The 119,035-nt window shown below is 47.8% G+C and overlaps 4 protein-coding genes across 5 annotated transcripts; all 4 read left to right on the forward strand.

Moving 5' to 3' along the window:
* The first annotated feature begins 406 nt into the window (after nucleotides 1-406).
* On the forward strand, nucleotides 407-20,477 carry DISP2 (dispatched RND transporter family member 2). Its single transcript, XM_075047161.1, has 8 exons — nucleotides 407-474; nucleotides 8,502-8,948; nucleotides 11,365-11,394; nucleotides 13,529-13,652; nucleotides 14,622-14,737; nucleotides 15,224-15,342; nucleotides 16,318-16,415; nucleotides 17,058-20,477. Exons 1-8 carry the CDS (start codon nucleotides 407-409, stop codon nucleotides 20,475-20,477), a joined length of 4,422 nt encoding a protein of 1,473 aa, XP_074903262.1.
* Nucleotides 20,478-22,258: 1,781 nt separating this feature from the next.
* Nucleotides 22,259-27,894, forward strand: KNSTRN (kinetochore localized astrin (SPAG5) binding protein). Its single transcript, XM_075048513.1, has 8 exons — nucleotides 22,259-22,380; nucleotides 23,448-23,580; nucleotides 23,731-23,787; nucleotides 24,017-24,116; nucleotides 25,834-25,948; nucleotides 26,256-26,317; nucleotides 26,466-26,540; nucleotides 27,439-27,894. Exons 1-8 carry the CDS (start codon nucleotides 22,317-22,319, stop codon nucleotides 27,568-27,570), a joined length of 738 nt encoding a protein of 245 aa, XP_074904614.1. The 5' UTR covers nucleotides 22,259-22,316; the 3' UTR covers nucleotides 27,571-27,894.
* A 110-nt stretch (nucleotides 27,895-28,004) lies between these two features.
* Nucleotides 28,005-46,426, forward strand: IVD (isovaleryl-CoA dehydrogenase). The gene is made up of 12 exons (XM_075048512.1): nucleotides 28,005-28,194; nucleotides 30,330-30,419; nucleotides 32,371-32,422; nucleotides 35,228-35,397; nucleotides 36,846-36,939; nucleotides 37,410-37,546; nucleotides 38,609-38,705; nucleotides 41,845-41,938; nucleotides 43,196-43,277; nucleotides 43,671-43,775; nucleotides 44,443-44,515; nucleotides 44,658-46,426. The coding sequence occupies exons 1-12, from the start codon at nucleotides 28,045-28,047 to the stop codon at nucleotides 44,789-44,791; spliced, it is 1,278 nt and encodes a 425-aa protein (XP_074904613.1). The 5' UTR covers nucleotides 28,005-28,044; the 3' UTR covers nucleotides 44,792-46,426.
* A 29,514-nt stretch (nucleotides 46,427-75,940) lies between these two features.
* Nucleotides 75,941-118,261, forward strand: BAHD1 (bromo adjacent homology domain containing 1). Of its 2 annotated transcripts, none has more exons than XM_075048515.1 (7): nucleotides 75,941-76,334; nucleotides 102,241-103,887; nucleotides 107,257-107,618; nucleotides 109,625-109,784; nucleotides 110,800-110,876; nucleotides 113,302-113,393; nucleotides 114,846-118,261. In XM_075048515.1, the coding sequence occupies exons 2-7, from the start codon at nucleotides 102,258-102,260 to the stop codon at nucleotides 115,033-115,035; spliced, it is 2,511 nt and encodes an 836-aa protein (XP_074904616.1). In that variant the 5' UTR covers nucleotides 75,941-76,334; nucleotides 102,241-102,257; the 3' UTR covers nucleotides 115,036-118,261. The 2 variants fall into 2 exon arrangements, with proteins under 2 accessions (XP_074904616.1, XP_074904615.1); XM_075048514.1 differs by lacking the exon at nucleotides 75,941-76,334 and adding an exon at nucleotides 95,360-95,408.
* The last annotated feature ends 774 nt before the right edge of the window (nucleotides 118,262-119,035 follow it).

Here is a 119,035-nt window from a genome sequence, read left to right on the forward strand (position 1 = left end):
GCGGCTCGGGCTGAGGACGGCGAGGGGATTTTGGGGCCGGGCGAGGCTGTTTAGGTCCATCCCCAGACTTGGAGAAGCCCCTGCTTCCTCGCACCGCCCTGCACCCTCCACCCTCAACCCCCTTCCCCAAGAGCCGGGCTGACCCCGGGGTCGAAGGGAGGAGGCGATCGGCCCGGTCTCGGTGCTCACCCGTCCCCCCAACGTCCCCGGCAGGCAGCCCACCGGGGCAGGCGGCATCTCCCCCGCTCCCACCCCGCGGCTATTGGCCGTCCGCGCCGGACCCGCCTCCGCGGCCGCGCAAGCGCTGCGCGGAACCGCGCCGGGGCGCTGCCGCCGCCGCCGCCGCCGCCGCCGGGAGCGTTCAGCACCGCGGGCTGCGGACAGCGCCCCGCCGCCGCCGCCGGCCATGGAGGCCGCGCCGCGCTCGCCGCGGCGGGAGCAGCCGCCCGAGGGGACGCGCCGCGCCTCGCCCAGGTAGGAGCGCGGGTCCCCGACGGGACACCGGGGGCCGGTGGCGGGGGGAGCGGGGGGCTCCTTCCCCTCAAGGACGGGGGCAGCCGGTAGCGGTGCCGTGCCCGGTGCGGAGGGGCAGGCGGCGGGTCGGGCCGCGCACGGTGCGGCGGGGCCGAGCCGTGTCCCCGCGGGTGGGAGCTGCCGCCCTGCCGCCACCCCCGGCTCTGGGGGTGCGGAGGTGGCCGGTGCCACCGGGTTTTTTTAAATTTTTTTTTTTTTTGCCGGGGACGGGGGTGCGGAGCTGGGCGCAGTCGTCGTCTCCCCCCCCCGGCCCCGCTGAGGTGTGTCCCGTCCTCCCAGCGAGACAGCAGGCAAAGCCCCGAGCTGCCTGCCGAGCTGCCGACCCCTCGGTTGTGGGGCTGGGAGACGGGGGCCGGCCGGCCGGCCGGTGCCCCCGGTGCTCCTGCATGGGACCAGGCACGTTGTGCGGACCCCACCGTGTCGGGGGGGCGGGGAGGGGGGGCGACCGCCTGGCTTGGCCTCCCTGGCAGGTTTTTATCCTGCAACATGGTGAGCTCTCCCTTCTGCAGCAACGGGTGAGCTATTGTTGGTGAAGCTCAGCATGTTTCAGACAGGGTCCTCATTGCGCTAGGCTATGGGCAAGCACGGCTCTCACTCCAAAGATTTTTTCTATAAAGACCTGCAGCCCTCATCTTCTCCCCCCTGCGCCATATGCTCCCTTACCTGGTGTCTTAAACCAGGTTGGCAGCCACAATCATTGTCATTTTCTGGAAAGGTCAACAAGCCCACGATCACGGGCAAGGAGCCATCCCCAAATTTGCAAGCACATTGCCATTTGTTAGACCGGAGGCAACAGATCTTCTGAGCTCTTTGGATTCTGTTTGACCAGAGCACACCCCGAGGTCAGCAGCACACAAATTCCTTCTGAAAGCCAAAGAATTTCCCTTCTGTCTGGTACAGGATATCCACGCTGAGACATCCCCACCTGCCTGGGGGAGCCAGCAGGGGAGTCACTTCTCTTTAGACAGCTCTGAATATCTCAGCCAGAGGCTGGTGTGCTTTCGGGTCTCGGTGCTTGCTGAGTGACTGTTAGGCAATCCAGCACTGTTTTAAATCTTGGGCATTTGATGGAGTCAGAGCTATCACTGAAGCCCTCTTAGCTTTGCTCGCCTCAGTAACCCTTGCTCATTCAAACAGGTCTTTTGAAATGAATGCTGCAGCCTGTAAGAGTTAAAGTTATAGAGATGAGTTAAGCCATCTGAAACAGGCGTATTTTGAATTTCACTCATGCTGCTCACTCAGGAACTAAAATCTATGGCAATAAAGTACAAGAGGATAGCGCTCTCACTCCTGAGCATGCGTATACATAAATGCTTCTTTATGCAAGGCTCTTCATATAGCCACTAAAGGGTTAGCCCTGTAGTCCCCATCCTCTGCTCCTCACCAATACTCTTTATCATCAATGCTCAATTCATCATCAGAAAAATACAGATGTTTGAAAACACTACCTTCCTTCTAGCCTCTTTCAGTCTGGGATAGCAAAGTGTTGTTTTCTTTTCCTTTCCCTTTTCATTTAATTTCGTTTCTTTTTTCTTAAAAACAAGGCTTAGCAAACATGATTTTACCAGCACATTTTACACTGCTGGTGTAGATAGAGCAAGCTGCATCCAGACCTATTCTGGCACCAAAGACTGGGTGAGGATCTTGAGCCCTTTGTGTCTGGTTGTCTCCCACCACACATACCTGTACCCGCAGCAGCAGTAGCTGCCTGGGGTAAAGGTAAGGCTGTTCAGACGAGTCAATGGAAAGGATTATAAAACTAAACTTTTCTTGGCAGACTACGTGGGAAGCAGAGTTTTGCAGTCTCATTAATTTTTCATGATGATTTAACATACTCGGGAGTCTCATTAACAAAAAGATTGTAGGTCTTCTCAAGGATACTCACTATCCTGCTGCCAGACCAAAAAAGCAAAACAAGTAGCAACTACACAGACGTTTTTCAGTGCACGAGAATTTGACCCAGCCTAAGGAGGAGATTAATTGCTTATGAGGTGCCTGTCTCTCCCTGTCAGCTAGACAGGGGAGCTAGATAACAAGGTGAGAGTGAAACGCAATGAACCCTTCCCTAATCTCTGGAAAAGGGCACTCTTATCTCCTCATAAAACAAGCAAAGAAGCTCTTTTTTCTCAAGAGCTCCACTGCTGTTTTGCTGGGGCTATGTTCAAAGAGAAAACCTCTATTTAAATTCCATTATAAAAACCCATTCTTAAAAAGTCATTTACAGCTCTCCAGGAAAAAGCCATTAGTCTAGATGGGAGCCGACCTATAGCACATGGGTTTAATTCAGAAAGAATTTTTTTTTTTTCATTTGGGAAAACTTGTGCAGCTGACATGCAAGCAAAACCTTGCTAGAGTAAGAAAAAAAAGTGAAAGAAAATAAAACTCGCTTCTTTTTTCATGAATGAGATTTTGCAGTGCTTAATGTCCAATTGAGCAAAGGTTCCAGGGAAAAAGGGCTCTGGCTGTAGTCAAGATACAGACTCTTGCCCTTTCTCGCGCTTGTTTTTATTCTCCCTTGAGATTCTTCTGTCAACAGAAGTTGTAGTTTGACTCAGGCATCAGACAGCTCCATTCACTTGGTAGGTGTTTCCCATCTTTCATATGCAAAGTGCTGCTTTCCTGATCCTCTCCTTAGTATGCAAAGGGTGAGATAATCTTTCTACTAAAAAAAAAGAAGTGCTTATAGAAATGGTCTTGGGGACAAGGGTAGAATTAGCAGACCAATAAAGAAGCCATTCCTTCCAAACTCTGAATATTTTTGGCCCATTTCTGCCTCAGAGACGCCTGTGCTCTTCTACTGTGTGGCTCAGAGGGAAGCAAGACCAGAGATATGCCAAAGAAATGGAGTGGCTGAGGAAAGGGAAGGTGACCGTATGCTGTCATTTCTTTGCCCCGCAAACCTTCCTCCACCTGAGCTCAGCTCTGTGTGCTGGCACAGTGAAGCTGTCCCGAGGGGGAAGGAGTTGGGGGCAGGCAGCCAACACGGCATGATTCCAGCAAACCCTCTTGCTCGGGCTTTGATGCTCAGGCTGGTGGGGAGGTGAGCAGCTAAAGCCATGTCCTGCTGACACCTTCTGCGGGGCAGTGTCCGAGCTTCTTAGCGGGATGCTGGTCTTTGGGAGGAGGGAGATAGCCCACCATAGCATTCAGCCCTTGGCTCCTGCCGCAGACTCTGGAGTGCCTACCACTGCTCCGCATCCCAGCAGAGGTGGAAGGGCAGAAAGCCATCTCCTTAGAAGTCTTGACCTTATCTTGCATGTTTTCTTGTGGGAAGAAGCTTCTGTCCTTTTGCTGGTTCCCCCACATAAAGTAGGCTGCCTGTGCCCTGGTACTCATCTCAGAAAAGCATTGCTGCGCTCAAAGTGACTTGAGCAGTTTCATAAATTGGATTATTATACCGTCTAGACATCTCAAGGGAAGAGATGGGGAAGGAAATAGTGTGAGAAATGCAACTCATTGTCACGGGTGACAGGAGCAGTTAACTCCAGTTTCTCCTTGCCCCGCACCTCCTCATTCTCTCTTTTCCCAGCATCTCTTTGGTTGCATCCAGCTGAGCTTGAAGAAGAAAATGGAGGCTGTCGGGCTGCCTCTGTAGGCTTTTCTGTGGCTGAGACGCCCTTTCTGCCCACTCAATCCCAAAGATGTCAAATATCTGACATGGCCCAGACTGGGAATGAACGTTAAAAAGAAAGTTTCTCTTCCCTTGATGTTAGTCTTTGCTAGTGTCAGCGTGGCAAGCAGAGTCCAGTGCGGTGCTCTGCCCACCTCTTCTCCTGCCTGACAGTAAACAGGTATCAGAAACTCCCCCCCAACCATTTTTCTAGCATAGTTCAGGGTCCTGTGGGCCCAGAAAAGTAATAGCGACATGGTTGCAGGCAAAGAAGGACCAGCCTACATCTCTGGTGCAGACCTCAGCATATCAAACGTTAAGCCCGCCAGCACTATGGCTAATTGGGAGTGTAGCAAGTGAAGACTCAAATTCTGCAGAACTGCCAGCAGTGTTTATCCAAATCGATCATTATTTGCGAGCTCCAGGTTTCCCTGGAGATTTTGGATAACCAAGGTCACATCGTGATGGAGTTGGAGAGAAACGAGCATAAGGCAACTCATATCCAGAGGGTGATTGACAGAACTGTAATTGTTTAGTCTGAAAAGGAGATAATGAAGAAGAGTCACGAGTGAATGATCTGAACTAGCCAAAGTTATTCTAAAATATGAAGTCACTGAGCAGGCAGAGGATTAAGTTAAGAGACTACATGCGGGGAAAACAGAACTTCACAGTGTTTCGCAGCAAAGATGGTAAACAAGAAGAATGGGCTTTCATGTGAAATATTAGAATCAAATGTATTAACGTATGTGCATAAAAACTGGAGGCAATCTGTGACATCCAAGAGTTTGTCATCTGCTTTCCCCACCAGGAGGTTTTGTAGCTGAGGGGGTTTTGGAGGAGGAATTTTTCATTGCATGTTTCCTGCATCTTCCTGATCATCTTCAAAGTGTTTTTTCTGAAAGCCTTTTTGTTCTGTCCAGTGTTACATAGTCACCGTCAGATGAGGCAGATGTGGCAGAACATCAGACTAATTTAGTTATGAAAAGCCGCCGGTCCCAATCTCCTATGCAGATCCAGCAGTTTAAATGAAAAAGAATTTTGGTTTTGACCAGGTGTGGGAATACTGAAACCACAAACTCTCAGTGCAGCAGTGTCTCTGCGAATTACTATGCATTGTAGGAAACCATCGCCTATTTAAAGTGTATAAAAATTAGGAAAAACAACAGGATCAAGGTAGAGGGAAAACAGTAATTTAGAGGCATCAAAAAGGGAGTGAGAAAAGCTCTTGCCAAAGCATAACACGACCACAATCGCAGCACTCTGATGAAAATTCCCTGACCCAGGACAACTCGTACAAAACTACAAGCCCCAAATAAGATGCAGTCACTGGACACCTGGGAGGAGTGAGATGAGTTACACTCTAAGCTTGAGAGAGTGGATTGAGGGACTCTGCAGGTCAGCTCTCCCAGACAAACTGCCCCTGCAACTTGCCAGAGCCGTAGAGTATGTGGTGGTTAGCATCTCCCAGTCAGGTTGGTTCTATAATTAGCATAGATGGGCAATGACTAATTAAAGATGTCATTTTATACGTTGACTACCACAGACTGTGATCTTTCTTCCATCTCTCTGCAGTGCACCTGCCCCATGCTGCAGCAGTACAGCTGAACCTGAATCCCTCCCGGTGCAGGGATGACTCTGATGAGGCTGTAGCAAGTCCAGACAAGACTTTAGATTACATCTCATGAACAGCTTTGCTGGCATGTGATTTATAATCTCATGTATCGCATTCATATACACCAATGACAAATTTGTAGTCTTCTGTTGTAACCTACCTTTATATAGAGCTATAACACAAATCATGCGCTTGAAAGTCTGGGTAATCCTGCCACTAATCCATCTGTGACAGGACAGCAAGGAGTTCATGCAACGTGCTTGATATTATTTCTTTTGACAAATTCTGTGGGTGAATGGGGTATCATTGTCACAATCTGTTCAGGAGCTCCTGCTTTGGCCAACAGCACTTCCTCTTGCTACATTGAACTAGCTCCAGTCTTACTAGTACTTTGGGTTGCAGAGCAGAGGCAACCAAGCACTGGAACTGCTGGGGACAACCTGTCAAGCTTATCTCAATGAGGTGTGCACGCATCTGTCTGCTGGTTTTCTGGCACCTGCTTCAGTGCAAACTTTGACTTCTTTCTAGCCACTTTGTATATCTGTTGTCATAGGAAATGTTAATGGTCTCACAGATTCTGTCCAACGTTGCTCTCTTTGGGTGTATGGCCTCGTCCAAAGATGCAAAGAAGTTCACTTACACAGACACTGGTATTTGCAGACTATTTTAATATCATTTTGCCATTTCTTCTCCCCTTCCTTGGCCACTACCAAAAAATATTCAGCAAAGGAATTTGACAACGCAAAGTAAAATCCCCCATATAGTTCCCCCCTCCTGCGTGGCCTGAGCTTCAGAAAATCTACATTTGAACGTCGGTTATTGCTTCTGAAGTCAGTGTCATGGTAATGAGCACCCCTGAACATGCCATCCATGTCTGTAACTATGCTGTAGCTGTCTTCTGGCTTAAAAATGAAAATTAGCATTGGATGGTGTCTAATCAGTCAAGATTTCTTTGTTACTAGCCCCTGGACTGGTACACTGTGGAAGTAAAGCAAAGTGCAATGTCTGTGCCATGAGTCTCCATACCAGCAACGGTATAACTGCTACCACAAACGTTACTCCATTGTAATGATTTTAATTAAATAAGCCCATTTTCTACAATCATGAAATATAGTTTCTCAGTGTTGACAAACTCAATTGATGTTGGAAAGTACACAGCACAAGATGGCAAGGCAACTATATCCTTTTTTCCGGAAAAAAATACCGATTTTGAAGCAATATTGAGCTAATAGTATTCTTCAAAACCCTTTTGTCATTGATAGTATCATGCCATTTAACTTTGCGTGCAATTCCAGAGACTTGTAATTGCTAAAATTCTGTCTTTTTCCATGGCTGTCTGAAAAAGAAATGAGAGGGACTCTGCAAATTTTCAAAAATATTCCCTTCTCAAACATTCTGCCTTCATTTTTTCCCACATCGCATCAGGTGCCTCAGGCTAAAATTCATGTCATCTAGTCTTGCTCCAGCACTCATAATTCTTCGATGATTTGAGACATTTTGTGACTCTAGCTGGCCTGAATCATTCGTTGTCCTTAATCCTCAATGCCAGACACTCAGGCAAGACACATAAGTCAGCTGTAGACACCACAGCACGTGCTCGGAACAAGGACCAGCAACTACTGGTGTTTCCATATTGTGCTCTCTTTCTGAGCTCCAGGTTGCACAGTGCTGCTGAAACTCCAACACCTGGACCAGCTGCGTCTCTTGAGACAGCAATTCCTAAGGCATTTTTGGGGTCACTGTGACCTCAGTCTATTGTATGTGAAGGGTTTTTCAGTGTCACGCAGACTAACTAGTCCCTCAATGTATTATTCAAACCTTTTCCAAGCTAGCAAAATCTCTCAGGTTCCATAAATCAAGAACTGTAGGAATGAAATAATTTTTAAATTCCTTGGAGAGAAGAAAGCATATCCTGCAGAGACCTCATTACTTGGGAACTGAAGTCTGCAAATGTTTTGTGTCAGTAAGTTGAGCAGTCAGAGGAAAGTGAAGCTTCAAAAGATCTTGAGAGATCCTAGTCCATCCCGTTCCTACATACCAAGACCAATAATATCTCTTGCTGTCATCCTTGGGAGATGTATGTCTAAAATGTTCCTGAAGAGCCCAGTGGAGAGTCTGCAGGACATGGGAGCCGTTAGGGCATGGGCCAGGCTGGAGGCTGAAGCCCCTTTTACACCATCACAGCCATCAGGTTCAGTGTTCATTTTTTTCAGTGCCAGGGGTGATTCACTCTCCTACTCTCCCAACGTGGAGCAGAGCCAATCCTTCTGCAGAGCAATCAAACAAATTCATCTTCCCAAGAAGCACAGATAATTGATTGTCTTCTGCACATGCAGTCTCCTTTGGTTTCTGTTTCCCCAGGTGTCTGGAGTCACTCTGAGGTCCTGAGTGAGGACCCTGCCATTATCACCAGCCAGTGTGTTCTGCCCCCTCCACAGTGAAATATCTTGGAGATTTGGTTGAGGGGATGTTACTCAATTTTTTCAAAATTTTGGAGCAACACACACAAAGACGTGATGGATTCTCCATCAGTTGGAATCCCCGAGTGAGTCATGGATGTCTTTATAAAAAGCATAATCCAGCTCAGCCCTGAGACTGGCTGTTGGTACAGCAAATAGTGGGTGAGGTTTTACATCTTGTGTTACGTGGGAGGCCTGTGAGAGTCTCCAGTTTGCAGGATGTGACTCCCCTGAGTAGCCTTTCTACTGCTCTGCTGTTTTACCGTACCTTTATTTTCCCTCACAGAGAAAAACAAAATGCAGGACCTTGCCAGACATGTCTTGCCATGCCAGAGATTGGGAACACCGAGCCCAGCTACAGTGGCACTTCCTGGGAAAGAATCTGCCCGGTCCATCACTGCCCCATTCCTGCATCCCCCAGGCTGGGAGGAGACCACCTGCCCTCCTCCAGCCACACGCTTGGGCCAGTCTCCACCCAGTCCAACGGTCAGGTGCCATCGAGCTCCCAGGACTCGCAGCAGCATCACCTGTATTACCCCTGCAACCAGCAGGATCCCCACGGCAGCTACGGCCTGCCCCCACTCCCTGGGCACGGCGAGAGGCCCATGTTGTGTTCCCACCTTTCCAGTGGTGATCCCGCACCAGCTTCTCACCACGAGACCTCGGAAACCCCCTGGAAACAGTGGTCCCCTGGGCAGCGACGGCCAGTGCAGCATCACATTGTAACAGTCAGGTAAGAGGCACATGGAGACCAGCTCAGGGGCTTTCAAAAAGCATCTCCGGAACTTTGTGGTGGGAGGCAGGAGGGGATGAGAAGGGTCTGAGTGGGGATGCATGAAACATGGGTTTGCTCTTCAGTTTGGGGCAGCGGCTGCCCCAAAATGCACGGTGGGATCGTCTGCTCTCTCCCCCTCTGTGGAGAGTGTACAGAGAGCTGCCATTCCCACACCAGGGAGAGGCAGGATTTGCTTCTCAAGATGACTCATTGGATAAAGCCAAGGTCACTCAGTTGCTCCTAGATCATGCAGCTGTGATTATGCCCATCTTCTATGATCTTTGCATTTTCTCCTTTTGCACTGCAAGACATCCAGCTGGCTAATCCTTTATCTTGGCGGAGTTTCTCAGTGACAAGAGCAGAGTTAATTTTTTTTTCTGCCCCCACCGAAGCTGCTGCCTGTGCTGGAAGGGTGAGGCAGCAGAGGGTAAGCACTGGCTACAGCTAAGCAGTGAGAAATACAAAAGTGGGGAATACTATTTGGTTTTCCAGGTTGGGCAGCAACGAGGGCGTAAATTCTGTATCATCCATGACAGAATCGGGCAAACTCCATTTGTGTGCAGAGGACTCCAGTGACTTGCTTGGGTGGTGGATGTTTCTTGGGCAGTGCTGTAAGGATGCATACAGGATGGGCTTCCCCAACAGCCTGAGCTACAGCCTCTGCTCCTTCCAGCCAGCATCTTCCATCCTCGTTGCCTGTGCCTTTTGGAGTCCACTGTTGGCACTAAAGACCATGATCCCTGTGCTACCACAGCAGCAGTGACCAAAGTCCAATAAAAGATGGCACAAGATTCCTTCCTTGCCTTTGCACAGCGGTGCGGGGTTAGGCACAAATGCCCTTTATGGTCTCATTTGCTAGCCACTAACAGAGGATTTAATTTGCTTGTGTTTGCAGTGTAGAGCAATTGCAGTCAAGAGGAGTGGAGCCTGGATCCTTTTTAGCTCATACGCTATCAACAAAATTGTCAGCTACATTCTCTGTAACAGGTTATTTAAGTAGGAAACACAGCTGGATTGCAAATCCCTGGCAGAATGTGCAGCACTAGCAGACAGAAAAGTGATAACAGAATAATGCTAGAATGGGGGTTTTAATCCAAGCAAATCTGCTTGAGAAGCTATTGTGAGAGAATTAGCACAGGATGGGCAGTGTGCTGCCGGAAAGAGACCTCTCTTTAATAATCTGGTAAGGATTTTTCTTTGCTCCTCTCTCTCCCAAATCTACAGAGCATTAGTGTGATGAGGAAAACACAATATAATTTATTACACGTGCCACTGAGAGTGACTTTTCCATGGGGAACTCTCCTCCATTGCTTTTTCATTTCTTCCGTTCATAACAACCTGCCAGGAAGGATAAGCTGCCACAAGGTCATCAGCTGGCTGTCCAGGATGGAGCAGGGCCATCTGCCCCACGCAGATGTCAGAGTGCAGCAGGACCTTCTCCCAGTTTAAGCCAAGAGCGTAGGAGGAGGGTGACAGGAGAAGGGAGCACTCACTGAGCTTAGCCTGGCATGGCTGCAGAGAGAGGAGGAAGACACAGCTGGGAGCAGTTCGCTGGAAGCTGCATTGCAACCCAAGGCCATGCCGGCCTGGGTCATATTTTAAGGGGACATTTCAGTGGAAACGGAGAGCAGAATGAAAGATCCCTTGGATATGGTGACCCACTGAGGCGCAGCTTTTTTGTTAAATGTCAGTGGAAAGCTTGCCCTCAGGGATTCATTAACGTAACCTTGGATCCCCTGGGGAAGGCTTCTTTATTTTGTTCCGCAGAGCCCTACAAGTAGGAATAACAAATGCTCCTCTGTGAAGGAAACCCTGGTAAAATGTTTTGAGCAGCTCCACTGGCCTTCCGCTCCTCTAGTCTGGACAAACGCTGTCTTTGGAAGGGCCCAGGAAACAAATGAGAGCCACCTTTTCAGAAAATCCTTGCTGAGCTAAACAGGAAATAAAAACTGTCTATAGGCATTGCTAGCCCAACTCATGAAAGTTAATAAGGAGGTATGCTTTTGTCAAGAAACAATTTAAAAATTCAGTAGGCAAGCACTTAAAACAGGTTTTCATGGATAAGAGTTGCAGTGTGATTTCTATAGGATTACATTGCTAATGACCATTACTTTCTATGGAGCTTTCTTAGAGGGGCAAAAATGCAGTGTGACTACATGTCTTCCCATCCTGTTTGGTTAAAATGCCAATGGGAGAGGAAAAGACTCTGTTATTCATTAAACTAATTCCTGTAGTGCCAGTATTCTTGCAGCAATGGCTCTGCCTGGTGCTTTACAGCCCCTGAAGGGGTTAACTTGCTCATTAACAGCCCAGCACTGTGCTTCCTAGGAAAATAATAAATGAACGCATCTTTTTTTCTTTTTTCTGTCTGCAGACATGACAAAGCTTTCAGGATGCCAAAAAGGTATGTTTAATATCAACAGCTTCCTGTCCTTCTACCCCATTATCGTTGCTCTCCTACCCTGCTATTAGGAAATGCAGAGTATTATTGCTGGTGACATCCCCAACAGGCCCAGCTTCAGAGGCAAGGTCAGCGCTCCCCGTGCAGGGCTTCCCATCTGCTTGGAAAAATCTCAGTTTCCTTGTGAGATCAATTTAGCCTGCATTAATGAATAGCAACGCTGTCTTGATAGCTGTTCTTGGGGCAGGTGCCTGGCTCTAGTCCATGCAATAGCTTTTTATATATATATATATGTATATATAAAAAATAATCTTATATGTATGTGTGTGTATGTATATGTGTGTATATATATATATAGGATTAATCCAGCTTGGCCCACCAGATGAGCAATCAGGAGGATAGCCCCATCCATGACATCTTTTCAAAAGACAGAGGATTTTTAATACATTTCTCAAAATTAAAATAATTTGATTGCTTTCAACTTCTGTTTAAAAGCTGATTTTTGTAAACTATTTTTTCTGGAAGGTTTGGGCGAATATCTTCCATCATCAGATACCACAGCTGATTCTTTTTTTTTTCTGGTAATTGGGCACAGAATCACCCAAACCAGCCTCTAGAAATTGGGTACTCTAATGCGTAAAGGGCAATTTTTGTTCATTTTCACAGCAAAGCCTTCATCTATGAAAACAAACTTGGTAAGGCAGTCTTAAATTGAAAAAAATACCAGGCCTAACCAAAAGTCATGTGAAAAGCTGTTTGAAGGGCTTGTGATGATTTCTGATGATGAGAAATAGCTGCATTATTTGACTCAGTGAAGCTGGAGGCAAGAGAAGCAAAAGAGCAGGCAAGCAGGAACTTTACACCTCGAGGCTGATATGCACCAGCACAGCCACTCTAAAGTTCATAAATATTTTACTTCCTCATAAAGCTCAAATATTTGTCAACTATTTTTAAACAAAGAATTTCTTATATTTCAGAAATACATCAGAATACAGAAGAAATACCTAGAACCTGCCAAACCAGAACAGGAACCCATTCCAATATCTTATCTCTTAACAGATATTTTTGAAGAAGTCAAAAATCTTCAGGCAGTAAACCCTGCACTGGTAAAAAACTGTCAGATAGTAACTTTGACAGATCATCCTATAGGAAACACAGTTTGTCCCAAAAGAAAAACAGACCTCGGATGGAAAATTTTAGACCAGGTCTTAAGAACAAAAGTAACTGACAAAAATACTTTGGGCCAGAGTAAGCCATTTCTCTGGAAGGGTTTTGTTCGTACAGAAATGTCATTAAGAATGTGTGTGCCACCATACCACACTGATATGTATTCCAGGCATAGCCCTGGCCTGGGGGCTTGTAGGTGTTCTCCAAACCCTGAAGGAAAACCACTGTGCTGCATTTGCAGATGCTCGTTGTAGGTTCAGTGTTTGGTTTTGAGGCTGGTATCAGGGTGACATTCACTCATCCTGTGGATGCAGAAGCCACTTGTCCACTCCGTGAATGCTGCTGGCAATCCTAACTTCAGTTACACATCAGATCAGTGGTTTCCATCCTTTTTTGCTGTGCAGATGTCTGTACATTTTCCAACAGTAAGGCAGGCCCCTATATAGTGAGTGAATTTAGACCAATGACAACGGACTTGCTTGAGTTAGTTATCTTTAGGGGACTCGTCAGAATAGCCCAAAGACTTCTTAGGGTCCACAGGCTGAAAATCTGCAGGCCAAACTGTTAGGCAGCTACTAGGTTAGATTGCCCAAGGAGGGGGGGAGGGGGGAAGGAAGAAGCTCTTTTTAAATGCAATCTTTTAAGTTAAATATTTAAAGCTTCATGTTGCCTTAGGATGCAAGAGTCTGGTTTTTATTATTTCTGATTGAAAAAGCAGGAAAATGTAGGGAGGCAAAATGTAATTACCCGAGTTAATTAGAATTGCCTGCAAACATCCAGTTGGAGGTATAATATGTTCATTAATAGCTGTACTAGAGCCTCTAGGCTTTTCAATAAATAAATGCTCAAACCAGAAAGCCCTAATTCTTTTACTTCCTTTTACTAACACTACGTTGGTTCAACAGCAGGTTTCGTGCTAAGAGCAGAGGTGCCTTAACAGCTGCATTTTTTCTTCTCCTGTTGATTCCAGTTATTCTCAAATGATTGCGGAGTGGCCCATAGCCATCCTGGTGCTGTGTTCAGTGACGGCTGTGGTTTGCACTGTAGCTGGCCTGCTTGTTGGAAATTTGCCTGACTTTTCAGAACCCTTAATGGTGAGTCCCTACAGATACATCAACATGAACATAAGGAAAAGCCATGGGCCAACCAGTGATATATTCTTTCTGCCATATAAAATGAGCCTTTACTTTCTTCCTTCTCTGCCGATAGAGGAAGCAAGGCAGGAGAGTAAATCAAGGAGGACATTAAAGCCACTAGAAAAAATGACCATGTTTATCAGTGACCTGCTGTCCTTAACCCACATCTTCACAGCGTGCAACCAAAGCAAGATTCCTTCAGAATGAACATGTGTCAGAGTAATGCACAGTATTTGCTGTTTCTTTGACACCATAGAAAGAGCACAGCCTGTGCCAGTGGCAGCCACCACCCCATCTCTCAGCAATGCTGTGGACTTGCACTAGTGCCCTCACCCTGGTGTGGAGACACTGCCAGAACAAACCGGGATTGCTGCCTTTGCTCCCCTTCCACTGCTGGAAGGCTGGGGTTGCCCGAAAGGACTAGCTAGGCTGGGTGGAGATTGAATGGAGGATCTGGCTTTGGCTCCTACAGCCTGCGTGCAAGGCTCTTGAAATGGAGAGACGGCCCCGTTCTGAGCACTGCTGCACAGGGTCCCATTTTCCATGCAGGATCCCACATTATCTAGTCATCCCTGTCTTACATTAAGGGAAGAATCCTGAGAAAATAACAATAGACTAGAGTTTGTCCAGGAAGAGGAAAATTACTCCCATTTCTGTAAGTGACTATTTTACTTGAAGAGGAGGAGAAGAGTCTTATGAGATCGAGGAGAGAGAATTGTAGCCATCCTTGCCCAAAAAGGAAAGGAAAAGAGAAATACTTTTTTCTGTCAGCTCTGGGATGCAGTATTTCCAGGGAAAATTCAATTTCTGTATCTCTCCAAGATGCAGTAATAATGTCATATAGTTTCTGTGTCTAGGAGGAGGATTAACGAAAGCTAAGCTAAACTAAATGCAAGCTGATGACAAAGCCCTTTTGCTTGGCTGCAGGGTTTCGAGCCACGAGATACTGACATTGGCAGAAAGCTCGTTGTGTGGAGGAACGTAGAGAGCCATACAGGCTACAAGAAGACCTTTTCCCTTTCTCCCTATGCTGAGAAGAAAAGGTATTTGAGTTTGGTTTGGGGGGGCTGAGGAAGATGTTGGCTCTAAAGTTATAGATTCAACGTTCCAAGATATCTATGTGAATTACAACATATATGCTACGCTTAACAATGACCAAGGCACTGGAGAGTTTAAAGTCTGTCTGCCTGCAATGGACTTGGGCTCCCTATTCTGGAAACCAGGAATTAGGCTCTAAACTCTTCATGTGTTTACTTACTGTTCACCTTTAAGAGACTGCAGAGGCGATTCAGCATGTCTGCACAAGGGGATGCAGTTTCTCACTTAGTCTTATCAAGATCCCTATAAAGGGGCACAGTCAACCCAATATCGAAAAGCTGTCATCCAAGCAATGCTCTTTCAAGACTATGACTTGAAGAGATGACTCTTATTGCTGCAGCAGTGTTGTGTGTGGCACCACAGCCTTGTCAGTGAATGTAACTCATAGCCAGATGATCTCTAGTTACGACAATAATCTGATCTCTTGCTAGCTATGATGACATTGGCATTAGCAGAGGACAGAAAGCTGCTCAGGGAGAACAAGAAGCGAGGACACGGAGAATGGTGGAACAAATCTACAGAGCAGATGGTTTCTTTTGTGGTCCCCCAGGTGAGTGAAATCTCGATGGGGTAGTAAGTAGTACACACCCAGACCTGAACAGCATACAGAATTGTCAAGGTGGTTTAGGTCACAGGGAAATGTTCTGAAAGTGATCTAAGAAAGCAGTGTATACAATACCACCCTGTAAAAGCTATGCCACCTTTCAGGTGGTGATCTTCCAGCACTTCATAACTGAGTGGTTAGAAAAGGCTTGTTCTGAAATTCTGGAGAAGGGTTGTTTCTCCTTCTTAACTTTTTGCCATACGTCTTTTTTTCCCTTTAGAAATATGCCTTAAAAGCACCAGTAAAAGGACTAATGCTTTCCCCATTTACCCATATGAAAAGTGAATACTCTGAAAAAATGGCATGTGCCCCACTCCCCCTCTGTTCCCACTCCCCCCCTGTTCCTTCTTTTCTTCTTGAAAAATGTAAGTGGCAGTAAAAGCTGGAGAGAAAAAAGAGGAAAACTCCAGGACACCCAAAGTTTGTCCCAAAATGGACACTAGTAAGTAGAAGAAAGAGGAACAGCGTGCAGATGCTTTTACTCCCTTCCCTGCCTCTACTCCACCTCTGAAATCAGTCAAACACCAAACCCTGCAGGTCCTTGGGAGTTTCTGGCTGAACTCAAGCTCATCACTTGTAACAGGGGTGCAGAACCAGATGCCAGCAGTCACTAAAAGCATGCTGACAGCACAGAGAGTGTATTTTGAAAATGCCCCAATGCTGCTCTCCTGCTGCTGACAGATGGGTGAGGAGCAGAGATCAGATCACACAAGGCAGATGCTACCACTCACTACAAGCTACTGTCTTTGTGACCTGCTTCCCTTCAGGGAGTCCTCCATAGCAGTCGTATAGACAGCAATAAATATATTTTATTCTTTTTTTCTATGCACAGAGATTCTACTCCAAACAGCCTGGCTGATTCATCTTCATTACCTAATCCTTTTTTTTTTCCTTTTTTTTTTTTTTTCCTCTTTATTTCAGAAAAGAGCTATTCCCAGCTGGTATTTATGTCCACAACTGCTGGGAGCTTATGGAACTTGCAAGCTATTCAGTCCATGTGTCAAATTGAACAAGACAAGGTTAGTAATGTCAGGAAGAACATATATACATGCTGTCTCTTTTCTGACTGCCGCAATCTTTAATCTCTAGCTGAAAGGAAGCCAGACAAAAATAACATAAGCTATAGAACAGGTTTCATCCTAGAGGACTCCAAAGCAATCTACCTACTTAGCAATACAGAGATGATTCCACCTGTCACTAAAGTCCAGCTGCAAAGTAGCAGCTGCCATTAAACAAGAATAAACGGACACTGAACAAGAGCTTGGTCCAGAAACCAAAGGTGTCCATCAGAAGCAGCTGAGAATTTTGGGCAGCAGAACCTAATTACTGAAATGGAGCTATCATCTTGGAGACTGTGACAGCAAGTCTTGCAAGTGGGAAGTTTAATTGGGAAGTTAAATTGGATTAGCTGTGTTTGCCGTAGGATCCAAATTTTCAAATCAGAGGTTATAAAATATAAATAATGGACAGGGTTTAATTTTTGCAAAAGGCTAGCATGTTTCAGTAGCTCTAGTATTTGCAATTTGCCATTGGGAGGATGGCAAGTGATGGCTGATACACCTGGAGGGGAGGATTACTGCAAGGAGGAAGGAACACTACGGGGCTGCAAGATGAAGCGTGCAGAGAGGGTCTGACATGATGCTCCCTCATCTGTTTTTCAGATACGCTCACATGTTCATTTTAGAGACCTCTGCCAACGTACTGAAGCTAACGAATGCTGCCCAAGCTGGTCTCTGGGGAACTACATTGCTGTCCTGTACAACAGGTCTTCGTGTTTGGAGATAACCCAAGGAGACATCTCCCATACCCTGGCTCTCCTTCGTGCCTGTGCTCCAGACTACCATAAAGGTATCCTCACTCCGTCTTGCATAGGTCCTGAGACCGTGAGACAAAAACACTCTCAATGTGCCCAAGTCCCAGAAAAATGTACCCGCTTCAATGCCATTTATCAGCTTCTTCACTTCTTGGTCGACAGAGACTTTCTCAGTCCCCAGACGATTGAGTACCAAGTGCCATCTCTCAAATACAGCCTGCTGTTTTTGCCTACAAGGAAAGGTGCATCTATGATGGGGATCTACTTAGACAATCTGGAATCCTGGGATCTCTTTGATAACTATACATCTATCACTGGAATGGACCTGGGCCTTAAACAAAAACTATTCCAGCACTATCTTTTACTGGATACTAAGTATCCAGTCCTGGCAATATTAGCTATTTTTCTAAGCATTTCTTTTTATTTACGCTCAGTCTTTATTACCGTAATGGTCCTGCTCGCTGTTGTCAGCTCTTTAATGATCTCCTACTTCTTGTACAAGGTGGCCTTCAGATTCACCTATTTCCCTTTTGTAAACCTGACAGCAGTCGTCATTCTCAGCAGCATTTGTGCCAACCACACCTTTGTCTTCTTCGACCTCTGGAACATCAGCAAGAACCAGAACCCTTCCGCTGGGCTTTCTCAGTGGGTGAGTCAAACCATGCACCATTTTGCATATCTCATGCTGGCATCTTGCTTCACAACAGGTGCTGCTTTCTATGCCAGCTACATTAGCAATATAATAGCTATCCGCTGCTTTGCTATTTACATGGGCACCTCTGTGCTGGTGAATCTGGTATTCATGATGACTTGGCTTCCTTCTTCGGCTGTGCTGTATGAGCGCTACATAGCAACAACCTGCATTTACAAGCCAGAAGACTATTGGAACAACACTGGCCATAAGAGAGTCGCTCTCTCCCTCCATTACATTCTCAGGGGTCTCCAGAACACACTGTCTGAAACCTCCAAGCTACTATTTGAAAAGCTTCTGCCTTGTGGGGTCATCAAGTTTCGGTACATCTGGATCTGCTGGTTTGCTGCCTTAGCGATAGGAGGTGCCTACATTTCCTGTTCCAACCCAAAACTCAAACTCCCAACTCTTGAGACGTCATCTGTCCAGGTGTTTAGACTGAGCCACCCCTTTGAGAGGTACGATTCTGAGTACTGCCACCAGTTCATGTTTGAGAGGCTGGAGCATGGAGAAGGGCAGCGTATGCCTGTCACGATAGTCTGGGGCATTCTGCCTGTGGATAATGGGGACCATTTCAATCCAAAAAGCAATGGCACCCTAGTGACAGACGTCACCTTCACAATCCAAAACCCTGATGCCCAGAAGTGGCTCCTCGAATTCTGCCAAAAAGTGAAGAACAAAACTTTCTATTATCGTGACACAGAGCAGAAATCTACCGTGTGCTTCATGGAGGAGTTCCTCAGGTGGATGGACAGTCGCCAGTGCTCCCAGCGAGACCACAGCTTCAACCTTTGCTGTAACCAGTTCTCCTTCCCTTATGGAAGTGAAGTCTTCCTACACTGCATCAAAATGATGCTCCTGGAGCAAGGCAGGGAAGGGGCAGAAACGTACGATCTGGGCCTCAGGTTTGACGGGGAGGGAAATCTCGCTGCCTTAGTGCTGCAGTTTCAAACTATTTATCACTATAGCTTCAACTACAGCAAAGCCAAACAATTCTATGAGGAAATCAACCTCTGGGTAACAGAGGAAATGAAAACTGCCCCTGTGGGGCTTCAGAACGGATGGTTTACCAGTAAACTAGAGCTGTACAACCTCCAGCACAGTCTCAGCACAGAAACGATGGTGGTCATGGGGCTCTCCATAGCCATTTCCTTCGTGGTGCTGCTGCTCACTACCTGGAACGTTCTCCTTAGTGTTTTCTCTGTTACTGCCATTGCGGGCACTGTCCTTGTAACTGTTGGCCTTTTGGTCCTCTTGGAGTGGCAGCTCAATGCAGTGGAGTCTCTCTTCATTTCAGCTGCAGTAGGTCTCTCCGTTGACTTTACCGTCAACTACTGCATCTCCTATCATCTGTGCCCCCATTCTGACCGCCTGAGCCGAGTGGCCTTTTCCCTGAAGCAGATGAGCTGTGCCACGGCCATGGCAGCTTCTGCTCTCTTCTCTGCAGGTGTCATTATGTTGCCTGCGACGGTCCTGGCGTATAGGAAGTTGGGGATATTCATCATGATGATCAAGTGTATCAGCTGTGGGTTTGCCAGCTTCTTCTTCCAGTCACTGTGCTGCTTCTTCGGCCCAGAGAAGAACTGTGGGCAGATCCTTTGGCCTTGTGCCCACACCATGAAAGACTATTCTGATGACTCGGGGCTGAATGGAAGCTTTGCCTGTGGGGGGAGTGAGAAGCAAAGCCGGTTGCGGAAGGTCCAGGAGTCCAATACTGCAAACGAGCAATATGAGCTCCAGCCCTTGTCCAGAAAACTCAGCGACAGTTTTGACAACAGCACTTCCACAAGCAAGCTGTCCAACCGGCCGTCAGTGCTCTCTGAAGACACACAAGTTGAAGACAACAGATGCCCCAGAATAGGAATCCACCCCTCCCTTGAAAGAGAGAGACAGAATCTGCAGGAGACCCTTGGAGACCAGCAGGTTGGCCTGTGCCAGTGTCCTGCCTTGCAAACTTCCTCTCCTTACAAGCACAGCAACTCGGAAGCAGAAATTCACAGGGAGAGACTCTGCCGAGATTGTCAATGCCGAAAGTATGGTCTGAAAGCTTGGGATGGGTCTGGGCTGGACCATATCCAGCCGGCTGGCATGAAAGAAGAAGGACAGCTCAATAAATCACAGTGCTCTAGTGACACCGCCCAGCAGCAGTCGGATTATACCTCAGACAACAGCCATCTCCCTGCTGCTGATGTCTACAAAATTCACAGATGCCTTTGTTCTCTTGGCAGCTCTTTTGACATGCTCAACATCTCCAGTGAGACGTCGATTAGCGATTTTGAGCAAGGCCTAAAGCTTGCTGAATCAGCCAGTTCTTGTCCCGATGTCTTAGAGCTGTCTGATTCGTACAGTCAAACAGAGAGAGGTTACTTGAATGGGAAGAGAGATACCCTGCGGCTGGACCTGAGGGAGACTGTCTTTGATATCTCTCCAGCAGCATCGCAGCAGAACAGCTCTTCATGGAAAAATCGATTTGGATTAGGGAGCGATGGTCCGGTTGTGTTACCGAACAGCCAACCAGACATGCCTGATGTTTGGATCAAACGATCTAGCGCACAAAGTTCTGGTTACAACAGTTGAAACCTTGCAGAAAACAAAACTGTACTGCTAGGGAAAGGGGAAGTCGAAATCTCCTTGGAACTGTAAATATCAGTCTTTTCCTCCCACCTCTCCTAGAGCTGAGACTATTTCTTAGTGTTTCAGCTGTGCAAATACCTGTGGTTTCACAGAACCAGCAAATCTGATACTAGTGAGAGGATGTGAGATCAGTCTTGACGGAGTACAAGCCCTTTGACCTTCCAGTGTCTGGTGCCATATTCACAGCTGTACTGCAAAACTCACCAAGTAAACCTGTTTTGTCATTTCCTACAAGGTGATTAGATTTTGGTTTGTTGTCAAGGTCACATAGGAGAGAAATATGAAGGTGAATCTCCCCAGATATTTAACAACAGAGAAAGAGAGCTCATGAAAAAAAAAAAAAAATCCAAACCCCAAACCCGCAACTGAAAATCTAGCTATCAAGTGAAAAGTGTATTGTTAATAAAAAAAAGAAAGTCTTTCATTTTCTACTGAATCAGAAACTGCTTTATGTGAAATCCAGGTTCACTGATCCCATCAAAATAGTTCAAATATTATAAAAAAAATTTTATCAGCACTTCTGAGTTGATATAGTCTCTTACTGATCATGGAGCAGGCTGCAGAATCCAGCCTAAATCTATTTTCAGTAACAATTTCAGTTGTTTTATCAGAAGAAATTCTAGTACTGCCAAAGATTTTCAGTGTGAGATCTCCCCTTTGAGAAAAGTGTCCTCATCCCCTCAGTGACTCGGGTGCTTTGTGTGTCGTCTTCATAGCTTGTTTCCACTCAAGGCATTCCCCACAAACATGTAACTTTTTAAAATTTGCGTATCTGGTGAATCTTGAATTTTACCTTTTTTTTTTCTCTACAAGAAATAAACAGGAAAACAAACACTTCCTTGCCTTTATCTGTTGAAAAAAACATTCTCTATACAAGTTGACGTAAAATAAATGCTTATGACAAACTTTCCTAAATCCGAGTGATGCTTAATTTTCACCACGAACAATGTGGTTCATTTTCTTCAAGCACCTAATATATTTTCCAATACAACCAGCAACAAGAAAGCATACATCTTAAAAAGATTTGCTCTTTCTGACACCCACAAGGAGTTTTCCCTGCTCTGTGGGAGACAGGCCCCAACTGCCTTATGTCCATTAGGAATATGCTCTTTTAAAGCTACTAACAACACCTGAAATACATGACGTTATTTCAGTTTTGCATTTTCATAGTGCAGTTCTCATACTGGGTGTTCAGGTGGGTTTTTTGGCAACCAGAGCTGCCCTCAGGTTGCGAGCCAACACTTGACTGAAACCCTCTCCACACGGGAGCTGCTTCCATTTGCTATTTGGAGGGACTTCTCACCCATTTTGAAAACTGAGTTAGAAAAACACTGCGAAAACATCCAATAAAGTCTGGAAACATTTTACACAGGTGCCTCCTTTCCCCTTACGGCGTGGGAGGGCACTTTTAACCGCCTCAAACGAAGCACCGGCGCCCTGAGGGCACAGCCGGGGAGGACTCCACCAAGGCCGCAGAAGCCTTTGAGGGCTCCGGACCTCGAGTGCCCGAATCACAGGGCGAGGCCGCGGGAGGCGGGGAACACCCTCCCCGCCGGCGGCCGGCTCCCCTGAAAGCAGCTGCGAGGTGAAACGCCGCCGAACCCGCCCGGGGAACCCGCCATGGCCGCGGCTCCTTCTCTGAGGGGAGGAGCGCGCGCAACGGCCCGCGGGGCGGGGCCGGCGCGCAGAGGGAGAGGCGCTCCTGCGCATGCGCGCGGGCCGCCCGACCGTTTGGCGGCGGGTTCGATTCAAACGGCGGCTGAGGGGGGGAGCGGGGCCGCCATGGAGGGGGAGTCCTCCCGCATCCCCGTCTACAGCGGGCTTCACCGCGCCGGGCCGCCCGCAGGTGCGTGTCCTCTCCGGGAGGGAAGGAGGGCTCTGCTCTGTCCTGCTCCGCCGGTGGGGCGCCGAGGTGGCGGAGGGCTGGTGTCCGGGTTAGGCCGGGGCGGGGGCGAGCGGTGTCTGTTAGGGAGCTCCGATACTGCCTTGGTCTGAGGTGGCCGTCGCGAAGTCTAATTACGGGCTTTATTCGACTGCTTTGTCTCTATGGCTTCGGCTAGCTCTCTTTTTCTACCCTCTGAGGAGGGCGGGCGGTTGCTGTTTGCCTCACGGCTCAGCCCGACCGGGCAGTGCTGGGCCCCAGGAGAGCGCGTCTCCCGCTCACTGCACGCAGCGGCCCACGCAGGTTACAGATCCTCTCCTTCGGGAGCTCTTGCTTCTATAAGGCTTTTGATACTGCTTACAGCGTTTTAGAAACGTGAGGCAGCTAGGCTTAATGTTAAAAACCTGGGCGCTAGTCTGCATCGGGGGAAACTGCCATGTTATTCTAGTGCTTATGGGTATGTCACCTGAAAAATACCTTGGGGTGGGGGAAGCTTCTTAAACCCACTATGTGAACAAAGCTTTATATACTCAAACAGCTGTGGCTTAAGGCCAAATAAGCTCTACATAGAAACCTAGTTCTCTATAGTGTTATTTTAGAAGTGTATCTACTCGTAGTGAATTGAAGTATGAAGCTCTCTTAGCTGAGAGCTTCAAGTGGGCTGTGTTTGTTTTGCTTCCAGTACTGAACAACTTTGCTTGGAGCCCTGTGGCACACTGTCTGCTTGATGTTGGGACCTCCCTTATTATCATGCCTCTATTATCACTTTCAAACTTTGTCTCATTAGTGCTAGCCTAGTAACTGTGTTTTAACACTGTCTACCATCTGAGTTATCTGTGGCTTGTTCTGGACCCTTAATCCTGGGTTAAACTTGAAGACTGCCCTTAGTTGTCACTGCCTTCAAGTCTCCATTCTAGCCACATATAATTGTGATTTAGCTCAAATTGAAGGTGTAAGAAATCCAGTAGTTCTGCGTATTATGGTGGTCTCTTGCAGACTGTAGTGTTTTCATTGTTGTCTTTTTCTTGCAGAAATGCAAATGGCTTTTCCTTCAAAGAAACAGTGTGTCAGCAAAACAGCAGATCTAGAGTTCAACAAAGATCCCAATTTTAACTTTAGCTCAAACATTCCTGCAGATGGTGTCTTCAAAGCTACAAACCAAGGGTAAATGAAAGTAAAATATTGATGGATTTACTACTTGGCAAATATCCTAAAGATGGCTTAGCATTTTGGAAATTTTATCGGACCAACAGACTTGGTAATCTGCAAGAATTCAGTGGTCTTCTGGTAACTGTATTTTACCCATCTTTTAAGGTTGCCTAAATCTGCCAAGAAAGTGGAACCGCTTTCAAAGAAGACAGCTACAAGAGGGTATGTTTCCTGAAATTTCTGTTAGTTGTCCTCATGCAGTAATGTTACCTCTTGGAGGGTTATGATGAGCTCTCACGCCCGTACAACTTTCTTGCCAAGTTTGCTGATTAAAGCTCTTGGTCAGAAACAAGAGCAAATGCTTCAAAAAGGGGCATGTTTGTGGAAGTAAAAGAGAAGATGTATAATACTGATATTTTTGCCCCTAAATCTTTGATGTTTGACTCTACAGACCTCTCAACAGATACAAACTAGAATCAGAGCTGAAGACCAAGAATCAGATGTTAGAAACAGCCAAACAACAGCTATATTCCAGACTAACAGGAGCACAGGTAAGGAAAGGGGCGGGGGGGAAATAAATAAATCATTGAGTAGTTCCTATATTCTGATCTTTACTGGGTCAGATCAAAGGATTGTCTTGCTCATTTTCCTGTCTCCATCAGAAGTCAGTAGAGTTTGGGTGGGCTGGGTTTTTCTCCTCCGATACCTGTGATATCTGCTAGAACCTGTTAATCAGCAGAGCTGCAGACATATTTGGATGGATAATGCATCCAGATCACTGTTAAATAGTCATCAGGGCTCTAATTCCATTTTAAACTCATTGTGGGAGAATATTTCAAGTTCACAGCTATACACTTGCATGAAATTTTATTAAAACAGCCTTGATATTGCCAGATGCTTCCTACCTACATCAAGAGAAACTATAAGTAATCACTTGCCATTGATGGTTTGAGGTCTATTAATTCTTTTTCTTCTGTAGCTCCTAACATATGGTAGATAAGCTACTCAATTTCCTTATTCCTTTTGCCCAGTCTCTCCTAGCTTTGTTAACCCATCACGTAGTGTGGTGTGAAAGTGCATACAGTATTGAAGATGTAGGTTCGGGAATGTGTATGGTCTCATTTCAGTAACGAAGAACATTCTACTTGGATTTTGGTCACTGCTATGCACTAAGTTTGAGGGATCCTGACCTCATTTTCTTCTGAGTATTTAATGCAAAGCTCAGTTTATATAAGCTTATGTTTCTTCATGTGCTCATGTATCATATTGTTGCCTAATCTTTTAGTGTCTTTGTATTCTTCTGCAAGTTTTTTCCCGTCTGCTCAGCACTGGTGAGGCCAAACCTGGAGTATTGGTCCAGTTCTGGGCTCCTGGTAGAAGAGAGACATGGACATACTGGAGAGACTACAGCAAAGGGCCACTAAGATGATTAAGGGACTGGAGGAAAGGCTGAAGAAAGCTGGAACTGTTCAGTGGATTCTGTTTCAAACAGATTTGACTTTCTTGAATCAAGTTCAGATTCAGAATAGGCACTTTGTTATTCACAGCCTCTTACAGATCACTCTAGGACACACTTGGCACAATTTCTGTCATGTGCAAGAGGCCCTACTGGTAACCTTCAGTTGTAAAAGCTCACTTTATTTCCTATTTCTCCACCAGTTACTAATCTGTGAGTTGATCATTCCTCTTATCTCACAGCTTGATTTCTTTAAGAGCCTTTGAGACCTCCTATGAAATGTTCAAAAAGCTTCTGACACTATCAGCTGGATCACCCTAATCCACATACTTATTGATTCTCTTGGAGAATTGCATTCAACTTGTGAGGTTGATCAGCTTATCCAATTGCCTGGTAATATCTGAACTGTGTAGGGAAAAGCACTGTGGCTTAAAGATTCAAAGATGCCCTTTTCTTCCCAATGTTTCTACGCTCTTCAATGCATCAAATGCTTGAATTATTTATATATATGAGAGGGAGCACAAGAAAAGATATGCTAGGATTGCCTAGAAAGAATTTATCTCTAGGGTCAAATTTTTCTGGTAATGGCTATGACATGCAGATGTGATAAACGTATTAATCCTGTCAAGAAGCAGGAGTAAGGGTCTGCAACAGACTAATTTGCTATGGTAGTAGAGACAGAAGGGCAAGATCTGATTCTTGGTCCTAGCAGAGCACTTGTTAAGCCATTAGCATCACACTCAGTATTACTGACTAACGAGGAGAAAATCTCCTTGGAAACTTGATTCACTTGCAACCTGTGTTAATAACAGGGCATTATAAAGGAGTTAAAGGAGGAGAATGAAGGCCTGGTACAAGAAGTTGAGAAGCTCAAGAAATTTCAGGAGACTTGCATGGTGATTTTAGAAAGCAGAAGCATTGATCCTGGTAAGGACTATGCATTTCACATACCATCCTGGTACTCATTCTTCAGAACTCTTCCTGCCCCATTGTGACTGTTCATAAGACATTTGGACTCTGCTTCCTTGCAAAGGAAATACTGCTGTAACTCCAGGGGATGGGTTTTTTTCTAGCTTAAGAGAAAAAGCTGATTCCTGTAGTATGTCCTGTCCCAGATAAACTTAGAAAATAATTTAGTCTTTCTTGCTGTAGAAATTTACTTTGAAAAGCTGTTAGTTCTTACAAGCAAAGCTATCTGTATATTAGAGGTTCACTAATGCACCTCATAAATTAGTTACAGGCAGCAACATTTTGGAGGAGGAAGAAAAGACACAAGAATGCCAGAAGCAGACAATGGTAAGAAAATTTTGAAAGAGCGAAAGGAGTTAAATGGGCTTTGAGAGGTTTGTGTGCTACTGCCCTTTTCTACTGATGTTGTGGAGACAGCTGCTGAGACTTGCATTTAATTGCATTATATTAAACTGTTTTCCTTTTGGCTCTTCAGCTGTTAACTGAGAAGCTCATAGAAGAATTGAGGCTATTTAACCAAACAGCTGCAAAAGAAAAGGAGGTGCTTCAGGTAAGAGTGTGACTTTGACTCAACCAGGTAATGAGTGCTTGCTGCTGAGTGAGAATCTGAAGGTTATTTTGCTCCTCCCAGTGCTGCTCAATTCTCCAAATGAGCTAGACAGCAAGAGTCTGCAGTATTAGTCATGTTTTGTTATATGTGCATTAAGGAAACTGTATGTGTTGCTCCCCTTCTAAATAGAGGGCTTAAAGCAAAGTTTATGGCAGGGCAATGTTAATTTTCATCTTGGTCATTTCAAGCTGAATTGTATACAATTGAACTTGAAACAAGGTAGAAGGTGAAAGTGATATTAATGACTGATAGCTTTCAAGTTAGACTGAATCAATTCCAAAGTAAAGATGGATGTCAGTACTGGAAATGGAGCTGTCTCTGCTTAGACCAGCTCCTTGCAGGCGAGAGTTTTCAAGACTGTGTTGCAGGTGGTTGTAAGCACCACTGCCAGAATGCTGATCCACCAGTCTGGCTGTTACACTGGAATTCAGAAGATTTGATCTAACTTGGGAACTGTTGCAGACTGGTGACCTCGGGTGTAGTCTCTCTGGGAACTAAGAAGTATGCAAGCACAAGCAGCGTCAATAATATTGTCTATATACTGACCAAAATAGTCATTAAATTACAGTTCTACAATTCTTGGTAAGAAGCTTAAGAGCTAGTCAATGAAACCGCTATTATATCAGACTTCCTAAACTTTGGTCACAGGTAAATTGCCATTTTCGTCAAGGAACAGGGGTACAAGCTATCCCAGTGAAGGCAGACTGATCTTAAGTTTAGCAGGCAAGACCCTGCTGAAGAGTTCAAATGCTTTAGTTGGAGCTGCTTTAGAACTTGGCTTTGCTATTCTGTACTTTAGTGTCAGTAAAATGTCGTGTGCCCTGACTTCTCTACACAGACAGCAATGGCTAAGTGGAAATCAGCGGAAGAAGAGAGACACCGGTCCCTGGAGAAGCATTCCTCCTTTCAAGCAGAAATTAAGGAATGTTCAGCAACGCTCGATGAGTTGGAGCTGCTCCTGGCTATGTGAGGCACAAGGATGGACTGTACTGTCTTTTTTGACGTTTTACTCCTAGTTGAGTGCTCTCTACTTCACAAACCTAGTTGTTAACATTAAAGCAAGGAGCAGGTCGCTGCTCTCTGGTGGGACAGCACCTGCGGGGGGGTGGGAACGGGAAAGGCGGCCCGGCTGCCTGTGCTAGCACTTGTTGCTCTTCCCACATCTGCCGGGGCCTTGCCTGGACCTTTTTCTTACCGCACGCCTTGCTGCTGAACGGCTCATCCGCCTCGATCCGTCAGCCTGTTGTAACTATTCGTGTTTTTAACCCATTAAACGTACTGGAAGGACGCACAAGACGCTGTGACCTCCCCGAGGCAGTGCTGCCGCCGCCCACCTCCGCCTCCCTCCGCTTTCCGGGCCCCACCGGTGAAGGCGGGCGGCGGGGCGGGCCGCTCTCCCGGGGCCGGGCCGCGCCTGCGCGCCTGTCCCGGCCCGGGAACGGCCATGGCGGCGGCGGTGGTGATCGGACGGTCGGTGGTCGGCGCGGGATTGCGCGGAGCTCGGCGGCGCCAAACGTTGGGGCTGCTGCGGCGGGGCTGCGCGGGCTTGGCGGTGGACGACACGGTTAACGGGCTGAGCGAGGAGCAGCGACAGGTAGGGGCCCGTCCGCCTCTCCGGGCTGCCCGCGGACGGGCGCTGCCGGCGGCGGGCCGCCATGCTGGGGCCGGCGGGGGTGGCGGAGGGCGGCCCCGGGCCCCGGCGGCGCGCCTCCCCGCCGGGAGGGGCGGGGGTGTGTCGGGGATGGCGGACGGTGATTGGCCGCCGCTGTGGGGAGCTGGCCTATCCCCGGGCGCGCAGAGGGGGCGTGGCGCGGACCCCGGCGGGGAAGGCGCGCACCGGACACGTGTCCGGCGGGAGCTGCGGGCGGCGGGCGGCCCGGCCCCAGCCGAAAGGCAGTCCCCGGTGGTTCTGCCTCTTCCTCGTCGGGGGAAGGCGCTTCTTCACGAGAAAACACCGCACGACGCGTGAAAGAAAGTCCACGGCGTTCAGCTTGGGCCTATTTGATCAGAAACAGCTTCACCAAAGAAACAAATTAATTGGGTCTCGTCAAATCCTCTCAGATAGAGGTGTTGCAGCTCCCCCAGCTTGTTCCCTTGCCCAGTAGGGGACCTAAAGCTTCAGGATAATAGTTTTTAGCTTTACTGTTTCCTACTGTGTTCGACAGCAGCCTAGTGTTAGCCATCGTAGCACTTACTCCCTGCTGCCCCAGGGCACAGAGTCAAAGGTTGTGTCTTGAGAGCGTGGGTCCAGACAGGCTGCTGCCAACGAAACTCTCTTCCTTGGTGCTTCTCAGGTCTGGAGCTATAGCCTTACTTTCTATGATAGTGCAAGCACACGAATGTACAGAATAAACTTACTCGTTCTCCTTTCTTACTACAGAATTATTCTTTGCCAAGTTTGTGTTCATGGTTTATAGCCTTATCAGCTCAAATTAACTTGATTTTTCTTTGTGCTTCTACATTCAGCAGGTGTAAAAGGAGGAAAATATTCTTGTAGTTCATATCTATCTGGTGGAAAAGCTGAAAAAATCAGAAATAAATCTTCAGTACTGCTAGTGAAGCTGTAAAGTAACAGCACTGTAACTTAAAAACTGGCTTAGAGTATCAAGGATGTCTGAGTCTATCCCTCAATCTCTAATTGTTTAAGATTTTTTTTTATTACTATGGTTTTAAGCTTTACGCTCAAGTTCCCTGCTGTCAACTTTGTAACAATGGAAACATATCTAATGTGTTTTGGGTTTGGTTTTTATAAGGTTTTAAAATCTATTAACAGGGGGAAAGCTTGTTTGGTGGTACTGGATTTCAAGGTCTAGGTGGCCATGGAAACTAACATATCTTCTTAACTGTAAAAAAGAGGGTGCTTTGGGTGTGGTGTTGAGAGAAAGACAGAGAAGCGTGGGGATATTTTGGTTTGTTACTTCTGCCCCTTCTACAGGCTCTGGTTATACAGCAGAGGCTTTCCGTCTCTAAGACTGTTCCTTCACCAGCATTAATTTGTGGGAATAAAGAACAAAAAGCAAAAATGGGATTATTAAGCTCTACCATAATATCTAGATAAAGTTTTTAAATCTTCATATTAAAAACACTTCAAAAGATACTGTATATATTTTCTTAGTATGTGTAGAGACTTCTGCAGAATACGTGTATGTAAGTATTCAGTTTTTAAAATTTAGAAAAAGATTTTGAGATTTTTTTTTAAATGCTTGGATCAATGAGCATACCTGACTCTATCAAATTTTCTCTCTGTAGAAAATAGTAGGCTAGCTAACGTAGTTCCAGTTTGATACACTAACATGTTTTAATTAGTATGCATGCTTATTACAGGCATCTGCATATAATTAAATGAAACTGTAAGCAGCTACTGGATGGGGACAATACATCATAAGCTCTGTTCATCAGCTTTCAGAGTTTTCTGACCAAAAACATCCCCTGAAGCCCTAGTGCAGGCAAGTAGTTAAGTAGCATTCTCTCATGTTGGAGTAAGACTGTTAAGGTTAAATGCTGAAAGGAACTTGAGTACATCAGTATCTTCTCCTTTAAAGACTAAAGGGCCTTCCATATGGTCTTTCAGCCAGTAACCTGAAACATCGGTTTCCTTATCGTCTTGTGCTTCTGGGTTTGGGATCCTGCAGTCACCTGTCAGGGCGATGTTAGCAGTATCCTAGGGAAGAAGATGACAATATATTGATGAGATGTAACATATGTGTTTCTTCTCATCTCTTTTCCCAGCTTAGACAGACCATGACAAAGTTCTGTCAAGAGCATTTGGCTCCGAAGGCCCAACAGATTGACCAGGAAAATGAATTCAAAGGCATGCGGGCAAGTATTTCATGTGTGCATTTAAAATAGATGATATTGAAAGCCTGTCTGTACTTTGATCTGTACATTAATCCAGACAAAGAATCCCGGTCCACACCACAGGAACATATGCATTAACTTTTCAGACTTGAAAGCCATAGAGAAAACAATTTTTTTTATTTCCTGTTTTGTCTTTTGTTAACAAAACTTCAACAACCTGGGGCAGAACCCAGCCAGCATGCAATTAAAAAAAAAAAAAAAAAAGATTGGTAATGGTCTCATTTAGATTCTTATAGTGGTATTTCTGCTTGGCTCTGTTCGGACTCCTCCTCTAATATGTGTTTTGTATTCTCCTAGCTAGGACCCTTTCTTGGTCATCTGAGTTTCCTTTCAAATTTGTTGTGAAAATATTGTGTGCAAATGCTGAGACATAGGGTGGTTTGACTGTTGAGCTGAAACTTGCCTTCCTAATAAAAACAACAAATTCTGTGCAATAGGATGGTTTGATTGATGAAAATGAGAGATCTAACTATTGGTTTTCATAAGCTCCACAAGACTTAAAAAGCTCAGAACATCTGCTAGGATTTCCCAGAGCTCTGATGCTGACATTTTCAGGGGTATATGCGCAGCTTTGAAGTTAAGTATATAAATTTAGTCTGGCGCACCAGATGTCATCCAGAGCTATTGAATAATACTTTTTGAAGTCTGTGGAGACTATTCACTGATAACGCTCATCACTGGACACTGAGGCCGTGTGACAAGCGTTCACCTGCATGTCCATCATGTTGCGGAGGAGAAGCTGCAAGTCTGAAGCAGCAGCAAAGAGATGGCCCCTCCAGCATAAATGTGGTCCTCGTTGGTGGCATCGTTTGCTACTGTATTATGTCATGGCTTCCCTCTTATTCTTGGATGCTGTGTGCCAGACACAGCTGATGTGTATGTCTCAAGTCAGCCGGCAGCTCTGTGCCTCGAATCTTGTAGCTGTCACTTGAGTGGTGGTATTGCCAGAGTGATAAATCTGGGTAATGGGCAAATGGAGGAGTCAGCAGTCAAGGAGGTCTTGTCCTCTAGCAGATGAACTTTGTAGCGTACATGTCCAACTAAGCAAAACTCAGTAATGCTATCCAGTCCCCATGTGTGTCTCGTGTCCTGGAAGTCTTGAAAACCTACAGGTTATGTACTTGAGTGGCCCTTGTGGATTTGGCTCCTTTAGCTTCACAAGTCCAAAGTGTTCTCAAATTCTCTGTTGTGGTCACCTTTTATAACTTTTCTCGTACCACCTGCAAGGCGGGCAGCACCTCTGTCTGCCTCAGCTGTAACATTCCCATCTTTTTTTAACCTCTCCCAAGGAGGCCTCTTTGGCTTTACTTATCAGCTTCTGTTCTACTTGAGGAGTTAAACTGCCAGCTAATAGCAACTCTTCTAAGTATTTCTCGGGTTTCAGTCATGGATCGCTTATGCTAACCACTCTTTGAGGCAGCCACAGGTTGATAGGCTTACGCAGTACTGCCAAAGCACGGTGACAAGGATGTGTGAAGTAAAAAGACAAGCATAAATTCAAGTCATAACATCCTAAATAATCTTTAGCAAGAGATGGTGTATGAAAGTGTAGAAGTGTAGGTTTTGAAACCTACACTCCCTAATGGGAGGTTTTAATTCAACGAAGTTCTCCTTAAACCAGGCAATGAGTTAAATATTAGGACTTGTCCTTCCAGAACTAAACTTAGGTTGTGAATTTTCACTGAATTCAACAGACTACTCCCATGTGTAGCGTAACTAGCATCGTCAAGTCTTTCTGGGTCCTTAGTCCAAAGGATGAAGCTGCTGCAGGAGGCATAGGTATTGCTGTATTTATCTCTGAGATATCACAAGAATAAGGTAAACTGATGTGTCTGGTGAGCTACCTGGGAAAACTTCTTATGCTGATGCCCTGACAGTGAGTCTGGACTGATTGCTTGTTCTGTATTTGTAGGAGTTTTGGAAGCAACTTGGGGAACTGGGAGTTCTGGGGATTACAGCTCCTGGTAAGTCTGTTCCCATGTTTTACCTTCTGGTGGGTGATTCCTCAAACAAAAGAGAGTCTACTTAAACTCACCCTGTCCAGTTCATAACAGCTTTATCCGTGATGTGACATCCATTTTGTCCAGAAGCTCCAGCTTCATGTTTTTTAAAAACTCTTTTTGGCAACTTTGTTATTCTTCGTTGAATCGGAATCCTTTTTTTCTTGTTAGACTTCTGGATGATTACAAAATGCCTTTTACAATTTAAAAGTGCTGTTCAGAAATGGTTTCTCCACATATAACACAGGCAACTTGAACATGTTTGCGCTTCTCCAATATGAAGCATTTGCTGCAAGTTTTGAAGAACGAGAGCTATAGATAAAAGTATCCTAGAACAAACATCCATCTCTAATAGGAGAAGTTAGAGGGTATAAAACAACGTTGTGAAAAGCTGTGATAGCTAATGGAGAGCTGACCATATCCAACCAGTCAGAAAAAATCAGGGTAAATCTTATTCAGCCTTGTCCAGGTTAGTTGAAAAGTGTTTTGATTAATGTTATAGATTACCGAGGCTGCTATGGTCATGCTGAATGCACTAACACAGTGTAATGAGGAGAAGCCCTTAGTGGAGAAAAGCAGCCAATGGGGCCTTTATTTCCCCATCGTAAAGTCTGTGTTTCTAGATGTGTGTGTGCAAAGGCTTCTGCAGAAGCAAGCTGAATAGCAATGTGTTGAAATAATGCCTCTGCATTTCTTTCAGTGGCACTGAGTCTGCTTGAAAGAGTCTGTATTTCTGCTTTCTTTCTCTTTACTCTTCCCAATTTACTGCTGCTCCTGTTTTTTCTCACTCTTACCTTCTTTCTTCTTTGATGTTGTGCCTGAGGCTTACAGCAGTTTCCCACACTATAAATAAGCCGTCCCCTCATGAGTCCTGTCCTTTTTGATTTCCTCAAAGATTTACCTCTAAAACCCTCCTATGCCCAGAATTTTTTGCCTTATTTTTGATTGTATAGCTACGTGCAGTTTCTTTATTGGCATTGGTTTTGTTGTAGGAGGTGGAGACTGGGATTTAGGATGTGAAGATAATGTGAAATCTTATGAGGGTGTATGCTCAATTAAATGGTATATTTGGGCACCAGTGGATCAAGTCTTTTAAGGGACCATTTTAAATAACAGTGCTTTTTGTTTTCTTTTTAGAACTAAGAAAGCTATGTTGGTTTGATGTAGTTTTCCATTTATTTTATAAAGAGCTAAGTTTAAAAAATGCAAATATGTAGCTACCATGGAACAATAATACAGGCATGTCATATATAAAGAGTAATTTTGAAAGGGCAGTGTCATTCTAAATCACACTATGGTTTTGTATTATATGAGAAGTTGTCTGGCAGGGTTATTTTCTCGTACCTTTTGGACTACAAAGCAATCATGGGCCAGTACTGCTTACAGCAGGCAGTTACCTTTCCGTTCTTGAGACAATAGCACCAAACCCATTCGTTCCATAGGAATGAATAGAAAACTCTTGTTTTGGCATATATGAGAAATTGTTAAACCCGTCTTTTAGGATATTGATAGTAAAACCCCAAACTCTTATTTGTAGTAGAGAGAAGTGATTTCAGAGGGTAAAGAGCCCTGCAGATAAAGACAGGAGTCAGAACGGGTGACATAGGAGATAAGACTGCATATAATGCCAGTGGCTATTGTGTTAATTTGATGAGTTGGGGGCAGTAGCCCTCTTTGAGCCCAGGCTGTGCATTCAGCTCTTTGGCCACTCTGAGCCTACAAACATATTTGCTCTTACCATTGTTGCTGCTTGCTTACAGCATTCATGTTGATGACGAGTAAGTGCTCCTGGATTACCTCCCTGACTACTTTGCAGTGTTTACCTCCTTCTGTTTTAGTTCTAATCTTAGCAGTACAATCGCTTGCTTCTTGCCTGTAGAACAAAGCTTTTACATTGGGATGTGACTGTATTTGTGTGTATATAAATGTGTGTGTAGGTATATATATGTATGTATTTATGTAGGCTGTCAGCTGCTCAAGGCCATTATGCATTTCTCAGCCTTCTCTTTTTTTCCTGCCTTCTCTCTCTCCCTGTTCTACTGTGTGCCTTTTTATCTTTACTACCGATTTTAGACTCAGCTCAGCATGCCTTGCTAGATTGCCAGCTCCGATGGTCATGCTGCTCTGTCTCACTTCATCCTCTCTTGAAATCCACATTCTTGCTACTGGTGAATTATAGCAGTTACATTTATGGATCATTCTCATTCTGAATCGGCCACCCATCAAAATGCTGGTCTCCTGCACATTTGTGAGCTTAGAGAAGTCCCTAGTGCCCCACTTTTTGAGTAGTTTGAGGATTCCTTACTTGTTTAGGCGTCCTTGTTAGGGCAAACGTGGACTTTAAAAACTTTGCCTGTGTTCCTTTGTCCTCTCACCGAATACAGGTTGCCACCTTGTGATTTAATCTTCATGATAATATTAAAGTTGCACTTAAGGATGGTTGATGAGAAGGACTCACTATTGTGCAAGTGTTGGTAGCATGTTTTAGATGTACCCTTATGCACGTTATATGTATAAAACTATGCTGTACAAGTAAATCATTGATTATGCTGAAGAAGTAATATCACTGCGCCTTTAAGATAAGAAAACTGAAATTTAGAGTGGATGGGGAAAGCCAGAGGTGCCCAGCTTGGGGACAGTATCAGTCAAAACCAGAAGCTCTCTTGTAAGTGTCTTAGATCTCAAACAAAGCTGAGCCCGCCACTGGGATCTTGTGCGTGTGTGATATACTCCATGGTGGTTAACGTGAAGTTTCTCTTCTCTCTTCAGTGGAATATGGTGGATCTGCTTTGGGGTATCTGGACCACGTCCTGGTGATGGAGGAAATTTCTCGTGCATCAGCAGCTGTTGGGCTTAGTTACGGTGCCCACTCAAATCTTTGTATCAACCAGCTGGTGCGTAACGGCAATGAGGCCCAGAAAAATAAGTACTTGCCCAAGGTATGTGGCTGGAATTGGGGGGGAGCTGGAAAACATTTGGGTTTTGGCTGCATGCAAGGATGAGTGTCTTTCATGATGTGTAGCATCTTAAGCACTAGCCAATTTCAGCCACCCAACCTTAGAAAATGTTGTACTTGCCAAACTTGCCCTTCTCTAGCTTGTTAATTTTTTTGTCTGTTAATCCATATTGACCTTGGTCTGTGCCTGTAGGCAACATAGTCCAGCTTTCTGGAGCTGTGTTACTAAATGAGGCTTTGAGGCGACACTGGATGATATTCTTCCAAATTCCCAAATCATTTTGAGGTTTCTGAATGAAAGTCACTGTTTTCCCATTTTATATTCTCCATTTCTCACTGCCCAAATTCTTGGTTTGCCTACGCTAATTAACTACATGTGAAACTTCATCATTTGGGGCATTGATGTTTGTGACTCAAAAGCACGTTAAACAGATTTCAGTATTTAAATGCATGGAAAAACTTAACTAGTACATTGAATCCCAGCTACTGAAATTTTCAGCAAAATTATCAGTGCAAGAAACTTGATTTAAACGACACGCAAAGTTCAGTGTCGCTTCCTGAAAGCATTGTGCAGCATGCTGATATGTAACCCTGAATTGTCCTCAGTGCTGCTCAGGTGAATTTTAATGCCCTCAGTAACTGCTTTCCAATGAGATGTGCTATCACTTTAGTTCTTACTTGTCATGGTTCATGACAGAGTACTTAATGGTACTTAACTAGTTTTGAGCATATCATAAGACTTCTGTAGAAATGCACTGATGGATTGAATTGGTCGAACATGTATCTTAAGCATTGAGTCTCTTTTTTAAAAAATAAGAGATCAAAAGGAGGAGAAGATGGATAAAAGTACACATGGAGCAAAAGAAAAAAAAAAGGCAGGATGAAAGGAACAGTGAAGAGGAAGCAACAGCTATGCCAGAGCCTGGTATGAGCAGGCACAGAAGGAGGGTGTCCATATGCTATTGTAGTGTGAGTGTGGGGGGACTGGGCTATGAGAACATTGCTAAGAACTTTGCAATCTCTTTTCATCCCCCTCATTGGCCTTTTGTGTTGAACAACTCTTGTTTATGTAAAAGGACAGTCATAAAGTGCAGAACAAGGAGCTTGTGAAAGGCATATGGCTGCCTGCATGGTTCTTTTGGCACCTTCCTGGAGATGGTGTTTTATAAGCAGGGCTGTACTCATCTAGCTCAGACATGAGTTGAGTCATCCTTCTCGCCCCACTGTGATTTGATTCTGTTCCCTCAGCACAGCAGCACAAGGGAGCTCCCTGCTAGGACTCTACCAGGAGCAACGGCTCTTGTTTGCAGTTCTTGCATAGAACAGCTACTGTGGAGATTCAGTGCAGAAAAAAAAAATTGGAAGGCAAGCTAAAGAGGGAACAGAAACAATGCTACTATTCTTCCTTCCTTTCTTATATTTGTCTTCCAGCTAATCAGCGGGGAACACATTGGAGCCTTAGCAATGAGCGAACCCAATGCTGGATCTGATGTTGTGTCCATGAAGCTGAAAGCAGATAAGAAAGGTAAAGCCTGTCACGTGCTGCCTGGATAGATAGCCAGCATAAATAACGTCTCCTGTAAATTTAGACTAACCTTCCCAACACCACTGAGATACGGTGCTTAGTCTTGGGTATACCAGGCCATATTTGCAGGCTTGTGCTGCCTCCCAGGAGACTCAATGTGTGAAAAAGCCAGGTAGTGAAGACACAAGGTGGGTGGTTGAAGGTCTAAAAGTGGACTTCTGATTGTGGTGGTGGAGGTTGGTGGTATGATGGAACCAGTGGTAGGTGCCTTAGTTTGTCAGGCATTTGTTAAACTGTCTTTGGACTCCAGAAACTAAGGAAATGAGTTTTCTTGAACTTGGGAAGGATTTGTGCCTGCCGTTTGTGGGGGTCTTAAAGAGCATCCTTGGAAGCCTGTTTTGAAGTAATTAGAGTGAGGATATAGGTGTTGCTCTGTTGTGAGCTAACAGATTGCAGCTCTTCGCTTCTAGGAGACTACTTTGTTTTGAATGGGAACAAATTTTGGATCACCAATGGGCCAGATGCAGATGTTCTCATCGTTTATGCTAAAACTGATGTTAATGCTGTTCCAGCCTCCCGTGGTATAACTGCATTCATTGTGGAGAGGGTAGGTTTAATAATTCTCACAAGCTTATTGTAGTGTGTTTTTTAAAGCTAACTCCTTCACCCTAACTGGCTCATTTAGAAGCCAGCTAGTTTTCTTTCTACATCTGTCAGCGCCTTGCTCAAAGACAAACTACTTTGTGCCTGAATTTTATAAACTCATGAGATTAGTCCTCTGCCCCAGTGACATGGCATACTGCACTGTCAGCTGGGCACTCCTGGATTTTGGTATCCAAGCATGTAACCAGTTTTTAGGGCTAGAAATGTAGAGAGAACGGACGAGATTGTAATATAAAAGGGCTTGCTTGCTGCCAAAAATTGTCAGAGATATTGGAGGCCTTATAAATATGTCCTACTATCCTATTATCTAACTTCATGTGTTTGTGGTTTGTTTGGTTTTTTTAAGTTAAAACATTAAAATAGCTCCATTCATCTCTTTCTCCCATTTTCTTTCACTGCCCCTTTGGAATCCTGAAATGACCCAAACATGCATGCAAAGCAGAGCAGCCCAAAGGGAGAAGAAACAGGCTGTTCAACAGGGAGCCCTTGGAAAACAGGAATCTATTGGGTTTTTTCCTTCCCTTTTAATTATTTGAGGCTATGCTATACACATCTCTGTCACCACAAGGAAGCTGTAATAAAGTAAATGGTACTAGAAATACAAAATCTCGGAGATCAGTAAACCTTCTGATGGACTTAACCTGATGTAATGATTAGAACAGTTCAGTTACTGGCAAGCTTGCAACCCTTACTCGAGAAGAGTCAGTGCTGGCAGCTGTCCAAATAATTTATTTATTTAACATTTACGTGCATTAGAAAATAGATGCACTCAGTTCATACGTACCCCCGACGTGTGCATGTTTCTCTGCTCATTTGCTTCCTCCGCACTTGCACTTACATTGCACTTACACCATTCTTGTTCCCAGAGCAGGCAGTTTATTTGGACTCCCTTCTGGTACCCTATGCACGTTCATGTCGTCAGGGAAATTTCACAGACGTGTAGTGATTTTATTTAGACTGTCAGAATTGAGATTTGAAATGTATTTTGAATGTCTTGACTTTGCAGGGAATGCCAGGTTTCAGCACAGCCCAGAAGCTCGATAAGCTGGGAATGAGAGGGTCTAATACCTGTGAATTGATCTTTGAAGACTGCAAGATCCCTGGTGAGTTGGGTTGAAATCATGGCAGTATGCATGTGCTGGTTTCCTGTCTTCTTGATCAGATAAATTGGATCACTAATTACATGCGTGTTCAGACTGTGACCTAGAGGGCTTTGCAGATGGTTATCTGCTCTTTGGCAGCTTCACAAGAGAGCTGGTGAAACTGGAAAAGTGCAATCTGCTGGATTGCATGAATGAGCACATCCCTTGTTAGGTCACTCCTGTTTCACCCTCATGGACCAAACTCTTAACGACTGCTTCTGCAAAGCCTACGTGAGGCTTCCAAAGGAACTTGTTTGTTTCCATTAGAGCTTCCCATCTTGTATATTGGAGAGCTTATTTGCCTTGAAGTTGTTTGGTTTTTTTTTTCTCCAAAATCACTGGAGACTATCCAACAGACTTTTGGTTTGCCTGTAACATTTCTGAGTTCTTTTGGGGTCAGGGCTTGAGAATGGACAGGCCCTTTTTTCTTTCCCCCATTAGTTAGTACAGCAGGTGCCACAGTAATGGCCATTTTTGTTACTCTGGTGGCTGTTTTTGTTGATAGAAAAATTACAGCCTCTATACAGCAAGCGGAGGCGATGCCTTATCTGGACTCATGAAAATGCTAATTGCATATTGGCAGAGCAAGTAACTCTCCTGCTCCCCATACACCACCAAAAGCTGCTTTGCAGTAAGTGGAAGAGTTTCAGCTGAAATCTGACATTTCTAACTTTATTGGATCCCTCCACTCTGAAATCAGAAAGGCCAGTGCCCCAGTCTTCAGATCATCTCCTGGGTAATCATCCGTACAGAACAGCATGTTCTCATGGTAACAGGATTTCCATTTTCTCATCACTCAGAGAAGAACATCATTGCAGTGTTGAAAGTTAACATGCTTTGCACTGTGGCCATTAATGCTGCTTCTGATCTTCTGCCTTGGAAGCTGAACCAGTTTGATGCTGTTTCATATGTCTGCGGGATCTTTCTCTCAGGTCAAGATGTCCTCTAGCACTGCAATTCCATCCACTTTAAAATACGTGGGTTTCACTGTCAACCATGCTTCGCTAAGTGGCTGGTGTTTTTCTCATAGTAACTGTTGTCCATGGATTCATTTGGTCATGTTGCATTGGTAAAAGTTGGTTCAGAGCCCCAACTTTTTTTTTTTAATTTTTTCCTGTGATATGCAGCCAGCAGGTCTGCCTCCCTTGTGCAGTCAGCACGCATGTCCTCCAGCTCACCACATACCTATCCATCCCTTTTCCTGGGAGCTACAGGAAAGTGTTCAGGCTATTCAGTCCTTTTCTAGCTGCAAGATGTCATTACTCATGAACAGCTTTGTCACTTTATTATTACTGATGCTGGCGTTTGTGTTCTGTTCTTCAAAGTAATGTTTGCTATTAGTATTTTTCTTTCTTGTCTGTGGGGCTTTTGAACTTTTTCTCTGAAAGCCAAGCTTCATTCTTCTTCCTCTTTCTAGTTCCAATATCATGATGATGGCCCTGCAGAGGCTGCATTTCTCCATACATTACATCAATGTGCTTTTCAATAAGCAGGAGACAATGCAGTCCATGAGCTTGTGCCCCTGAAAAACAGATTGCTTATTTCAGGAGACTATCTGCATTTATCCAAGTCCTGTATCATTTTCACTTTGCATATCACACCTCTGGATCTTTTGTGATCCCACCTGCAGTACTGCGTCCAGCTCGGGTGGCCTCCACACAAGAAGGACATCGACCTGTTGGAGCGAGTCCAGAGGAGGGCCGTGAAGATGATCAGAGGGCTGGAGCACCTCACCTATGAGGATGGGTTGAGATAGTTAGGGTTATTTAGCCTGGAGAAGAGAAGGCTCCTTATAGCAGCAGCCTTCCAGTACCTAAAGGGGGCCTATAAGAAAGCCAGAGAGGGACTTTTTACAAGGTCATGTAGTGATAGGACAAGGGGTAGTCGCTTTGAACTGGAAGAGGGTAGATTTAGATTAGATGTAAGGAAGAAGCTCTTCACTCTGAGGGTGGTGAGGCCCTGGAACAGGTTGCCCAGAGAAGCTGTGGATGCCCCATCCCTGGAAGTGTTCAAGGCCAGGCTGGACGGGGCTTTGAGCAACCTGGTCTAGTGGAACGTGTCCCTGCCCATGGCAGCTGGGGTGGAACTAGAGGATCTTTAAGGTCCCTTCCAACCTAAAACATTCTGTGATTCTGTGATCAAAGCCTGAAGCAAATGTCAGTTCTCCTGTGTGGTGTGATCAGTGGATAATCTCTCCATCTACAAAGCACAGTTGTCAGTCTTTAAGTTCTCTCCTGATTGCAAGAGTACAGCCTTGCCGAGATGAGCTTTTTGTTCCTGCTTCTCTTTTTATGCTTGTTAACATCAGTGCGTGCTTTAGATTGTCCCAAAGTGAAAGAGTTTCCTGAGGTTTTTTTCTCAGCCCATTATCTAATGTGGCTATTTTCCTGTTCCATTTTCACAGAAATACTACTTGTCTTTTTAAAGTGTTTATTTATAATAACTGCAATGTTCTGTTCAGCCCCCCTCACAGAAGGGGGGATAATGGTTATTTGTATTCTCCAATCTCAGAAGACTAATATATATCACTCCAACATGTGGTAAGTGGTGAGCTTTGACTGCTTGCCTGTGTAAGCTTTGGTTCCTGTATTGGGAATGCTCAGAGAGGTGACCCAAGCATATCAGACCTGGATGTGCATTCATTTCAAATACACACTCAGTAGACATCAGATGGTAACGCTGTCAGTTTGGGTTAGGCACAAACTAATGGGATGGTGAAGGGGACTCCCAGTTTGTCCTCCCAGGCTATTAAGTCTGCTGTTCTTGTTGGTATAAATGCTGAGCTGGAAGATCTCTGGAGAGCACCTTACTCTTAGAGAATAGGCAAGAGAATAGCAGTGATTGTAGACACACTTTACTGCCTTTACTGCCTTTGTCTTTTGGGCTTTGGTTGGATTGGAAAGACATTTCAGTGGTAGGAAGTATATGTATCAAAACTCAGTGCCTGTCTCGCTCATCCTGAATGTTTGGGTCTCAAGCCAAAAAGAAAGGTGAAGGGGACTTGAAAGTTTGAATTTTCTCCCCAGCGAGCACAAGCCCTCAGACAATAGCTTATCTTAGTTTTGCACATAAGTAAATCACTTTCCTTTGCCAATTGTAGCTGAAAACATCTTGGGGACACTGAGCAAAGGAGTCTACGTTCTGATGAGTGGATTGGACCTGGAGAGACTCGTGCTGTCTGGTGGGCCACTGGGGTAAGGGTTTGTCATCTTTGTAACGCCAGAAGTATCCTTCACAATCACCTACCCCACTGGGTCTCCAACTGGGGTTGCAGCTCTCAGTAGGAAGCAACTTAGATGGGGAACTGAGATATTGGGGCAGCTTCTGAGAGAAGAGGAAAGGCGGCTGGGAGGAGGCAGCTGGGTCGGAGTTGTGGGAAGGAAGCCAGAGCAGGAAGATCCTGTAGCTGCTGGGTGCTCTAGCTGTGTTGTAGCTGCTGGGTGCTCTAGCTGTGTTGTAGCTGCTGGGTGCTCTAGCTGTGTTGTAGCTGCTGGGTGCTCTAAGGGACTCCTGATGGAGGGGACTCAGCTCTGCACTCCCAGGCAGCCACGGCTTGCTCTGCGTGTGCTCCACCTTTTCCTTCAGCTCTCTTCACCTCTCTACTCCTTATGCAGTTTTTTTCATTTTGAAAACATCTATGTGGAGCAGAGGGGCAAGGGATAGAAGAAGCAATGCCAGAAAGAAAGTTTGCAAATCTCTGCCTTCCAGTGTAGCACAGGCCACAGACCCTCCAGAGCATGCTTTTGAAATTATTAGTCCTGATGTAAACATTTCCAGAGATGGTAAATCTGCCTTCGTCCCCAATTGCTTGCTTGGGTATCCCTACAGTGTGCATTACTCTGGGAATAACCAGCTTATTTGCGTTACTGATTCCTTAAAATCTAAAACATTATCCGGACTGTCACATAGAAGGACCACTGGGCTGGGTAAAGGGTTTGTTCTTCATTTATTCAGCCTTTAAGCTCCCTGGTAATTGTTTTTACCCTACAGTCCTTTTGTCCTCCCAAGTGGTCTCTCTGTACTAATCCTCATGTGGAAAGACTATCTTCCACAAAGCAGAAGGAGAGTTTTTCACCCTTCTTTTTCTTGTCTGTGCTTTTTTTATGGTATTGGCTAGTACTTCTTGAGTTGGTAGTCTCTGGAGATGAAAAGCAGCACAAACTGTCCTGGCTACAGTTGTAAGAAAGCTCTTTGACATTTTTTTCTCAGTTCCCTGAATTAAGAAGGTAAGACCTTACCACAAGATGTCCCAAATGAGCAATGTGTAGAGCACTAGGGAATAAAATGAGACCTTTGGATTTTATTCTTAGCATTGTTTGAGTGGAGCTATAGGAAGACAGCAGCGTATCATTTTAGGTACGAGAACCTTTTTGCCTTAGATTGCGCTTCCAAGGTTTAATTATTATTAATAGTTCTGTTTTCCTTTTCCTGCATATCTGTGCTTTTCTTAGGCTCATGCAAGCTGTTCTTGACCACGCAATTCCATACCTACATGTAAGAGAAGCATTTGGACAGAAAATTGGCCACTTCCAGGTGAGGCAGAAAAGCAATTGGTTATTTTTGTCGTCTTGCTTTTCTCTTTAAAAATGAGAAGACAAAGAGCTCTGTTGTGGGAGGGCTTTGCATGGAGAAAGTTGCCTGGAGTTTGTGCTGGGGCTGCATGATGTAATGATGCGGTGAGAAGGTGAAAGGATCTCTGAGCCTGTTTACCTGAGGCCAGTGTTAGTGGGTGAGGGACTGTGACTGACATCTGGGAGTCTGTGAATTGACAGAACCTCCAGCTCCCTCATACGTCTGCTGAATCCACGTCTTCTCATTTGTCTAGTCTTTCTGAGGTAGCTTGGGGATGGGTGATCCCTGGTGCTCAAGCAGAAAATAATCTTCCCCTTGCTCATGTTAATGTCTCTCGTCTTCTGCAACATGCAGCTCATGCAGGGCAAAATGGCTGATATGTACACACGGCTGATGGCGTGTCGGCAGTATGTCTACAACGTGGCAAAGGCCTGTGACCAGGGCCATTTCAATGCAAAGGTGAGCTTGCTTCTACCTGGGCAGTGTCTGCTGGGGGAATTCCTTTCCCTTTGGTCCCAAATTGTGAGCAGGGTGTAGGTTGTGTACTGGCGGTTAAAATGACAGCCCTAAGTGCTTGGGTTTTTTCCCCCAGAGAAAAAGGAGGCCTTGTTCTACAAGGCAACAGATTTAACAGCATCAGTAGGTGTTTATTAGAAGCCCAAACACAATATCCTGGCTATTGTAAGGGACTGTAGCAGTCATTTGGAGGTGTTGTCATCTCCACAACTGGCACTGTCACCACACCTCTATCAAAGGGGGGGACTGAGTGTTTAACAGTTGAAGTACAGAGCCCTGCATCCCAAATCAAATCACATTGCCCTCCTGTGGGTGTGATGTGCATTGTGAGAGACTGGCTCCCCTGCTGCACCTTTTTTTTTTCTTTTTTTTTTTTTTTCTTTTTCCATCTTCATGTGGCCTTTACAGACCTGACACAAGTGTTCTGTAGTGACAGAAAGACTGATGCAGCTTCCTATGTGCTGGGGAATGAATCCTGTGCCTTTGTGATCAGGTAGTTCAGGCTTGTTAGCGGATGTCTGTAGAGTAATGGAAAGGTCAGAGCAACACGGAGATTGGAGATGGGCAGGTGACACCTTTCCTGACTGTCATCATTGTGACTCTCCTTTAGGACTGTGCTGGAGTGATCCTGTATTCAGCAGAGTGTGCTACCCAGGTGGCTCTGGATGGGATTCAGTGTCTGGGTAAGTCGCTGGCAGTGTTCGTTTCTTTGAGCTATTGCTGGAGAGAGCCAAGTGCAGTGCAGGAGCAGTGCTCTCTCCCGTCCCACCCTCAGCCCCTGAAATCAGAGAGAAGAAATGACTTTTAACTTCTTTTTGATTGCAGGTGGGAACGGTTACATCAATGACTATCCCATGGGGCGTTTCCTGCGTGATGCCAAGCTCTATGAGATAGGGGCAGGCACCAGTGAAGTGCGCAGACTTATCATTGGCAGGGCGTTTAATGCCACTTTTAAGTAACGTCTGCCAGTGGAGGGACAGCACCCTGACCACCATGAGGCCTTTGACCATAGAGGCTGGAGCGCACAATTCTTGTTCTTCCTGCTTGTGATTCTGGGATCGTCACTTGTGGACTCTCTTCTGCCTGCTCTGTGAACAGATGCTGCTGGACTGGGCTTTGACAAAATGAATCGGACGGTAGCATGGAAGGAAAAGTGTTTTTTCTCTTCTCATGATCATCCTGTTTATAAGCCATCCTGATTCTTAGTGTTATGGGGCTGAGATTCATCCAGGGAACATGCCATCTTTGAAACAGGCTGGTGAGCAGTATGCCTGAAATAAGAGGAAGCCATTGCTGAGCAAAGAAAGTCAAACCCCCACACCCAGCCCCAAAAATGGACACAGAGGGAACAATTTTGTTCTTTTAAAAAAACCTGAGTGCCATTAAATAGCTAGCATTTTACAATATTACCACTGGAAGGTGAAATTTCCCACTGTGACCTTCCAATGGGATTAATAACTTCCATTTTGGGAACTTGACACCAACCACATCATGGGGGTGGCTGTCATGAGCACTCAAGCATCATTGATGCACAAGCGGTGTTTTAGGTGATGATTCCTAAAACCTCATTAAAATACCACATCTGTTTCTTTGCATACTTCCTTTCCTATTCCTGCTGCTTCTCAAGATATTTTAGCACAGCCCCAAGTCTTTGCTCCTCTGATTGACTACCTCCTGCTGTGTTATTCATTCAGAGGTGTCACCATCCATCATTCTGGTAACAGTTAAAACGTCAGACCTGTATTGTGACATCCATGAATGAAGCAGGCAGGAGGAGGTTGACTTTTTGGGTTGGGGTTATTTGTTTTTGTTTTTTGGTTTTTTTTTTTCTGAAGGTTGTTCTTTTATCAAAAGCTTGTACTCACACTCCACCTTCAGTTGGTTAAAGAAGTCAGAGTGAGCACAGCAGTATTTGTGGGTGTTTTCAGTGCATACTATATGCAGCAAATTGAAGTTTACCTAGCCTTATTAAAGAAAATGGCACAGTATACTGCCAGCCTTAAAGAGTGAATCACAAAGAAAAATCAGATGTTGTAAATATGACAGAACAATTAATTAAACAGTTGCCATGTAGGCAATCTGCCAGTAATTTAAAAAAAAAAAGGAGCGTAAAGCTTTGTGGTTTGTTTTTTTTTGTTGTTGTTGTAGTTGGCATCTATCTAGACTAGGTGATGGTAGACTAAAAAGAATTTTAATATGCCACAGATTCAAGAAAAATTAATCTTCCTGAATTGCCAGGTAGGTCACCAAGTGTTTATAGAAGTTATAGAACTTCACTTTATCCAGAAATAGAAACAGCTTCTGAAGTCATGGTGGTAGTGCCTTCTTCCAAAGCTTCATGTTTATTCAGCTGTGGTGGATGGCTGTCACTCTGGAGGTGTCCCAGGGTTTGATTTTCAACCTAATCCCTGGATGGAGGTAGCAGAGAGTAGACAGAGGTGACCTGTCAAGAATATCTTGTTGAGCTGCACCTGAAAATGCTTTGGAAATGAGCCTTGAAGTGAAGTGCATGTCACACGTGAAACACTAAGTGTGTTACTGTATGTTAAGAATTTATTTATGTGACCAGACACTTATATTTTATCACAGAATGATTACAGATGTTGTCTGCTCTTGTATGTGCAAGTCACAAAACCGCTGCAGCTGCTACAGCCCAATCTAGTGTCCCATGAAAGCCTGAGGGCAGGCAGGAGTTTTTGGATTTGCCCACGCGATTCAGGTAGCAGATTCCTGCTGTGATGAGTAAGGGTGGCCGCGCAGCCCCAAACCCCTCAGCCCTCGTCCCTCCCAGCGCTGCGGGCTGCCCATGTTTTTTTCCAGCAGTCTGTGGCCAGGGCAGGTATGCAGCAATGGGTGCTGCAGGGCTCAGCTGCTCTCTACAGTAGCTGCAGTTTTCTGTGTCCCAGTAAAATGGCAAATCTAACCAGAGAGGTGGTGGGAGCGCTTGCAAGGGCGGTGAGGAGCACAGGCACAGCGTCTCCAGCACGTATCGGAAACTCATATTTTACCTGTATGTTCTTCAGCTCTTTGATATGGGAATGAATCACTGCAATTTTCGTTGAAGACTCAAAAGATCATAGGAACTGAATCACTGTGTTATGATCCATCTCTGGCCAGAGGAGCTTCTCTAACAAGTGTTAGAGCCACGCCAGGATGTTGTGAGATTCAGACTGGTAAAAATAGGTTTTCTAAGGTGGAAGGAACCTGCATATTTTTAAACCTGTCCTCTAACATTGGAGAGGTCTAATTTTTAATACACATAATAAATAATGCCTTCACTTTCTAGGTTGATAGGCACCTTGGAGTTAAAGGTAAAATGAATCAATGTCTAACGCATCATGGGACAGGGTGGAGGGAGAGATTCATAAATCTTAAGCAGGGTTATGTTAATCAAATCTCACTTCCACAGCAGCACTGCATGGGCTGTCTTGGGAAAGGGCTGCCTTTTCTTGCACTGAGCAGGTTTTCGCTGTGGTATAAAAAGAAGGGCTGGGGAGGGCTCTTCAGGGGATAGGGTTTTAATCTATATATGATACTAATAAAATAAGCGCTTGCTGGGTGGTCTGTGCTCCTCAGAGGGCACATGCAGACCTTGCCTGGTACCCACTGCAGCGCATTGGGGCTGGCAGCAGCAATGGGTACAGCGTTTCTTTCCCTTGTTGTCCTCCCCTCTTTCTTACCAACCACGGCTTTTTCCCCTAACTCTCATTTTAAAAAACATATATTTATAGTGATACATCTGGGCTGTGCCTCAGGCCTCCTCTGGAGAGCAGCAGAGCTAATAGGGAAAACACACAAGGACGCTGTGCCTCTTAACGGTGTCTGCTCTGAATTTGTAATGGAAATTGTCCTAGCCTAATAAGCGTTCGGCTGATGGCAGGGCAGGGTTAGATGTGCTGCCCCTTTCCTGGTTTTCAAGATACTTGTCCTGTTTGCAGCTGGCTGGCTACTAAGCAGAGAAAGCATGGAGAGCGGAGGGAATTATTCATGAAGGTAAACATGGAGTTTATTTTAGCAGTGTGTATAAAATGTGGGTATTTTGAACGGGCAGGTTCATAGAGAAGTGTCTCATAGCTTACTGGGAATCCACAAGTGCTGCCTGTCCTGGGAAAGGCCAGGACTGAGAACCTGCACCCAGCAGTACCCACCAGCTGCCTGAGTTTTGAGGTACTCCCACAGTTGTTTTGCATGTGTAAAGCATCCATCCGTAGCAGCTGGGTAGGCTTCACAGGTTAGCAGTTTATTGATTTCTTGAAAGGAGAAAAACCACACTGGGTTCCCATGCTGAAGCTGGTGGCTCTGGGGGCATCCAGCTCAGGTGATTTATTTCTTGCTGTGCGTGATCAGAGCTGCTCTGCAGCTTGTTCCCTGTGGTTGAACACCTGATGGAAGAACAGACTGAGCATAACGTCCTGAAGGTAGCAAAGCTCTTGCTCGGTTTGATCTCTTACAGGTGAATTTTGCAGCTGAAGGCATTCTGCAGAGAAACAGCTACACTTAAACCTGAGGATGTGCTAATCTCGGGATCTCGGTCGGCTGCAGCCGTGGCGTAGGTGTGCAAGACCAAGGCTTTCACCACACCGAGCAGGTTCTTGACCTGTTTTGAGCACTGGAAGGGCAGGAAGGTTTGGGTCACACCCGCCTGCCCAGTGTTCCTGCCACAGATGCTGCAGCTCTGCTCTCTTCAAGCTCCTCCTTGTACAACCGAGCAAGCTGCAATAAATACCAACAGTATTTGCACAAGAAAACTTGTTCTGTGTCCTTAATCGATGCCCCTTTGCTCTGTGAGTCCTTTCTGCAGCTGTCTGCAGGAAAAGCCAGCTTGTTGTGGAAAAGGTGGGCTTGTGCTGAGCTATGATGCTGCCAGAACAGGTACTGAAATGTATTTGATGCAGAAACTCATGTCAAAAGGGAAGATGCAGTGGAGAAGACAGGCTGTAACATCTCTGGTGTCCTGCCTCGTGCTTCTTGGGGCAGATGGGACCGTGGGTCCTCCAAACTGTGTCCAAAACTGGAGTTTAAACAGAGGCATGTGTTTGAGGAGACGCCCACAGCGTCAGGGTAGTGTTTGCTTTATAAAAACGCTAAGGATGCTTGTTCTAAAATACGTCTGCAAGGTAAAAGCTGCTGCGGAGGGGTTTGGCTGCAGTGAGACCAGCTGTGCTTTATTATCGAGGACTATTTGCAAAGGGTGCTATGACTACGGTGTGGGGCTGAACTGTGGGTAAAGCAAACCTCATCTAGTCTGGCGTGATCAAACCACGCCGAGCTATTCAGGATGTGTGAGAGGGACCTGGGTTTGAGCAGCATCCTGGGCAGGGCAGCGGTTGCCCCCACTTCTCTGCAGGGAGCTGCGTGGGTTGGTTTACCCCCCCCCAAAACCACCTCCCGAGTCCCACAGGCGCCTGCTGGGGCTGCCAGATGGGATTTCCAGTCTGCTGCCTTTTGCTGTAGGACCACCTGCTCGCTCCCAGCAGCTCCCTGCAGAGCCCGGTTCCCCGGAGAGCCTCTCTGCCCCCCGCTCCATCCCCACCGCCTGCCCCCGGGAAGGCAGGAACCGTCCCCCCCCCCGCTTCAGCGGCAGCGGGGAGCGCGTGTGCTCGTGTCTGTGCGGGTGTGCGGCAGAGGATGCGGTTTCTTGCCTGTGGGGCTGGTCCACAAGGGGAAGGGAGGCTTCGGTAACCTGTGGGGAGGATGATGTTTCCCTCCCGCGCTGGGCTTTGCTGTGCAATTTCAGTACGGGGTGACACATAACGAAAGTGTCCTTGAGTCTTGTTTTCGCTGTACGGAGGAGATGCGTTGAGGCCGAGCCCCGCGATGATGCCCGAGCATCGTGCAGCATGTGGCTCCGTCCCTGCTCGCCAGCATCCCTCCCGCTCCTGCCTCCCCGGAGCAGCCCCCCTCGATGCAGTATTCAAAAGCTCTGCTTGTTCGGACTCTCGCTTGCCTTTCGGCCTTCCCGGGGGCTCCTGGCAGAGCTCGCCGCGGTTAGACATGGGTGACCGGAGCACAGCCCCGCTGCTGTGGCACCTCCGTGTTTCCCACGTGTGGGTGAGCTGGTTTCTTTGCCGGGGCAGGGGGGAGAGCCCGTGCAGCCGCATGCTCTGGCTGCCTCGGATGCAGGCAGAGAGGGCACGATCCTTTCCGTCCTGCCCGCGCTGGCAGCTGCCAAGGCGGGAGCGGATCCTCCTGCGCAGCTGTGCCGGGACACGCTCCCCCTTGCAGCGAAGCACCCGCTCTTCCCGAGCCGTGGCCGGGCAGGAAGATTAGAAAGAGATTTCTTTTCAATATATAAAAGAATTCACAACTGCGAAGGGGAGACAAAAACATTCTTGAAGCCGAGGGGACGATATTGTGCGAGGGGGACCCAGGGAAGCGGCGGGGGGGGAGCAGGGATTACTGTAGCGGAGCCCCGGGTCGCACCGCTTGCACCTGCTGTTTGCTGAAAGGCTGATGCTGAGCAACAAGCAGCTGATGCTGAGGCCCAGTTGTCAGCCTGAATGGCGGGGGGGGGGGGGAGAAAAAAGGCCTCTGATCGGTGCGCTCGCCAAAGGAAATGGCAGGCATCCCATCCGCCGGGCTGGAGGAGGGAGCGCTGGCGGTGGGGGGGAAAGGAGCCAGCTCCCCCTTGGCACGTGGAGGTCCGGGCAGCCCCGGAGACGCGGGTCCGGCTGAGGATTCGTCATTTTGAAGGGATCTGGGAGAAATGGGGTGATCCTGAACCCCTGAAGAGCACCAGCTCTCCCCAAGCCATCCTGCTGGCTCCAGCCCTGAGCTGCCACGGTGAGCAGCCTGGGTGCAGTGGGTACCCCCCCCCCCCAAACCAAGCCTTTGAGGCAGGGCTGCTGCAGGACACCCTGCCCTTCGCCGCCGCTGTCTCCTGGGCAGGAGGATCCTGCTGTTCCTGATCGTACGTGGCACATCAGCCCTCTCTGGTAGGGACTGACGGTTGGACAGTTGTGCCCTGCAGCGTGGGGACCAGACAGCGGCACTTGCATCGCTCAGCCTTGTCACCCGGAGGTGCTGAGGTGTGAGCTGGGATCTCTCTGGGCTGTAGGATGAGCACTGAGACACCCCACTCCGCACGTACCCCGTCGGAGCATCGCTTTTGTCCGAGCAAATCTCACGCGGAGCAGGGCAGAGAGGGAATACGGAGTTTCTGGAGGGCGTTTCAGCGGAGTGATGGGCTCCGCACAAGCACAGCCCCCTCCTGCGCGGGGATGTCTGGTGTCAGAGCTGGGACAGCCCGGCCGGGAGATTTTCCAGCCCTCCGCAGAGCTGGCTGCAGCTGCCTCCCTTAGCAGAGGCGGGAGCGAGGGTCTCTTCCTGCAGCTGTTGGAGGGATGAAAATAGCTCGCGTGCCCCGGGTGTCTGCAGGGCGAAGGGGATTGTACCGGATCGATGTGCTCCCCGTGAGCCAACCATCCCCTGCAGCGGCTGTGCTGGGGCGTTAGGAAGCACATGGCCCGTGTCCTCTGCGTGCCTTGCCGCAGAGCATGGAGCTTCTCCGGAGCGAGAACAAGCCATCGTTGGTCTGAAGAAGCTCAAGACCCCCAGGAAAGGAAAAAGCAGCAGCTGGCTGGTGAGTTCAACATACAGGAGAAAAGCAAATGGTTATTTTTTCAGCCCAGCAAGGTCCCTGGCATGATTCAGCACCTGGGTGCTCATGCCAGTGTGAGGAGAGGTGGCTGCACTAAGGGGCTGGCCGGCCCCTGCTCCTGCTGACAGGACCCATTTGGGAAACCCACAGGGATGATTTCTTTTGCCGTATCCCTTCCTTGGCCACAGCTGAAGCTCGCAGCATCGGCCACGGAGGTCTAAAACCAGAAACCCACCTGGGACAAACCTAATCGGGCAGTTGCTCTCTCTATGCCATGCAGGGCTGTGGGCTTAGGCTGCCAAGCCTCAGGAGGCTGTTTTTAGTGTGGACTGTCTGTCCGGCCGACCCAGTGGTATTTCTCTCCTTAATGGCTGCACGACTGATGAGGCAGCTCTTGCCAGAGCTGCAGGAACAGCCTTCGTGCAGCTCCCCTGGGCCTTGCTTCGCCAAGGCGCTGGCGTCGTGCCGCCAGCCGAACACGCTTGGCTGGGGCTGGTTTTCCCAAGAGCCGGCGTTTCCAATGTGGCTTTGCAGAGAGCTGCCCGGTGGGACCAGCGAGGGTTTGCAAAACTGCAGCCGAGCTTGCAAACCTGCAAGAAATAAAACCCAGGGGGTCGGATCCTGCCCTGCTGCCTCTGTGCAGCCGGGGCACAGGGCAGCTTGCTGGGGTCCAGCAACCCCTGGCTTGTGAAACAGCTTTGGGGTGTCCGTGCACAGCTTTGGGGTGGCTGTTTGCAACAGGCAGAAAGCGGAGCAGCCCTGAGGCTGCTCTGCTTTATGCAACTGCCCACAGCAGCCACCATCCCCCTATGCAGAGCTTGGGGACGTGCAGAGGCTGCCCCGTCGGTGTCGGATGGTCCTAACTGTACCCGGGGAGGTCTGTCGGGATGGGGAGATGACGGTAGATACGTGCAAAGGGGGTGATACGGTTCTGCAGCTTTGCAAATGGGGTTGGGGTGTCAAACCCCAACACCTTGTGCTCCCCGACCAGCTTCCAGCTTGTCAAGCAGCCTCCAAGAGCCTCGGGGAGGGGGGGATGCCACCGGCACCGGTCAGGAGAAAGGAAAACGGGAGCTCGCTCCCGCACAGCCGTCCCCGTGCAATGCTGCCTGGGTGGGAGAGGGGAGAAATGGCCTTCTGCTTCATCAAACAGCCCTGATTCTTGCAAGTGCAGCTTGCTAAAACACCCAGGGCTGGCACTGGGACTGGGGGGTTAAGGAGGGGGCACAGCCCCACGGCCGCCGTTATTAACCCCCAGCCCTCAGGCAGAGCCGAAATCCCCCGGGGCTGGGGCAGCGCAGCAGCCACTGAGCCTTGCAGAGGAGGCGAAAATGCGATTAATGAGTAAGCGCGGCAGCGGTGCTTTTCCTGTTTGATTTTGCAGGTCCTGCCCTTCTTGCTGTGGTTCTTTTTCAGACCCATAAGATCAAGAGAGAAAAACCCGGCTTGCGAAGCAGCAAGATGCTGACTGGGTCCTGCTGCTGAGGATCCAGCCCGCCCTGGGACCACCACCAGCATCACCGCCCCTCTGTGGTGGGTCAGGCTTGGGCTGCCTCTGCCCTGAGCCCTGTTTTGATCTTCCTGGCATCGGTGTAACATCAGGGCGATCCGGGCAATATTCACGCGGGTGTAATTTGGACCAAGCCCCCAGATCTAAGCGGCGCTGCTCGCCGAGCAAGGTTGAGCTCAGCCCCTGAGCCGACAGCGCTGTGTGGCTCTGCACATGTAAAACAGAAATGAGTGCATCCACTTATTTACGTTATTTATTAATGCTGAGCAGACGCAGGTCTCAGCCAGATGCTTTCCAAGTCTGTGCATAGGGAAATCCCGCTGTGAGACCACTGACATATCACCTGTGTTTCAGGGAGTCCCAGAGCCCATTAATAGCAGGATTTTGCAAAGCATTGCACCAGGAAGCGTCCCTAATCCTTGTCCTTATATGCATTCATCGCTGGGAACAGGACACCGGGACAGACAGGCATTTGCTCTGGCCTTGTGCAGCTACTCCTATTCCCTCAGCTTCCCCACATCAGGACATTTGGGATCTGCCTTTTAACTGTTATAAGGGGGGAGGTTTGAGAGACAAACCCTGACCTGAACGGGGATCTGGAGCCTGTTTCTAGCGATAAAAGGGTGTTAAGGGTACTTTCTTTCCTGGATCTTTACAGGGACTGTCTCCAGCTCCCCATGCTGGTGCAGTCACGGCTCGCTCGTTCTTGGGGCAGCCCCCGTCTCTCGTGTCCCCGCTGAGACGCGATGCTGATCCCACCACAGGGATTGCGGTGCCCGTGGGATCAACGGGTATCTGCCTGGGACTCGGTACCATTTTCTCCCCCGAGGAGGCGGCTGCTGTCGCAGCACGCAGAGGCACCCACCCTCCTTTACGCTGACTCAGCACAATTTGGAAACCCAGCTATCACTGGCAGCAGAGAAGTCTCCCTGCAGCTTTCCACCTGGCTGCTTTTGTTATTAGAAAACCCCTTTCATCTCCATACATCTATTTTCTTCATTGCAGCATCGCCCGGGAGCTGCAGGCTGATTCAATCCATTTTTGCCTGGTGCCCTTTGCACGCCCATCAAAACCCCAGGGCCCGTGGCTGCCCCAAAGCTGCTGCCGGCAGCACATCGGGTCTTCTCCTCCTCTGCTCCCGGTCCCAGCCGCAGGTTCAGGCTGGAGGTGAACATCCTCGGAGGCCGGCACAGGCCTTTGAGCGATCCCCAGGTGTAGGAATCCCTCGTCTCCTGCTTTGCTTTATTTGCGTTTGCTCCCCAAGAGAGGGGCGCAATGGAGGGAGGCTTTGCTACGCTGCAGCTCTCCTTGCCAGCAAGCTGTAAGGAGGCAGAGACAAGATAATGATTAGAAAGCCGATGAGCTAGAGCAGAGCTTGTTTCAGAGTTGCAAAAAATGCCACGAGTTCAGCCAGATCCCACCTCCGGGCCGTTCTTCGCAAGGGCACAGGGGTGGCATCGAGCCCCCAAAAGGCAGGCTGTTTGGAGGGGCACGGGGCAGGACAAGCCCTGGCACCCAGGACCGCAGCATCCTCAGGGACCAGCAAGATTCTGGGATCCGAGGGAATGATTAACCCCATGGCAGCCGTGGGTTTGCCAAGCTAGTCTATTTAACCCTGCCCGGTAAACGCCTTCCCCATCAGAAGAGACTGAGCCGTGCTACGAGGTTAAGTAACTTGCCCAGGGTCATCACGCTTGTCTATAGCAGAGCAAAAAAACCTGTGGGCTTCTGAGTCACGGTCGTTTTTTACCTGCCCCCGTGGTTAAAAAACACAGCTCAGTGCTGCTGGGTCTGGATTTGTTGTCCAGCCATCAATTCTTCTTACGCCTTTCTCTGTGAAATTAAAAAGCTCTTTAATGCTTACTATATTCTCCTCTGCAGGTACTTACACATTGCAATCAAATCCCCGCCCAGCGCTCCTGTGGATAACCCAAACAGGTTGATCTCTGGAAACGTCTCACAACGGAGCTTTTTCTCCCTCCAGCATCAAATCATTTCTGTGCTTTCTCGCTGCAGCTCCCCCCTTCCCTGATATCCCTTCCAAGCCTCAGGCTCCCAAAGCACACACTGCAAGGTCAGTCCTGGACCGCTATGGGTGGACCGAGACCGAAATCAGCCTCGTTTTCTTCTCCCTCCCTGATGATCGAGGTGGGATAAAGAGGCAGAAAACCTGCAGAGCTGCCAAAAAAAAGGCTGAGCAGGGATTGCATGCAGGCAAGTCATTGCTGTCATTAGACCAGTATCTTTAATTGCTGCATCTCTTATTCTGCCTGTGCCCAAAGAGCTAATCCCAGGTGATTGCAATGGACAATGTCATTTAAATCAATTATCTCTCCATTCAGAGTCATCCAGCCTCTCCTTCCTTCACTGTACATCCATGAGCCCCATAATTTATTCATCCTAGGCTGCACTTAAACATCTGCTCTTGTGCCATTTGAGTTTGGCAGAGCATTAGCTTTAAAATTTTATGAAACATAGTGCAGGTGGCAAAATCAGAAATTAAGGATTATAATCACAGCAAAGATGGGCTGGTGAGCAGGACTCGACCACGCTCCTCCAGGGCTCCCTTCAGCTCGGGAGGAGAGACGTGAGGAAAGCTCCTGGGGATGTAATGCCCATCAGGTGTGCAAATCACATATTTTTTCCCCATTTTCCCATTTCGGAATGGCAGGTTGGGGGGATCTTTACATCCTCGCTGCACCTGGGAGTGCTGCACTCGTGTGGGTGCTTAAAGAAGCAAGGAGAGCATCTTGTGCTCCTGGTCCTCGGGGTTTTGTTGCTTTGTCATTGCTGCAGCAGAAGTCTTCTGGCAAGGGGATTATTTTCAGCAGGCAAGCTGTGAAGAAAACACGTTTTTGTTTTTCCCCACCAAAATAGGACTAGCAGGCTTTTAATTAAATACTCTATCCCAGCCGTACTAGTGGGAGGAAGGAAGCCACGCTGGAGCCATGTCACAGTTGCATCTCTAGCCCTGAACGTAGGGACATGACTGCTGGAGCGATGCTGGATACAAACCTCCCCGCGTGCAGGGAACGTTCCGTCTTCCCCAGCACCATGTCACCCTTTTTCCTCATGAGTGCTTCCACCCCATCAAAAAATAACAACAAAACTGGAAGTCTATATAAGCATCTTCTTATCTGACCCTCCTCAGCTCATCAGTCCCTCCCTGCCCACGGAGGGTTATTTGAGGCAGCGAAACCTGCTCCCCCTCCTCTCCGACCACATCAGAGGCTGTATTGGGAGAGACACCAGCTCAGCTCTTTGAAGCTGCCTTCTCAGGTAGGAAACCTTACCGGGTTTCCAGGAGAAAGCAGTGCTATCGCTGCAGAGAAGAGTCTGCCTGAAGGGAAAGGTCTTGAGCATCCCTCCTGGGGTGCGGTGGATAGAGGCGGCGTTTGCTTCCTATTCCTTCCCCTACCCCAGTCGTCCTCTCCTTAGTTTAAGCAAGCCTAATCTCATCAGCTTGTTTCCAGGCTACTAATGAAAATACTAACCAAGCACAAAACCTGTGTACAAACCCTGTGGGACATTTTACATTTTTCTTCCCAGGTGCCTTAAAATTGTCGGGTTATTTCCTGGGGCAAGGAGGGATGCTCACGGAATGCCGGTGGGGTCTGCCCGGATTTCTCTGCAGCCCGACCGGCTGGGGGGATGTCACACCTGGGACCAATTGCTGTGGGGTGTTGAAGATTTGGGATGCTCTTGCTTGGCCAAAATGTCCATGAGGTCTGACATGGTCCACGGCTAAGGATTTTTCTCCTAAAATAACAGAAAATCAGAGATCTATCTGTGTCCCCCAATTCCTGCTTTCACCACAGCGCTACAACCCTCTTTAAAACACATCTACTGTACGCAGCGGTTCCCTGTGCTTATAGCTAATGAAGAGAGCTTTGGAAAGAAAATATTTGCTTTAGCAATTCCTCTGTTGTCTATTAACCCCACCTTCCATGGCCAGCACGTGGCTGGGTTGGAGGGAGAGGGGAGCGGGAGGGAGGGAGGGCAGGGGGTCTCACTGGGGGAAGAGGAGGTTAAAGGGGATTTAGAGATCTGCACGTGATGCCTCTGGGTCTGGTGCTGCTGATGCTGAAGGGCTTAAGGATCCAGTGATTTCTGACCCGTCAGGCATCCCGAGCTGCGGTGGAGGAGAGGAGAAGGGCAGATCGATTCCTACTCCTATTCTCAAATGTAAAGAGGAAGACCAAGGGGATTATAAAGCGCTCGGCTGTTCTTTGATGCCTGGAAAGCTTCTGGAGTACAGGGGGTTTAAAATCTATTTAAGCACCTGGAAGATAACAAGGTGATAAAAAGCAGCCAGCATGGGTTTGGCAAGAAGAGATCACAACAAACCTCCCTAATTTCCCTCTTTGGCAAGGAAACTGGCCGAGCGATGAGGAAGCAGCAGCAAACGGGACGTATCCTGACTTTAGGAAGGCTTTAGACCTGGTCTCGCCTGACATTTGGGGAAGGAAATAAGGCCGTTTGGGCTGGACGCAGTCCCCACCAGGCAGCACAGCTTGCTGAACGTTTCTCTGCCGAACAGCAGGGATGGAGGGTCCCCCGCAGACAAGGGGGACGTTTTGCGGGCGCTGCCGCAGGAACGTGTCCTGGGAAAAGGCGATGGCTGTTTTGTCATGATGCCCGCTGGGACACGGCAAACTCTCCAGCCTCTTGAAGAAATCCGAACCGGGCCAAAGCAGCCGTCGCTGCAAACCGGCAAGTGCCGACCGGGGAGGCGTTGGGCAGCCGTACGCGTGTGTAACGCCGCTGCTCTACAGCTCCGGAGCGGCTCGTTACACGTCGTGCGTAACACGGCCGTGCGATGGGAAGGGCTGATCTGGGATGGCTGCCGTCTCTCTTCGTCCTTTTCTTCGCTGGAGCGCGAGGATGCAGCGTCGGTGCCAGGCGGGTGTCTGTGCATCCTACAAAGATCGACACAGAGCTCCAGCCTTCGGCAGACCTGTGCAGGACCTTCCCTCTGCCGTAGCGTCCCGTTTTGGTCCCCTGGCTTCAACCTCCTTGTGTAGAGGATGTTGTTTTCAAGAGAGGGACCAGTCGTGTTCCCAAATCCAGCCCCTGTGCAGCAGAAAGGATTTCCCTGGTCAGCAGCAAACTTCATTGCTGGGGTGAGGAGGCACCGATTCAGGCGGTCTGAGGCTGTGCAGAATTTTACATGCCGGAAAATGGCACGATGAGGTTTGATACAGAGATGATCTGCATATTCAGACCCAAATTTAGGGTGAGGGATAGGACTCACCTTTGCTCCCCCACCCCAGGTCTCTGTGCATTCGAGCACCCGGCTAATATTCAATGCCATGAGCAGAACATGCTGGCTAGGCAAGCTAACCTTGCAGCAGGCAGGCTGGACAGTTTTTTTAAAGGTTTTTTTGTCTTTTTCCTTCTGGTGCTCATTGAAAAGTTGTCGTCTTATATTTCTGCATGCACCTGCTTGCAGCAGTGGGCTGGCTGAGGCCGAGAGCATCCCTGCGCCCAAGTCCATTTCCAAGGGTTTGGGGCCTTGGTTTTATTGGGGTTTTCTAGAAGGCAAACAGGAGGGGAGAAAGGGAAAGGGGCTGATCTCTCCCGTATTTCAGGGTGCTCTCACAGAGCCCCAGGGCTCCACACCAGAATAGAATCCAGAGTTTTACAGGGCCAGCTCACGACGCCCTGATGGGCTGCTACGCCGGCCATGCCCCGCAGAAACCCTGCGAGCACCAACTATTTAGCAAAAATGAGCATTTCTATAAGTAGCTGCCATCATATATCATCCAGCTGTTGTCATTCTCCTGGTTTGAAAGGTTTCACGCACCCACCCCGGGAGCAGCAGCAAATCCAGGGGAGGGAGGAGGCGGCGGAGGGGAGGGTGAGCCCCTCCAGCCTGCACCGAATCGCCCCGTGATAACCTACAAATACCAGAAAGACCTGGAGAGATGGGCTAAATTTTCTGACTGCCCAGGATAATAACCTAGGGTATAACGTATTTCCAAACTCAGGAGGAAGTTTATAGCGCAGACATGAAAGTGATTTTCTTTGCTTGTAACTTCATTACTTTTAATCAGTTTTATCTTCCCCGGGTTAGAACAAGCCCGCCGTCAGGACCAGCTTCGTTGCCCATTTTAGCTCTAAAAATTTATCTGGCTCCCAGTTCCCCCATGCAAAACCAAATTTTACACCATCGGCGACACCTTTTAGCAACTTTTCCTCTAACAAACTCAGGAAGATGCTTTCACAGGATGGGGTTGGTCGAGACCCGCACCAGCATCCCAAGCAGGTCAGTGCCCCAGTTCCCACAGTTTTTGGGGATGAGGCAGGTCTGGCAGCATTTGCTGACCACAGTAATGAAACAAAGGAGGATTTATCGGTGTTGCGGCTCTCAGGTGGAGTCTGTGCATCCTGCCGGGGCAGAGGTTACCCCACCAGCCCCTCACACCCAAATGCATCCTCAGCATCCCCAGGGGTTATTTTCAAGGGGATTTTTGTACTTCAAAAGCCTCCACGAGATCCTGTTTAAGCACAGGCGCAGGCTCAGGTCTGCAAGGAGACGCAGGGGTTGAGGCCATGAGCGAGAAGCCTGCATTGGGGTGTGAGCTGTGGGCGAGGAGCTGGGGACCACGGGATGGGACCTGCCACGGGAGGAGCGGGGAAAGCTGCAAATGGGACAAATCCAGCAGGAGAATTGTAGGTATCTGAGGACCCCAACATCCAAATCTCGGCACCTTCAGATGCCTCCAGCTGAGCCAGGCTCGCTCAGGTCTTCATTTACAATTCAGAAAAGAGGTCCCCCGCGAGTCCGGCGCCGTCACTTTGATGGAGTGATTTCTAACTTCCCTGGCTAATTGTCAAAGCGCAGTGTTCAATCCAGGGCAGTCCTCCCTTTGGAAAGCGTCTTCTGCTACCTGTGCTGGCAGAAGAGCGGCACTGCTGAATGGGGGACATCGCATCATTCCCATAGCAACAGCCTGGGAGGCTGCAAAAGGAGAATTATGACTTTGTTCCCTGTTCTGGCACGAGGAGAAGCCGGGCTTTACGGGATTAGGCAGATCCCAGCTCAAACATCCAGTGTAACACTGGAGAGAATAATGAATAGTAATAGCAGAATAAACGGCTTTTGATATGAGGCTCTGTCCAAACAGTGCTAACAACCCACCTTGTTTAAACTTGATCGATGCTGACATGGTTTCCATGCTAAACATGAATCCTTTGGGGTTTTTTGAGCTTGTCAGACCGCGTGTCCACCCAAACCAGCATTTGGCACAGCTTTCTGAAAGCAATTCCTGACCACTCTGGTCAAGACAACTGCACTAACCTGCATGATCAAACTCAAAACATTTTTCTCATCATGAGCGCTCTGATGCAAGGACCGATTTGCCTGAAACAGAGGGTTTGTGATTAGGTTGCAAGGTGGGTCTTCTCCAATGCAATCACCCCGTCGATGGGCAGCGCAGGGTCTCCACCAGCACCTCGGGCTGCCTGTGCCAGCCCTTCCCGATGGCCAAACCCAACCAGCCCACGTGCCATGACCTGGTGGTCCCTGCTGACCAGGCAGCAAAAACCACAGCGATGAACTGGTGATGGAGGAGATGGCCGAAAGCAACTCGGGACTGAGAAACACAAGTGACCCTCTCATTCCTCTGCTTTGGATGCCAGGCTGGGACAAAAGCAAGGCTATGCAACCAAGCACACTTCATAGATACTTTGGAGGAATAAATAGGTCATTAAATTTGAGGCCAAGAGCGATCATTATCATCCAGTATCTCCCTGATGAGAGACTTTTGCCACAGACTCTGGCACCAAGTCCACGTCTGATGGCTGAACTCACACCTTATCTTGGTATCAAGGCTTCTCACCCTGGGGAATGAACCCCCCCCCTTCAGATTAATTTTGTTGATAAGTAATTGCCCTGACTGCTGAGAGCTTGTGTTCACTGTCTGAGACTTAGTCAGCTCCACTTGCCAACCTAGAGTTCAAGAAAAATTTGCCTTAATGAATTGAAGTTCCCTTTACTCTGAGTACATTTGTATCTCAGAAAAGCAGAAATCTTCACACTGAGGGAATACTTTCGACTGGTGGAGTACAAGTCCTCACATGAGTATCTAATGAGGATATTGGGGTTCATAACTACTTTAGCAAGGGCTACAGCAGTTAGGATGCTGGTTTAAACCTCCTGCCGAGCCCAGAGCTGTGGCCATCTGCAGCTGTGGAGCAGCGCCTGCAGAAGGACCCCCAGCATCCTGCACCCCCAGCATCCCACACCCCATCCTGCTGTCGGACATCTGGAAAGGACCTCAGCTTCGACAGCCGTAGCGGCTCTGCCAGTTTCCCGGCTTTTTGAGAAACTGCTCTTCCTCCCCCGCCATGGTGTTTCCACGCTGGGATTTCTCCGTGCTCACACCACCGAGCCAGCGTTAACTCGCCAATTCCTTCCCCACCAGCCCACGTCCCTCGCGTTACCGGCAGGTAACACCTCTGTGACACCGGTGCCGCTGCTTCCCTGGAAAACGTCACGCACTTGTAATGAGCTGAGAAAACCCGCTCAGCTCATCCCTCTTGCTTCTTCCCTGGCTGAATGGTGGAGTGAACCAGCCCCATTTTCCCTCGACTTCCCATTATGCCCCCCAGAAAAGCCCTTTTTGTGCAGCTGTGCCATGTTAGCATCTCGTGCAGCCCTCGTGACGGCTCCTCTGAACTTTATTCAAGTCACTGTTACATTTCCTCGGGTTATTCGCAGGGAGCTGAGTGCTGCCTGTGGCTTCTTCAAAGCCCAACACATTTCCCGAGGAAAAGGAGGCCGGTCACTGAGCAGGCTCCGCTGTTTACAACTTGCTGACCATGCCAAGTTATTTGGTGACGTCTGCTGCTCAGCACCATCATGGGGGACAAACCTGGGCTGAAAAAAGCAAAGAAAAGGCAAAAGTGACCAGAGAGCAGAGCCACGGCATGAAACTCCTCATGGCCATCAGCCCAGGGCTGGCAGGGAGACGGGACCTGGTTTTCGGACCCTCTTAAGCAGAGAATCCTTGGCCCTGACTCCCATTATGGACGTCTCATTCCCAGGCAGTAAAGCTGCAATGGTTTTTCTTTTCCCACAGGATCAAAACCGATCCTGATGCTGACGTGTGTTTCAAAGCCTGGGAGGAAATGGTGGGTTGCCCCTTCCTTTTTTTCTTTCCTTTTTGTCTCTCATTGTAAGGAAAGATGTGGGAAGGGAAATTAAAGAGAAGCCCGGTGCCTTTCCAAAGGCCACCTGCTGAATGCTGGGTGCTCATCCCTGCCAGAATACATTGGCATGGGATGTGTGGCCACGTGCTGAAAATTACAGTCTCTGGGTTTAAACCAAGAGAAAGGACAGAAATGGGAATTGAACTGGAAATCCAGTCTGCTGCGCCACTCCCTCCTGCTTCGAGCCGGGGTAACCAGCTCTGTGTGTCGCATCCACAAAAAACGCTGGAAGACGGTGCTTCTGGGATCTTTAGGGAGATGTGTGTTTCCATGTTCCCTTTCTGCAGACACAAGCTTGTTCCGATCATCCCACGAGGACAGCACACGAGCGGGACTGGCAGGACAGCCCTCTCTGTCTGTGCAAGCTCCCAGAGGTTTGGGCTTTCCCGGCCATCTCTGTCCCCGCAGTTTGCCCCAGCTGGGTTTGCGTGTATCAGCCCATCTCCTCCGGTCTGGGGGTGAGGGGACAGCCCCATCCCAGGGTAGCTGCTGCCAATGCGCAGGCAGGGAGCTGGGTACCAGCACCTCCAACCAAACCCCCATCCCCGGCCACCACCGTTGGCTCAGGAGAGCTTTATTCTTGCCTAGTGCTATGCCAGGATTCGGTCTTCTTGTGAGTTAAAAGCATGGGGCAGGACATCTCCACAGCTGCCCAAAACACTACCCAGCCCCTCTGCTTTCCACATTCCCCATTTTCCCCTCCTCTTCTGCGTTCGCTTCTCCCCACTCCTTCCCCCTGCTCAAACCCTCCTCTTGCCACTTCTCTCCACTTGCTACTCAAATAAAGCTCCTTCCCCTCACTCTTACCTTTTCCTCTCTCTTCTCTCTCGCTGTTTCAGGCCATGTCCATCCCCTGCCTGCCCCTCTTTTGTCCCCCTCGGGGCACGGACTGGCTGTCGCTGCCTACCTGGGGCACATCATTTGCCCCAGCTAATTGCACACCCTCCAGATCCACCACCACCACCAACTGAAACGACTCTCTGTGGCAGCCCCAAATCCCCGAGCGCTGCCCAATTTACTTCCCTCAGGAGCCACCATCCGCGGCCAAACCTTCCTCTGCTCCCGACTCTCCCTTTCCGAGTATTTGTTGGTTTAAGCCAGCCCCTCAGGGATTCAATTTCTGTGCAGAATGCAAGGATTTAGCCATACGGCCAATGTTAATGCTAATAGGATTTGTACAGCTAAACTCCAAGCCTCCCCATAAAACTTACTGCCCCGTTGTTATCTTAACTCTTTTGCTGCTCGCCAGGTACCTGACCTACAGCCACCAAAGGAAGGAGGTGCAGATGCTCCCCAGCACCCACATGACCTTCAAAATGTAGGTGCTGAACCCTCATTCATCCCTGCGACCCGTGGGATTAAGCAGAGGTTAACAGATGATGTGCGTATGTGTAATTTCCCCCTCCACTGAGAAGTTGTTATTGTCTTAATGAGGCTTTTGGAGCTTTTTCTGATGTCTCCACCAAAAGCCCAGGGAGGTGTGGCTCCTTCCTTGTGCTGCTCCGACCTCAAACTACCGAAAATAAGGAGCAAAGAACAACCCTCAGGGCTGAAAACATCTCCAAGTGGGATGCCGGCTGTCTTTGGGAGCTTGGGGACAAGGTGAGAATAAAGCATCTAGGAATGACGTATTTTTTCACATTAAAGAAAAAGAAATAAATGAACAAATGGTTATAACTCAACCAAACCTTTCAGATTTGGAGACTCGATGGGGTTTTCGACAAGCCTGCGGTGGGTGTCCACCCGACCAGATGGGGTCGGTGGTTTTGGATGCTTACCGGCTGCGATCCGACATCGCCCTGACGAGCGTCGGGAAAACTGGCGGGACCGCGCGACGACGGCCGGGAAACCCACCCGAGATCCCCGCCGGAGATGGGCGCGTGAAGCTGGTGGGCGCTGATGGGCACAGAAAGGGAAAACCCTAACGAGGTGACTGTCCCCCCTCAAAGCCCAGCCTCTGAGCAGGCGTCTGCTTTTATGTCTTGGCTCGTTTTCCGTAAGCCCGGCCCAAAGCTGCACCCGGGAGCCTTCCACTCTCGAAAAGAGAAAAAGGATGATTTTTAGAAAAAAGGAACTTTTTTCGTCCGATATGTTGGGGTAACAGCATCCCCCTCCCCGGGAGGGAGGGACCGACGCTCCCGCTCCCCCTCCCGGGCCGCCGCCCCCCCCCCCGCTCCGGTTCCGCCCCTTCCCCTCTTTGTCCCGCTCTCCCCGCCCCGGGCCCCGGCACCTCCCCCGGGCCCGCCCCGGCGGCTGCAGCCGGGCCCGCCGCCCGGTTCCCCCCCAGCATCCTCGCCCCGTCCCCCCCAGCACCCTTCCCCCGTCCCCGCCAGCATCCTCAGCAGCATCCTCGCCCCGTCCGCCCCAGCATCCTCAGCAGCATCCTCACCCTGTCCCCCCCAGCATCCTTCCCCTATCCCCCCCAGCATCCTCACCCCTTCCCCCCCAGCATCCTTCCCCTATCCCCCCCAGCATCCTCGCCCCGTCCCCCCCAGCATCCTTCCCCTATCCCCCCCAGCATCCTCGCCCCGTCCCCCCCAGCATCCTCGCCCTGTCCCCCCCAGCACCCTTCCCCCGTCCCCCCCCAGCATCCTCAGCAGCATCCTCACCCCGTCCCCCCCAGCATCCTTCCCCTATCCCCACCGCATCCTCACCCCGTCCCCCCCAGCATCCTCGCCCCGTCCCCCCCCCCGAGCATCCTTGTCCGGTCCCCCCGGGCCATCTCCAGGCCCCCGGGAGAGGCACAGCCCCGTGCCCCGAGGGGGGCAAAGAAGGGGGGACCCCCTTCGGGTGGAGGGGAGCAGGAGAGAGCCGGGGGCGGGGGGGAGGTGAGCCTTTGCTGAGCAAATTTATTCCAACTCCTAGGTCAGAATTTGTTTCATTTACAACTGTTATATACACACAACTGAAACTATATATATATAATATTATTGAAATTATCTATATTTGTATAAACCCACACTTTTGCGTGACACACTTGCCAGCTCAGGTCAGAGACCCAACGTGAAGCTGGACCCATCCATCTCCACAGACAAATCTTCTGCATTTAAGATTTCATTCTAACTCAGCAGATGAAGCTAGACCAGGATCCAGCGCTGTCCTGGAGCCGTGCTGGCTTCGTGGTGAGCAGCTTACATGTAGGAGCAAAGCTACGCAGTCGTACAGTTTATCAGGGAAACAGTACCCACAGCTCTGAATACATGCAGTGAATAGATCTATCACATTTTCAAAGGCAAGTATCACTTCAGAGTTGCGTGTCTCTCCGTATTCAAACTGCACGTGCTCCATTCGCATTTTATTTTCATTTTATAGCGTGGGGTTTTTTTTCTTAAGAAGCCTTAGAGGTGGCCTGCAAAAGCTCTGCTTAGCATTTTCCTTATTTGTTACATACAAAACTGTTTCAGAAGTACTCTAACCTCACTGTTTCATGTTTTCTCTTTGTTCAAAAAAAAAAGGGAAGAAAGCAAGTTTCCTAGCTCATCCTGGACCTTCCTAAGGACATCTTGTGAGTATATTCCTCCTAGATGATCTGCAAGAAAGACTCCTTTTTGCAGAACTGCATGAGGAAGGAGGTTATACATATGTTAATTTAAACACCTGAAAGAGTTTAGAAACAAATGAGTACAGAAATCACTCGCACGTCCTGTTTTGGTGAGGTATGGTGTGTGCAAAGGAAGGTGTAGTTTCTTATGGAAACACAAACAACTGGCAAACCCCCTTTTCAAATTAAAATAAAAACAGAATTTCTGATAGACTCTAGGATGATGTTCTTTGTAGACCAGGGAGTGGCAGGCAGAGCCCCGAGAGTCTGAGTGCTCACTTCAGGATTTGCCCAGGCATAGCTGGATTTGCCCAATCTTGGCCTTTGTCAGTAGCATATTATATATTAGATATTGCATAGCCCATTCCTCCATAGCATGAAAGCAGACCAGTGGGGCCTAGGAAAATCCAGGGCAGCAGTTCTTCAATACAGCAGAAATGTGCCCAGAAATGTGCTGGATCTATTTAGGCATGCCGAGATGCAGGTGTGTGCACTCCAGGATTTCTCCCACCAAAAAGCAGGGAGCCAGGTACCTCGCTTGCAGGAAACTGGGACAAATCCTCTAGGAACAGCTTCACAAGCCTGACCAGCAAGAGATGCCATACCTTGGGAGTTGGCACAGTCTTCCAACTAGAAAAAAAAATCATACTGATGCCATCTTCTGATGCCCTGTGGTGTCCATTCCTGTGAGAGGTTTCCCATACCGCTGTGTAGCACTACTCACCCAGATAACGGGGTTTGTCCCTGCCCTCGCCCCCGTAGGCAGTAGCCAATGCTTTGCACAAGCACACGGCCCCCGAGACAAGAAAAAACTGCAGGAAAACAGAATCTGGCTTGAGGTGGTGGCTTTCCAGCAGCGATGACACGGTTTCAGCCCCTTTCAGTACTGCAGACGTGAAGTCTCGCTCTCAGCAGCACCTGCTGTTGCTTCAGAGCCTGCCAAAGGGCTGCTGCTTCACACCCTATTTTATTGCTGAGCAAAGAGCTGCTTTCATCTTTTGCCCTGGGATCCTGGCGTGGGAGTGGTACGGACCAAGGTCCAGAGGGACCGGGCTGTGCGGGGCCTTTCCAGCACACACCGCTCCCTTAGCCTGCCCCGACACCTCGCAGCGGTACCAAGGGTCAGGGAAAAGGTTGGCCAAGTAACGGGAGCCTGGCGTTTTGTGAGTATTTGGGGTTCAGATACTCATGGTAGGGACCTCCAAGCTCTGATGCTAACTCTGGACCCCTAAAATGGTGTTTGTTGTCACTGATTTTCTGCCATCGTGTTATTTAATGGTATTGGTACCGCTTCTCCACAAACGTCCTCATGCCCTGCATCAGGTGGGACCTCCAAGGGTCACTGGGAGTGACGGGAGGTTTATTTTTGTTGTGCCAATGTACCCCCAGGTGCTTTTCAATGTGCCTTTAACTCTAAAGCTTCGGCGCTGAGGTACCTCAAGAGCATCATTAGAGATAAAGTGCTTAAGGCAGCTCTGTGGTGGAGGCACAGGGGGTTGTGCTCCAAAAAGCCTGATATCGTGGAGTCCTGCGTTAATGAGGTCTCAGTGAACACAGGCCAAATTTGCTCAGTTTACAACCAAACTGTGGTACACCTGCTCAAATTAAACCCGTGCATCAATGTGAGCCACGATCTGGGTTAGCTGTATTTTAAATCTTCCTTGCACGTGTCTAAAGCTTGGTGCAGAGCGAAGAGCGGCAGAGGAGAATCTGTTGAGTAAGAAAGCCCTGGGTTCACTATAAAACACTTTTAGGGCTGAATTGCTTCTTAAAGGCTGAGCCACCTTTAGTTGGAAAGCCTGAAGAATTAATCCATGAGTGAGAGCAATCTAGAGATAAATGCATTCCCTGCATGCTCAGCAGTCTAAAACTCAGCAGAATAAGGAAGCTGGGGAAATACCAACCCCAGTTTCAATCAACGCACCGGTACTTCTAAGGTCACAATGTGCAAAACCCCTGAATGGGTTTTCTTTGAGCTTGAATAAACACCCCCAGTTTCAGGTTTTTAACGTAGCTGCTTTTTTTATTATGTGAGTGCACTCTAAAGGAGCCGTGCCGCATCAGCTTGGACTTCGGGGGAAAATCAGCTTTTGTGCAGACACCAGCTGAGGAATATCCCATTCCAGAGAGTTTTTATTTCAGATGGCCATCGAGCAGCGAATGAAAATGGAAGCAGAGTGGGCTGAAAACTAGAAAACTGCTTCTAACTACCAGGGAACCTCCTAACTCCCTTCCCTATTACACTTCAAGTGTGCAAAACCTGGCAGGCTCTCCTCACCTTTCTGCAGAAATTTAATAGAGTGAAGTCTCATGTGAATTGGATTTCATTATTTTCACAACATACACTACTGACGCCACTATGAAGTATTATCATAAATAATTCAAATGAAGATACAAATGATAAAATAAATGAGCAAAGTCCATTTTGAGAAACGTTATCTTCCTTTTTGCCTGTGTTTTCTCTGCTTAGGTGCTAATTCACAACTCCAGTCATTTGCAGCTGGATTCACCACAAACTAATGAGGTTCTGCACAACAGCATCTTTTAACAAACCTGAAAATTACAACAGCAGAAGGGCTTCTTCTGCAGCGGTCACAAAATTCCCAGCCAGCTTGTAATATTTGAGATGGCTTTTGTGGGTACGAGTCTTGATGGTGATGCCACCCATGTCAGGTTGGAGAATGTAGCCCAAACTGATACTGGTGCAAGTCCAAGGAGAAAGACCAAGGAGGGATGATTTGCCTTAGCAGCTCAAACCACTTGGTTATTAAATCAAGTAGCCTGGCCAAGGGCTGAAGGCAAAGTGCTCCTCAGTGCCCCGGTGCTCGTGCAGAATTGTCGGTGGGGAGAGCAGGGATGCTCCCAACCACCACACAATCATGCTGTTTTCCTTTGACTCCTGAACCCACGATTTCGCCGTTCCCTGGGACACCAGAGCGCTGGGGATGTCGGTGCTGGTATGGAGGAGCGGCTGGGGTTTTGTTCTTGTCCTGCTCTTCATTTGCCCCGAGGCTCTCTCGCCTACTCTAAGATTGTGCCTGGTGGAGGCAGTGGCATTAGCACAGTATGTGGATATTTAGCTGCTTGTGCAACACCGTGAGCAAGCAGAACAAGATGATCTTCTCTGTTTTAAGCCAGGGGAGCCAGAGCTGCAGCAGCCAGCGTGCGTGCAGAGGAGCCAGCTGCAGTGGTTGAAAAAACTGCCACCCCTCATCCTCCCCGCTTTTCCCCCTGAGACATCACCTCTCCGGCAGCCCAGCCAGCAAAACAGGTTGGCTTAATGCAACCGCCCGGGAGCGTGGAGGAGCAGACATGTGTCCCCTCTGCCGCAGGCAGCGATGCCAAGGGATGTCCCTGTCACGTCCGTGTGCTGGCACAAGCTCCTGTCCACCTGAGGGACACAAAGAGAAGAGGGCTGAAGTTTTTACTGGTGATGCAGCTGTTTCCTATGGAAATACAGATTGGCCCGAGCTTGTGCCTTCGGGATTTCTTATTAGGTTTCCTGTATTAGTTCTGTGCAAGGAAAAAAGTTAACGTTTTGACTTGTAATCATAGCGGTGGTTTTGTTCCCACTGACGTACCCAAGCTGACCATAGCTAACGCGCTGCCCTGAGCCCAGCAGCCAGCCGTGGGGCGAAGGAACAGCTCTGGTCGCTGCAGCCCTGCCGAGCGCAGCCGTCACACGCAGCTGCGCTAGCGCTTGCAGCCCACTAAAACCCCATCCTTTAGCATCGCCGTTCGCAGATGGTCATATAATTACTGTTTGCTTTCCCATCATGTCTTTTTGGGACATGTGTTTTGCGTTCGGATTTCTCCAGCCTCCCTGTTTTTGTGAATCACACTTCATAAAATAATGGCTACCTAGGGAATGTAAGGCATAACATTTTATTCTTCCCGTGCATATGAATTTTTCACTAGCACTGCCACAATCCAGCTCATAAAGCAGAGTCCTCAGTTTTAATCCTTATTTTGCAATATACTTAAGCACACACCTACATTCACCTCTGTCCGTGATAATACTTAGGTATGTTTTTAACTCTTACTCCTGTGATTTTCTGCTTTAATTTAATCCAGGTCTCATTTCCTGGCTGTGCTGGTCCCCACCAAGCTCATCTCAAGCAGAATTCATTGTCCCTCCATTTTTTATCTCCGTCAATAAATTTGGCTAGTGGTGCTTATACATTCCTCACTAAAGCACTTTAAAGTCTTAAGAGGAGAGGTGAAATAAGAAATATAGCATAGCAATCCCCTTTCTTTTGCAGTGCACGTGGGCTGAACTTCCCTGGCACTCTTGCTTGGTAGACAATAGCATCTGACACAAGCAGCATCAACTTTTCTAAAACTAAAATAAAATATAAATTAAACCTCCATAGCAGTAAAAAAGCTAAAAACCTGCAGATGATTCCCTGAGACATGAATACAGTACTTTTTATTTGCCATTTTTCCAGGCAGGTAATCAGACCATGTATGATAGCTCTGTGCTGGCAGACCCTTCTCATCTAGCCTGAATCCCTCCTGACTTCTTTCGATGGAAAAGAGGAAATATTTCACCCAACTACGAATGAGCAAAAGCTGATGTTTAAACAGAAATCTCAAAGGAAGCTGCCTATGTAACCACAGCTGGTATGCTGCGTACCTAAATACTGACAGCCAATTTGCTTTTTTTGGTGTAATATAATTCCAAGTCAGTCAACAGAGCTCCACCAGGAATTCATTTGGCCTTTTGTATTTACTGGGTTAGCCCCGGAGGGGGGAAGAAAAGGAGGGGGACCACTAAAACCATCTTTTTTGCCACTGGAGCCGGAGTAGCACAAGGACTTTTTACGTTGAGACCTCGGGCGGGATGGGATAACTCAGCTGATTTGGATTTGGGGATGCTTTCTTGGTGCCAGCCCATTTGAAGAGATGCCTGGGAAAGGAGGGAACCACAGGGGATGGTGACCAACCACAGCTGACACGTGCTGGAGTAAGGAAGAGGTTTTAACCCAGCCCCGTCACTGCAATCAGATAGGAGCCACGTAAAGGCACGACCGCAGGGATCCTAGGCAGACGGGATGGGTTTAAGCCCCGTCTGCGGCCAGGGAAGCTGCCTGGAAAGGTGGGAGCTGGCGATCCTCCCCCTCGCAGATGTGCCTTGCTCTTCCCTGCAGCCAAGTCCTTCCCCGAGGCCTGACCGAGGAACCAGTCAGTGCAGGATCCTCCAGACTGCTGCAAGTTGTTGCTTTTAGTGTGTGAGCTTACTCAGTTTAAGCCTGTTGCTTAAGCTTCCGTGCCTGTTTGCAAGCCGCCTGTGGAACGGGAGCTTTCCATCAGCGGCTGGGCAGTTCGCAGGTGCTGTTGTGGGTGTGCATGAAGCTCTCGGTGTTGCATTCCTGGGGTGCACTGCCTCCCCACTTGTGCTAGAAAGGGGAGCCCACTGCCTCCCGCGAGCACAGACACCGAAGCTCGAGGCTTCCTTTCTCGGTGCTTGCAGCATTGCTGGGGGATTTTTTTCCTCTTCTTAAGATTTTTCTCTGACTTTTTAAAACTTGCCACAGTTATTCCTGAAGGTCAAAAGAGCTCTGAGTGTTGTTCGGGGGGGGGGGTGGTGTGCACAGTGCAAACACCCCTTCTCCCAGCCCGGGTTGTTGATCTGCAGTGAGCAGGGTGATGCTGGGGCTCTTCCCCAGTCTCTCCGCTGTTAGGCTCCTGCGGGACAAATCAAGCTTTTACTCCTGAAACTAAGACAAGAAATGCAAACATCCTTTTCCCGTGGTACCCCTGTGTTTAGTGGTGAAATCCTCTTTCCCCTTCCTTTACCTTTGAGATGAGGGCTGCAATGAGAGTAAACCTGGCCCTTAATCTCTGCTGCTCCCTGGCCAGTGCTGGAGCTGCCCCAGGTCCTCCTCCAGCTGTGGGGCTTTGCAACCTATTTTGCCAACATGGACAACCTCAGCAAGTTGCTGCTGTAGCCCAAATAATGAGAGGAGGAGTGTGGCGACAGGAGATCCCTGTTCTGCTGCTCGGTAGCAGAACCGCCCTGGATGTTGTCCCTTTCCCAAAAAACAGGCCAGAAGTTGGGGTAGGAAGATCTCGTGTTGGGGCTTTGGTGGTTTGCTCTTCCTAGTTAATGAGAGAAGAAAAAAACAACCCCCATGTCTCATCTGTGCCTCTATGCTGACAGGTTGAAGAACAGCAGACACACAGCCATATTGTTCTGTAATCAGCAATTAGCTTTATTTTTTTTCCCTCTCATCCCTTTGAGAAAGGGACAAGGAAAGGCCCCACTTCAGAATAAATTAGTTTCTCAAAAGGGAGGGAGCTCTGCAGATGGCTTTGTTGTGCTTTCTACTCTTGTACAGCTCTAGAGCACACAGTCCTCCATCCTCAACCTGTCCGTGCTCCAGATGTTCTCCTATTCCGGACACCTGGAAGAGGGGAGGTGGCCTCACCTCCACCTTCACCAAAAAGCATCTGTTAAATGTCTGATATTTATTGTTAAACTTCAGCATTAATTTTGTCTAAGCATTTGCCTCCTGAATGCTGTGAAGCTGTAGGTTTATCGCGGGTTTGCTGGAGTTGCAATATGGCATCAGCTAAGTCTAACATGGACCAGGCATGGTGGTAGGAGTGGGTTGGGGGCTATTAAAGAACAACTAATTAAAATGTGGGGTTCATTCCTGTGCCCTGTTTCTTCGTGAAGTGCAAGAGTTCAGTGTGAGTGTGAGGGAGGTATTTTTCACCTACACCATTATCCCACAAAACAAATTGCTGAGCAGGGAGGATTTTAGAAACCGCTTCAGCAGCCAGCAAGCTGTTGGGCAGGATCAAGGTCTGCATGTCCCTAACTCAACCTCCTGGACAGCTTCTCCTCTTCTGGGGAGAGAAAACTTCTACCCTGCTGCAGCCATCTCCTCCCTGGCACGGGCAGGCCTTTTCTGGGGGTGGTTGTCTGAATCCTCAGGTGAATGCTTTATCTCCAAACAGCCCATTTCAGTCGGGCTTGGTTTTTTCGTGCAGCCTCATTGTGGGTAGCTCCATGCAGGAGAAAGTTTTCAGCAGCCTGTTTGTAGCAGTGCTCTGAGGGGCTCTGGTCCTCTTTCTGTGCAAAACCAGTCCTGAGCATCCCTGCTAAATTATTGTATCTACATAGTGAACATCACAGCAGCAACATACAGTTCCTGAAACTTTATAATTTCCAGTCTCTTCATTTTCCTGCTCCAAGTATCAGTCCTGTTTAGCTAAGTGAGTCCAAGGCGGCAGATTTCTGAAGTCACCCAAACACACCTAACGAAAGCCGTGAGTGCGCTTTGTATTACACTAAAATTTAACTCACTCTGGTGCTCAACAGTGCTTTAATTACCCTCCTGTTGGCTGGGGCTCGCAGCAGAGGGGAGAACTCTACTAAAAATGTCATTTTTAGGGGCTGCTTTGGCAGCAATATGAGCTGCCTTTGCTTTTCAGGCTGGGAGCAGTGCAGCGCAGCTCTGGTCTGAGGAGAGAGGCAAGGCTTTGCACTTCTGGAGCGGCTCTTGGTGATGCTCGGCTGTTTTAAATGGAGTCTGTGAGTGTCTCATCTGAAGGGGGCATTTCTACACTGCAGCCTCTACAGGAAGCAGTGAAATGGGGAAATATAAGAGTGTTTTTAAGGAGAATTGCTAACCCCTAAGGCAAGCAATGGAGAGCAAGAGTGAGTGTGCAGCACTGAGCAGGCTGTCATGTCCTTTTGCCACAAACCCACTTATGTAAAAAAAAAAAAAAAGTATAGTCCTGCATGGGGTTGCGTCTTTTACCCCACCAAGTGCAGGCTTCAGTGAATGACTAAACAGAGAGTGTGACTGCCTTGTAAAACACGGTCACTGCCCCCCGAACAGTTTCTTTAGTGAAATCCAGAAAGCATCCCTATTTTTCCACCCCTGCTGTTCTGCTGGGTATGTAACATGTTTGCTAACTTCTCGTTAGATAATGATCTGGTGGTGGTCTCATAAACACTTCCTTGCATGAGTGGTTTGCCATTTGAATGCTGCCTAAACAGCCAGGAAAGCTTATTGTTCAGTCCTATATGAGCACACAGGATTATATTCCGAGTATGCTAAAACAGGGGATCTGCTACGACGAGAAGGTGCAGATGCTGCTGCATGTTGCCCTTGTGGGCTTCCAGGGTTGTAGCTGTAAAGGTTATTTATTTTGGCTCTGTTCTTTTCTGCTGCATCACCGATGATCAGTATTTGTTTCAGGCAGGCTTCTGGTTTATTTGTATGTCACGCTCAGATGCAGTGCTTGTTGCTGGGGACTCCCATGCTGAGCTCCGACCCTCTAGATGGGCCTCCTCTTCGCCTGGGGCACTCCAGAAACACGCTGGTGAGCACAATTTATCCGTCCGGCTCACATTCACTAATATACCATCAGGTACGGTTTGACTCGGCAAGAAAAAAGTGCTGATCCCTTTTCCTATGTGTGCTACCCTGCTTGAAGTCGGTGCTGCCAAGCCTGTGTTGACCATAGCGTTACTTGGTCATCGTGTGGGAGCTGCTGCTGCTCGGAGCTCGCAAATCCTGATTGCAGAGAACGGTTGGATTTATCACTCATCTTGTACGCAGAGGAAGGAAGAGAAACTTCATCTTCAGACTTCAGATACAAAGGAAACCAGGCATTTTTGGAGTCAGTGTCTCCAAATAGCTGAATTTTCCCTTGATCTTCTCCTGCGTAGCATCCAGGTCCTGCAAGGACCATACCAGAGGCTGGTCTTGCTCTTGCTTCCGAGGTCTGTGTGGACCAGGGACCACAGGAACAAGGCAGAGAAAGTATTTTAGCCTCCTGGGTTTCTTGCAGTTTATTTCTATTTCAAGCAGACCCTCGGGGCTTGGGGGGGGGGTGTTAACTCATGGTGTGTGTATTTTTCTCTCCTGCTGCACTCTGGGTTGCTTGTCCCATGTGCTAGTTGCTTGCTTCTCAGTAGTTTTCTAGGTTTGAAAGAAACACGACAAACAAAAACCCCCATTCTGCAACAGATGGAGAGACTTCAGTGGTAGGAGACTGTGGTCCAGTCAAAGATACCGCCGCATCGCTGATGAAAGAGCCACCAAGGCTTTTTGTATCCCCTTTAGGTTTTTAGACCCTTTTTTCAGGATAATATGGAGAGTTACAGATGGTCTCCTGGTCAGGAGGAAGAAATCGCTGCCGTGTCTCAGGCCTATTGGTGGGGTCCATGAGGACCCCGTCCCGGTGAGGACACGACGTGTCCCGGTGGGGACAGGCTATGCGGGGAAGCTCTGGGGCACCTGAAAATTCCCCGCTGGCCTTCCCGCCCCTTCAAAGGAGCGGGGCATTTCACCGATGCCGGCTTACGGGGCTGCTCAGGGGTGGGGGGAAAGCAACCAGCCGAGGAGGGTCCTTGACCTTTCACGTACGCCGGTGCCCGTCCTCGGCTCTCCCGGGACGAGGCGGGTGGGAACGACGGGCGCCCAAACCCCATCTCCTTCGCCCTGCCTCCCACCCGTGCTCCCCCTGCTCACACACCGTCAACCGACAACCCCCCCTGCCCCGGGGCTTCAAAGTTTTCCAGAGTTTGGATGCAAGGACTCGGTTTAGGGCCGGGGGCGGACACACACCCCGAGGGTGAGCCTAGTGGGATCCCCGGCGGGAACGGGGCTGTGGGGCCCGGCTGCCGTCGCCCGCCAGGCCGCCGGTGACCGGGCCGGGGGGGGGGAGAGACCCTGGTAACGTCTCCGGGGTGTGAAGGCGTCTCGGGGAGAGCGGGCTCCGTTGGGGGAAACCGCCGGTGCCCGCCGTTCCCCGTAGCCGGGACCGGCGCGGCGCTGACAGGAGAGCGCGGGATCGCCCGCCTCACCGCTCCCCGTCCTGTGAGGTAAACCGCCGGGGCCGGGGGCTTCCCCGGTGCCCACAGCTCGGCTGTGCCCCCTCGGGGAGTGTGTGTGTGGGGAGGGGGAAGCCGGCACCGCGGAGCTTATCCCGGTGCCTCCGGGCTGCCGGGGGGCTGGGGGGGGGCGGCCGGGGCTGTGAGGGGCGACCGGGGCGGGGGGGGGGGAACCGGGACCGGGGGGGGAGGAGGAGGACGGGGGGGTGGGGGGGTGGCCGAGGGGGCGGGGGCGGCGGCAGCGATTGGTCGGTGGCGGCGGGTAGGAGCTCGCGCGATTGGCCGGGTCGGCGGAGCGAGCGGCGGAGCGGCCGTCGGCGATTGGCTACGGACGAGGAAGCAGGAAGGAGGACGGAGGGGTTGGCGGCTTTGCGGGGAGTTCGCGGCGGCGAGCGGCCGCGTCTCCTCCTCCTCCTCCTTCTTCTCCTCCTCCACCTCCTCCTCCTCCTCCTCCTCCTTCCCCCCCGCTCCGCGGCCCCGGTACCCGCCCCCACCCGCCCGCTCCCGGCCTCTGCGCGCCGCCCGCCCGCCCGGGCCGCGCCGGATCGCGACGCCCTGCGGCGAGGGCGGGCGGCGGCAGCGGCAGCAGCAGCAGCAGCGGCGGCAGCGGCGGGGGCGCCTCATCCCCATCCCGCAGCCGGGGCGGCTACCGAGTGAAGGGCGGCGCTGACGCAGCAGCGTGGAGCCCGGGACTCGGTCGCCCCGGGAGGGTTCCCGTCGTTGGATCTCTTTCCCCAGCCGGGGCCTGCGGCAGCCCCGCGGCGCGGGAGCGCGCCCCGGTGAGTTCCCCACGCGGCCCGTACTCCACCGCCCGGAGGAGCCCGCGGCGTCGCCGCCGCCTCGTCTCCTCCGACCCCGGTAACTCCGGCGGGCCGGGAGCAGGTGCCACCGGCCCCCCCCCCTCCCCCCGGGGGAAGGGGGGGCGGGCGGGGGGGGGAGGGAGCGGGGCGGCGCCGCGCCGGGCCACCGGGAACTTTCCTCGCCGACGGGGGTGGGCGGCTCCGGGAGCCCTGGGAGGGCATCGCGGGAGGCGGTGCGGCGGTTCGGCGCCCCGCGGGGAAGCGGCCTCGGCGGCAGGTGGGCCGAGCCGGGCCGGGCCGAGCCGGGCCGCCCTCAGGTACGGGCGGCGGTTGGGCGCGCGCGGCGGCCGTTAACTTGCGAAGTCCCGGCGGTGCGAGGCCGAGACGAACCCCCCACCCCCCCAAACCCGGGCCCTGCACTCCCCGGCCCGGTACCGGCGGGTCTTCCCTCGGGGTGAGCCCGTCCGGCCCCGGCGGCTCGGCAGGACAAAGGCGGCGGGGCCGGCGACCGTCTGACAGGCGGCGGCGGAGGGGGGGGTGTTTGTCGGAGGGGGGGGGGCCAGGCCTGCGGAGCGGGGAAGTTGCGGGAGCCCGAACCGGTGCGGGACTCGGTGGGGGCTTATTGACCCTCCCCGGGGAAGGGAGGAGCGGTTTAGCCTAAGGGGAAGGTGAGGGTTCGTCTCGACATCGCCGGTTTGGAGGCGATTCCCGGGGAAAAGCGCCGGGAGCGTGGGTTGGCGGAGCCGCTCTCCTCCGGCTCCCTCCGTGCCGGCCCCTCCTGGGGCAGGGGAGGGTGTTGGTGTTTCTGTTTCGAGGCGGCAGCCGAGAGCAAAACCAGCTCTGCCCATCGAGAAGTTTGCAGAGGGCGGACGTGGTGGTGGGTTGGTGGTGGCTTTTTTTGGGGGGGGGGCGGGGGGGACACGGACCCCCATGCCTGAGCGTGGAAATAAACCCCCTTCGTCTGGACGGCCATTAATGGACTGGGCAAGTTCACGGACTTTCTTTCTCATCGTTGGCGGTAAGGTATGGGCGATGCCGCGCAGGTTGCCAGCAGTGTATCTGCGTGAGCGCAGGTGGCATGGAGCCTCTTTGGGGGACGGCGGCGGAGTTTTCATTCTCGTTGTGTTTTAACCCCCCTCCGGCCTCCTCTCGGCCACACTTGCCGTGTGTTTCCCCTGGCCCTGGACATCTCTCTTTTCCTGTTGGTAGCTCCGGTGGCTGAGAGCTTGTTTCCTCTTCTCCTTTTGTGTAGCGGTAGCTCCTAATGGAGGCAGCTCCACTGGCTCCCTCTTTTCCAGCTGCTTCTACAAGGCGCAGGAGCCAGCACATGTGACTGGGCAGATCTCGGCAGACTAGCAAGTGTTCTCTGGGCTACTGCTCGACAGACAGCCGCCGACGCAGGGATGCCTGTGCCCCGCCGTCCCTTTCCCTGCCCCGGCATGGGGAGTCGTGGGGACCCCCTCTCTTTCAAAAGAGCAGCCGCGAAAACTTGAAAAATACGAGCATTTGGGATGTATTCTGTTTGCCTTCTCCCCCCCCCCCCCCCCCCCCCCCGCCTTTCTCTTTCCATGAGTGCTTATCTGAAAGAGGTTCTGGTTTGGTTTTGTTTTAAAGAATACAGCTGCCCCTCGTGCTCGCTCTCCATCTGAAGTCATCATTGTCAGGAGCAGGCGAACCTCAAAGCGAAAGGCTTTTCTGGGCTTTTGCTAGCCTGGTTAATTGATCTGTCCATCAGTTTGCCACAATTAGAAAGCACTCGCTCCAGACTGGCGGGCTCTGTGTGATCTTTGGTGCTGTGGTTGCAGGACTGGGTTCTGGGGTCTCGGGTTTTTATTGTAAGGTTTCCAGTCCTTACTGTTGTGAGAGGTAGGGTGATATGAACTGTATGATAGACTGATGCTTTTGAAATCTTAATGTGATTTAAATACCAGCACACTGCTGATCGCTTTAGCAGAAATATCCTGCTAACATATTCATCCCGAACCATCCTTCACGTTTGTCATGTCCTGGCTACCTGAATCGTTCTCGAGCTTCAGCTGGAACTGTCTAAATATTTGCTTGAGATAGGAAACTGTGTTAGTCTGATTTAACAGGACATTTTGGATTTAAACATTGATTTCTGTTTGTTTTCCTAATGAATCCAGTGCAGCATTTTAAATGGAGCAGCAGCATAGCCTTTCCAACTGCTGTTCTCGAGCAGAACAGAATTGCTGCCACGGTGAAGTGTAGCATTGCTTATACATGTAAAATCAGCTGGAAAATGCCAAACCTGCGGGTGAAAATAATTCCCTCAACTTTGTGAGAGTGGATCCTTCCTGGATGCTCTGTTTGCTGTGGGTTGACGGTGACAACTGCACAGAATAGTATAATGCCGCTTGGAAATGTAGCGTTTGGGGGAAGAACAGTCACAACCTTGGTCCTGGAACAGAAATGTTGTTACTTCAGAAGCTGCTTAAGTTTTCTCATCCAGCTATATCAATTAGTCTAACGTTGATGCTCTGTCCTTCTTGCCAGTCATCTGCATCACTTTTCTGTCTCTAGTCTGACACCCTTATTATTTATTTGGTTTTTTTAACCTCTCTGGGCAGAATACGTAAGCTAATTTTGTTTGCTGTGATGGTGTTAATTGCTACTCTGTGATTCAGGGGCTTTGCGGACCACGGGACACGTGTGCTGGTGCAGTCTGTGGATATCTGATTTAGATAGCGCTTGGTGATTATTTTGGGGAAATACACCCTTCAGCAAATGCTTTTCTAATACTACTGCAGCACTGAAAATAAGCCCTTAGCAGCGAATCTATCCAAAGTAAACAACTGAAAAATAATTAGAAATCATAGGCAAAGGCATGCTCGCTGTTTGGCGTTAAGTTCAGATCACGAGAAAATGAATGAATGATTGTATCTGGTGCTGCAAAAATAGGAAGGTATGCTCAGATGTGCAAAAACTGCATCCAAAAGGAGCTGTGCGGGGCTTTTTTTGCCCCATCTAATACTCAGTTAACCATGACGATACCCCATGGAAGTAATGACGGGAACAACCCCTGCTTCGTGCCCAATCAGCCGAACTAATTAAGTCACAACTATCATATTGTTAATAATACATGAAATGGCAGTTCAGATCACTGGGAAATAGAGAAACTGAAAAATAAACACCCCAAAGAAGTCGTAAAACTAAAAATAGCTTCAAACACAAGCTGTGCACTTCGTGCCATAGGCTGTCATGGGCCAGGGTAGCCGGGTATGTGACAGCTAGAGAAGTTCGGTAGTCCCAGGGGCTTTCCTCCGAGTCCGGTGGGCTTTCTGACGGTCTGTTTTGGTCTTCTGCTTCGCCTTGCAGTGTGTTTGTGTACAGGCAGGTGATAGGTGAGCTGCAAGTAAACTGGTTATATTTGCGGCTGGAGATTTGTGTCTGTCGTCAGGTATTTCCTCTAAGTGTGAAGGCTGGGGAGTGTTCGTAGCTTCTGGATGCAAACTGCATTTAAGGGGAGGAAAAAAAGGGATGCTTTGTAGACGGTGCTCAGGGGGAATTGTGCCCCTTGCTTCAGCGTGAGGACTGTAAGGCTTTGGGGCAGAGGGGGTTTCTTCAGAAATGCTCATAGCTGTCCAGTGCAGCAATCTCCTTTTCATTTGGGCCAAAGGCTTGTTTTTTTAATGACAAAAAATATTAAAATTCATGGCCAGATTGCTACTCTGAGTGAATGAGTTCTCTGTAACAAAACCATCGTGATTTAACCCTCTAAGCTTTTGCGCTTGCAACCCCTGTACTGGCAACTGATATCCTTTAAATGGGGAAAATGCACTTAAATGTAATACTGCTGATTTTCTTTCTTAAGATGGAAAGAAACGTGATTGTATGGGACAAAGCAATAGGCCTTCAGCCAGTTACTGTCCAGATTTGATATTCCAGCGTGAAGTTTTATTATTAAAAAAAGTAGAATAAAGTAGAGTCGCAGTGATATTTCACATGGGAATAAAAAAAATCTTCCACTAGAGGAACAGGACCATTGCTGTAAAGCAAAATGAGGAACTGATGCTATTGTTAAAAAAGTTAAACTGGAGGATGTCATTAAGAAGAATAAATATAAATCTGATTTAAAATGAATTAATTTTGCACCTGTTCTGTTCCCTGTCAATATTTGTGCCACTGGAATTTAATTGATCTGTTACATATTATTTCTTCTCTTGCAATGTGGGTGAAAACCCATACAAAATAGGAGAGAGTATGGAGAGCTGGCGAGATGTAAAAGCGCGGTCAGCTGAGTGAAGTAAGCAACCCAAACCTCTTTTTAAAATCTCCGAACTATCAATATTGCAGTAATAAAATTTCCAAAGGCTATTTCGAGTTAAATCGTAGCGAAAGCCCCTCAACGACGGATGGCAGTGCTGCTCTCTGGTTCTGGCAAAATGTAGCTGAAAATGAGGATGACTTGTCTGGAGAAGCAGTTATTTTTCCCATATTCAGCTAATCAGTGATATAGATTGAATTTAATGAAATCTTTCATGGAGGGTGTATGTGGTGGTTAACTCTGTGTGAGTCAAATATAAGACGAGGGACGCTTCTGATTTTTGTCTGGGTTCTCTTAGGTGTGAGCCTGCTCGCTGCTCAGGCAGGTGTCAAACGGCCTCTTGGCGGTGGGGAACTGAGTGTGTCTTTCCTTAACCAGTTAAAAATTGTGGGAATAGGCAGCATGACACGCCGTAAGTCCAGTGGCACTGAGCAATTGCACTTGGTGTCTGAGCTGTGCCGTTAGCGGTGGAGTATAGCAAATAAACACCTATTAAGATGGGGAAGGAATGAGTGTCAGCTCACACGAGCAAACCGAGAGCACAGCGTGTTCAGGGCCTTACGTCTACGCTTTTCACGTGTTGCACGGCTGGGAATGCTGCTTTTATCACCTTTTTTAAAAATTCCGACTTAGATTATCTAAGTGCATCTTCATTAAAGGTGCTTGGTTGAATTCTTGCTGAGGGCTGCTTTCAATCGTTTGTTCTGTAATTCTCCTTCCTTTGCCGTTTAAATTTCCCAGTGTGTTTAGAGACTCGCGGTTCGGGCTTTCGAGAGGTGTTTACTCTAACACGTGCGGCCGAGCACCATGACGAAAAAGAGTCTCGTGGCGTCGGCAGGGCGTCAGCTCGTCTCGTCGGTGCGTTGGGCACCGCGTTGGGGCGGCACGGCCAGTGTGCTGGAGAGCGGCTCGGAGCGAGGGAGGCTTTGGGATGTGTGTGTGTGTTGTGGCTGTCTCCTTCCCCTGCCAAAAGGAGTGTAATGCAGACCGGGTGGGCTTTTTTTCCTGCTGTCGTGTGCTGCCGATCTGGGTGCCGTCTTACGTGTCGTGGATGTAAGCGCTTCTGGAAATTGCACGCGAAGCAGGTGGGCTCCTGCATGGCTGAACTGGCGTGGTTTTGGCATTGAAGAGCGTGGGATTTCTGTTAAATGTGTCGTGTTCAGGAATAAGATGATGTTTCGGCTCAGAGCTGCCAGTTGCTGTATTCCTCGTGTCCCAGTTCTCTTGAACAAAGGTGTGACTAAACAAGAAAATTACAATTTTTATATTTTTTTTTCTCCCTTTGTAAGCCACATCACAGGAGTGCTTGCTGGAACCCATTGTTCTTCAAGCAGTTTTTTGAAGGGCTTTCTCATGCTCAGCTTTGAAACTATACAGCTTGCCCAGTTCAGCAGGCTTGATTGGGGTTTTTTTGTCTTTTTTTTTTTAAGAGAAGATCTTGGCTTTTAGTGATGGCATGTGTATCAATATTTCAAATTATTTACTATGCTCTTAGAAATAAAAAGGAGGCATTTTCTTAGCATTGATTTGAATAAAACTGCTTTGCTGGCGGCTTATTTTTCGGCGTCTGTATTATCATCTTTTAAATAAAATAGCAGTGCTAGAGAAGCATCGAGATACATGGGCATCGCTGAACTGTGCTGCTTCATACGTACACCATGCATGGCCTTCTATTGTTCCTGGCTGTGGCCTGTGTAAAGCACTGAAAATAGCAAGCTTTAGCCTGCCTTCACGCAGTACAGCATTATCCTCTGCCGCTTGTCTTCATTGTATCTTCGAGTGCCTGCAGAATACCTGGAATAGGCTTAAATTGGCAGCGAAGAAAAGAAACTGGGAGTTACAGGCATGTGAGGAAAAGATGGTTGAGTTGACTTTTGCAGGCTGGAAGGGAGAAGGCGCTGCTGCGGGGAGCGTGGCCGAGCAGCTGCAGCAGCACGTTGCTCGCAGAGCAGGCGGATGCCGCCCGAGCCGGGAAGCACCCTCGCATGCCGAATCCTCGCCCGGGGAAGTTCTTTAAACTAGAGAGCGTTTTAACTAGACCCTAAAATGGAGGGGGCTCGACGCTTTGCGAGAGCGACGGTGTTACATGATCATTTGCTGTAAGTATTAGGGCAGTTGGCAGATTGAGCGCATTCTTGCTGATTTAGGTTTGGGAATACCATAAAAAGGAAACGGATTTAGGGGGTGGGGGGAGCGGAGAGGGGCATTGAGGCATCTCCCTCTGCAGAGGGAGGATGGAGAGGCACCAGGGGAATGCAGGCAGTGAGGAATAAGCAGCAATAATCACATATTGACAAGCATGGAAGATTTGGAAGGAGGAGGAAAGCGCAGGCTTGTGAAGGAAACTAGTGGACAGCAGGAGTTTTTTGTTTTTTATTTAGAAAAAAACAAAAACCGATGCAAGAGGCGTGTTTGGTTTTGTTTCTTTGTTTGTCTAGCTCGGTCAAAATCAGTTCAGGAAAGCAAGGTTGGAGGTGGCTCAGAGAAAGGAGACACAGCAGATTTCTCCAAGGTGAGCAAGATAGCAAAGGAAAAGGATTTGGCAGCTATAATCACGTGTAGACAGAGAAGAGGAGGTTTTCTTAAAATCCTGGCTAAATGCCAGGTGGCAGGACAGGTATGAAAATCCTGGCAACTTGGACAGGTAAATTCCAAACTGGGAATTCCTTAGATTTCAGCAAATTGCATGAGCAGTGGAAGTGAACCACTTTGCGTGCGTTTGGGGGATTTGTGCCCTAAACAATCACTTAGTAACCCCAACTCTCTTGTACATCCCCAGTTATCTAGAGGTGGTATGTACAATAACCAAGCACGTGCTGGGTAGAGTGCCTGGCAGGCAGAATATGTAATGACTGCTGTCTGCCCCCCTTTTCCCTCATGAGAGCCCTGTCATCTTGTCTCTCCCTTTCTTAGATGCTGTATTTAATGAAAGATGTCTAGGAACGTAGTTATTTGGGATTTCTACTGTCCTTCTTGCGTTCTGTTTGCAAAGAGGTGAATCCTTTCAAATCCTGTTAGAGAGGACAGCATGATTGGGAAAGCACTGTTTAGCCAGCCTTCAAAAAAAAAAAGCCATTTTCATTTCTTGCCATTTCCATTTCTTCCCATGTAGTGGAAGAAGAGCCAGGGAATAATTCCCACATCAGAATAAATTACCAGCTTTGCTGAAATTGCAGTCCTGACACCTCTGGGGCTATAAAGGTGTGATAAAAAACCTGCCCCTCTTGGTGCTGGGGAGGAAGGGGGCTGCAGCTCTGCATGGGGGCTGTGGGTCAGCATCAGTCATTAGCAATAACTTCAGCCTAGCACCAAAGTTTTTGATGCAAATAGCATAATTACAGTGCGGATAGTGCATCGCTACCTGTGAAGGGCTCTTGTCTGCGCTTGGCATACGTGTGGTTTGCATCAGTTGTCCTGCCTGAAACCACTAATGAGCTTAAGAACTCCTCTGTTTTCTCGGCGCTTAACAAAAATTAAATCCTTCCCTCCAAACAAAAATGTCGCGTGCTTAGCCTGATGCTTTCATGCAAGCACAATGGGCAATCGCTGACCTTGCCTGAGATGCCACCTCGAAGCTCATTACTGAATAATTAGGTGATCCTTAACCTTTCCACAAAGTTTGGGGGTTTGGGGAGCTTGGGGGGGTCTTTTTTGTACTGATAACATGACATATCCCAAGACTCGGCCTTGAATTTCAGCCACGGGGCTGTTCCAAACTCCATCTGTCCACTAAGTGAATGTCAATCCAATTTAAGCTTGCATATGTTTCCAAGGAAACCATCAGAGGCAATGGTGAGAAATGGACCATGGAGGGGCAGGGAAGCAAATGCAACAGCAGCATTTTTACTTTTCAGTACTTAAACATGATTAAAACCTAGTTAGCTGTGATAACCTATGTAGAGCAGTGCTTAGAGTACTCTGAGGTCAGATAGTTCCTCTTGGAGGAGTCTATGTTGTGTGTAAATGAAACAATCTACTTTAAAATTAAAAAAAGAAAAAAAAGCAAAGTGGTTTCAGGTGCTGCCCCTGAGGTCTAATTCCAGCTCTTAGAGCTTTTACACTGTCCCATATAGATCATGGTTTTGTATAGTGCAGTCCTAATTTTCTTTCCTTTCTAGCAGGCTGGAAAACTCATGCAGCCATATAAAAACCTGTGTAGCCCCTCAGCTGAACAAAGCAAGCTGTAAATGATTTCTTCCTGTTCTACCCAAAGGAGTCTTTATATGCATATTTAGACGCCCCCAAAAATAAAAATTGAAAGTGTTTAGGTAAATTAAGGATCAGTGTCCTGGTCGTGCTAAAAGAGCAACAAAGCATCTTAGTGCCGCACACTGGTGTATTTCTGTGCTGTTTTGGAGGGCAGTAGTAGTGATACGTGTTGCCCGAGGAGCAGGAAAGCGGATGACTAATCAGATATTTGCTTCTGATCACTCAGACCAACTGAAGGTGCTGCAGTGCCATGAGGGCTCAGCTTTTACCCAAGGCGTGAGAATTTCCAGACACTTAGCAGCTCAAGCATGCTTATCCTTTCAGAGATATGAAAGGAAACCCGTAAGGTTAGACTGAGCATAAGGCCGTGTAGGTTTGTTGGTGTTTGTTACCTTTTGCAGATCTTGCCAGCGGGCTGTGTCGACCACAGCAGAGAAGCGACAGGACTCATGGCATGCTCTGTGTCTGCGGGGTTCTGAGAAGCATCACTCAGCTCTGCTACTGCTCCCATGCTGCCCAGCAAAGTTGTAAGCAGGGTGGGAAGCAGCAGAGCAGTCTGGAGACTTGAAGGCAGAATTTGTGCTTGCTTTCTGCTTAGAAGAAGTGAAGGGGTTTTTTCCCCATTTAGAGGAACTCATCCTTAATTGAGAGTTTAAATTCTGCAGAAGCCAGAATTGCAAGTCTGCCTTGCTTTCCGAAGAGGAGTGTATTTCTGCCTGTTAATACAGCCATTAAATAAAATGTTTATCTTGGTTATTGAAATGAGTAGTGAGGTTCTCACTTTGGAGCTCTAAAACGGGATATTATCTGTCATTTTAGTTTAAAGAATGCTGCTAGCATGCTTGGGCTTAAAATGTTTTACTGTGACAAATAGCTGAAGCAGGAGCTGAAATTCTGTTATCTGGGGATATCCTGCATGGGTATATTGTATCCTTGTGCACTGTAACTGCAGTATGAGGCAGAAACTCCTCAGCTCAAAGCTCTTTGCAGCTGTTGTCCAGCATCAGATCCTCTTTGGATCAAATCTCCAGAGATCTGGGCTGCCAGTGGCCAAACTGGCTCCAGGGAGGTGGGCATCTGGGCATGGGTGCTGGGAGTGTCCTTGGGGCTAAGGTTACAGGGTAGCACGGTTCTTCTGGCTGGTGCGGGGGGCTTTGTGGTGCATACCTCCTTATCAGCTGTTTACCCTTCCACGTCTGGGCACAGCATGGGAAAGCAGAGCTTGCTGCAGCTTTCTTCTATCTTCCAGCAGCTCCTAGAAACTTTCTACCAGTTCTTCCGCTGTTCGACTGGTAGCTGCGAGCGTCTCCCGCTGCCACTTTGGCTCTGCTTCAGCTGGCAGCTCTTGCAGCTGCAGGCATCCCTCTCTGATCGCCTCTCCGGTCAGATTTACAATGGTCTAGCTTCAGATTTTGTCTACTTGTACCCCAGCCGGCTGGAGTCTGTAGCTCTAAACTGTTGGCATCTTTTACCGTAGTGCTCTTGTGCTGGTGACTTGGATGTATGAGGGCAATTTTTCTCTTCCCTATCCATCTGCCCCATGTGTTGAGCATCTCAATGTTCTCAAATCCTGTAGCTGACAATCAAGGGATAATACTGATTATCTTTTTGTTTCTCCACTTGTCAGTGCTAGGAGTTCCTCAAAAGTTTTACTCTTTTTCTTCCCCGTTATGAATATATTCTCTTTGAAGCCAGAGTTGGAGGAAGCGTGGGGGGTGTCTTCGAAGTATCAGAGCACTCATTTGTGAAGAACAGCTTGTGTAGCACTTTTAGGACTCTTGTCCCCAGTACTCAGCACGCTTAGATGTTTTGAAACCACAGCCTGACTTCAAGGGACCTTCCTGAAAATCCAGTTGGAGACACCCATGACATTTCCATAAAATTAGGCTGAAGTGTTAAAAGCTTTGTGGTTCCCAAGAGGAAGTTATAATTATGCTCCTTTGCCAGAGATCTGATGGTTTATCCTCTGGAGTTCATGCTGGCTTCATGGTGACCTGCACTGATGTGAAAATGGAAGTCTTCAAAGACTTGTTGTTGCTGAGTTCCCCGAGATGAGACGGTGTCTCTGCTTAGGGAGCAAATGTCTAAATGGGCCCCTCTTGTAGCCACAAGTTTGCATGGGAAATGTCCAGTTATGAATAAAATCAGAGTAACTGTAGGTGAGATTTGCGTTGAAGCTGGAAGTCATATAATGAAACTGTTTAGTCTCAAAGCAAACTGTAGTTCTTGGTGCTCAGGAGTTTATCTGTACCAGAAAATGCCTATGTTCTACGTGAGCTGAACCGCTTCTGGTGGTTCTCTTGTAACATGTGGCATGTAGTATGGCAGTGTGGTATAGAGTTACCGCAGCACTTGTTTGCGTAAACTAATGCAGTCTTATGACAAGTGCTGTTAGCCTGAAATTGTGGTGCTAGATGGATGTGGAAGTTGGGGAGAAATGCAATACTGAACATGCGTGCTCTTAAAAATAAATGGTGAAAATAGCAATCAAGCTTTAAAGGCCTTTGCTAGCTGTATGGCCCCCATTTATGTGTACCGGTGGCAGTAGTGGGTATAGAGAAGGAACTTGGAGTAGTGATAGTCAGCCCTGCTATGGGACAGGGGATGAATTGTACCAAAATGTTGCTGACAGATGTTCTTCTAATTGTTTTGTTTTTTTTTTTTTTTAACTTCAACTTCTTTAGGCAATCTCATGTTCTTTCTAGCCCAGCAGGAAGGAAAGATGTAGGAACAGGCTTTTAAATCTCCCTAAGTGCAGTTTCAGTCCTTTCCTTCTGCTCTCATTCCCTAGAGAATGCCCTATCGCCATCTTCTTACATGTTAAGAACTTTTTTCTCCACCCTTTTTTTTAATTGCATGATGTAAGCCCCTACGCCCTCTCCTTGCTGGTCATCTCCAAGTCCTTCACCCTCGCTGCTCCCTTGCTTGTCCATTACTAGGCACAGCAGGGAAAGACATGGGCCAGCTGGAGCCTGCTCCATCTGGATTCCTTCCACGCTGCGCATGGCGTGTCTGACATGCAGCACTCCTGGGCATGTACCCCAGGACGACATTTATTTTTTTTCATGACGGTGGGATGTTGTTGACTCATCCAGCCTGTGCTCCTCAGTAAACCTCAGCTGCTTTCTGTGGAGTGCCACCTTGCTGGCTGCTGCCGGTTTTGCATTTGTGCAAGGGAGGATTCCTGCCTGTCCGGTGTATAAGTTGTGTATTCGTCCCTGTTGGTGGGCTCTCTAATTATTATTTTTTTAATGCTTCTCTGGTCCATCAAGATCATACGTGAACCCATAGCTTGTCTCCTGACTTGCTTGCTGTCTCTCCAAGTATTACCTGCAGGTGAGTCTGTAACTTAGTAAGTCACATAGTATTTTATTAATAATAAAATACTGAATAGTCTCAGGCCTGCCCCTGGGGAACTGGCTATGTCTGTTGTTGTATTCTGTCACTGAATCGTTAGGTTTGTGGAAAGGCCGTGTTTGAGTCTACCTTACAGTGATTTTCTTTAGGCCATATATCCCTGGCTGGCTCCCGGGGACATCCTGGGGAGCAACCTGAGAATAATCGAGGAGCAAAACCCAGCGCTTTGCTCCTACAGCAGCGCACTGGACATACTAAGTGGCAGTAATCAGGCAGGTTCAGTAGACAATTCTCAAATATTTCTCCTTGTAGACAACTGCCATTAACAGGGTCTCCTCACGTGTCACTCTTGGGGCACGCTTTCTGCCTAAGGTCATGTAGCAGAGGCCGGTGTCGTGCTGCAACCGAGGGAGCATAACCTCTCAGGGCCCCCATGGGACATTGGGTGCCTTCTCCAACCAAAACCCCACATAATTCAATCCAGAGCTCTTGGGATTGAGTGTGTAATTTATTCATTGTTCTTAATTGGTCCTGGGTTTTTTAAGTCTGTTTTTCCTTCCAGCTGAGCACGATACAACAAAATCTAAGTAGTACTTTGGTGTGATGTAGTTTAAATGGCTCACCTTACTGAAAACGTCTTATCATACCCATTGCTTTGAAAGCCAAGTGTGTTTAATCACTCCCTTTCTGAATGGCCAAATAGTGTCACGCATGTGTAGGTAGATAAATGCAAGTTAATGAGTGGATATAAAACAATCCCTCCCAGCGCAGGTCTGCAAATGCTGTCCAGTCTATTTAAAGGTGATATTTGTTGCCATGACTGATCAAACCCGGGGCGCAAGCAAATGTGTGTATTTAAATATACCTCTAATGATATGGGTAAAGGATGAAGGAGCTGGGCCAGCTTCTAATGGGAGTTAAATGGGCTCCCGTGAAAGCGGTGTTCCAGCGATTGGGCTTCTAGTTGTTGAAAGTGGCTGAATTGCCTATGTTTGGCTTGTGGTTTCTGTTATTTTAATACCACTTAGTAGTTCTTGTATGGAGATGTACAGCAACATCCAACTGTCTTGCTTGAGAGTTTTCTCTCATCAGATTTCTGGTGACAACATCATGCCAGCTGCAGGTCGCTAGAAATACGCTTCTAGCTCTGCTTGGGACCTTTGGCAATGCAGGCGTGGAGTTCCTCTGCTTTCCTGGGCTTAATTTATCAAAATTAAGTTTGCGCAGGGGACAGCGATTCCTCTGCCTCGGCCAGAACTGGTGTGGCAGCCATGGCGTTTGACGTGGTGAATGGTCCACGTGTGGTGCTTGGATTTCCCCAGCCAAACCCGGACCCCTAATAATTCTGGGAAGAGCCAGTGCTGGGCACTTAAAACCTTGAAGTGCTAATTGCTTAGTGATGAAAAGCGTAATTGCCAAGCAATTAACTTTAAGCACTTAGTGGCTGGTGGAGGTTCGGGCTGGTCTGATGAAGACATCAATAGCTTGAGGTTCCAGACTAAAATCTCATCTGTTCCCTGTATGAGCACGACTGCGCCTTGGGACTTCTGCACACTCCACGTTGACACCCCGAGTCTGTTAACTGTCTTCTACATCTCTGCCTGCTGCCTTACCAGAGCGTGTATTCCTGTGTGCTAATTCCTTTCATGGTGAATCAATTAATAAACTGCTCTTTAAAAAAACAAACAACAAAAAAACCCACCCTTGTCTGAATTCAGTCATACAGGTGAGTGTGTTAACACCACCTTAGGAATTAAGAAACTTGTTCTCCTTTGAGACATCAGAAGGTGTTGCAGCACCATTCAGTTGTGCTAAATTTTTTTTGACTGACCTAATACATTAAACCAGTTGTGTTGTGAAATTAAGAGGAACGTTTTCTCTTACCTTGTACTCATTTGTAAATACTGTGCTCTTGCATTAAAAAGAGGGAGGAGAGGTTTCACAGTAAGTTTAGTTAGGTTTGGCAGTTTTACCTTGGTCATGACTGCTGCTAGAAGATGCATGAACATACACCTATATGTGTGGTGTTGATTGATACTGTATTTCGTGAAGGAAAAAAAAATAATTGCATGTGTGTTTTTAAATATTTTGTAGAGATGTTTTCAGGTGGGCTAGCTTCTTGAGGAAACCTGTGTGGGCACCTGATAATTTTTAGGTGCTGGGATGGTAATGGGTGTCCTATAACTTTACTCTTTCCTGTTTGGAACTCCACGTTTCTAGACCTGCAGAAGTTCTGCCCAATTTGCTGAGAATATCTTAAACTTCAGCCACATCTGAACTTTTATTCCATAAGTTCAAATGCAGGAAAGTGGGCTTCAGATTTAAGCTCTGCTTGGCCTTCAGTGCAGCGCTGTGGTTTATAAGACATACAGGGAAGGAGAGTGTTTGGTTACAGCGATTCTAGTGGGAAAGCAAGAGTTTTGTAAAATCTTTCTTTGACTTGAATTCTGGATTGGGATTGAAGCTCTCAGATGGAGAACTGCTCAGCGTAAGTCTGTCACCCGTGTTCTCAGCTGGGGGAGTGTGTGGGGGCTGCTGGTATTTCAAGTGATAGTAGGAAAGTGAGAATAAAAGAACTGAAAGTCTATTTTCTTTTGAAACGTCTATTTCACTTTGAATATAAGGAGGAATCAAAACCTGTGATGGTGGAAATTTGAAATCCCAGAAAGGTGTTCTGCTGTACGGACAACTTGCTTTGTATAGACCAAGCTGAGGCTGAGTTCGTGTGCTACTGCTTTTAAAACTGCATAGAAACAATAGGTGTATCCAAATGAAAGACGATACTGTCTTAAGTACTTATTCTAGAACAGAAAATACATTCTGATTACAGTTTGAGTCTAAAGAGGTAGTTCTGGTCAATGTATTTCAGCTGGGGATGAGTCAGAACATAGGAATCCTTGAAAATATTATATGAACTTGTTATTTAACATAGCTTCTTTTTTTGCCTGCCTGAGTTTAAGGCTTCTGTAAATTTAAGTCCAGGTTATAAACATGTGTGTCTGTTAAATTTTAAAATCCAGTCTCTCTTCTGCACTCCTGTCAGAGATGATAACCAATAGAGTCAGTACCTGGAGCTGTAATGCCAAGGATGCAGACGCTGAGGTGGGGGCACTGTGTTGTCAGACAGTTTTGAGGCATGCTCAGAGGTGAGGAAAATAAGATGAAGATTATTTAAAGGGGAAAAAAAAATGTTCTTGAAGCTGCATTTTAGGTCAGATTTTAGGATGGTTAATTAAATGTTATATTGAAGGAATGCCTTGACCTTCCCTGAATTTCCTGCCTTTTTTTTTCTCCCCTAAAGCAACTTTTCAGCTTGTTGAGTGGTAACATGTTGTCTTTGGATCTCAAGGGTGCTGTGCTGACAGTTTCTAGTCAAAAGAGTTGAAAGTGAATGGAGACCTTTGTGGAGGGAGACATAACCGGAGAGAGGAGAAGGGAAGTCCAGATCCAGAGATAGGATGGCAGTGACAGCTTCGCAAAATGGAGAGGAGCTGGCAGGGATGCACCTGCCCTTGAAATTCCCAAAGGCAGCACAGTTTTGCAGATGCACGTGTAATACATGGAATCACAGCGCATCTTGAATTATTTAAGTTGAGCAGCTTGGAGGAAGTTCCTAAAGCGGTTGTGGATTATAATTTATAGAAGAGCTTTAATATTTACTATAGAAAAATCTTGCACCTTGTTCTTCAAAATAAAGTCTTGGAAATAATTTGTTATTCCATTTCGTCCGTAAAACCAGGAATGGTGCCAGAGCTATCTGAGAAAAGTGACATATGATTGATACTTTACCAGACTCAGCCTTCTGCCATGAAGGAATTTAGTTTGCATTTTGCATATATGGAAAATCAGATGAGCAGAGCTTGGGGTTTTTTTAAACCTTGATTAACTTGATTGGCAAAGCTTGTCCTCCTCCTAAAAACACAACTGTCAAAGCTGTCCTGAAATATTTTTGACTTAGTTTTTTCAGACTACTTATAGGCATCTTACAGGGTGTTGTTAGCGTAGCTGTCACGTAGGCAGCTTTATGCGGAACCTATTTAAAGTTCTAATAGGCAATTCTTTGCAAATGTGTGATACTTAATATATCTAGTGTTTTATGTGTCGTAGTAGTTGCTGCTGATGTTCTCTGGGATATTTCAGAAGAATTGCAAAATCTGTGCAAACTTTAGCTTTCCTGTTTCTCAGGTGGTCCAGTCTGTGTACCTCCCATCCTTTCCAGTGCCTAATCTCTGTACTCCGCCCGTCTTCGTTAAAAGGAAACCTTAACGACTGACTCACTGGGGAGAGATATAGGGAAGGCCAAGTGTCAAAGTGTCTCTTAAGCACGAGTGCTTTTGTTCAAAGTTGTCAGCCTTGAGACAAGTTAAGCCTGAATTTTCATCCCCATCTCCACATACTCATCTCCTGCACTTGCAAATGCTGGGGATTTCCTTTGCCTTATCTGGGCTTTCATTGCAGCAGTGTGGTTGGGTCTGGTTATCCATGGTTCTCACTTTTGTTTTTTTACACTAGTTTTGAGAGGTGAGAAGCTGATGGTGGGCTTTGCACTGCGGGAATAATTACAGTGTTTGCACTGGTGAAGAAGTGGTTTCTGTTCAGGGAGGTGGTTGGCTTTCTGTGTGTATGCTTGTTTGCTTGTGTCTTTAATGACATGGTTGCATATTATTTTTCCCTAGAGCCCCTGGACCGCTTGGTGCACAAACATAGATTTTTGAGAATAACATCCAAAGCCAGTGACTACTGGCCCCAAATTTGGAGTGGCCATGGGTTCTTCCTGCTGCAGCGGAGAGGCTCTCTTGTAGGAAGCATGAGGGATGAATGCAGGATTAAAACGCTGTTCAGGAATTGCCATATGCTCTGTCACCCTTAAAACATCTACTAGCTCAAAGTGTTGTTCTCATCATCGTGCATCCCTCTAAATTGTTGAAAGGCAAAAGAAATGTATCCCTCCGACTGAAGAAAGGTGGTCATTTTGTCCCTTTCTGAGCAAACTAAGGGGGCAGAACAAAATTCTGATCTCTGATTTGCTTCCAATTTTTCCTGGTTTTGTAGCGAGTTTGGAGTTTTGGGGAGGTGGGGGTGGCTTTGCTTGTGGATAAGCACAGCTTTTGCATCTCTTCTCCAGAGAGCGAGTATGAAACCATGGCTGTGCCATTGCCTCTTGAGCTGTAAGCTCACCTGAAACAATTTCACAGTGCTGTTTGGCAAGTCTGTGAACAACAACAAAAGCACCAAAACTTTCTGCAGACGCACAGAAGAACGCTGCTTTATGTTCGGGTCACAAGCAGAAGGCTTGTGGCAACTATTGGGGGTGGAAATCTCTAGTTCTTATAAGCCGTAGGAAGTGGTTTCTGCAAGTGTTGGTCATGGCTGTACAAAGAGGTGTTCAGTGAAGGCTTTGCATTCAGAAACTTTGGTTTTACTTTAATGCAAATGTGTAAACTGACTGTGGCTACGAAGCTTGATCTGGTTTTGGTGACTGATGTTTGAGTTACTGAGGTCACATGTTACTTCCCACATTTATTTTTTTACTATAGCATTTACTGAATATTCAACCTAAGTGGCAGCCTTTCACTGAAAACTTAACACAGTAATACGGCTTCTTAGCATCAGTAATGGGGAAAGGAAAGCTGGTACCTTTCCGAGAAGGAATGTGCTTTTTCCAGGTGTTGCATTAGTCCCCCAAACAATGCACCTTGTCATTGATTTTGAGGAAACATCTTCCCACTCTCCCCCAAATTTGTACATCATTTTTTCCCACTGGTACTGAAAGAGGTGGCTTTTTTTCAACTAGACATGAGTTGAATTAAGCAATTTACTCCTAAGTGAAAAAACTTATTCAGCAAGTGAAGTAAGACGAACAGTCTCGATACAATCTCTTCTCTGAAAGTGCCTGCCTTTGCCGAAAGATGTGAAAGTCTGAACCTAAAGCTCCCTGTAGCTGTGGGCCTATCTGTGCAGTGCAATGCAGCTATTGTAGTGTGAGCTTGCACGTTGCTGCTGGCTGGTAGCTGTGCTGTAGCATTAGCAATGGGAGGGGAGATTCAGCAGATGCGAAATGCCTTCGCTGCCTGTGCAGTGTGCCTCTCTGGGCTTTCCAAATTGCTTTGGCCAGGGAATTTTGAGTTCCACTTTCTGCGTTTGAGGCTGTAAAAGGGCCAGTTTCCCTGGGGCTGGCAAACTGTATCGCGGTGCTGGTCATAAATGCTGCCTGGAGAGAGGGGAGATCAGAGCCTGGGATTCAGGGAGCGCCTTCTGCCCAGGGCTCTGCGCCTGCTCCGGATGCTGAGAAGGCTCCTGTTTATTGGGCTCTCATGCCTTGAGGTCAGGCTTTGGTGGTGCAGCAGGGATTTTTTTCTCCCCCCGTTTTTTCTTTTTTCTTCCTTGTGAACGCTGCTTGCTGCGTTGTGGAGAGTGTGAGAACAGCCGGAGAAATTTAATTTTGGCTTCCCTGCAAAGCACTTCAGAGCACTGCCACTAGGCAAGATCTGAAACCAGATAATCAAGGCTACGACAGGCCCTCCCAAGAAATCAGCTGGGGAACTTCTCTGCCCAGGTGTTAACAGGTCTAGCTCATGTTTATGCAAGTGGTCAGCCATGCAAGTAGGGACTGCACCCCAGCGTGTTTCATTCTCAGCTTGCATTGCTTTCAGACAGGTACAGCACTTTTGTTTTTAAAGCATCGGGTTATAATTGCAGTTGTTTGAGCACTGTAATTTATCACGGCCACACATGTTCTGCAACACTCCCAGCTATGTGGCTGGAGCAGAGGCTTTCGCAATGAAGTTATAATTACTGGTGTCGGACCAGGGAGCAGAGCAGAGCATAGTCCCATACAACTTCCAGAGGTCTTCTCGATTGTGTGAGAGTTGCCCCAGATACTTTTCGCAAGCCTTTTTGAAGCCACGGAGGCATGGGCTGCGTCCTCTGGTACAGTACTCGCATGGTTTTCAGGAGGTGCTGGCAAATGGTTAGGGCTGTGTTGATGAGAGAGAGAGAAACAAGCCTTTTCTGCAGTCTAATGAGCTCTGTATAAACAGTTTTCTCTGGAGCATGTGGATGATGGAGCTTTCGATGGGCCTCTGGAGAAAAATCGGGGCTGGACCCTGGGAAGACAAATTGCAGCCTGCAACAATTACAGTTTTTCTAAATGTTTGAGATTGAAACGATGCTTCCGCTCGTGGGACTCGCGCAGCATTTAGGTAATTCAGCCTGGGATACCTGACGCTTCTGTGATTTATCCGGATTTCCGAGAGCTCCTGGGAGGCTTGCTTCATGCAACACGTTCCTTGTAGCACTGAGAATTATTTGACTATAAAAACAGCAGGGAGAAAGGAGCCAATCCTCCAGATACTTACAGTTATAGGGCTGTTGTCGTAGCATAAGCTGCACCAATTTAAATGCCTTCAAGTAGACAGGGGCTGAAAGTCAACAAAACAGTGCTGTGCATGGAGAGGAAGATTCCTGTTGTTGTAACTCTTTGTATATTACTGAAGTGCCAAATGGATTAGGAGCTTTAAAAGCTTTAAATTTCTGTGCTTTTGGCATCGTCTCCTTGGAACGAGTGCATCTCTGTAGTGAAGCTTTGGAAAGGAAATGGTGCTTGAACGGGTAGTCCCAGACTAGTTTCTTCTAATTTCACTTGCAATCAAGTGATAGAGAGGGAGAGACAGATGCTGCAGCTGTGTGATTACAGAAAATGCAGCTGTTAACACACTTGCTTATTTTGCTGCTAATGAGGCATCAACTCTCTTCTGATTTTGCTGTTTGGGTAGTGGTTTTATTCTAGCAGAAAATTGGACTGGTGTTCGTTTTTTTTATTTTTCTTTATTCTGATCTGGTTTGGGTTCAACAGCTGTCAAGATAATTTTCAGAACTAGTCCAGTTTGAGGAAGCTTTAAAATGCTTGGTGGGCTTTGGATGCAGCTGCTTAGACTAAGCTGCTGTGTTGAACTTGTTTCATTTCCGATAGAGTTATACCTAAATGTCTTGTCACTGTTAATCCAGTTCCTCAGCTGCAAGCAGTAAATGGGTAGTTCTGGCTTAAGTATCTTCACTTTCAGTTCTTTGGATTATCTTGTGATTTCTTGGAGACTTCTGGGCACAGTTTGTTTTTTCTTTGCTTTGTGAAGCAATACAAAGGTGGAAAGAGGATGAAGAGCCCTGACGTTCTTCCTTCCCAGCTGACATGAGTACAATACTTGCTGTAAGTAAACTCGGCATGGCTCTGATTTTGAGGCATGATACACTTGACTGTCAGATGATTTAGTTTTGAGCAGTATTCAAAAGCTCTGCTTCTGTGTTATGCTGGGGGGAGAAAAGGGATTGCTAGATCACAGGTAAGCCAGTAGTCTTAGCTGCTCGGTGCTTTTTGCCAGGAATGGAATGAGCAGGAGCATCCCTCTGGCAAAGGAATCTGCGCAGTACAGGTGATTTTGTAGGCATGGAAAGACTTCTTGGTAGCCCAGTGTGCTAACAATGACTTTTGTTCAATAGAGCGGTCTCATAAGGCTACTTGGTGCCTGTTGCTGGATGCGTGCTTGCCACGTGGATGAGTTGGTTGGTTTAGTAGGTTTTTTCTTCATGCCTATCACAATACCTCTCCAAAACTGTCAGTGGCATCACTATAGCAGTCTTGTAGCAAGTCCTCCTTAGCGCAAGGCTCAGGGTGGCTCTTTCTGCACCTGTGTGACACAAATCAGGGAGAACAGCAAAATGCACAAAATTCTTCAGGCTGAGAGTGACTGCTGTGGAGAGGTGAGAGAGTTTCTGAAAAGAGATGTTGAGGAACACATCTAAAACGTTGCACTTGGCTTCTGTGGGATATGGAGCCAACTGTTGGTATCTTTTCTTCCCCCTTTGGTCACAGTGGTTTGTAATAAATTCACACTGCCTATGGCTCTAGGATAACAAAATCCATTATGGGTGCTAAACCTGGTTGTTCCCACCTCTGTTGGAGTATTATGTCAGAGAAAGGACTTGGGAGGATAAACAACACTCCAGTGTCTACAAACCACTCTGCGGGTCATGGCGGTTGTTTTATCATGGTGATATCACGAGGAAGTTCCCTGTGTAGAAACTGAGCCTTTTTAACCACACTTTGTAACTGATCCACTCAAAATTGGTTTATTACTACTGATAATACTGAGCCAGTGAAGAGCAAATGGGATTCAGTCATGTATTTGAAGACAAACAGAATTCACCTGACTTTGGACTTCAGGTTTTTAGTGGGATGTGATCTGGAAGAATGACCTTCTCTTGGTCTCCAAACTGAGTAGGTTGGAAAGAAATTTGGCTGATTTTTTTTTTGTTTGTTTGTTTTATTTTGGTTTTTGTTTTGGTTTGGTTTTTTTGTTTAGCCAAGGAATCCATTGTGGAAATTTTTGAGAGCAATGCTGACTTCTGCATTTGCTTAAGTTACTTTGATTGTATTTCTGCATGTTGTCCTGTGTTTCTGCTGTAAAGCTGGATTTCGGAGGGTTTACAGTCATGTGGAAGTGTTGCTGGATGGTACTGGTGCTTTCCTTGCTGGCACTTAAAGGATTTTCTTGGCTATAATGGTAAAATGTGTGGGGTTGGCTTATTTTGTCTTTCCACAAATTTCCAGATATTTACTTCTTCATCTGTAGATAAGTGCTTCGTAGTATTAGAGCAGCTGACCTCTGAGTGTGGGAGAGAGAACCTAGAGACCAGATGCCAAGAGGGAGATCTATGCAGACATAATCTCCTTTTATTAAAAAACAATAAATAAAAAAACCCGTCTGCCTGTGATTGATTACTATTGTGCCTAAGAACTTGTCATGTCAAAGGGCTTATGTGACTGAGACTCTTAAAATGGATTGCATTGAATCTTGGTGCTCTTCCCACTTTAATGCGTTTTTGACTCGATGTCTCTATTGTCATCTTTGCATGTTCAACTTGAGTGTTTCCCTTGATGTTCCTGGCTGCAGCCTGTCAGTGGTGAAAGCTGGGTTAGAGTATTAGCTGTAAATGCATTATAACACGGCAAGACGTTGCTACCTGTTCCGCATTGGAAGTTGGGTCTTGCATCCAGGCTTTGGAGAGGGAGGTGGATTTCTTGCAGTTCTAGGAAATGTATGTAGAAAAAAGGAGGGGGGGGAGAATCCGTTTTCATTTCAGGTATTGCTACTTAAAGCATTCCTATGCTTAGGTTCCAGAAAACATATTTTATTTAGGCTACTGTTTGTCTTGGCATTCCTTATGGGGTCAAACAAGGAAGTTGGTCACTGCTGTTAATGACTCTGCTTCACTGTTGGAAAAATCCCCTTCCTTCAATATCTACCAGACTTTTTATAACTTTAGAGTAGATGTGGTATGAACAAAGTCATGTCTATAGTACTCAGTTTTGATAGATATTCTAACTCATTTGAATAGTAATAGGCTATAAAGCCCCACCAAGTGAAGGATGTGTGGTGAGTGGCCAGAAGGTCAGACTGCTGCTTGCGAAAGCTTGAGGAGAAAGAGGTGGCTGATGCTGGTTTTTAGGGCAAGCCACGGCTGTTTATTTTGGGTTTTTCACCTCTCTACTGAGCATCTCTGCCAGAGGCTCAGTCTTTTGGTAGGGACAACAGAAAAGAGGATGAGAGTTGCAAGGAAACCACTGGTCCATATAGCCTGGGAAACGTTAGCCTCCCCAGGGCATGGTTATATAGGATGCCTGGTCTACCACTGCAAACCCTGCTCTGCCTGATTTATTTTTTCAATTATAGTCCCCTTGCAAACTCCGGAGGTTGTGTGTAGTCAGTTTGGCCTCTTTTGCAAGAAGAATTCCAGTTTTGGAGGAAATTGTCTGACTTGATAAGCATCCTCCTAATTTCCAGAACCTGTTTTTCTTATCAGAAAAACATGGATATACATACATGTTTGCTCCCCACAGAGCACTCCCATTTGGGCACTAGCTATGGGAGTTATTCTGTGTGTAAAGGGGTGTAATGGGTCAGTTACCCCAAAACATGTCAGGAAGAGTCTGACATCTAGAAAAGCAATGTGCAAACCACAGTGGCGTTCAATTCCTAAGTTTCTTTTAGTTAATGCATATATAAGGAAGTCAATTAAAACACATTGGGCTTATTTCAAATAGATAATCTAATTATCAGCTTGATTAAACCATATCAAACGAACAGTTCTTGTAATTCAGTAGCTTTGTTCTAATCACTGCAAAAGCAGTAATAGCTTTAATTAAAACCCTCAAAAGTGGCAGACTAGTGTCAGTTGTGTCAATTGAGGGGTGTTCAGCCAAATACCTGATTGCAGGGAAGATCAAACCACTCCTAGGTTGATGCTAATATGAAGGCTAACTCTTTGGTGCCAGTAAAGGGAATCTGGCTATTTCATAAATACCGCTAAATGCAAGCAATTGTCCTTTTCTGCTGTTTCTGATGCTCAGATACAGACTTAATTAAATCTATTCACACTCAAAGAGTTGTGGTCAACGGCTCGATCTCCAAGTGGAGAGCAGTGACAAGTGGTGTTCCTCAGGGATCGGTATTGGGACCAGCGCCATTTAACATCTTTGTTGGTGACATGGACAGTGGGATTGAGTGCACCCTCAGCAAGTTTGCTGGTGACACCAAGCTGTGTGTGCCGTTGACACGCTGGAGGGAAGGGATGCCACCCAGAGGGACCTTGACAAGCTTGAGAGGTGGGCCCGTGCAAACCTCATGAAGTTCAACAAGGCCAAGTGCAAGGTCCTGCACATGGGTCGGGGCAATCCCGAGGACAAATGGAGGCTGGGTGATGCATGGATTGAGGGCAGCCGTGAGGAGAAGAACTTGGACGTGTTGGTTGACGAGAAGCTTGACATGACCCAGCAATGGGCATTTGCAGCCCAGAAAGCCAACAGTATCCTGGACCGCATCAAAAGAAGCGTGACCAGCATGTCGAGGGAGGTGATTCTCCTGCTCTACTCCGCTCTTGTGACACCCAACCTGGAGTATTGTGTCCAGCTCGGTGGGGGTCCCCACCATAAGAAGGACATGGACCTGATGAAGTGAGTCCAGAGGAGGACCACGAAGGTGATCAGAGGGCTGGAGCACCTCTCCTGTTAAGACAGGCTGAGAGAGTTGGGGTTGTTCAGCCTGGAGAAGAGAAGGCTCCTTATAGCAGCAGCCTTCCAGTACCTAAAGGGGGCCTATAAGAAAGCCGGAGAGGGACTTTTTACAAGGTCATGTAGTGATAGGACAAGGGGTAGTCGCTTTGAACTGGAAGAGGGTAGATTTAGATTAGATGTAAGGAAGAAGCTCTTCACTCTGAGGGTGGTGAGGCCCTGGAACAGGTTGCCCAGAGAAGTTGTGGCTGCCCCATCCTTGGAAGTGTTCAAGGTCAGGTTGGACAGGGCTTTGAGTAACCTGGTCTAGTGGAAGGTGTCCCTACCCATGGCAGCTGGGGTGGAACTAGAGGATCTTTAAGGTCCCTTCCAACCCAAACCACCATTCTGTGATTCTGTTCCAACGTTGCTCAGGCTGAATTTTTAATGTTTATAGGTTAGTATCACCTACCCGTATCCTTTCTTAGCGTTAGATCTACAGCTGTTTATGTGAATGTGTGCTCCTTCAGACTGCAAAATCGCTTAATTCCTCAAATACCTGACACAAGCCTGCTGCAGGTCACTTGCTAAAGTTGAAATGCAAGAGTGCAAAGGCACAGTAACCCTTCTGCTAAAAATGGCACAGGAAAATTAAAAATCAGGTTTAGTTTTCTGGCTAACTCATGAAGCCAACATATGGCTAAAGGGGCTTTCTGCACGGTGCTGTTCCTCTCGTATTGCTTGCTTACTAAATACTTAGAGGCCATTTAGTAGTAAGCTCCTACTCGTGGTGTGCTCAGAAAGCCTGGGATGTACTCGTTGCATGACTAGATGAGCACACAGCCTCTGCTGCTGCTGCTTTGGGTGAAGGCAGTCAGCAGTTGTCTCCGTTTCTTCTGGGTCTGATGCTTCCTTCCTGCCCTTCCGTGGAGATGTCTTGCGATGTATTGCTTGGAGGGAGCCATCATTCTCCTGAGGCTGGCATGCCATGTGTGTTTGCAGGAAAAGTTCCCTTACGGTAAATCAGAGCCAGACCACTTCTGTAATGTTTTACCTGGCTGGGAAAGTCCAGATGTGCTGAAGCTCTCTGGTCTGCCAGCAGCGTTGTTAGGGTGCTGGGTGTTGGTTTGCTCAGCCATGCCTTCAGCGAGGCGGTTCTTGTTCAGGGTGCAGATTCTTATCTCTTTCTTTTTATATTTTAGTAATTTGTGTTGGTTTTGAACAGTGACTTGACATAGCATCTAGATGAAAAGTCAGGAATGGCATATAGCTGAGTAATTCTTTTTCCTCCCATAAATGTATTTTTAGGGCCTCTCTGCCGAACATGATGATTTGGTTGTTTAATGTCCACAACTTTTATAAAATGCAACTGCAGGGAATGACAAAAGCAGTGGGTAGCCAGGTTCTAACCTGCATAGGGATTTGCATGTATCTAATTTATTAATGTTGGCAGATCTCTGCTTAATAGATGAAGTTTACTTTTCACGTGAGTAGGTGGACTTTTTGTTTTTCTTTTGTCTAATTGTTTCAGAAAATGACAATGAAACGGCCTGCCTGTATCAACATGCAAGCAGTCAAATACCTGGGATTTATTTCTGCTGTATGCCCTGGACCAGCATTCAGATCAGCTTTAGTAGATTTGATGAGAATGTGTAACGTGTTAGAAACAGCATTGGTGTAACAGAGGATGTACTTGGACTGCAAGCTGGGTGAAACAGCTTTCTGGCCATACCCTGGTTTTCCCAGCTGCTGTGGCATTTGCCGTCACCGCCCTGCTTTTAATTACTATCGTGTTCTATGGCTTAATATTAAACCACATCTAATTGCATCCTGTCTCTTAATTGGCTTAACTGGCCATCACCCAAAAAGACTCTTCTGTGTATAGAAACAAGCTTCTCCAAATATTTCCTAATTGGCAGTTGGTTCTTTGTGAGGAGATGGGTCCCTCTCAGCGATATTAATAGATGTTTTCTTCTGTTCATTCTCAGGATTGGACACTGATCCTATGACGCATGCCCGGAAGAAACAACTTTTCCTTCTGAAACATCCAGCTGGTACTGCTGGCCAAGCTTCATCACCAACAGGCAGCAGGAGGATGGACAGGACCGACGCAGAGTGTGGTGAGCAGAGAGATGGAGATGCCACCGAGGCTCCGAACTGTCCAAGTGGGTTTGTGGGGACGAACAAAAGCAAGAATTTGCATGAAGTGCGAAAGACGTACCCACTGCGGAGACGTCTCCTTCCCTCAGTGAACAAAAAGACCTGCAAAGTGCTCCTTACCAGGCTGGAGGATGTGGCTGGATCTCTGTCGAAACAGACTCAGAGCTGTAAAAAAAAGGACCTTCCCAGTTGGATGGAGGGTTTGGGACCTGCTTTGTTCTCTGAACAAGTTCAGCCTGTGGGAGGAGGGAAGAGTGATTCATCTGGGGAAAAGTGCACAATAACTTACCCAGGGACAGAGCAAGACCTTGATACTGCTCCTTCCGAGCCCAGGAAACGCAGGCTGGCCTCGCTGAATGCAGAGGCAGTGAACAATCTGCTTTTTGAACGGGACGATGGCTTATTATCCAGCAGGCGTTTTCGGAGGGACTCCATTAAAGCCGGTGGAGACTGCACTGTGAAGAGCTTGCATTGCAAAGCTGGTGACAACTGGCCTGTGCTGGAAAAAACAGCTGTGAAAACAGGTAAAGGAAAAAACCGGCATGAGCCCAGTCAGAAATGCAATAGCTGTGACCATTCACTGGATGAGGTCTTCGATGATGGGACAAAGAGGGAGGATGGTGCCATCTCCTATCACCCTACCCCAAAGAGACTGGCCAGCCTGAATGCTGTGGCCTTTCTGAAGCTGACCCATGAGAAAGACCAGCCACTGAAGCAGAGGAGTAAATCGGATGGAGAAGGCAAGTCCGAGAACCACTGTTCAAAATCTACGCTCAAATGGGCCAAAGCCGGTAGGAAGAATTGCGTCAAATCCAAGAAGGAAATGACTGGCTTAAAAATGGAAGGTCAGCATGGCTGGCGAGGACTTACTCTAGGCACTTTTGGGAAAGGAGAGCAGCGGGACTCCTCTAGGCTCTACGGGACGACAGAACCTGTCCCTTATGAGTCACTGTCTAGCTCCTATGCTAGCACAGAGGGTTTCTACCACAGACTGCTTATGGGCGGACAAGCTTCCATGAAGCCGGAGTATGGAAGACCCGGAGAGAAATCCCCAACTCCCAAACAGGAATTTCATCAGCCTTCCTTTCCTGCGCAGCAGTTCCCTCCCTTGCCTGTGCCCGGAAATCACACGGATTGTGGATGTCTCTGTGAATCCTCAGATCTGACTCCGTTGAATGGGTTTTACGTTTATTATGGCCAAAGTGGATACAGTGGCTACTCTCACTGCTCCGTTTACCCCAAGGACGAGCTTTCGCAATCTGCTACCTGCGAGGGGCTCTTGGTATCGCCCAGTTCCTTGCCATCAGGTGCTCATTTCCAGCCACTCCACTGGTGTAACTCTCCGTACTGTTGTGGAGAAGGAACGGCGATTAACAGTTACAGCGTTTGTGGAGTTGTGCACGTGCCAGAGGGCAGGATTAGCAGCGTGCACGCAGGACGGAACAGCTACCCCTACAAAATGCCTTTTGCAGCAGGTAAGGTGCAAAGTGCGAGCAAATCTCGTTCGGCGTTCCTAGGAGAAGAGGGCTGGTTCAGCGCGGTGGCTAATGAAGGTATCTCGTTGCCAGGAGGCAAACTCCCTCTGCGCATGGTGCGTCTCAGCTTGGCAGCCGAACTGCGGCTCAGCAAGAATCTGCGTTTGGCTCCCCTTCCCCCATTTTTAGCCCTGAGGGTTTTTCCCACTGAAAGGTCTTATTGGTGTGGAAAGCATAGAATTGGTGAAAGGATTTGGGCAGTGAGAAGGTGACTCATGACTTGTCATGCTGGAGCTAACTGCATGGCTTTGATCTGTGTAAAATGAGTGGTTTTTAGTTCCTACATGCTCTGCAAGGCTTCTCGCCATCCTGCTGCGCTGCTCTGAGCAGAGGGTCTGAAGCACATCAGGCTGACTTACTCCTCCGTTCCCAAAAGCTCGTGCTCAGAACTGAAGCATCCTTGCAGAGCAGAGCGGTGTGAAGAAGCAGGCATTGACTCGGTCGTTAGACTGTTACTGATGCAAGCTGTATGGGGGATGCAGTCTTTTAAGATTTTATAAATCGGATCGGGCAGGGCTGTGTAACGATTCGATTTGAATCTACTGTTTGAGCAGATGCTTGAACTTCACTGCGGTGATGTAAGTGCCAGGTACACTTAGTTTGGTGAGTAGTGGTCCCTTCTTTGCTCTTAATGTCTGAAAATGAAGCATTGAAATGAGAACAGATGACGGTGTAAGAGGTGATATAGTTATTTGCCTGGCTCTCTTCTGTCCTGTGTTTTTTCAGACTTTGTCCTCCAATGTGCTTTATCTTGGAGCTTTGCCTTTGCTATTGAAAAATATCTTTTGAAATATTTAAAACTTGATTGTTGTGTGGGGGTTATCAGACACCAGTACTTTGTATAAAAGCCATCAAGCTAGACAGTGCTGCCATCTGCAAACAGTACAAGGCTGCTTCTCCAACTGTTAGGAGTGTAAACATCGGTCTTTCAGTTAACCACATGTTTGAGTCAAAAGGAGGCACAACTTATCCACTTAAGAGATTTTCAGGTAGGTGGATGAAGTTTTGGTTCAGTGCTCAGTTTGAGCGAGGCTTTGTTATCTTCCGTTGTAGGAAGCTGCTGAAACCGAGAAGCATTTGGTTGAAGTATAATTTCCGTTTTCCCTAAACATCCCTGCTGTCATGGTGCCGCTTCCTACAGTAGCAGCTAGACAGTGTTCACAAGTGGCTTCAATGCTCTTTAAAGTTGAATGCTTGCAAGACAACTAGCTCAGCAAAGTGTTCTTGTCTGACAGTTTTCTGTGTAGTGCCCTGAGGTCATGTCAGTCTACTTTGTTCCTGAAATTTTGCGTGCTGGTGCCTCTGACTTTGTGCAACCAGAAGGATGCAGGTGGCGCAAACAGAGTATTTTTCGGAGTTCAGCCCTCCCTGTGAACTCAGTAATTTCTCATGGTGCTGGCAGGGGCAGTAGTGGTTCCAGGGGCATGTATTTACTAGTGGTGTGTCACCCCGCTGCTAAGATCTTCCTTGGTGTGGTTTCCTTCCTGTGAGCCCCTTTGATTTAAAAGCCTACACCACTGGAATAATTCAAACTTTGTTTTGTGGATTGAAGTGTATGAGGAGGTCTCCGAGGATATTAATGGGGACTTATGCTTAGGAGTTGATCTTTATGTATGTGTGCACCTCTGAAATCCCACCCTTCCCTAGAGCGGGTTATTTTAGTGAAGTAAAGGAGTACTTGACTGCAAGCAACAGGCTCCTATCTGAGAGCACTGGTACAAGGGGATCCAGCTTGACATGTCCATGCCTTGCGTTATATCTGTCTTATTTGGTGTGTTCAAGATGTTTGTATGGAAATATCAGTGTCTGTTTAGTACAAATCAAGGGATCAGGCTGTAATCTTGGGCAGCCGTGGTCTGCTGCATGCAGGAGAGAGGCATTGCTTTCCCCGTCCCACGGATGGTTTGCAGCATGCAATTCAAAAGCAGGGTGGTGGGCATGAGGTCAGACAGGCTGTGAGAGATGCTTCAGCACCAGCGCTGGTGGAGGGGCTGGAAGTGTGTGCAGCCAAGGAAGGAGTCCTGCGGGGTTCCAGCAAGGCCAGGTCTGCACTTCTTTCCTGAAGCTTAGTAGATACTTCTGTGAAGCTTCATCCTGCTTTAGTTCAGGCTTGAAAACTGCTTTTGTAAGCAAAATCCTCAAGAGGTGATTCACTGCTCTGTGGGTCCTGTGCCTGCCAAGGCCAGGCAGGATACCTGAACTCGCATCCTAATGTCTTGGCTGGCTGGGGGAGTTGCTGCGGCATTTTGCTGCTCAGGGTCAGCAAAGTCTCGTGACGGTCTGAAGCAGCCCTCACACTTGCAGTTCAGCGGCGGCTTTGTTGCAACCCTCTTAGGGAGGGTCAAGTGGGAGACAGGAGGCAATAATTTCCTGTTATTGCAAGGGGATCTCAGCAATTATTCAGCTGGAGCTTGGTGACTTCAGATGTTTTCTCACTTTCAGATTTTTTTAGCAGCTCTGCGGTGGTGCAGTCCCACAGATCTGCTAGGACATGCTTCAGTCTGGAGGCATCTCCTGGAGGTTGCCTGAAGCTGCCCTTTTTGTCACCCTGAAAAGCACGCTTTCTGATTTAGGGAACAGGGGCGTGTTGTATATTGGTCTGGGAGCTTTCTTCCTGCTGACGGTAGGTAATTCAAATCTGACTTGCTGTTCTGTCAGACATGTTGGCCTAGGTTGAGGGCTTGTTTTGTGACTCCTGGAGCGGTGTGAGGTGTTCTGGGATGCTTTTGAGAGGCAGCGTCAGCCAATTTACTAACCTGTTGTGGTTAATGTGTCTGCTTTAGGGACACGGTTTTGCTGAAGGCAGCAGTGTGCATCATCTTATATAGTTTTGTTCCATGTTGTTTCATATTTCTGGAGTTAATTCGGAGAATCTTCTCAATTTTCCCTGATTAGTAGAATTTGGCTTTTTGAAAGAAGCTGGCTGCTTGTGCTAGTATGGTTTAATCCTTCCCATCGTTATGATAAGCCTTTTATTTCTTTTATACATACTGACAGGCTGGAACTGCTTTGGACACTGGCCAACCTTATGTGTATTACTGGCTGGCATTACTTCGGGGGATTTTATATGGGTTTGTTATAGTGCAGTGTCATCGGCAGCAACATATTGGAGCATCGCAGGCTTAGAAATATCTTTGCTCTTAGAATCCAGTGACAGTGCAAAAAGAAATTACAACGTGAAGAGTCTTTACTGCTGTAATGCAATAAAGGGAATTTCAGGGGAAAGCGGTGATAGTTTGGGACAGTCTTGATTGTGTAGTTGTCTTATATTTCAAATGAGATACATGCCTCTTTTCTCCCTTCTGTTAGAAGGCTGCAAGTCTCTGGACCAGCTGAACCTCACAATCCCTGTGGCAGGGCACCCCGCGTCACCTGCCCACCCGCTCTCAGGATGTCCTGTACCCAGTGTGCCACCAGCTGCAGAACCTGTTCCTCATCTGCAGACCCCCAACTCTGATCCTCAGACCATGGCCCGAGAATGTCCACAGAGCTCAAAGCCTCCCAGCGGCTCCAAATCCGGTCTCCGAAATACTACGGGCTGTCTCCACGCCTCCGACAGCAAAGCAGCGGGAGGTCATTCCCATCCAAAGCAGCAGCGCATTAGCAGGCGGAGAGCTACCAATGGCTGGATACCAGTTGGCGCAGCCTGCGAGAAGGCTGTCTACGTTGTGGTAGGTGTCTGGAGTGCTGGTTTGTGTGTGTGTACGGCTGTACGCATTTGTGCATCTTCAGGGGACTAAGATCACGAAGGCTTGAGAGCGTTTTGGGTCTGGCTTCAAGGTGGAGATTGTCACTAGATGCCATCTAGAACCCCTTGGACAAGGAAATAGTGCCTTTTGGCTGGGCCTCAAGGCTGAGCTGCTGTTGGCTTTTTCTCGTGTGCCCTGGTATTACCTGGCACGGCATGACAGATGGTTCGGAAAGGAAGGAAAACCTGCTACTCCTGTGCTAGCATCAGCTGAAACACCAGGATGATGAATACTTCTGGCTTCAGCATTTGCAAGGGTGGCACCTGTCACACCTGTGAGTCCATCCTACAGTGAGATTGTCCCTCAGCTTCTTCCTCCTGGGTTAGGGCAAACCTGTTTGAGAAAATGAGGGAGGTTTTAGCCTTGTTATAAGGAGCAGTTGTCTAAAGGTAGCTCTTGTGAGGTGGTTGTTGTCACTGATGGTGTCTGTAGCCCAGCAGGGTTCTCCCAGAGAGCAGTGAGGACTGAGACAGTATCCTGGCTCCCAGACAGAATTTTTCTAGCACCCAATATCTCCCTTGTAACTTAACTGGTGGCATGGCCAGTCACTCCTTCAAGGATTTCTTGTCTGTACTTTCCCATTTGTTGTGTTCAGGGGCAGAGACTGGCTCCTGCAAGATGGGAGATTTCCTGCCAGAATATTTAATTAGCAACAGAAAAGTCCACTTCAGTTGAGAGAGAAGGCAACGTCCTTCATCTTATTAAAACATAAGAGCTGTGGACTTGAAATCTGGACCTGCACGCTGTCTGGGAAGTTGGGACAAAGCGTTGAACTGCACGTAAATAGTAATGTCAGTAGCGAGGAGAGCTGTGGTCCAAACGGACTCGTCTGTGCTGCCGTTTGGTGTGGTGGTATAACCTCGAGCTGCTGAGAGCATCATCCAGGAGGGGTTCTGTAGCTTCAGCTCTTAGGGCTGTGTACAGGTACCAAGGGCTGTGCAAGGATGAAGCCCGTGAAAGCCAGAGATGGGCCTCTTGCATCCATCGCTCAGACTTTGACGCTTTGAAAGGAGCAGTGCACCGTTAATCTCCTTAACTCCTGGCGCATAATGCTTCCGACTTTGCCTGGGCTATCTGGCAGGAGGTTAAACCCATCCTGCTCAGGCATTCTGAAATGAGTTTGCAGGCAAAATAAAATAACCCTCCCCCCGTTCATAGTCCAAAAAGTGATCATTTTGTAATGTTAGAGGCTACAGAGGAAATGGTAGCAATCTCATGAACAAAAGATTTATGCCATGGCCTCCCTGCCACTCCCTGCCCTGTTCATGTGAAATGTTTCGTGTTTTATCTGTTATCTTACAATGTTTGTATCAGATAAATGCATAGCATTCAAAATATGCCTAGTTTTCCATGCCTTTGATTATGAAGGAAATGCACACCTACAGGTAGGCAGGTAAAATGGTGATTTTTCTGAAGGGTTTTTTTTTTGCATGCAGAATTGAAGGAGCAGTTGGTTTTTAATTTGAAATAAGGGTGTTCATTTCAGAAATATGTGCTTTTGTGAGACCTGCTGTCCCACTGGTGAGCTGCTTCTTACTGCCAGCGCTACATAGGAAAAATAGTAGAAGTTTGTCCCTTGCTTTATTTGAAAACAATGGCCACGTATGAACTGTGAGCACTTGGATGCTACTCCTTGTTGAACCTTCTTTACCTACAAGTGCCCTACCTATAGAAAAAGTAATTTGACCTGATCTTTGTTGTTATAAGCCAGCCTGGTGGGAATAGAGACGCTGTGAGCGGTCTTATGCTGTATGACTTCTCTCAGAGATCTCTTGGAATGGAAGCACTTAGTTCTGAGTAGGCTTAGGCAGCTTTCTAGTTTGTGGCGAGACCAAGGAGTCTTGGATTGGGGTAGCAAACAATAAAGTATAACTCTTTGCCTGTACACTCCAATGGCTTTATTTTTTGTGTGTGTTCTAATGGTATAGAATGAGCCAGAGCCGGCTGTTCGCAAGAGCTATCAGGCTGTGGAGAGAGATGGGGAGATTATCCGGGTACGAGATACTGTCCTCTTGAAATCAGGACCCCGGAAGAAATCTATGCCATATGTTGCGAAGATATCGGCACTGTGGGAAGACCCCAAAACAGGTACTGTGCCAAAAGAATATGTATTGCCTTTGTGCTTGACAGATGAGGGTGAGCTGGAACCGGGGAAGTGATGGATCTCTGGAGAGCTGCAAGCTTGTTAGGGTACTCCACTGCTGCCAGACCAGGTGATAAAGAGGAAGAGATTAGCTCCATGGCTTTTGTTCAGATGGTTCCAGGAACTGAAATGCTCTTTAATCACTAGCCTGGGACTGGTAATCAAAATCTTCCTGGTCGTGAAAGCGCATAATATCTGCCAAGTGCCCGTCTTAGCAATGATCTTCTTTATTATTTCATTGCAGCAGACATCTCAGGAGCTGCTGTTTACTCAAATGCTCTATCCAGCATCTGGGCTGGGAGTTGGTGTGCAGCACGGGCTTATCTGTGGAAGCTCTTGATGGCACCTGAGTGGAGGTGGTGATTGGAGTGGTGTGGTTTTGATGTTAAGGTCCTGTGTCTGACTAGCAATACCTGAACCAAGGAATCTGTGCCAAATGTTATAAAGTAAAGGTCTTGCTTAAAAGTTTAAGAAAAAAAAAAAAAAAGTTATGCGTAAAAGAAGTGATCAGCGTGTGGTGAGGCCCATCTTGGCCATGTCATCCTGCGACAGCAATTCTGGCATGAACCTGTGAGTTAATGCTGCAAGTACCGAGCTTTGGATGAGCATCTTTGCCAGCTTGCAGTCTGAATGGATACATTTTTCAGATGGAAACGTTTGATTTTGGTTTTTCAGGGGTTTTTTTGTGTGTGTGTGTCTAACTGACCTCTTTCTGATGATGTAACACAAGTAGAAGGGGGGGAAGGTGTAACGGAATAGCAATGTGACCGACTTCATACAGCCTCTTGCTGTAACAAAAGGACACCTAGTTCAGCATGAAATATTTATCACTGCACAGCTGCCTCTACGTGAGCGCTGTGGGAATGAAAGGGATGAAGCAGGAGGAGGAAGCTTGGGTATTAGTGGGAAAACACTATGAGAAAACTGAGGCTTGACATATTTTAATAAATCTTCTTGCAGGGGAGCTGATGATGAGCCTCCTGTGGTATTACAGACCGGAGCACACTCAGGGAGGCCGCAACCCCAGTATGCACCAGGTGAGCCATCCCAGTGTGAAACTCAGGGTGGGGGTATCCTGGTATGTCTGTATTTCTGCAGGAAGAGGGGATTACCCTGACTATCTCCCTGCATTCCTGGGTGGCCTCAAACTTGGGGCTGAGCTTCTGTTTTGAGTAAAATGGAGCTGTCTTTTGGCTGTGATGCAGCTGTTGCCAGATGTGTTGAGTGATGGTGTCCCATAGATGGGCTTTTCCCCAATTTATTGTCATGTGTAGAAACTCTGGGCTGTAACAGAAGCTGCTGCGTTCTTTACATGGCTGCCTCTGTTAAGTTTTAATGTTTCTCCCTTTAATCTGAGAAAATTGTGCGCATTAAGTGAAAAGTTGTTTTGACTGCAACCTTAGGAGTAAGGAAGAGTGAGTTAATACTGAATCAAGATCAGATGCCTTTCTGAAAAGGGTATTCTAATTCACCCAGAAATGCAGAGCTCGATGCAAAAGCTCGTGCTGCAGTTCTGCAGGACATTGAAGTACCTATATCATGTGCTGGCTTTTTAACATAAATCCTTTAATCTGCTTCTTAAACTCCAGAAACTTGTTTGTTTTGTGCAGGAACGTGGATGCATCATCCTTCCGCTGTATAGATTTATGAGGAGAATTAAAGACTGACTTGAGGATGTTGTGCCAGTATAATAGAGTTTGCCTTTTAAAAGGAGAAATGTGTGAATCATTATGACTTCACACCTTGCTCTGCTTTGCATGGGCTTGCGTTGGGTGACAAGATAAGCTGTTTTTAAACTGGGAATGGAGAATTTACTGCTGTTTTCAACCCACCAAAATACTTGGTGTATTTTTCCTTTATTTACTTTTTTAAATAAAAGAGGAGGGAGGTGGTGGGTGAGAGCAGGGCTGAGGAAGAGCCAGGGAATTGTACCTGCCTGACTTGTAGGGCACAGATGAGTTTCTAAACCAAAACGTGGTACCTTATAGTTTTCTGGTCTGTAAATGAAGCGTGACCGCATCCAGTTGCATTTTAGTGTAGAGAGAGTGCCAGTAGTCTGGCCAGGAGGAATTAAGCCAGTTTCTTGCACACCTGCTTAATTACACAAGACTTCAAATGAGAGAGTACCATTTCAGCTGAGTAGCTGGGATGGGCTTGCCAAAGATGACTCAGATAGTTTTGATTTAAGGAGTAGACCAAAACCCCAACGTGCAGAAGCAAGGTGTGGCATTTTCAGTTTCTCTGATTAAGCATGTCCCCAAACGGTGACCCTTTTGTGAGTCTTTCCTTCCAGCTTGCTTCCTTCCTCAGGCCTATGAGCAGAAACAAAGCCTGAAGGTAATGCTTCCAGATTTGTGCAGAGCATCCTTATTCCCAGAGATTGTCTTTGCTGACCTAACCACACCTGAAATTCTTTCAAATGGCTCCGTCTGGGTTGCCCCATATCTAACCATTCCTGCCTGCTGCAGAGCCAAGTTTCCTAAATTACCCTGGGAAAAAGGGCTATTGCTACTTCCCTTACTAAACTAGCCTTTTTAATTGAATTGGCGTGAGGAAAGGGTTGGAAAAGAAGGGATTCCTTTAGCTTTGATGTAGAGATGGATTAGAAAGACTGGTCGTGTGTCACAGGGTAGTAGTAAAGACAGCAATGTGCTATTCAACCTCCATTTCAATTCTTAACTGTAGAAATGAATTAGAAGGGTTTCCAGCACAGAAAAGGGAAAATGAATGAAGAACATCTCTAAGAGCTCAGAAGAATGTGTGGGTGGGGAGTCTTCCAACCTCCTGCCTGCAGGAGTGTTGCTTACTGGGTTTTCTGGATGCAGTCTGAAGGATCCTTCCACGTGGAGTCTGTGCACAAAGTCAGACTGTGGATAAGCTGGTGCAAAGGCACCTCTTGCAGGGGTTTTTCTGAGCCTCTGCAGTACCTCCCCTGATAGACTCGGCCTTCCTCCCTCTTGCCTGTCTCATTGTCATTCCTAGGCTTCGCAATAGTGCTTTCAAAATGCTGCTTTTTTTTCCAGTGCAGCATTGCAAAAGCTCATCTCCTGGGACACTTCTCAGCGGTGGCCACAAGCTGTCTGTCATCCCTAGGAGGAAAGAGGAGGCTGAGTGGTGTAACTAGTAGCAGCCTTGCTGCTGAAGTGCTTTTTGTAACATCGGCAGTATGTGTGGGGTTTGGACACTTGGCCTCACAAAGTGTCCTGGGCAGTGTTAAATGATGGGAGAACTCTTAATGCTTTGCTCACGTGTTGCTGGATAAAATTCTGGTGCACGCTATAAATAGGTCACAAAACACCTGGAAGGTGTCTGCATTATGTGAAATACTGCGTCTAAAGAGTATCTGCTATGAGCATGCTTTGATAGACTTCCCTTTAAGGTGATGGGTGAAGGTGTGGAACTAGGTCTACCTCCCTGGGGCTCTTGGTTAGCTGGGTGACCTCTTCCTTCCTTCTCTTGCAGAATGAGATCTTTGCATCCCGGCATCAGGACGAAAACAGTGTCGCCTGCATAGAGGAGAAATGCTACGTGCTGACCTTTGCAGAGTACTGCAGGTAGGTGGTGCTCTTAACTTGCTGCTGTTCCTGAGACCTTCATCTGTCTCCAGCTCTTGTCACTCTTTCCATTTCCAACCATCACCCAGCAGAACTGTCCCAGCTTTACAGACTTCGGTCTAGCTGGAGCTGGATGAATTACACTCACTCTACATACAAGTTTGGTACTGCAGTCTGTGGGTGCTTCTTCCACTCTAGCATTATTATGTCTCTGTTTCGTGTAATATATATGCTCTAAGGGGCTCGCAAGTGTTTGTGCTTGTATGACCTTGGTACCATAGCATGTGGACATCAGTGGAGGACGGTGCAGGAGAACCTGTAACTTGGAGCTAAAAACTAAGCAAGGCAGGAAATCATCCTGTATATCTATCCCCTATGGGACACAGGTTCCATAGCTAGCCAAAAGGCCTGCTGATACACTTTTGTTGGTGTTGCTACTAGACATTAGTGTATGTGCTCACAAATCTGGGTGTTTTGGCAGCAGCATTGCTCCGAGTAGTGACTCAGGCCTTTACTGTTAAGCTCTGGTTGATTGAATTGAAACTTTGTCAGTAAGAACTTCCCAGCATCCATATTCAAGACTGCCATCCTTTGACAGTTGGATGTGCAGGGCAGAATGAAAATAGGGGTTGGATGGACACACAAATCCATAATGCAAAATAGTGCTTTAAACCTCTTCAGTTTTGCTGAGTGCATCTTGTTGACTGTGCAGTCTTGCTGCAGAGGGGATGTTTAAACCCTAATGCCCTCTTCTTAGTCCTCCTGTTCCTAGCCTAGTGCTCTGCTGTTTGAATTTCTAAAACCAAACTGTTTTACAAACTCTTTATAAGCTGAATTTTGCTCTTTCTTTTGGAAACTCTAAAAAACAAAACAACAAAAAAGCCCAAGCCCAAAACCACAAAACACCCACCCCCACCCCATCTCCCTTGCCCCCCCAAAACCAAGCAACCAAAAAAAACCAAACCCCTAAGCTTTGGATCCAAACAGCTTGTTTCCTTTCTAACAGCCTAGTCCTCTGGAATGGCTATTGGCAGGAATTTTTTCATGCTGTTGTGAGTAAGGTCACCTTTGAGAGGAAGGCATCCTGAATTCTTCATTTGCCTAAACAGCCTGATGTATAAGCCTTTTCTGGGGCTAATTAACAAAACTGAGGCCAAAGTAGTAAAAGCAAGGTGGATTAACTGCAGTCATCTTTCATGCTGTATGGCATCCACCAGTATAGAAATGTAAACTGCTGTGCTGCTTCCTACAGTTCAGGGTGGGCTCAAAAGCAGTAGCTACTTCATGTCTTTCTCTTGAGCAAAGCTTAATTCCCCTCCGCACCCCTCCCCTTCCCCTTCCCCGCCTTGTCCTTCGGCAGCCACAGTTGTGGCTTCTGGTGAGACAGATTGACACAAACAGTGGAAGGTGAAACGAGTTTGTGCTAACTCTTCTAATGTAATTGCGTTGCAGATTTTGTGCCTTGGCAAAGCGTCGAGTCGAAGGGATCCCAGGCAGGAAAACAATTATGGTTCCTCCCTCAGAAGAGTACTCCACACCTCTGCACCGCAAGGTGCCTGAGGACACTGACCCTGAGCTGGTTTTCCTCTGTCGTCATGTCTATGACTTCAGACACGGGCGCATCTTGAAGAACCCGCAGTAGCACCATTCTTCAGTCGGACCGCGGTGAGGATGAGTGGCACCGGAGAGCCGACAGCAGGCGGATGGTCTGGGACATCTGTGCACTCTCGACAACTTACCTTGTGCTGCTTGCAGATGAGAGCGCCCAGCGCTCTTTCCTCGGACTGAAAAGTGTGCGCAGGAGCAGATCCCTGTGGAGGAAGGCAGCAGTTGAAAGCACAGCACTTCGTTAAAAGCATAAATGAAAATATATACGTATAAAATAAATATATGTATATAGATATAGGTACTTGCATATGTAAATCTATATCTATATATGTATCTAGAGATGCATATATTGGGAGGGGTTTGCAGGGGATAAAAGCCAGTAAACTGAATCCAGAGCCATCACTGGTGGGAATGGTGGAAAGGTGCAGGAGGGGTGCTTTGGTGCATTGTCTGAGTCAAGCTGTGACAGTTCTGTGGTTTTCGTGCCCTGATGTGAAGTGCGAGGACTGAGACCAGTTCCTTGGCAGAGCACAGGAGAGTCTCCTTTGTCCCACAGGACAGACTGTGAGGATTCCTGGTGGGTGAGATCTGCTTCAAAATACAACTGTTGCTTTGGAAGCTACCTGGATGCAGAGTGGCCTCGTGTCATGCTTGAATAGGTTTTGCTCCGTCAGGGGGAGAGGTGACCCCTATTTTCCCTCATCTTTCTCTTCCCCTCACCTCACTGTTCTTTGATTCACTGCCTGGACTGGGCTTGGCAGCCAGGCTTGGAAATCTGCTCCATCGCAGAGCAGAGAGGGAGCTGGCAAGATCGTAGGCTTTACATCCCAGTGCAGTGTTAGAGAGCTGTGCCTCTGTCGCAGATGCCCTGACCTTGCCCCAAAGGATCTCGTGCCCCAAAAAGTGCAGCACCAGCAGGCGTGTGTCGCTCTGAAGCTGGGAGCACACAAAGTGGGCTCTGCTGGTGAGAACCATGTTTTCTCTTCTGAGTATTGCTTTTCCTCTAATGGCTTAGGGGGCCGTAGCGATAGAAGTGGGTTTACTCCTTCCCAGTTTGTTTTCATGTAACGTCATTTACAGTCCCTGTTTAACCCCATACATCTGCAGTGTGAAGAAGCTAGAGGCTGGAGGGTGAAATGGCAAACCCTTTTCTTGAGTGTTTTTTGGCTTTTTAAAATTTTAACTTCCCTCCCCTGATGTGACTCTCCTGACCCTGGGCGTACTGTTGAAGCCATCAGCAGTGCTGTCTCGGCGCTGCCTTGCAGCCTCCCCCCCTCCAAACTCATCTTGGCGTCCGAGCAAGCTCACCAAAGTGGCTTTGTGGCTCCTGAAAGGAACTGAGCATTGGGAAAGGTTCGCATCGACAAATGTGACCCGAGCCCCACAGATATTGCCTCTTGCCTTACATGTATAGATCCTAGATAGACGCTAGTTTATCTTAACGCAAACTGTTCGAGTTAATTCTAAAGCAAACCAAAGGACAGTGTAACAGTCCGTTTGAGTCACACCAAGCTGGGAGTCCATTTCTAGATTGCACTAACGTAAAGAAGGAGAATCAACACCACCTTGGCCCATGTTCCTGCTGGCTGGAGTTGCTCATTGAAACTAGGGATCTGCATTTTTCCGGTCTTTTGGGGCTTCTGAACTTGTGTTAAATGGTGGAAGTGTTCGTACTGCTTTAATGTTGTCCTGTCAGTGGAAGTAGCACTACCTGTACTCCCCGCAGGCGCCGGCACAGTGGGAACGGAGGGCTCGTTGGCTTGCTCCGACGGCTGCACACCTGCCTGGCCTGGAGAGAAAACCCCACAGCAGCAAATGCGTTACATGGAAATAGTTTGTTAATGCAGGAGTTCTCCAGAGATTTGCTCTACATACCAAAGAGGGGAACGTGTCTAGAAGATGATGACTTGAGAGAAGAAGACAAGATCTGGCACCTGCCCCAGTGGGCGAGCAGGGCACACGTCTCCTTGCTGTCGGTAGACGATCCCTGCTCAGTGTTGCCAAGGATGCTGGAAAAGCCCTATTTATTCTTGCTTGCATAGCCTGGGGGAAAACCCCAGCTCCAGGAGGTTTGATCCTAGGTGTGCAAGCACGAATTTGCGGGTGAAGCGTCTTATCTCATTTATACCTCAAGATACTGTTAGTGTCAAAGTAATTGCTCAGATTTCTCCTTAACAATTAACTTGGGCACTGGTGGTCTCTTGGAACGATGCGGTTGGGCTGCTGATACGGTGGTGCTGTATCAGGATGGGAGTCGGGAGTGCTTCTGGGGCTCTCGGATGAAAGTGCCACGGGGATGCAAGGAGGTGTTGCAGAAAGCGGTCTCTGATGCCGCCGGGAGAGGACGTTAGGCGGCTCTGCTCTTCAGCAGGGAGGGAGGATGCTGGAGAAGCAGAGCTGCTCCTGCCCGTTGTGAAAAGAGGGGATCGTGGCTGCCCAGGGCAGAGCAGTGCGGGAGGGGAACGGAGCAGCTGCACCCTGGGGCCGTGGCACACGACGGTGGCGTGGGAAGCCCTAAATGCACGTGCTTGACTTGGCAGGGACTCCTGTGACACCCAGCCAGAAGCAGGCAAGCTGCCTGCGGCCGCCTTCCTCTAGCAAAAGTGCCATCAGATGCAGGATGCTTCAAGACCCACCTGCCAGGCAAACCCTGAGCATTGCTGCACAGTCAGGGAAGGGTTTGAAACCCAGCCTTGGAAACCACAGTAACTCGCTGCAACTCCTTCTTGTGACCCCTCTCCCCCCTGCTCCCACCTTTGTCCTGGCTCCTCTCCAGGTAGAAGAGAAATTGTACTTGCCCTGGGTCTGGAACGGGCTTTGGCCTGTGTCTGGAGAGGACAAATCCTGACTCTTCTCATGTTAGAATCTGCTTCAGGCCAAGAACATTGTTCGAGATTCACGTGGTTGCTTATGCTGTTGTGCAAACAGCATGTAAATGAATTGAAATGTCTTATCCGTAATGAAAATATTTCATGCTTTTTTAATCTATTAGATATGGAAATATTTTTTGAAACTGAAAATGCAGTCGGTAGAATTTAAATTGAAACGTAATACATGTAAAATATATTTTAGTTGATAATTTTGTAAAATGCACTTTTTTGTGTCTCTTCCCTGGTTTCCCAGATCTGTATTTCAGTGTTTACAGATGGAATGAGAACATTCCCTATACCCTCCTTCTGTGAGAAAGATATATTAGAAGTAATTCTTAAAAAATAAATTTGAAAAATCGTATTGATTTAGAAAACAAACCAGTGCTGCGCTGTTCTTCTCTTCCTTGCCTGAACTTCCCACTTGGATCTGTTGGGGTGCAGGACTTAGAAGTGCTTGGAAGGTGCCAGTGTGGGAGCAGACTTGGGTGCTCAGGGTCTTGGGGTGAGTGATCTGCACACAGCCCAGAGCTGAGCTACTGTTGGCTTTTCCAGTGAAAACAGAGCAAGCAGAAGGACGATCGGCTGCAGCTTGACTTATTTTTTTTCCAATTTGCTCTTGACAGCTGCTGTCATAGGAATATTTAAGCCCCCGCCTTTCAGGCAGGAAAGGTGTTGGTGGCAAAGCTTGTCTCTGCAAGGCTTGGTGTATCAGCCTGTGCTTTAGGAGGAAGCATTTTGTAATGTTGCTTTTGGAAAAGCATCTCACTGGGAGTGCTGTCCCTGGAAGCCAGCTGACAGCTCGCTTGGTGGCATTGCCATCGTCTTCTGCCATCAGAGTGTCCTGGCCCCGTGGCACCAAAGGCTACACCCCCCCTCCGCGGACAGGTCCGACAGCCGTGCAGTCTACACGGACATCCCAAAAACGCAAGGAGGAGCCCAAATGGGAGCAAGAGCAGAGAGGAATAAAACAACCTGCTTGAAACCGTGCAGCGGGGTCAGCACCTCTGAGGAATGGGATCTGGGTTGCCTGATGGGAATGTCTGCATTTAAACAGGTGAGAGCTGTCCGCAGGTGCTGAGCTTGGGGCGCTTACAGGTCTTGGGGTGCAAGGCCAAAGCTGCTGGTGTGTGCAAGAGGTGTGCAAAAGGATTGCAAGTGCTCTTG

This window comes from Buteo buteo, chromosome 16 (assembly GCF_964188355.1).
Source record: "Buteo buteo chromosome 16, bButBut1.hap1.1, whole genome shotgun sequence".
Classification (NCBI taxonomy): Eukaryota; Metazoa; Chordata; class Aves; order Accipitriformes; family Accipitridae; genus Buteo; species Buteo buteo.

What these genes read in the sequence shown, in the direction of transcription:
- BAHD1 (XM_075048514.1), top strand. Translation starts at nt 95,375, where the DNA reads ATGCTTCCGCTCGTGGGACTCGCGCAGCATTTAG. An exon ending in GGGACTCGCGCAGCATTTAG is followed by an intron (nt 95,409 to 102,240) that starts GTAATTCAGCCT and finishes GTTCATTCTCAG; the next exon opens with GATTGGACACTGATCCTATG. An exon ending in GCAACCCCAGTATGCACCAG is followed by an intron (nt 110,877 to 113,301) that starts GTGAGCCATCCC and finishes CTTCTCTTGCAG; the next exon opens with AATGAGATCTTTGCATCCCG.
- IVD (XM_075048512.1), top strand. Translation starts at nt 28,045, where the DNA reads ATGGCGGCGGCGGTGGTGATCGGACGGTCGGTGGTCGGCGCGGGATTG. An exon ending in CTGCATTCATTGTGGAGAGG is followed by an intron (nt 37,547 to 38,608) that starts GTAGGTTTAATA and finishes TTGACTTTGCAG; the next exon opens with GGAATGCCAGGTTTCAGCAC. An exon ending in CTGTCTGGTGGGCCACTGGG is followed by an intron (nt 41,939 to 43,195) that starts GTAAGGGTTTGT and finishes TGCTTTTCTTAG; the next exon opens with GCTCATGCAAGCTGTTCTTG.
- KNSTRN (XM_075048513.1), top strand. Translation starts at nt 22,317, where the DNA reads ATGGAGGGGGAGTCCTCCCGCATCCCCGTCTACAGCGGGCTTCACCGC. An exon ending in AAGAAGACAGCTACAAGAGG is followed by an intron (nt 23,788 to 24,016) that starts GTATGTTTCCTG and finishes TTGACTCTACAG; the next exon opens with ACCTCTCAACAGATACAAAC. An exon ending in AAGCAGAAGCATTGATCCTG is followed by an intron (nt 25,949 to 26,255) that starts GTAAGGACTATG and finishes CTCATAAATTAG; the next exon opens with TTACAGGCAGCAACATTTTG.
- DISP2 (XM_075047161.1), top strand. Translation starts at nt 407, where the DNA reads ATGGAGGCCGCGCCGCGCTCGCCGCGGCGGGAGCAGCCGCCCGAGGGG. An exon ending in ACTTTTCAGAACCCTTAATG is followed by an intron (nt 13,653 to 14,621) that starts GTGAGTCCCTAC and finishes GCTTGGCTGCAG; the next exon opens with GGTTTCGAGCCACGAGATAC. An exon ending in TTTCTTTTGTGGTCCCCCAG is followed by an intron (nt 15,343 to 16,317) that starts GTGAGTGAAATC and finishes TCTTTATTTCAG; the next exon opens with AAAAGAGCTATTCCCAGCTG.